This window comes from Entelurus aequoreus, linkage group LG12, assembly GCF_033978785.1.
Source record: "Entelurus aequoreus isolate RoL-2023_Sb linkage group LG12, RoL_Eaeq_v1.1, whole genome shotgun sequence".
NCBI classification, from domain to species: domain Eukaryota; kingdom Metazoa; phylum Chordata; class Actinopteri; order Syngnathiformes; family Syngnathidae; genus Entelurus; species Entelurus aequoreus.
The window spans coordinates 51,380,164-51,524,342 of NC_084742.1; the positions used below are offsets into that span (position 1 = coordinate 51,380,164).

The window sequence follows — 144,179 nt, forward strand, 5'->3', positions numbered from 1 at the left end:
GTTGTTGGACTAGTGAGCCACGGATGAGAAGATGCTGCTCCGTTATTGATTTAATATCTGAATGTCATTAAAACAGTTAGCTCCATCTTTTGACACTTCTTCCACTCCCGTCCTTGCACGCTACACCGCTACAACAAAGATGACGGGGAGAAGACGCTGCCGAAGGTGAGCCACGTAAATAAGACCGCCCACAAAATGGCGCATCCTGAAACGACTATCAGAAAGCGGCTTGAAGATGATCTGTAAAACATCATCTATGCAACATTTTCAAAGAACCACCATTACATGTTATGTAGACCACAAGGAAGTGTTTTACATTTAGAAAGAAAAATCATAATATGACCCCTTTCATGCGCCTTATAATCCGGTGCGCCCTATGGTGCAGAAAATACGGTACATGTAAATAAACTATGGCTGTCAAAAATAACACGTTGATGGCATTAACTACATCATTTGATTACGTTAAAATGTTGGATGGCATTACCACATTCACAGCATGTTAAAGGGGAACTGCAGTTTGTTTGGAATTGTGCCTGTCATTGACAATCCTTAAGTAAGATCAGAAAACATACGTTTATCTTTCCTAATGCATTCTAAATATCAAATAAATGTGATCAAATGTCTGCTTACACTGGAGCCGCTCTATTCTGCCTATAAAGCCCCTAAAAAAACATCCAAACACATCCATTAAGGTTTTATATACATGATGTAAGAATATGTGTAATGTAGTAACAGGCACATTTATAATAAGATTTAAAATTTACATATTTTGTTCAATACTGTGCATACGCCGCTTAATAACTTCAAAAACGCATCACAACATTCACTTTCTTTCCCGACGACATCACTGATTATTACTCACTGCAGACTTTATGGGAGACAACAAACATAATAAAACATCACTTACTGTACAAGGTCTGCTGTCATGAGGATGCCGACTGCTAGGATGTTCATATATTCCCATTTAGATAAAGAATGAGTCATAATCCTCGCCAAGAAAAAGGGGGGTGCAACCAAGCGTCTTTTTATGTCGTTTTCAGGGTCCAAATGGGCTGTCAAAGTGTACCAATTTGTCGGATTACATCCTCGTCCTTCTACTATCCAGGTGAGAGGAATGATTTATGATCTAAAATAAACTTAAAGGGAGCAAGGGAAGCGAGGCAGCACCTTACCACTCGATGATGTGAACATTGGCACACACGCTAGTGATCACTTTAAATAGTTTGTTTGCGTTAGCGCTTATAATAACAATATCACTAATACTTGTTCATATTCAAGTCACCAAATGTATTATTGGCGCTTTTTGGATGCTTTTTATTGGGTTTTACGGGCGGAATAGAGGAGCTCCCATTATGTTTGTTAACAAGCTGGAATGCATTAAGAAAAAAAATAGTTTGTCTGCGTTAGCACTTATAATAACAATATCACTAATACTTGTTAATATTCAAGTCACCAAATGTATTATCGGCGCTTTTTGGATGCTTTTTATTGTGTTTTACGGGCGGAACAGAGGACCTCCCATTATGTTTATTTGCAAGTGAGAATGCATTAAGAAAAGAAAATAGTTTGTCTGCGTTGGCGCTTATAATAACAATATCACTAATACTTGTTAATATTCTACTCACCAAATGTATTATTGCCGCTTTTTGGATGTTTTTTATTGGGTTTTACAGGCGGAATAGAGGACCTCCCATTATGTTTATTTACGAGTGAGAATGCATTAAGAAAAAAAATTGTCTGCGTTAGCGCTTATAACAACAATATCACTAATACTTGTTAATATTCATATTCAAGTCACCAAATGTATTATTGCCGCTTTTTTGATGTTTTTTATTGGGTTTTACAGGCGGAATAGAGGACCTCCCATTATGTTTATTTACGAGTGAGAATGCATTAAGAAAAAAAATTGTCTGCGTTAGCGCTTATAATAACAATATCACTAATACTTGTTAATATTCAAGCCACCGAATGTGTTATTGGCGCTTTTTGGATGTTTTTTATTGGGTTTTACGGGCGGAATAGAGGACCTCCCCATCCATCCATTTTCTACCGCTTATTCCTTTCGGGGTCACGGGGGGCACTGGAGCCTATCTCAGCTACAATCTGGCGGAAGGCGGGGTACACCCTGGACAAGTCGCCACCTCATCGCAGGGCCAACACAGAGAGACAGACAACATTCACACTCACATTCACACACTAGGGCCAATTTTAGTGTTGCCAATCAACCTATCCCCAGGTGCATGTCTTTGGAGGTGGGAGAAAGCCGGAGTACCCAGAGGGAACCCACGCAGTCACGGGGAGGACATGCAAACTCCACACAGAAAGATCCCGAGCCCGGGATTGAACTCACGACTACTCAGGACCTTCGTATTGTGAGGCAGACGCACTAACCTCTCTGCCACCGTGCTGCCCTAGAGGACCTCCCATTATGTTTATTTACGAGTTAGAATGCATTAATAAAACAATTGTCTGCGTTAGCGCTTATAATAACAATATCACTAATACTTGTTAATATTCAAGTCACCAAATGTATTATTGCCGCTTTTTGGATGTTTTTTATTGGGTTTTACAGGCGGAATAGAGGACCTCCCATTATGTTTATTTACAAGTTCAAATTCCTTACGAAAAAAAATTGTTTGTCTGCATCAGCACTTATAATAACAATATCACTAATACTTCTTAATATTCAAGTCACCAAATGTATTATTGGCGCTTTTTGGATGTTTTTTATTGGGTTTTACGGGCGGAATAGAGGACCTCCCATTATGTTTATTTACGAGTTAGAATGCATTAAGAAAAAAAATTGTCTGGGTTAGCGCTTATAATAACCATATCACTAATACTTGTTAATATTCAAGTCACCAAATGTATTATTGGCGCTTTTTGGATGTTTTTTATTGTGTTTTACCGGCGGAATAGAGGACCTCTCATTATGTTTATTTACGAGTTAGAATGCATTAAGAAAAAAAATTGTTTGTCTGCGTTAGCGCTTATAATAACAATATCGCTAATACTTGTTAATATTCAAGTCACCAAATGTATTATTGGTGCTTTTAGGAATGTTTTTTATTGGGTTTTACCGGCGGAATAGAGGACCTTCCATTATGATTATTTACTAGTTAGAATTCCTTAAGAAAAAAAATATTTTGTCTGCGTTAGCATTTATAATAACAATATCAATAATACTTGTTAATATTCAAGTAACCAAATGTATTATTGGCGCTTTTTGGATGTTTTTTTATTGTGTTTTACGAGTGGAATAGAGAACCTCCCATTATGTTTATTTACACGTTAGAATGCATTAAGAAAAATAATTGTTTGTCTGCGTTAGCGCTTATAGTAACAATATCAGTTATACGTGATAATATTCAAGTCACCAAATGTATTATTGGCGCTTTTTGGATGCTTTTCATTGGGTTTTACCGGCAGAATAGAAGACCTCCCATTATGTTTATGTACAAGTTAGAATTACTTAAGACAAAAAATGGTTTGTCTGCGTCAGCGCTTATAATAACAATATCACTAATACTTGTTAATATTCAAGTCACCAAATGTCTTATTGGCGCTTTTTGGATGTTTTTTATTGGGTTTTACCGGCGGAATAGAGGACCTCCCATTATGTTTATTTACGAGTTAAAATTCATCCATCCATCCATCTTCCTCCGCTTATCCGAGGTCGGGTCGCGGGGGCAGCAGCCTAAGCACTTAAGAAAAAAAATTGTTTGTCTGCGTTAGCACTTATAATAACAATATCACTAATACTTGTTAATATTCAAGTCACCAAATGTGTTATTGCCGCTTTTTTTATGTTTTTTATTGGGTTTTACAGGCGGAATAGAGGACCTCCCATTATGTTTATTTATGAGTTAGAATTCCTTAAGAAAAAAAATTGTTTGTCTGCGTCAGCGCTTATAATAACAATATCACTAATACTTGTTAATATTCAAGTCACCAAATGTATTATTGGCACTTTTTGGATTTTTTTTTTATTGTGTTTTACGGGCGGAATGGAGGACCTCCCATTATGTTTATTTACGAGTTAGAATGCATTAAGAAAAAAAATTGTTTGTCTGCATTAGTGCTTATAATAACAATATCACTAATACTTGTTAATATTTAAGTCACCAAATGTATTATTGGCGCTTTTTGGATGCTTTTTATTGGGTTTTATGGGCGGAATTGAGGACCTCCCATTATGTTTATTTACAAGTTAGAATGCATTAACAAAAAAATACATCTATCGTCAAGTCTTTCATAATGATTGTGAACAATAGGCAAAATTCCCCAAAAAGTGCAGTTCCCCTTTAAGAAGGTGGAACTGTCTTGTTATGCCATGACTTGGCTTGGTGTTCCTCGGATGCAAAAACAGGGCTGCGTCTCGGACCTATAAAATCTTCAGTAAGAAATAATCACGATGCAGCAAACTAACTGTTTTGAAAGGGAGCAAAAAAGTGGCTTGAAAATAGGTCTGTAAAACAAAATCTAACCAAATTGTTCGCTAAAGAACCACCATTACATGTTATGTAGACCACAATGAAGTCTTTTAAAATGTGCTGTCTCCAGGATTTCTTTTGTCTTATTTTATTTTATGTTTTTTTCCGGCAAAAAATAGTCCAAAGTAGTGCTGAAACGACTAATCAGCTTTATAAATCAATATTGATATCGTTGTCAACTAAATTGAAGATTGATTATTCGTCTAAAAAAAAATTTTTACTGGCTTTTTTTAATTCATATTTTACTGTGGACTGTCAGCACGTCCGAAGGTGGCAGGAGCCAGCTTGTTTTTTAGTGGCCCTTGGCATGTATTGTTAAAATTAAATCAATTAATTATTAATGAAATACAGTGGAACCTCGACTTACAAAATCAATTGGTTCGTTAACTCATCCATCCATCCATCTTCTTCTGCTTATCCGAGGTCGGGTCGCGGGGGCAGCAGCCTAAGCAGAGAATTCCAGACTTCCCGCTCCCCAGCCACTTCGTCCAGCTTAGTTGTCTTTATTTTTAAGTTATCGTGCCATGATTTTACAAGTCCGGCCCACTTGGGAATAGATTTTCCTCCGTGTGGCCCCTGATCTAACCTTATCAGCCGCCTGAAACGCCAGCATGGCTACTGGCGGTGTTTGGAAAACCTACGAAAATGCCTGCACTGTTAAAGAATCAGTTCAATCAAAATGTAAAAATTTATATTTAGGAATAAGTTATCGCCATCTGTCTTGAGGAGCAGGAAGTTATCTGCATTGTACGGGCTAGAAAGAAGAAAAACAATTGTGCGGCCCTAATTTCATTTATTTTAATGGGGTAGAGCTGATTTGAGAGTTTCTGTTACAGAATCTAATACTATTATTAATTTATATTTTCACCAGGAATGTTCATGATGATCTTTCTGAGATAAGTAAATCATTTTAAAACTATTATTCCTATTCCATAGTTCTGAGATAGCTCATTGAGGATTTCTTCAATAACTTGTGAATGATTAGGTTGTCTTTTTTTCCCTGTTTTTATCAAAAAAGCATTCAAACTTGATTGGCATGGGTTGCTGGTTTCTCGCGAGACTTGGCCTTTGGCACGACAGGCCCTGGGTTGCTGGTTTCTCTCACGAGACTTGGCCTACTCCCGGCTAACAAAAAGCTCCCCCCCCCCCCCCCGGCCCCCCCTCCTTCCTCCTCCTACCGGGACGGTGACACAACTCCGCCCCTCTTACCCTCCTCCATCCACACGCTCCTTTGTAACAATAATAGCAGTTTTATTCTACATTTTATCATCTAAATCAACGATAATATTAGCTTATATTAATCGGGAATGTGACATGATAACGATACGCGTGTTACTAGCTTTTAAACTCGCAGTGACACGACCACGGCGTACAAACAAATAGAACAAATAAACAACAACAGGAGCATTTTAAAAAAGGATAAAAACACAAGTTAGCTTCTTACCTCGCTCTTTTATTCCTTTTTCCATGTTTACAACACCGGCGGACGGGAGGAGCCAGTATTGTTCGCCAGCCACCAGTGACAATCAATGGACTGGTTTAAGGGCGGAAGTCCCAGTGCACGGCGTCCAATCAGCGTCCGTCGGGGGCGGGGCTTGTTTGTTGACATGCACGCTGCACATGCAGTCACTAAAAGGACAATACAGCGCAAATAATTGTCCGAATAATTGACTATCGAAAATTAAATTATTTAATAATATGGGTCAAAATCATTCATCAAATTGAGTCGCTACTAAAACATTTGACCAAAAAAAAAATTCCTTCCTCAGACAGGAGCTGAAAAGGTAAATCCATACTTCATGCTCTTAAAGTGAAGAAACAATTTCAAAATAAGAGCACTCTTGATGTATAACACATTTTTTGACCAGCTTTTTTATATGGAGTAGGTGCTGGTAGAACTAATAGCAGGACATGGACCGCCCCAACTCGATATGCCACGCCCTCTTGATGTGACGTCATCTACAGCCATTGTTGGGTCGCAAGCGCCCCCTTGAGGGCCTCCCAGAATATATAGTGATACACTTTTCCACCACTTGTGGCAGTAATGACAACGTCAAACAAACAGAAGAAGTCGGGAGCTAAAGTTTAAAACAAGTCATGACTAAAGTGGTGAAGATTTTCTTTTTAATGTATTTGTACTTTAATTTTATTGACAGTTTTGTTGAGAAATATTGATTAATTGATTGATTGAAACTTGTATTAGTAGATTGCAAAGGAAGAGAATACATTATATGAAACAGTACAGTTTACACCAAGGGTGGGCAATTAATTTTTACCGGGGGCCGCGTGAGAAACCTGAGCACTGCTGGAGGGCCACAATTTTGCTCAAATTATTTTTGATATACCGTAAGATAAATAATAATAATAATAATTTCATTTAACCTAACTTAACTTTATACAAAAGCAGATTGCTTTTGATGGTTATATTTTTAACACTGTCTTACACTACACTTCCTGATGTATAATACAATGCAAAAATGTCAATTTCTGTCACTTTATCCTGCATCCTCTTTAAAAGTTCAAAATTTTTCCCCGTCAGATTTGGACAACCATCTGTTGTCACACCTGCCAGCTTGTCCCGTTTTAGTCTTAACATGTCAAAACATACATTTACCTATGTGAACAAGTCATTACCTGTGCTTGTCTCTTTAATTGACTGCATGGCTGCCAGCTCCTCCGTGATTTGAAAGTCTGCAGTTATCCCACGTAAGAAGATGAGCAGCTGGGCGGTGTCACGTACATCGCAGCTCTCATCCAAAGCCAGCGAAAAACAGTCAAAGTCGGCCGTTCTGTTCTTCAGCTGAAGCTCCAAGTTTCCAGCGATGGTCTCAACCCGCCTCGTTACAGTGCGTCGGGAGAGTGACACGTTCTCAAATGTGCCCTTCTTCTGCGGGCATATCAGCGCAACAGAGTCCAATAAGCCATAAACTCTCCGTCAGGAAACGCCTTACTTTTTCTGGCGATTTTGTGAGAAATGACGAAACTTGTCCTGACGGCTGCATCTCTGGGGGTGTGAAATATGGCAAAAAGTCCTTGTTGGGTTTGCAGTTTTACCATCAACGCATCAGCCTCCCTTGCGCGCGCTTCATCAGACAGATTCCGGTATTTTTCCTCGTGCTTCGTCGTGTAGTGGCGACTCAAATTATATTCTTTCAACACGGCAACCTGTGTACCACAAATTAAGCACACGGTTTCACCTTTAATATCTGTAAAGAAATACTTGGCAGTCAATGTCTTGTTGACAACACGGCATTCGTCATCAACTTTTCTCTTTTAGCGTCTCGGGGGTAAACCGTGCATCACCTTCACAAACGGACATACGCCCATAAATAACACTTTTCAAAATAAAAGCAGCACAGTTGTATTGCACGCACGACATAGATGTTTTTTTAAATTTATTTTGTAATTTGTGATTGCCACTGTTCACATTCACTCACAATCGCGCACGAACTTATGTCCACACGGAAGTCATACAAATAACGCTTTTCAAAACAAAAGCAGCACCGTTGTATTGCACACTCGACATAGATACTTTTTAAAATGTATTTTGTAATTTATGATTAAAAATATATCATTCTCACAGTAGACAGTCCATGTTTTTTTCAGTACGTGCTTAAAAACAGTCTTCTGTCATGAAGACAATCGTTGACTGGTGGTTTGCGGAAAGAAACAAAGCACAGCACTCTTGACACACTCCTGACAGACATTGATCTTTGGACTGTATGTCCTTCAAAAAGAGCAGAGCAGCAGGTCAATGAGAGTCCAAACACTGAGATGGTTTGGATAAAGCACTTTAATAGCAGAGGGATGTTACAGAAACAAGAAACCATGACAACTCTTTTGGACTTTACAAAGCGCAAAATGTATCTGATATGTTTTTTTCTCTCCAATAACGAAAGCATCTTCCTTCATGCCACAATGAAATCCGAGATTTCCCGTGTCGTTCGAAGCAAAAAGAATCACACACAGTATTTACGTTTGAAACCTGTCGTCATGCAGAAGGGCTCGTATACAGAAATATATATACTCCACGAGCATGTGTAGCACACGTCGTCGTTGCAGTCTTCTATGCAATGATGCCTTCGAGCCACAAACAAAGCAGAATAAATAGTGTGGTCAAGTGTGTGTGCATGTATGTACAGTACACACACACACACACACACACACACACACACACACACACACACACACACACACACACACACACACACACACATATATATATATTTTTATATATATATATATATATATATATATATATATATATATATATATATATATATATATATATATATATATATATATATATATATATATATATATATATATATATATATATATATATACATACATACATGCACACCTCTTCAAAAAACAATGAGACCAAACTAAGGCATTTCAAACTCCTTCCACCATTAATGTGACCTACAATCTGTACATATACAAACCCCGTTTCTATATGAGTTGGGAAATTGTGTTAGATGTAAATATAAACGGAATACAATGATTTGCAAATCCCTTTCAACCCATATTCAATATAATGCACTACAAAGACAAGATATTTGATGTTCAAACTCATAAACTTTATTTTTTTTTCGCAAATAATAATTAACTTAGAATTTCATGGCTGCAACACGTGCCAAAGTAGTTGGGAAAGGGCATGTTCACCACTGTGTTACATGGCCTTTCCTTTTAACAACACTCAGTAAACGTTTGGGAACTGAGGAGACACATTTTTGAAGCTTCTCAGGTGGAATTCTTTCCCATTCTTGCTTGATGTACAGCTTAAGTTGTTCAACAGTCCGGGGGTCTCCGTTGTGGTATTTTAGGCTTCATAATGCGCCACACATTTTCAATGGGAGACAGGTCTGGACTACAGGCAGGCCAGTCTAGTACCCGCACTCTTTTACTATGAAGCCACGTTGATGTAACATGTGGCTTGGCATTGTCTTGCTAAAATAAGCAGGGGCGTCCATTGTAACGTTGCTTGGATGGCAACATATGTTGCTCCAAAACCTGTATGTACCTTTCAGCATTAATGGCGCCTTCACAGATGTGTAAGTTACCCATGTCTTGGGCACTAATACACCCCCATACCATCACAGATGCTGGCTTTTCAACTTTGCGCCTATAACAATCCGGATGGTTCTTTTCCTCTTTGGTCCGGAGGACACGACGTCCACAGTTTCCAAAAACAATTTGAAATGTGGACTCGTCAGACCACAGAACACTTTTCCACTTTGTATCAGTCCATCTTAGATGAGCTCAGGCCCAGCGAAGCTGACGGCGTTTCTGGGTGTTGTTGATAAACGGTTTTCGCCTTGCATAGGAGAGTTTTAACTTGCACTTATAGATGTAGTGACCAACTGTAGTTACTGACAGTGGGTTTCTGAAGTGTTCCTGAGCCCATGTGGTGATATCCTTTACAAACTGATGTCGCTTGTTGATGCAGTACAGCCAGAGGGATCGCAGGTCACGGGCTTAGCTGCTTACGTGCAGTGATTTCTCCAGATTCTCTGAACCCTTTGATGATATTACGGACCGTAGATGGTGAAATCCCTAATTTCCTTGCAATAGCTGGTTGAGAAAGGTTTTTCTTAACCTGTTCAACAATTTGCTCACGCATTTGTTGACAAAGTGGTGACCCTCGCCCCATCCTTGTTTGTGAATGACTGAGCATTTCATGGAATCTACTTTTATACCCAATCATGGCACCCACCTGTTCCCAATTTGCCTGTTCACCTGTGGGATGTTCCAAATAAGTGTTTGATGAGCATTCCTCAACTTTATCAGTATTTATTGCCACCTTTCCCAACTTCTTTGTCACGTGTTGCTGGCATCAAATTCTAAAGTTAATGATTATTTGCAAAAAAAAAAAAAGTTTATCAGTTTGAACATCAAATATGTTGTCTTTGTAGCATATTCAACTGAATATGGGTTGAAAATGATTTGCAAATCATTGTATTCCGTTTATATTTACATCTAACACAATTTCCCAACTCATATGGAAACCGGGTTTGTACTTTGAAAAAAACCCAACATCTTTTAAGGGGAAGAATTTCAAAACGTCCGACTTTTTGGGTAAGAGTATATCTGGATTCTTTACAAAATATATCTGAAAATCTGTCAAGATTGCAGGTCCCGTCAGACCTTCGGTCGGATTGAGGTCTCGATGAGCGATTCCAAAACGATTCATCATCTGGTGAAACAATTATTTTGTTGATTTGAACGTGTCCCTCGTCGTTATGCCAAAAGATGAAATCCCCTTTCCTTTTCAGCTTTCAAGCCGAAGCCTGAAGGTTCTGTACATTGACTGAGACAGAGTCAGGACCCGGGGTGGACCGCTCGCCTGTGCATCGGTTGGGGACATCTCTGCGCTGCTGACCCGTCTCCGCTCAAGATGGTCTCCTGCTGGCCCCACTATGGACTGGACTCTCACTATTATGTTCGATCCACTATGGACTGGACTCTCACTATTATGTTCGATCCACTATGGACTGGACTCTCACTATTATGTTCGATCCACTATGGACTGGACTCTCACTATTATGTTCGATCCACTATGGACAGGACTCTCACAATATCATGCTAGACCCACTCGACGTCCATTGCATCCGGTCTCTCCAAGGTTTCTCTTAGTCATTCACATTGACATCCCCCTGGGTTGTTAGTTTTTCCTTGCCCTTATGTGGGCTCTGAACCGAGGATGTCGTTGTGGCTTGTGCAGCCCTTTGAGACACTTGTGATTCAGGGCTATATAAATAAACATTGATTGATTGAAACATTGACTGGTATTTGGAGCCCCGGATCCAGCTGAAGAAAAACAACTCCAAACCATGATGCTGCCACCAGCATGCTTTACTGTAGGTCTGGTGTTCTTTTGCTAATGAGCAGTGCTGTGTTTGCATCAAACATACATTTTGGAATTACGGCCCCCCCAAAAAAATCAACCTTGGTTTATTTGGACCTAGACAAAGCATTATTGTCTCATTCAGCTCCGTCTGTGGCCATGGTCTAGGCAGCCTCCCTGACCACTTTCCATTGAATCCAAATGCGAAGGGACGTCCAGTTCTTGGCAATGTCCCTGTTCTGTCATATTTTCTCCATTTGCTAATGAATGTCTTCTGTGTGTTCCCGCCAGGTATTTTGAAGGCCGTGGGAATTTTTGTGTCCTCTTCCCCTGACTGATGCCTTCACGTTCTGTGGACCATAACTCAGAGTACAAGATATGGCTCCAAAAATATCAGGAAAAGCCTACGAGAAGAGTTGAACTTCATTTGAGGTTCTTAGGAGGCACTTTAAACGGAGTTTGAAAGTGATTCACAATATCTGTTGTTTTTTTGTATTTTTTTCACTTCCCCAGATTGATTTTTTTTTTTCAAGTGAGTTGTACAGTGCAGATTATAGGTCACATTAGTCATGTAAAAGGTTTTAAAATTATTGATCTTGGTCTAATTTTGTCATGTCACAAAACAGCGGTATGAAAACAAAGTGTCCGGATTTCTCCTATTTGCATTATTGTCCAGGAAGTAGCTTATAAAACACAATTATTAGCAGATATGGGTTGAAATAATAAATATGTTTCTAATAATAGCATGTTTACAGTGCAGCATACGTTGGAAATAAAGTTCTCATGACAATACACACCGAGAACGTGGAAGTGGACCATTTTGAAAAAAAATCTTTGTTTTGCGGTTTTTCCAACGTCTTTTACTAGTTTTCTTTTTTTCTAATATGCATTAAATTAATAAATACATTTTCAAAAACACATAACTGATCGGTAATTGTCTCCATGTGGTCAATCAAGGACATGTCATTATAATATAAATGTTTAGTGTTAAAAAAATAGTTAGTCGGTAGCTTTATTTTATTTAGGTTTTATTTTCGCAAATTAAAAATGTAACAAGTAAATAAAAAATGAAAACATGAATCAGAAATATTTACTGGTTGACCACTAATTTTCGCTATATTTTTATTGCGTTGCACTGTATGTTTTTAATTGAACTTGTTTAATAATGGTATTTTATATCATTAAATAAACATTGACTAGTGGGTATCAAATACTCTTAGAATAATAATGTTAAAAATCATTATTTAAGCATGAGTAGTTCAGTTTTACTTTAGTTTTATCAATTTAATTTACTTAATTAATAAAAATAAAAAAAGTTTTGTTATTATCTAGTGGATGAAGGAAGTTTATGTGAAAATATGTGATTGTTAATTCAGGTGTCATAAAAGTGTGGAATATTTAATGAGATTTTTTTTTGACTATTTAAAATGTCAAATGTATTGTTTATATCTAATCCTGCTTTACATGTTTCTATAGAATGAGTTATATGGTTTAAAAAAAAGAATGGTCATATAATAAATAATACGTGATTGCTTCAGTTGAATGATTTCCTGCTAAATTATCATGAGAACAGTCAGCTAGTGATTAAAAGCAGGCGAGTGGTCATGCAAAAAACAAACAAAAAAAAAAAACAGAAAGTCTATCATAAGTCACAGATGGTCGTAAAGCCATGAAGTGTATCATTGCATCGCATCAGGATGGACAAAATGGCGGTTCTATACTATAATGGCAAGGCATTATGTTGTTAATTTGTGGATTCAGGCCTTTCCTGTCTTAAAAAAGGCGCGCCCTCTTCTTCAAGTCGTTCCTCTTCCATAGGGCCAGGCGGTCAAAGTGTTCTAGCGTCATTCCGAACACCCTCTGGAAGTCCTCGGGCGATAGGTGGCGCTAAAAAAAAACACAAAACAAACAAGTTGACGGGTGGAAGAGATAGCAGGAGACAGGACAGTACACCAGAGGCCTGTTGAACTCATCCGGGATCTCTTCTTTACCACACCAGAAGTGGGATAGGCGTAATACTATGTTATGTTTGGCCCCAGAGGGCCGCTCCTAACAGTGAATACTATTATTACAACATTTTTGTAGGCATTTTATTAGTAGATTTATTAAAAACTAAAATGTAAAAAAAAAATGGTAAGTTGCAATAATTTCACCTCAAAATGTAGTGTATATTACTGTAAATGGAAAAACAGTACTGCTGTTTTTATGTTTAAAAAAACAAAAAAAAGGCAGCTCAGTTGCCAGAATTTTACTGTAAAATGTACATTTGTTTTTTTACTGTAAATTTAAAAAAAATGCAATTTTACAGTAAAATTTTGGCACCTGAGCTGCCAATTTTTAGTTATTTTTTTTTACCGCAAATCAACAACTGTAGATTTTTCGGTGTATTACTGTAATTGCCAAAATGGCACCACAGTTTATTACAGTAAAAAAAAGTACAGTTTTTTTCATTTAGAGAAAAATGCTGTAAAAACCACAGTAAATTTCACTATGCTACTTTTATATTGCACAATTTCATGGATACCTTGCTTTGAAATCATTATTACTAGCATTTATTTCTATTTAAAAAAATGGTTTGAATGTTTGATAATATATTTTTGCATAATTACACAACATTTAAGTTAATATAATTTGCAATTACATGGAGTACATATAGTTTTTTTCTCCCAAAATAGAAAGAAATAATACATTTAGTAGGAAAAGTTACAGTACTTTATTGATACATATTATTTCCAGGCTTTCAAGGGCCAAATAAAATGAAGTGGCGGGCCACATTTGGCCCCCGGGTCTTGAGTTTGACATATGTACCCTACAGTATACATATATACACTGTGGGCCTCATCTACTAAATACCACACGCTAAACAGCACGGGCAAATAGGGCTGCACGATTTTGAGAAAAAAACAAAACAATTGCAATTTTTCTCTCCAAAATTGTGATTGCTATTCCATTTTTATATTTCATACACATAAATGCATAAAAGTGTGAAAATAAGCAGTAAAGAAAGACTACTTTTAGACAATTATTGTCTCAAGGTGTCACACATTACAACAATCATTTACTTTAAAGAATATTTGTCTTTATGCAGACAGATTTTGTCAACACTCTTTTTGTGTGCGGCATCAAGTTTGCACAAGTTTTAGTACACGCAAATATTGTGTAGATCAGGCCCTATACACACACACAAACATATATGTATGTATGTATATATATATATATATATATATATATATATATATATATATATATATATATATATATATATATATATATATATGTATGTATGTATGTATGTATGTATGTATGTATGTATGTATGTATGTATGTATGTATGTATATATATATATGTATGTATGTATGTATGTATGTATATATATATATATATATATATATATACATACATACATACATACATACATACATACATACATACATACATACATATATATATATATATATATATATATATATATATATATATATATATATATATATATATATACATATATATATATATATATATATATATATATATATATATATATATACATATATATACACTACCGTTCAAAAGTTTGGGGTCACCCAAACAATTTTGTGGAATAGCCTTCATTTCTAAGAACAAGAATAGACTGTCGCGTTTCAGATGAAAGTTCTCTTTTTCTGGCCATTTTGAGCGTTTAATTGACCCCACAAATGTGATGCTCCAGAAACTCAATCTGCTCAAAGGAAGGTCAGTTTTGTAGCTTCTGTAACGAGCTAAACTGTTGTCAGATGTGTGAACATGATTGCACAAGGGTTTTCTAATCATCAATTAGCCTTCTGAGCCAATGAGCAAACACATTGTACCATTAGAACACTGGAGTGATAGTTGCTGGAAATGGGCCTCTATACACCTATGTAGATATTGCACCAAAAACCAGACATTTGCAGCTAGAATAGTCATTTACCACATTAGCAATGTATAGAGTGTATTTCTTTAAAGTTAAGACTAGTTTAAAGTTATCTTCATTGAAAAGTACAATGCTTTTCCTTCAAAAATAAGGACATTTCAATGTGACCCCAAACTTTTGAACGGTAGTGTATATACATACATATATACAGTATATGTATGTGCTTATTATTTTGCAAGACAGACTCTTTTTGCGTGTGGCATCAAGTCTGCACATGTTTTCCAACACACCAAGTGTCAAACCTTGAGTAGATCAGAGGGAAAACATTTCAGTCACTTTGAGAAAAGAACCATGATGGTATTCACCTCTAGTCGTGTGCGATCAATGTCTCTGGGAAGTTTCACTTTCACTCGGTGTGTGACTGCCAGCATTTCATAGGGGTACACCTGCAACCAATGGAGGAAAACAATATTTCTTCATTTGATTGTCAAAACATTCGGACTGATTGGATGGAATGAGTCAAATCTTACCTTGTATTCTGGGAAATAAAGAAAGGAAACAGTAAAATGAAGTCATGACGTTTAAAAGCTGTCGACGAGATGGAAGCCATGAGATGTTGTTTATTTACCTCTCATGCCTCCCCAGCTGTGAGAGTCTGGATCAGCGTGGTCCTCCATCATGTCAGCAGCCTGTCAGGAAACACACGAGGAAAATTCCTTCATTGGAGGAATCAGGAATACAATTTATGCTACATTTACATTTTTGAAGGAGGAAACTTCCATGAATATGAACATTAACAAAATGAAATCTACATTTGTACATTTTATTTTGAAAGTTCATATTTGACATCCGAAAATGTTTCATGGAAAAAAGTTGGCAAAAATCATAGCTATGTATGTGGAAAACTAAATAAAAAAAAACAACTAAAATCATTGTATGAAAGTCATTCCACGACATTTATATGTATGAATTTAAACCTTTTCAAGTAGGAAATGTTGCATTGGTCCTCATTGGTCAGTATGTGGTATGGGTAGCTATATATATATATATATATATATATATATATATATATATATATATATATATATATATATATACATACATACTTTAGGTCAGGAAAAAACACAAGAGGCTATTCAATCCCTGCAAGCCTGTTTCGCAGGTTTCCCTGCAAAATCCCCTGAACAGCAAGGAAACCTGTGAAACAGGCTTGTAGGGATGAAATAGCCTGTGTGTTTTTTCCTGACCTAACTAGAGATGTCCGATAATATCGGCCTGTCGATATTATCGGCCGATAAATGCTTTAAAATGTAATATCGGAAATTATCAGTATCGTTTTTTTTATTATCGGTATTGTTTTTTTTTTTTTTTTTTTTAATTAGATCAACATAAAAAACACAAGATACACTTACAATTAGTGCACCAACCCAAAAAACCTCCCTCCCCCATTTACACTCATTCACACAAAAGGGTTGTTTCTTTCTGTTATTAATATTCTGGTTCCTACATTATATATCAATATACACTACCGTTCAAAAGTTTGGGGTCACCCAAACAATTTTGTGGAATAGCCTTCATTTCTAAGAACAAGAATAGACTGTCGAGTTTCAGATGAAAGTTCTCTTTTTCTGGCCATTTTGAGCATTTAATTGACCCCACAAATGTGATGCTCCAGAAACTCAATCTGCTCAAAGGAAGGTCAGTTTTGTAGCTTCTGTAACGAGCTAAACTGTTTTCAGATGTGTGAACATGATTGCACAAGGGTTTTCTAATCACCAATTAGCCTTCTGAGCCAATGAGCAAACACATTGTACCATTAGAACACTGGAGTGATAGTTGCTGGAAATGGGCCTCTATAAACCTATGTAGATATTGCACCAAAAACCAGACATTTGCAGCTAGAATAGTCATTTACCACATTAGCAATGTATAGAATGTATTTCTTTAAAGTTAAGACTAGTTTAAAGTTATCTTCATTGAAAAGTACAGTGCTTTTCCTTCAAAAATAAGGACATTTCAATGTGACCCCAAACTTTTGAACGGTAGTGTATATCAATACAGTCTGCAAGGGATACAGTCCGTAAGCACACATGATTGTGCATGCTGCTGGTCCACTAATGGTACTAACCTTTAACAGTTAATTTTACTCATTTTCATTCATTACCAGTTTCTATATAACTGTTTTTATATTGTTTTACTTTCTTTTTTATTCAAGAAAATGTTTTTAATTTATTTATCTTATTTTATTTTATTAATTTTTTTTAAAAGTACCTTATCTTCACCATACCTGGTTGTCCAAATTAGGCATAATAATGTGTTAATTCCACGACTGTATATATCGGTATCGGTTGATATCGGTATTTAAGAGTTGGACAATATCGGAATATCAGATATCGGCAAAAAGCCATTATCGGACATCCCTAGACCTAACGTATATTCCGCTCCAACCCGGTATTGAGCACTGTATAACGGATTAACCGCAGTAACCTCGACTATACAGTCATGCTCATAAGTTTACATACCCTGGGAGAATTTATGATTTCTTGGCCATTCTTCAGAGAATATGAATGATAACACAAAAACCTTTCTTCCACTCATGCTTAATGGTTGTGTGAAGCTATTTATTGGCAAACAACTGTGTTTACTCTTTTTAAATCAAAATGACAAAAGAAAGTTTTGAATGGTCTGTCAGAAGCCCAGAAACTCACTGACCTTTTATACACACACATTAATTACAAACAAACAGGTCACAGGTGAGGATTGAAACCTTGATTAGCCATTCAAACCTGTTTGTGTCAACTTTTGTGCATGTTATCAGATCAAAGTCACTGGGGTATGTAAACTTTTGATCGGGGTCATTTGGGTACTTTCTTTTGTCATTTTGATTTAAAAAGAGTAAACACAGTTGTTTGCCAATAAATAGCTTCACACAACCATTAAGCATGAGTGGAAGAAAGGTTTTTGTGTTATCATTCATATTCTCTGAAGAATGGCCAAGAAATCATACATTCTCCCAGGGTATGTAAACTTATGAGCACAACTGTACATATGTATATATTGGCAAATGCATGTATTTACATGCTTAACAATGCATGTGATGAAGTACTATGATTTTGACAGAGTCTCTAGAGTCCTTTCTTGTGTTTTTTTATCTCAAGATCGATTCTTTGTCTTTGTTTTTTTGTTTTCTTTTCTCTATTTGACATGTACAAAGTGAATGTGGAAAGGGTACACATAATAGGCTTTTAGCTTCAGCCTATACCTTTTTGGTCAGGAAATGCAAACCGATACTTTTGTTTATTTATCTGCTATGCACTTGAAGTGTACTGTTTACATGAACTGATGACCAAATACATAAAAAAAAAAGGGGCGGCACAAACATCAGTTAAATAAAGAAGTCATGCAGTTTTACACAACACTGCTCATGAATGGAGAAGACAGCTGAATGGGTCACAACATGGACTATGGTTCAAATCTCAGTCAGATCACATTTACCATTATAAATATTATTGTTTGATTCAAATATACTTTTTATATTATCATTATTATTATCATTATGGGAATGAAACACTAGCTCACCACCCATAGGAAGGCCAGAGAGGTCGGGTGCAGTGTGAGCTGGGCAGCAGTCGAAGGCAGGGCGACAGAAGCTAGTTCTTGGGACGTGGAACATCCCCTCGCTGGGGGGGAGGAGCCTGAGCAGGTGCACGAGGTCGAGAAGTTCCAGCCAGATATAGTCGGGCTCTGGAACCAGTCTTCTCGATAGGGGCTGGACTCCAAATATGATTCACTTCACTTCACTTCAATACTTGTTACCCCAAGGCTCAGAGCCTGTATGTTGGAGTTTAACCTGGTGGACGAGAGGGTAGCTTCCCTTTACTTCCTCTCGTGGGGAGTGGGTCCTGACTGTTGTCTGTGCTAACGCACCAAACATACGTTCAGAGTCCCTGCCCTTTGTGGAGTCCCTAGAGGGAGTACTGGAGAGTGCTCCCTCTGGTGATTCTCTTGTTCTACTGGGGGTATTCAACGGTCACGTTGGCAACGACAGTGACACCTGGAGAGGCATGATTGGGGGAAACAGCCGCCCTGATCTGAACCAGAGTAGTGTTTTGTTATTGGACTTGTGTGCCTGTCACATATTGTTTATAACAAACACCTTGTTCAAACATAAGGGTGTCCATATGTGCATTTGGCATCAGGACACCCTAGGCTGTAGTTCGATGATCCACTTTAGGTGAAGAGAAAGGCAGAGCTTTCAACCAATCATCACATAGTGGTGAGTCTGTTCCGATGGTGGGGGAGGATGCTGGACAGACCTGGCAGGCCCAAACAAATAGTGAAGGTCTGCTGGGAACGTCTGTCAGAGTCTCCCGTCAGAGAGAGTTTCAATTCCCACCTCCGAAAGAACTTTGAACATGTTAAGAGGGAGGCACTGGACATTGAGTCCGAGTGGACCATGTTCCGTGGCTCTATAGTCTAGGCAGTCGGTCGGAGCTGTGGGCACAAGGTGGTCGGTGCCTGTTGTGGCGGTAATCTCAGAACCCACTGGTGGACACCAGCAATGAGGGCTGCCGTCAAATTTAAGAAGGAGTCCAATCCGGTCCTTTTGGCTCATGGGACTTCGGAGGCTTCGGACAGGTACCGACAGGCCAAGCGGTGTGTGGCTTTTGCTGTGGCAGAGGCAAAAACTCGGACATGGGAGGAGTGTGGAGAAGCCATGGAGAACGACTTCCGGACGACTTTAAAGCGATTCTGGACCACCATCCGCCGCCTCAGGAGGGGAAGCAGTGCACTGTCAACACCGTGTATAGTGGGGACGGTGTTCTGTTGACCTCGACTGCGGATGTTGTAGATCGGTGGAAGGAATACCTCTAAGACCTCCTCAATCCCACCTACACATCTTCCAATGAAGAAGCAATGCCTGGGGACTCTCTGGTGGACCCTCCTATTTCTGGGGCTGAGGTTGCCAGGGTAGATGAGATCCGCCTGGAGTTACTTAAAGCTCTGGATGCAGTGGGGCTGCTGTGGTTTACAAGACTCTGCAGCATCGCGTGGACATCAGGGGCTGTGCCTCTGAATTGGCAGACTAGGGTGGTGGTTCCTCTCTTTAAAAAGGGCAACCGGAGGTGTGTTCCAACTATTGTGGGATCCCACTCCTCAGCCTTACCGGTAAAGTCTATTCAGGTGTACTGGAGAGGAGGCTGTGTCAGTTAGTCGAACCTCAGATTCAGGAGGAGCAGTGTGGTTTTTGTCCTGGTCCTGTGGACCAACTCTATACTCAGGATCCTTGAAGGTGCATGGGAGTTTGCTTAACCAGTCTACATGTGTTTTGTGGACTTGGAGCAGGCACTTAAACATGACCCTCTTGAAGTCCTGTGGAGAATGCGCCGAGTGTATGTGGTATTGGGTCACCTGATTGTGGTGGGCCGCTCCCTGTATGATCAGTGTCAAAGCTTAGTTCCCATTGCAGGCAGTAAGTCGGACCCGTTTCCAGTGAGGGTTGTACTCCGCCAGGGCTGCCCTTTGTCACCGATTCTGTTTACAACTTTAATGAACAGAATTTCTAGGCGCAGTCAGGGTGTTGGGGGAATACGGTTTCGTGGCTGCAGGATTAGGTCTCTGCTTTTTGTGGATGATGTTGTCCTACTGGCTTTGTATGTCCAGGATCTTAATCTCTCACTGGATCAGTTCACAGCTGAGTGTGAAGCGACTGGGATGAAAATCAGCACTTGGTTCGTTGGGGAGGAGATCTTTACCAAATTGGAGGAGTTCAAGTACCTCAGAGTCTTGTTCACGAGTGAGGGAAGAGTGGATCGTGAGATCGACAGGCAGAACGGTGCGGCGTCTGCAGTGATGCGGACCCTGTATCGATCCGTTGTGGTGAAGAAGGAGTTGAGCCGGAAGGCAAAGCTCTCAATTTGCTAGTCGATCTACGTTCCCATCCTCATCTATGGTCATGAACTTTGAGTTATGACCAAAGGACAAGATCACGGGTACAAGCGGCTGAAATGAGTTTCCTCCGTCAGGTGGCGAGGTTCTCCCTTAGAGATAGGGTGAGAAGCTCTGTCATCCAGAAGGAGCTCAAAGTAAAGCCGTTGCTCCTCCACATCGAGAGGAGCCTGATGAGGTGGTTCCGGCATCTGGTCAGGATGCCACCCGAACGCCTCCCTGGGGAGGTGTTTAAGGCACGTTCGACCTGTAGGAGACCACAGGGAAGACCCAGGACACATTGGGAAGACTATGTCTCCCAGCTGGCCTGGGAATGTCTCGGGATCTTTAGGGAAGAGCTGGACAAAGTAGCTGGGGAGAGGGGAGTCTGGGCTTCTCTACTTAGGCTGCTGCCCCCGCGACCCGACCTCGGATAAGCGGACGGAGATGACTGGATGATTCCACTAATTTACAAATTAGAAATTTAATGTAGGAAATGTTTAATGGAAAATGACAAATATTTGGGGAAATTATTTAAAAAAAAGTATGGGAAATTAAGTAAAAATTTACCTATTTGAAAATCTAAAGTATGACATGCTTCATGTAAAATTAAAAATGTTTCAAAAAACATTTCACATTTTAGTACCGTATTTTCCGCACCATAAGCCGCCCCGTGTTGTAAGCCGCACCTTCAATGAATGGCATATTTCAAAACTTTGTTTACCTATTAGCCGCCCCGTGTTATTAGCCGAACCTACGCTACGCTAAAGGGAATGTCAAAAAAACAGTCAGATAGGTCAGTCAAACTTTAATAATATATCACAAACCAGCGTTCTAACAACTCTGTTCACTCCCAAAATGTAATGTGCAAATGTGCAATCACAAAAATAGTAACACTCAAAATAGTGCAGAGCAATAGCAACATCAATAACTCGACGTTGCTCATACGTTAGTGTCACACAACACACAAAATAAACATTTAAAGCTCACTTTCTGAAGTTATTACTCATCCACAAATCCCTCGAATTATTCTTCTTTGGTGTGCTTCACTTGTTTTTTGACACCATCTGTGATGTGGACGCGCATGCAGTCGTAGATCAACAGGGACGGAGCTGCGTGAAAAAAGTCACCTGGTCTCTTCGCTCATTTTTTCTTCATCCATCCATCCCTTCAAGTTAGCTTTTATGATGACGCCGGCTGGAAAGTTCTCTTTTGGCAAGGTCTTCCTTTTGAATATCACCGTGGGTGGAAGTTTCTGGCCATTAGCATGGCAAGCTAGAACCACAGTAGGACGACTTCTCATTCCCTGTGGTGCGAATATTCACCGTACGTGTTCCCGTTGTATCCACAGTGCGGTTCACATGAATATCAAAAGTCAGTGGAACCGACTTCCGGTCTGGGCAAGATGGAGTAGACACGTGTTGAGTCTCCCTCCCACAACTTTTTACATTGCCACTCTTTTAAAACTCCATAAACAAAGCCAGCGAGCTGGTGAATATATTACTCCGGAGTTGCAACCGGCAAGAAATGCCAACTCACTCGACGAAGCGGAACGCCAGAGATACCGGGGCCGGACCTAGCTCTTCCGACGGAGGTGCCGGTGAAGTCAGTATGTCGGCTATAGCTAAGCTTCTGGAAGAACACCGCCAGGCCCTCTCCACGGACTTCAGGACAGCAATTTCTACACTCGAGACAAAGATTGATAAGGTACACACCAAGGTCTCTGAACACTCTCAGAAAATTACCTCACTCGAAGAAAATGCTACTTTGCAAGACGAACGCCTGCTAGCACTGGAAGCAACATGTGCTAAGCTAACGGACATCGAGGCTAAGCTACGTGCTAAAGTTAGCGACCTCGAATCCCGGAGTCGGCGAAACAACATCCGAGTGGTCGGCATACCAGAGTCCGTGGAGGGGCCACGTCCAACTACCTTTTTTGCGGAACTACTGAAGGAGATTTTTGACGAGGATTTCTTTGAATCACCGCCGGAGTGCGACTGGGCTCATCGAACACTCGCTAGCAAGCCGAAGCCAGACCAGAGACCGAGGCCCGTTCTGATACGGCTACACAAGTACCAGGTGAAGGAGAGAATTATCCGCGAGGCCAGGGCCAGGAGAGGCAAGCTACAATACCGAGGGTACCCCGTCGCCATCTTCGAGGACTACGCACCTGAAGTGGTGGAACAACGCCAAAAATACCGCGATGTGATGCCGAAGCTCTACCAAATGGGCCTACGACCAGCATTACTGTTCCCGGCCAGGCTTGTCATAGTAACGAAGGATGGTGGTAAGAAGAGACTCGGATCGGTTACAGAGGCTGAGGACTTCTTGACATCAATCCGCACGCAAGATACCTGATGGGCTTGGATGGCTATTTACCACTAAAATACGTCTGGACATGACAACAATTTGCACCAGGACTGTGCAGCTCCTGGAATAAAGACTGTAAGTTCCAACTTTTTCAGAGGCCTGACTTATGATAACTTTACATTCACTGTGGACATTGTGGGCCTTTGTTTGTTTTGCTGTTCTAAACCTTGACCACCATTTTAGACGTGTGTTCATAATAGGAAGCAATGTTTGAGTGTTGCAATTTACACCCTGGCTAACGGTGGTCACATAATTTCCAACATAGATGGTCATAACTATTTTTGGTCTGTTTGTTTGTTCCGCTCCGTACCGGGCGTTCTTTCTTCTTTTTCCTGAGGGGCCAAGCTATTTGTAACACATTTTGATTATGCATCCTAATTTGTTTTAATCCGAACTAGTTATTCGTATGCACATTATGAGGCACTCCTTGGTCCAAAAAACATCACTACAGCTACTGGTGCAGTGCACTGTACATTTCGGTATGTGCCTTGTTTGTTTATTTCGGTTTAATATTTCCTATATTACTATACACTCAGGTTGGGATGCGTCTCATGATAGTAGGCTCACTTTAAATTCTTATTTCGCTTTATGGAGTTCATTGCTGCTACTGTAAGGGAGGAGACTCCGGAAGTTAACATTAGTCAAGTTAGGCTAAGTAAGAGCGAGAGAGCTCAGATAAGGTTCTTATTTAGGGTGGGTAGTAAGGGTAATTGCATTCTAATCTATTGGGGTTTGTTGAAATGTGTCTTTCTGTCATTACTAGTTTGGTGTTTTGTACTATTTTGTTATTATTTTTTTTATTTTTTTTTGCTGCTATGTCTTCCCTCTCTCCCTCCCGTCCCTCCCCGTGGGGTCTAAGGCGTGTCACACAGATTTACTGTTGGGGTCTAATAGATGGCGGATGCTGGTAGGATGACGAGTGGCGGAGTGCGTATCATCTCTTGGAACACCAAGGGCATGAACAACGCTGTCAAAATTGGTAAAGTCTTAACTCGGCTGCAGCATCTTAAAGGGGACATTATGTTTCTGCAAGAAACACACCTGAAGACATCAGAAATTCTCCGTATTAAGAGGTCTTGGATGAGCCACTTATTCCATTCCAAATTTTCTGCTAGGGCTAGAGGTTCAGCCATAATTATCCATAAGCGTGTTATGTTTGAGCCAGCAGACGTTATAGAAGATAATGAAGGTCGCTATGTTGTGGTTTCGGGCACGTTACAGAACACACCAGTAATTTTAGTCTCTGTGTATGCACCTAACTGGGATGATGACACTTTTTTCACAAGACTTTTTGCTAGGATCCCCAACGTCGATAGCCACCGCATAATCGTAGGCGGGGATTTTAACTTAGTCCAGGATGCGATTCTTGATCGATCCTCCCATACTCGAAATACACTATCCAAAGCAGCAGAGGCTGTGTCATCTTATGCAAACCAAGTAGGACTTTCAGATCCCTGGAGATTCAGGAACCCGCATGGGAAGGCATTTTCATTCTTCTCACACGTTCACCATTCGTTTTCCCGTATTGATTTCTTTTTAATAGATAACAATCTCTTGCATTGTATTAGCGCATGTGACTACCACCCGATAGCCGTCTCTGACCACGCGCCAATTTCAGTCGACATTAAATTTCCGCAAGGTGTGACCGGCCGCACAATGTGGAGGTTCAGCTCTCACTTGCTCTCGGACATTAAGTTCAAAGATTTTGTTGAAACAGAAATTCGTACCTATATTGAGTTTAATGACACCCCTGACATTGAAAATAGCATCTTGTGGGAAGCACTTAAGGCTACTGTCCGGGGACAGGTGATCGCTTATATTTCCAGGATGAGGAGGACTGAGAGGGCTAGGCTGACGGAAATTGCTAAAGAACTCCTCGACCTCGACAATGTATACGCTGTTTGTCCATCTCCATCCCTGTATAAAAAACGTATTCTGCTACATTCGGAACATGACCTGCTTATGACGCACATAGTAGAAAGACAACTGCGACAATCCAAACAATGCTTCTATGAACATGGAGACAAGGCCGGCCGACTTTTAGCTCAACGGGCCAGGGCTGCTTGCGCATCGCGGTCGATTCCCAAAATTAAACTACCCGATGGTAGTTATACTTCTGATCCAGTTGATATTAATAAGTGTTTTTCTGAATTTTACACTAAATTATACACTTCTGAATGTTCTCCTATCTCCGCGATTTGCCCCAACCCCCTCGATTCATTAACATATCCTTGCATTGATGTAAACATTGCCAGGGAGCTGGGTAGACCCATTTCCTCGTCAGAGATACAGGAGGCAATTCGATCTATGCAAAATGGAAAGTCGCCCGGTCCTGATGGCTTCACAGTTGAATTTTACAAGGCTTACTCATTACTGTTATCCCCCATTTTAGCAAGAATGTTCAATGATTCCTTCAACGCCGGCCGCTTACCAGGGACTCTGTCAGAGGCTTCCATTTCATTACTTCTTAAGAAAGACAGGGATGCTACCTCTTGTGGTAACTACAGACCGATCTCGCTCTTGAATGTGGACTGTAAGATTCTGGCGAAAGTTCTCTCTACGCGTCTTCAAACCGTGATGCCCTCAATAATTTCGGCCGATCAGACAGGCTTCATGCTGGGGAGACATCCATTCTTCAATACCAGAAGATTGTTGAACATAGTTCTCACTCCGCCATCTGATACTCCGGAGGTTGTGGTGGCGCTGGATGCGGAGAAGGCGTTCGATAGGGTGGAGTGGGGCTATTTATTTTTTATTATGGAGAAATTTGGTTTTGATCCTAAATTTATTTCTTGGGTTAGAGTCCTGTACGAGACTCCGCTTGCCTCCGTACATACTAACGGCATCCGTTCAGCTTACTTCCCTCTCCAGCGTGGGACCCGGCAGGGATGTCCGCTTTCACCCTTGCTGTTTAATATAGCCATTGAACCGCTTGCTATTTGGCTTAAGAATTCGGAGGAATTTAAGGGTATCACTCGTTTTGGTCGGGTTCATAAGCTCTCCCTATATGCAGATGATCTTCTGTTGTTCGTTTCGGACCCATCGTCCTCGCTTCCCCATATACTATCGATTCTAGATCAGTTCGGTCGCTTGTCAGGGTACAAACTGAATATTCAGAAAAGCGAACTATTTTTTGTGAATAATTTGGCAAGGTCACTCCCGCGCTCACAATTCCCCTTTAGGATCTCGGAGGACGGTTTTAAATATCTGGGCGTGTTTGTCTCGAATTCTCCCACAGAGCTGTTTCGTAAAAACTTTCAAGCACTGTTAGACAAATGTAAATCGGACTTGTCCAGGTGGGCTGCCCTCCCCCTCTCCCTGGTTGGCCGCACTAACCTCATAAAAATGATTTTACTTCCGAAATTTTTATATCTCTTTCAACACATCCCTATATGTCTCAACAAATCATTTTTTGTTGGCCTTGATCAACAACTTCTTGCTTTCATTTGGCAAAACAGGCCAGCCCGCCTTAGGAAAGCCATTCTACAGCTCCCTAAGACGGAGGGTGGTCTAGCACTTCCAAACTTTAGAAATTATTTTTGGGCCTGCAATATCAATAAACTTCTGTACTGGGTCCGCTGCGACTCCCCAGCCGCCTGTCCACCTTGGGCTCACATAGAGGTAGCATCGTCTAATGGTTCCCTGCACGCGGTGATTTGCTCACAGCTACCCTTATGTTCATTGGGGACCTCCCTAAACCCAGTTGTTAAAAATACTATTAAAATTTGGACTCAATTTAGGAAACATCATGGCCTGCACAAAGCTTCCAGCGGTGCTCCGATTTTGAACAATCCCGCCTTTATCCCTGCCTGCTCTGATTCTGCGTTTCGCACCTGGTCAACTAACGGCCTTAAAATCCTCAACGACCTGTACCACGATGGAGTGTTCTCTTCGTTCGCTTCTCTGTCAACAAGATACAATATACCTAATACACATTTCTTCCGATACCTTCAAATAAGGCATTTTATTAAAAAACAATTTCCCCATTTTCCCAACCGCCCCCCAGAAGCAGAAATTGATCGGTTTCTCTCCTTTGACTCTGACAAACGACGTTTGATATCTGTAATATATAATGAAATCTGCTTTCTGAATCCACTCAACACTTCACCTGCCAGAGAATCCTGGGAGCATGACCTTGGGGCACCTATACCTGATGGGCGGTGGAGAGAAGCTTTGAGGCTGGTGCATTCATCATCTATATGCGCTAGGCATGGCCTAATACAATGTAAGATACTACATAAAGCACATTTTACTAATGCTAGACTGGCTAAAATATACCCCAACCATAGCGACGCTTGTAACCGCTGTAGACAATCCCCAGCTGACCATTTGCATATGTTCTGGACGTGCCCAAAACTCTCAAGTTTTTGGTCGGCTATTTTTGACACTGTCGGGCAGGCCCTTGATAGAACAATAACACCCAGCCCGCTGACTGCCCTTTTTGGCGTTCCACAGGTGGACGGTTTACCTGCAACCGCTCGTCATGTCATTGCGTTAACGACTCTGCTGGCTAGGCGTACAATTCTTTTTAAATGGAAGCTTGCGTCTCCGCCGAGCCATAACAATTGGATACAAGATGTCTTGCGGTGTCTGCAATTAGAGAAGCTTCGGTTCTCGCAGAAAGGATCTGTGGCATCTTTCCATAAAACTTGGGGCCCCCTCCTGGACCTTATTAGGGACAAGCTTGACATCACCCCAAGCGATTCGGGTAACCCAACTTAGACAGAACTGACCGCTGAAGACCCCCCCCCCCCCTCATTCCTTGTGTTTATTTACTTTTACGTTATATTTTATTGTATATCTTAGGTATTATTTATTTATTTATTTCACCTTATTTACTCTTTATTTACTTCAATACAGTTTGTTAGATTGAAGCTAAGTTTGCATATATTCATGTGTGTCTATATTTGTTGTGGGCACTAGGCGACAATTACCTTGGGAATTAAGTGGGTGGGTATGGTAAGGGATGGGGTTTATTATGTTACTTATTGAAAAATGTGCAGATACTCCAACTTGCTGTTGCCATGATTCATCATGCTGTATTGTCTGCAAAATTCAATAAAAATATTTGGAAAAAAAAAAAAGTCAGTGGAACCTTGTACGCGTGTCTCTTAGTAGGAGACATTTTGTGGTCTTTACAGAAACACACAAATGAAATGAAACGTAATATCCGCGCGCTTCTTCTTCTACGGGGGCGGATGCTCACCTTGGCGGTTGCTTACAGTAGAAGAAGAAGCGCTTCCTCTTCTATTGGGGCGGTTGCTTACCGTAGAAGAAGAAGCGCTTCCTCTTTTACGGGGAAAAAAGATGGCGGCTGTTTACCGTAGTTGCGAGACCTAAACTTTATTAAAATAAATATTAATATTAATCCATATATAAGGCGCACCGGGTTATTAGCCGCACTGTCTGCTTTTGAGAAAAATTGTGGTTTTTAGGTGCGGCTTATGGTGCGGAAAATACGGTATATAAAGCTAGAAATGGTCTATGAAAAATTACAGCTATCTTTCTGAAAATTGTATAAATTTATGGAATACAATATTAACACAGCGCTCAATTAGAAATTATAACAATACATCCGAATATTAAAGACTTTTTTGGGTGAAACTGCAAATTTGAACATTTAAATTTTAAAGAAAGAAACCTTCCATGGAAATAAACATAAATATTTTTGGATAATTGTAGGAATTAAGGGCAGCACGGTGGAACAGGGGTTAGTGCACATGCCTCACAATACGAAGGTCCTGAGTAGTCCTGAGTTCAATCCTGTGCTCTGGATCTTTCTGTATGGAGTTTGCATGTTCTCCCCGTGACTGCGTGGGTTCCCTCCGGGTACTCCGGCTTCCTCCCACCTCCAAAAACATGCACCTGGGGATAGGTTGATTGGCAACACCAAATTGGCCCTAGTGTGAGAATGTTGTCTGTCTGTCTGTGTTGGCCCTGCGATGAGGTGGCGACTTGTCCAGGGTGTGCCCCGCCTTCCGCCCGAATGCAGCTGAGATAGGCTCCAGCACCCCCCGAAACCACAAAAGGGACAAGCGGTTGAAAATGGATGGATGTAGAAATTAACAGAAACAAATGTAAATCTTTTAATTGTTTTTGTAACGTTACACAGTGCCCCTTGGTGGTGGTTTAAGGACGTGACTTCAGTTAAAAAACACGCCCATTTTCTATCGGCTGTCATTGTCACCCGACAAAGGTCAAAGGTCAGAGCAGCCATCTTGTTTTTCCATTTTGTATGAGACAGTGGAGGAGGGTCTGGCTGCGGCCACAGATTTTAGTCTAAGTCGCGCCCACAAGGGTGACAACTAGAGATGTCCGATAATATCAGACTGCCGATATTATCGGCCGATAAATGCTTTAAAATGTAATATCGGAAATTATCTGTATCGGTTTCAAAAAGTAAAACTTATGACTTTTTAAAACGCCGCTGTACGGAGTGGTGCACGGACGTAGGGAGAAGTACAGAGCAGTTGCCTCTCCCCATCATACTTGCCAACCCTCTCGATTTTCCCGGGAGACTCCCGAATTTCAGTGCCCCTCCCGAAAATCTCCTGGGGCAACCATTCTCCCGAATTTCTCCCGATTTCCACCCAGACAACAATATTAGGGGCTTGCCTTAAAGGCACTGCCTTTGCGTGCCGGCCCAGTCACATAATATCTACGGCTTTTCACACACACAAGTGAATGCAATGCATACTTGGTCAATAGCCATATAGGTCACACTGAGGGCGGCCGTATAAACAACTTTAACACTGTTACAAATATGCGCCACACTGTGAACCCACACCAAACAAGAATGACAAACACATTTCGGGAGAACATCCGCACCGTAACACAACATAAACACAACAGAACAAATACCCAGAACCCCTTGCAGCACTAACTTTTCCGGGACGCTACAATATACACCCCCCGCTACCCCCTACCCCCCACCTCAACCCCGCCCACCTCAACCTCCTCATGCTCTCTCAGGGAGAGCATGTCCCAAATTCCAAGCTGCTGTTTTGAGGCATGTTAAAAAAAATATTGCACTTTGTGACTTCAATAATAAATATGGCAGTGCCATGTTGGCATTTTTTCCCATAACTTGAGTTGATTTATTTTGGAAAACCTTGTTACATTGTTTAATGCATCCAGCGGGGCATCACAACAAAATTAGGCATAATAATGTGTTAATTCCACGACTGTATACAGTATATCGATATCGGTTGATATCGGAATCGGTAATTAAGAGTTGGACAATATCGGAATATCGGCAAAAAAGTCATTATCGGACATCTCTAGTGACAACAATGGAAGTGAACCCTTTTTTCAAGATGGCCACAGTGGCGCTGACAACACGAGAGAAAGCTCTTGATTTGTAACGTGATCCAAGATGGGTAATTATTTGGCTGTTATTTGGCTGTTATTATTTTGGTATTTAGATGTATTGCTTTTTCTGCAGATTATATACAACCCTAACCATAACCCAAACATAACTGTAACCTTAACTTATTTTCAGCACAATTGTTGTATTTATTTATTAAGTAATGGACCCCCTGTTGAAGACCACTGCTATTACAGAATTTACATATAAAAAATATTTAATAGCATTTCAAATTCACATCAACAAGCCAGCATTAATAGCTAACGAGGGTAGCTCACCTTGTAGATGCCGTTCCTCCCATAACCAGGTAAGGATGCAAACTTATTATGAGGAAAACCTGACAAAATATAATGGTAATTTAATATTTTTTGATCGAACAGTCGTCAGTTTGTGCCATGTTAACCAATCATACTCACTTGGCTTGTAGGTGTTCATTGGCAAACTGCATGTTGACTTGCATGGGTCGAGGTCTTCTGGGCCCATCTGTCCATCCATCATCCAACTGGCGTTCTAGAATGCAATGGAAATGATTCAGGGTGAGTTGTCAAACTTTAGTTAAAGTACCAATGATTGTCACACACACACACACTAGGTGTGGTGAAATGTGTCCTCTGCATTTGACCCATCCCCTTGTTCACCCCCTGGGAGGTGAGGGGAGCAGTGAGCAGCAGCGGTGGCCACGCCCGGGAATCATTTTGATGATTTAACCCCCAATTCCAACCCTTGATGCTGAGTGCCAAGCAGGGAGGTAATGGGTCCCATTTTTATAGTCTTTGGTATGACTCGGCCGGGGTTTGAACTCACAACCTACCGATCTCAAGGCGGACACTCTAACCACTAGGCGAAAAAAAAACAACCTTGGTTAGAGATGCCACTAAGTAGGTGGCAATGCCTTAACCATATATGTGTTGCAGGCCACAGGGGCCATTTCAATCCAAACTTTGTTGTGACGCCACAGAAAACTGAAAATATTCACAGTTTATTATCTGCCATCTGTCGAGACGCTTAGTTTAAATTTGGTTGTGACAGCTGGACAAAACGTTGAGGACAAATTTGTCATTGAAAGACACCTGGAACTGTCTAAAACCACCCGGTATGCAACATCGAGGCGAAATGGTGGTTGTATCACGAGACTTGTTTGTTCCTGTACAAACCCCAAAACTAGTGAAGTTGGCACGTAAATGGTAAATAAAAACAGAATACAGTGATTTGCAAATCCTTTTCAACTCATATTCAATTGAATAGACTGCAATGACAAGATATTTAACGTTCCAACTGGAAAACTTTGTCATTTTTTGCAAATTTGAGCTCAGTTGGAATTTGATGCCTGCAACATGTTTCAAAAAAAGCTGGCACAAGTGGCAAAAAAACCTGACAAAGTTGAGGAATGCTCATCAAACACTTATTTGGAACATCCCACAGGTGAACAGGCTAATTGGGAACAGGTGGGTGCCGTGATTGGGTATAAAAGCAGCTTCCATGAAATGCTCAGTCATTCACAAACAAGGATGGGGCGAGGGTCACCACTTTGTCAACAAATGCGTGAGCAAATTGTCCAACAGTTTAAGAACAACATTTCTAAACAAGCTATTGCAAGGAATTTAGAATTTTCACCATCTACGGTCCGTAATAGGAATCAATAAAGTACTATCTATCTATCTATATCATCAAAAGGTTCAGAGAATCTGGAGAAATCACTGCACATAAGCGATGATATTACGGACATTTGATCCCTCAGGCGGTACTGCATCAAAAAGTGACATCAGTGTGTAAAGGATATCACCACATGGGCTCAGGAACACTTCAGAAAACCACTGTCAGTAACTACAGTTCGTCGCTACATCTATAAGTGCAAGTTAAAACTCTACTATGCAAAGCGAAAGCCATTTATCAACAACACCCAGTACCGCCTGAGGGATCGAAGGTCACAGGCGATCTAAGATGGACTGATGCAAAGTGGAAAAGTGTTCTGTGATCTGACGAGTCCACATTTCAAATTGTTTTTGGAAACTGTGGACGTTGTGTTCTCCGGACCAAAGAGGAAAAGAACCATCCGGATTGTTATAGGCGCAAAGTTGAAAAGCCAGCATCTGTGATGGTATGGGGGTGTATTAGTGCCCAAGGCATGGGTAACTTACACATCTGTGAAGGCACCATTAATGCTGAAAGGTACATACAGGTTTTGGAGCAACAAAAGTTGCCATCCAAGCAACATCTTTTTCATGGACGCACCTGCTTATTTCAGCAAGACAATGCCAAGCGTGGCTTCATAGTAAAAGAGTGCGGGTACTAGACTGGCCTGCCTGTAGTCCAGACCTGTCTCCCATTGAAAATGTGTGGCACATTATGAAGCCTAAAATACCACAACGGAGACCCCCGGACTGTTGAACAATTTAAGCTGTACATCAAGGAAGAATGGGAAAGAATTCCACCTGAAACGCTTCAAAAATTGGTCTCCTCAGTTCCCAAATGTTTACTGAATGTTGTTAAAAGGAAAGGCCATGTAACACAGTGGTAAAAATGCCCCTGTGCCAACTTTTTAGCAATGTGTTGCTGCCATTAAATTCTAAGTTAATGATTATTTGCAAAATTAATTACGTTTCTCAGTTTTAACATTAAATATCTTGTCTTTGCAGTCTATTCAATTGAATATAAGTTGAAAAGGATTTGCAAATCATTGTATTCTGTTTTTATTTACCATTTACCCAACGTTCCAACTTCACTGGTTTTGGGTTGTTGAAAGTAATGAGACAAGTAACTACTTACCTTGCTATCCTCGCCATCCTGCCAGGAAGTTCTGGAAGCTGAAAAACAGCAGAAAGTTAGCAGTTGAAAATATGAACTTGGTTATTACATGTTTTTTTATATATGTTATCATTATATTAAAAATGTTTTAAATATGTGAAAATTAAATAAGATGATAAATATTTTCTTAAAGAGGGAAACTTACACATAGTACATAGTAATTTACACTAATACATGATACCATTTTTTTTTAAAAAGCTAATTTTGCTGTACCAAATCCTCGTCAACTGGAACGCCAAAAACCACCAGATTCAAGGAAGATAAGCATGAAAAAGTTTGCATGCAAGAGAGGAACATTTTTTTTGTTAAAAGCAGGTGATGGACTGTACCATGCTGTTTGTAGATGGGGGGTTTTCTATAGATATTATCTTTGACCACAGGCTCTGAAAACGGGAATATAGGCAAAGAGGGACATTAGAATAATAAAAAAAATATACAAAAAGGACAGAAAAAAATAAGGAAGAATGAAGGAAAAAGAGGAATGCGTTAATTTTGGAAGGGGTCACGTGCAAAAATTCATTGTTATAAAAGAGAATTAGGTTATTAGCAAATACAACAAAAAAATCAGTAGTAAAAGCAAAACATCTCAGTAAGAATGACTCAAAAAATGGCAAAAATAACACTTTTAAAAAGGTATATTTTCTAGAGATACTAACAAGAATATATACAGAAACCAGTAAAAAAAAATCAAGGTAATAAGCATATTCTTTAATGGGAATAAAATTGAATAAAATCATCTGAAATCTAAGGAAATACTCTATAACAAAAATGTTACATTACAAATGTTTTATTGTATGTTTTATTTTGTGTGAATAAACTATAACATTTTCTAAAATGTTCAAAATAAAGGGAAAAAATTTTGTTTCTATGAGGCAAAAACCAAGGTCATATAGGGAAAACATTTTTTTTGGGGGGGGGGGGGGGGGGGGAATAAACTAATAAAATGTGACTGGCCGATTTAAAAAAAACAAAACAATCTATTACATTTGGGAATAGCAAAATTGAAAAACAAATCCCTAACTTCAATGTGGGAAACTTAATGCACACAAAACCAAATATTGGGAATAAACATAAAAAATTGTTTATCTGTAATAAATGCGGGAAAAAATTGCATGAATTCTATGCTATTTTATATAAGCATGTATTGTTTTCATTTCAAGAATACACTAAAAAGTAGACATGAATACACATTGAAATCAATCGACATTTTTAGCGAATAAACTAGAACATTTACATGGGAATCAAAAGAATAAACTGGGATTGATTGAAACATTTTAGGAAACAAAGAAAGAAAAAACTAATTATGACATTTTCCAATACTGGCCTACCAGGTATGTGGAAATGGCGAGGGGCAGCGACGTACGTCGACCCGGAGGACGGCGATTTTCCATCGGAGTAGGCGGATAAGCTGGGGGTACTCCGACCGCTTTCGCTACCTACATGTCGGGAGATGAGACACAAAGAATATAATCAATACTCTTGCATGTACAGTATATACGTTGAAAACAACCACAATGTCACAAAACAAAACTGGGAAAAACTAACTGGATGCAAGTCAGCTACAAAACAAATGTTTTAGTTGACAAATTGGAAATCATGTCAGGTTATGCAAAAACAGTTATGTGCCTTAGGTGGTGGCTCCAGGTGTGGGGGTGGTCCTGTGGGGCCCACGTCAAGTGGTGCTGTGTGGGAGCTTCGGGTATAGGACGAGATGATAGTAGAAGTCATTAGTAGGGATGTTCCAATCAGGGATTTATGCTGCATATTCCGATACCGATCATCCATGTGTGAGATCGGCCGATACCAATACCAATCACATGTATTAACTGTGCAATGTTCTATTGACAGTTTAAAAATATCAACATAATACTTCAAATACTTCCCCATCATCTTTTATTACACACCAAACAAAGTCAATAGTACACAATAACTAAACTAAAGCAAAAACTACCATCTATTACTGTCAGGTTCAAACACTGATGACATCTATTAAACATTACAAGAGGCAAAGAATTAAACAGAGACAGAATTCAATTTGGACTCTATTGAGGAGAGTTGTCTGTACACTGTACCCTTGTACGGTATCTCAGCACGCTCTGCCAAAAGATTGCATGCCTCCTTCTTTTATTTTGGATCCTCCCCGACCACATGGGGTTGGGGAGGGTTTCCAAAGGAAAAAGGTCGCAAAAAGTTCACAGAAAAGGTCGTAAACAAATCACAGAAAAGGTCAGTTCAAAAAGAGTCCGTAAAATAGTTCCAAAAGAGGTCCATAAAATAGTTCAAAAAGGAGGTTCAAGAAAAGGGTCGCCTGGAGGGGAGTCTGGTCCCGCTTCCTCTCCGCTTTGAAGTCCTTGGTTTAGAACAATATCTTTCTGTTGATTACCATACATGAAAGAAAACAGGAACACCTTCATCTTGCTTCCCCCCCCCCCCCCCCCCCATACACAGTGGAGTTTTACGAGCCTTACTCTTGATAGGTTTCAAACACAGCTTTTGTCTTCTTGCCTGGAACTCATTTCAACACAAAGTTTTTTGTGATAACTTACAAACAATTATTCTAACAATTACTCCTTTAAATCCTCTTTTTTTTGCCCTCAAAGTCCTCATGTGTCCAAGGAATTATTCCCCCAATTGGCAAACTTTAACAAAAACAACAAACAAGTACCTATATTTTTCCAGATAATAAAAGTATCGACCTAATCTAACGAAATGTAGTCTCTGCATTTGACCAATCCTCTCCATGAGGAGCAGTGGGCAGTCATGGTGTCGCGCCCAAGGACCGTATCTCAGTGAAGCTTCCCTGTGTGGGCAACCCAGAGGCCAATGTGGGCGTAGAGTCCTGCCCAAGGACCCAACGGCAGTGACTAGGATGGCAGAAGCTGGAATCGAACCGTAATGGAAGTGATTGTTATTAACTTAGGGGAGCGTCTCCACACTGTGTATAGAGATACACAATTAGCTGCTAGCTCGTCAACCAGGGGACTGAAAATAAAGACAATATTAGCCAGAAGAGATCGCAGTTTGTGATCGTCATTGGCAATGGCGATCACACATTTACTGCATCTTGAAAATCAACCGATACTGATCTGTGGCCGATCAATCGAAACATCTCCAGGCATCTGCACCAGTGACGAGGTCCAAGTGTACACCGAGGACACCAGAGAGAAGTCTCACGGCTGGCCTGGGAAGGTCTCAAGTTCCCCGGATTGGACATGCAGTACCTCATACCTCTTGCCGCAGAGGGTGTAGGAATCGATACGGTGCATCCGTATCAACAGCGCTTCACTTTTTCCATATTTTGTTATCTAACAAACTTATTCCAAAATGGAATAAATTAATTTCTGTCCTCAACATTCTACAGACAATAACCCATAATGACAATACGAAAAATTATTTTGGGGAAAATGTTTGCAAATGTATTAAAAATAAAATAAATATTCACATTAGGGGTGTGCATCTCTATCTTAAATGGCGAGCCGATATGAACCTAGATACATGGGTTGCGGTACAATATATTTTAAAACATTAGGTAAGAACAATGGAATTATGTTTGTTTTTAAATAGACACAAAAAAACAGGTGGATCCTGTATTAACCAGTGGCGTGCAGTCACGAGAGGCAGGGGAGGCGGGGCCTCATCTGCCATCATTGAAAGAAAAAAAATGTAAAAATATATATTTTTTTATTAAATTGTTATATGTATCCAGTGATTATACTAAAGTTATTTTTCATTTAACTTCACCAGTTTTAGATTATTTTTATTTTTATTTTCACATTTGCCGTTCAAATACTGAGAAGAGACGGTGCGGTGATCAGCAGCCAGTTGAGGCACGTCACTGATTTGTGCCTCAACATGGATTGTGCACAATGACTCGGCTAACTGCTGAGCTGCTGTGCAGTGAGACTGTATTGCTATATGAATTATATCAGCTAACTAAACTATGGCATAGTTTAGTTAGCTGAGGTATATAATGTACAGTGTATTTTGTCAAAAACTCTGTGTGTAACGTATTTCTTGTGCTGAGCATTCATAAATCTGCTGCAAAAGACGTACTGGTTGAGGCTCGCAGTAATCCAGCCTCCTGGTGGTACAGGGCGGTAGTGATCCCAGAGATCATTCCTCGGCCGCAGAAGAAAAAGAAAAAAAAGGAAAAAAAAGTTTGCAAGCGATTGTTTATTTCCTCTCGCCCAAACTTTTATTAAAAACATGGAGGATTACATATGTAAAATAAAACAGTTTTCTAAACTGGACTTTCAATCGAAGCAGGAGGTAATAACTAAAGGTAGACCAACGCCGGAGCTAAAAGGTTTGCTTTTGACTTCGGGACAGAAGACCCGTTCTTTTCAAACGGCGTGGTACACACGCAAAGGCTGGCTGTGTGGATGTCCAGCAAGAAAGGTAAGACCATAATAATATTTTTTTTATTAAATGTGCTTTTTTTGTGTGCTACAGTTGTGTAAAGAATGCTGGTATGAGCTTTTAAACAAAACCCGTTAACTGCTGCCAATCACATGGTGAATAAGATACTATTTAGGGTTCATATGTTTGTAAATCTGACTGTGATGATGCAGTGCCTCACCAGACATTAACCTCACCGCACGCCACTGGTATTAACTATGAAGAATTAGTAGAACTTCAGTGCATTGCAATCCATAAACTTTAGGAAAAGAATATGTAAACAAAGCACTTGTTTTTTACTGTTGTTTGGTCATGTAGCAACGATAAAATACTGTGCATCAAGTAGAGGTGTTATAACACTACTGTAACAGAAGTGCAAGACACAATAAAGTGCCACAGAGTAAACTAAACAGCAGCTTTAGGAAGCATTAATGCAAAAGCTCAAACAGAGGGCTTCGGGTTTTTGTTTAAGTATCCCACACGGTATTGGCATCAGCCGTATTGGAAGGCTTGTCCTGTGCATGACGTTAAAGTGCATCAGGCAGTGGAGGCTCCTCTATGGGGTCTTGGGGCACTAGGAGGTTAACCCCTTTACTACTGTTACCCCAGGTGGCCCTTGGCAAAGGCCTAGTACCTAGCCAGGGATACGGTGAAGACCTCAACGGCGGAGCAGGCGGAAGACGGTAGATGTAAGAACCACCACAACCTGCGATGGCGGAAGAAGGCACCCCCACATCCATGTGGGCCCAGTTATGGGGAAATAACAACCCAAGACCTCAGCGGTGGGATGGCGGATGAAGGCTGCAGCAGAAAATGGTCCCCAGTCGTCTTGGACCCTGACCCAGATCTGTCAAGGATCGTGTAGTGACTGTCTGTGCACCAGTCTCCCCACGTTAAACAAAGTCATGCACAGGCATCCTCCATAAAGGGATACCCCCCTACCAGGAGGACCGTCGTACTCGCTTCGAGTGACCGCCGATGATGATGATTGGAAGGCTTAGTTTACCGATAGTAATAGCGCTATTCAATGCACATGTGATCATTCCGTAGTATTTGTTGGAAAATAGCATTTGCACAGGCTTTAGTATGATGGAGAAATACTCTTTGTCACTAAATAAGAAGTCCCTTACTCGTTATAAGGAGAAAACCACCGTAATTGGATGTGAAGATCCTTACCAAATCGACAAGTTTGAGTGGAGTAGAGTGGAGTAGAGGTCACAAAGTCTTCCTGATGTTTTTACTTTGAAGGACTTTGAAACTTATAAGAGTCTAGAAAGCTATAACCGGTTTGTTTGTGGATGGGTTTGTGACATTGGTGTATACACCCAGTGGGCATCGTGTCGTCAACGCTAAAGTCGTGCACTCGCAGAAATGATCCGACCCATGGTTGACACGCTGGATAGTCACGGCTAACCAAGCCAAGGTCATCTCCGCACACTGTGCCTGTCAGGCAGTTGGGAGAATGATGTTCTCGTGTCGCTTAACTGTGGAGGCCACAGTCCGGATGACAGAAGTGTGTACTGTATTTTTATCAATACAACTATTATCAAAGTTCTTCGACGCAGCACATTAAGTTGATGCAAAGTAAGGCTGCCATTTTTCCATTTTTTTATATTAATTTTTCCACTTACAAAAAAGTCCTAATTACCTGAAATGAAATGATCCGGACAAACACAAAGTTGTCCGTAGCACTTCACGTCGGATCGCTTGATTGCAGCAATCCATGCTGGCCTTCTCCGTTCAGTCTTCTGTTCCACTGCTTCCCCCTGTCCAGAAATATGCTTAGGAATGCGGTAAAAGCTAGTTCTATCTATCGCACCTCGATTATGGCAGTTGACAATCGCACACGTCGTCGGCATTATCAGAATGAATGATCAACAACGATGATCAGCAATGCATTGTAGGACATTTAGAAGAACCCAAAGCCCTCTATACTTTCTGCTGGTTACTGTGCAGCTAGGTTTTTATCTTTAGCACAATGAACAGTGTACTAGAAGCTGTGATTACCTCACAGAGTTTTGGCTAAGTTGGGGCTGGAAGTCTTTCAAATCAGTGTCCTTGTCTTGCGAGTTGGTAGCTATGCTAGCATTGGCATCCATAGCTCCGTCATCGCCCGCTTGAGTGTCTCCATGCCGTCTCAACAGGTGGGTTCTCAGTCGCTACTTCATCGCTGCTTTCCAAACTTAACAAATGGCCACACATTATCCCAACTAACCCTTCTTGTTTTTAAAAATCCAAACGTTTACCACACTTTAGCTTTAAGATTTGGAGGTGCATTGTAAACTTTTTTGGTGCTGTCTGCCATGATGCTCTTTTGTTGTCAGTCGCAAATGATAATGTTACTCTCGCATCACATCATCACGGAAGACTCGCAAGATTAGAACGGCCATATCTTGAAGCAGAACTCAAATCAACTGATTTGCGACTTTCAAACCGGACATCGACCTGTCCATACTAGATATAGATCAACCCAAAGGCTTGCCAAACGATGTATTCATATCTCTAGTTAAAATCAGTTTTCGGTTTGTAATTCACAGCCTTTGCCATAAGGATCAAAGTGAGCTCGGGGGTATCCTGTTTTAACTGATCATTCTTGAGATGTTCCAACAGCTTATTTGGAGTCAGTTGGTTGGTTATGATTTGGAAAGGCACACACCTGTTTATTTATAAGGTCCCACATTTGACAGTGCATGGCTGAGCAAAAATCAAGAATAAAGTCAAAGGAATTGTCTGTAGACCTCCAAGACAGACATTTTCTCAAGGCACAAATCTGGGGAAAAGTACAGAACAATATCTGCTGCCTTGAAGGTCCCAATGAGCACAGTGGCCTCCATCATCCGTAAATCCAAGAAGTTTGGAACCACCAGGATTCTTCCTAGAGCTGGCTTGCCATCTAAACTGAGCTATCATGGGTGAAGGACCTTAGGGAGATGACCAAGAACCCAATGGTCACTCTGTCAGACCTGCAGCATTCCTCTGTGGAGAGAAGAGAACCTTCCAGAAGGACGATCCACCAATCAGGCCTGTATGATAGAGTGGCTTAAAGTTTGCCAAAATGCACCTGAAAGACTCTCAGACCATGAGAAACAAAATTCTCTGGTCTGATGAGACAAAGATTGAACTCTTTGGCGTGAATGCCAGCATCATGTTTGGAAGAAACCAGGCACTGCTCTTCAACAGGACAATACCATCCCTACAGTGAAGCATGGTAGTGGCAGCATCATGCTGTGGGGATGGTTTACAGCAGCAGGAACTGGGAGACAAGTTAGGATAGAGTGAAAAAGTGAAGTGCTGTGAACACTTTCCAGATGAACTGTACCTGAGTCACTTACCGGTCCATTTCTCACAGTATGTGATTCCCCCTGCCTGTCCTGTGGACCCAACCAGATGCCAAGACATGGGGTGCCTCCATACTTTTGTAACTTTACCCCTTAACGGTGGTCAACTGGATAGTTTGATGATGCGGATTGTTTTCTTCTGAAGAGTGAATGGATCCAGTCCATCACTTTAAGAACTTTTTGGAGGATATTATAATACTCTGGTGTTTGCGCTGCCAAACATTAGTCATATCGAAGGCTTGCCTACCGAGTCAAACCTAGAAGTGTCTCTCGGTTGGGAATCAATGCCTCTGAATTGATGATTACACAGACTGAAGGCCAGAAAAAACAAATGGTTGAATTGATACAAAAAACACAGAACTGGAACCACATGGCAAAAACCTGCCAACCATTCACAGACAAGATAGAGAAGTAGTCTTTTACCATCAGAAGGTAAAACCAGATACAAAGAGGTCCTTGCTTTAGTGTCAGGTATAGAGTCCAGTCTGAACCCTGGGAGATGATAATGGAGGTCAGGCAACCTTTCAGATCAAAAACCCAGATGTTTATGATATGTACTGAACTGTGTGTGTAGTATTAGTATTATTAGTATGTGAAGGCAAAACATGCTTAGTGTAAAATAGTGCTAGCCTCACTCCATGATGCAGTGGGTTTCGTGCAGACAATCGACCATTGGCTGCTTGAAAAAGTGACAACTGAGGATAAAGTTGAAATGTTTGGAGAAAAAGGCCTAGTTGTCAATGAAGAATGTCCTTCAATTGTATTGTAATAAAGTCACGAGAAAAAGCTGTACTATGAAAAAAGTGGTAATTGTATGACAAAAAGATTTTGTGAGCAATAAGTCGCAGTTTTATGACGATAATGATGTAATTTTATGGGAAAAAGTTGCAATTTATTAAGAAAATTATGAGAAAACTATGTCGTTTTGTGGGAAAAAAAGATGCAATTTTATGAGAAATAAGTAGTTATTTTACAGTAATACTATGACATTTAAAAAAAAAAAACTTTACAGGAATAAAACTTATACAATGAGAAAAATATGGATTCCGATAGAAATGAAGGCATGATTATAAATATAATAATTATTGTAAATTGAATTGTTTGTATTATTACGAGGGGGGCGGGGGGGAAGGTTAAGCAAATACGGCAATAAAGTAAGAATATGAGAAAAAAGTTATGATTGTATGAGAAAACTTTGTCCTTTTGTGAGAAATAAGTGGGGACATTATCAGGGAAAAAAAAGACTAATATTACGAAAAGGAAGTTGTAATGCTGTAATATGAAAAAAAGAGCCGCAGTCTGGTAATAAAGTGATAATTGTATGAGAAAAAGGTTTTGTGAGCAATACGTTGCAGTTTTACGACAATAGTGATGTAATTTCATAGGAAAAAGTTGCAATTTATTAGGAAAATTATGTAATGTCATGAGAAATAAGGCACAATGTATAAGAAAACTATGTCGTTTTGTTAGATTTTTTTTTATGAGTAAGTAGTTATTTTATTTATTTATTTTATAGGAAACAAATTTGGCAGTAATACTATGACAATTTAAAATAAAAAACTTTTCAGGAATAAAACCAATGCGATGTTTTAAATATAATAATTATGGTAAATTGAATTGTTTGTATTATTATGATGGGGGGGAAAAAGGTTAAACAAATACGGCAATAAAGTAAGAATATGAGGAAAAAAGTTATGATCGTGTGAGAAAACTTTGTCATTTTGTGAGAAATAAGTGGGGACATTATCAGGAAAAAAGCCAGACTGTAATATTACGAAAATAAAGTTATAATATGATGAAAATGCTGTAATATGAAAAAAAGAGGGGCAGACTGGTAATAAAGTGGTAATTGTGTGACAAAAAGGTTTTGTGAGCAATAAGTTGCAGTTTTATGACAATAATGATGTAATTTTATGGGGGAAAAAGTTGCAATTTATCAAGAAAATTATGTAATGTCATGACAAATAAGGCACAATGTATACGAAAACTATGTCGTTTTGAGATAAAAAAAAAGTATGAGTAAGTAGTTATTTTATTTATTTATTTTATAGGAAACACGTTTGGCAATTTAAAAAAAATAACTTTTCAGGAATAAAACCAATTAATTATGGTAAATTGAATTGTTTGTATTATTATGAGGGGGGGAAAAGGTTAAACATATACGGCAATAAAGTAAGAATATGAGAAAAAATGTATGATTGTATGAGAAAACTTTGTCATTTTGTGAGAAATAAGTGGGGACATTATCAGGAAAAAAGCCAGACTGTAATATTATGAAAATGAAGTTGTAATATGATAAGAAAAAACATAATATATACTGTAATATACGGTGTATTATTTCACGTTAATATAATATTTGAAATGGGGAAATAAATATAATTTGTGCACAACCACTCCAGCAAATGGTCCAGTGTCAGCGTGGATGGTCCGTGCAGCGCTACCTCTGAAATAAGGGATGAAGTTGTGCTGCTGCAGCATGGACAGAGTGGTGGGGTTCAGGTGTAAGGACACCCCCAAACTACCACATCCTGCGTACTTGGGCCCATCACCAGGACCACCCGGGGGTGGCCCCAGTGTACTGGGTTCAGGGGCCTGGCTGCTGGTTCTACTGCCAAGACAAACCTCTGCTCCTGAATGTCAATAATGAAGTTAAAGAATTCAAATCATGAAAATAATATGAAACATAACACATGAAGATGTAATGTCAATACTACAACATAAGATGTCTGTCATAGGTAATACAGTGGAGTCACCATTTTACAAACCCCGTTTCCATATGAGTTGGGAAATTGTGTTAGATGTAAATATAAACGGAATACAATGATTTGCAAATCATTTTCAACCCATATTCAGTTGAATATGCTACAAAGACAACATATTTGATGTTCAAACTGATAAACTTTTTTTTTTTTGCAAATAATCATTAACTTTAGAATTTGATACCAGCAACACGTGACAAAGAAGTTGGGAAAGGTGGCAATAAAATGAAATGCTCAGTCATTCACAAACAAGGATGCGGCGAGGGTCACCACTTTGTCAACAAATGCGTGAGCAAATTGTTGAACAGTTTAAAAAAAAACTTTCTCAACCAGCTATTGCAAGGAATTCAGGGATTTTATCATCTACGGTCCGTAATATCATCAAAGGGTTCAGAGAATCTGGAGAAATCACTGCACGTAAGCAGCTAAGCCCGTGACCTTCGATCCCTCAGGCTGTACTGCATCAACAAGCGACATCAGTGTGTAAAGGATATCACCACATGGGCTCAGGAACACTTCAGACACCCACTGTCAGTAACTACAGTTGGTCTCTACATCTGTAAGTGCAAGTTAAAACTCTCCTATGCAAGGCGAAAACCGTTTATCAACAACACCCAGAAACGCCGTCGGCTTTGCTGGGCCTGAGCTCATCTAAGATGGACTGATACAAAGTGGAAAAGTGTTCTGTGGTCTGACGAGTCCACATTTCAAATTGTTTTTGGAAACTGTGGACGTCGTGTTTTCCGGACCAAAGAGGAAAAGAACCATCTGGATTGTTATAGGCGCAAAGTTGAAAAGCCAGCTCTCTGTGATGGTATGGGGGTGTATTAGTGCCCAAGACATGGGTAACTTACACATCTGTGAAGGCGCCATTAATGCTGAAAGGTACATACAGGTTTTGGAGCAACATATGTTGCCATCCAAGCAACGTTATCATGGACGCCCCTGCTTATTTCAGAAAGACAATGCCAAGCCACGTGTTACATCAACGTGGCTTCATAGTAAAAGAGTGCGGGTACTAGACTGGCCTGCCTGTAGTCCAGACCTGTCTCCCATTGAAAATGTGTGGCGCATTTTTAAGCCTTAAATACCACAACGGAGACCCCCGGACTGTTGAACAACTTAAGCTGTACATCAAGCAAGAATGGGAAAGAATTCCACCTGAGAAGCTTAAAAAATGTGTCTCCTCAGTTCCCAAACGTTTACTGCGTGTTGTTAAAAGGAAAGGCCATGTAACACAGTGGTGAACATGCCCTTTCCCAACTACTTTGGCACGTGTTGCAGCCATGAAATTCTAAGTTAATTATTATTTGCAAAAAAAAAAATAGTTTATGAGTTTGAACATCAAATATCTTGTCTTTGTAGCGCATTCAATTGAATATGGGTTGAAAAGGATTTGCAAATCATTGTATTCCGTTTATATTTACATCTAACACAATTTCCCAACTCATATGGAAACGGGGTTTGTACAAGAAAAAGTTGTCATTAAGTCAAATTAACAACAATTTTACTATTAAAAATACATTGGTAAATTAGATGACATGAGAATAAAGTCATCATTTTAAAACGTATTCATTTCCAGACATTTGACAAAGAAAAAGGAATATACTATCAAAGTCATTTGACGAGGGAAAAAAATTGCAATCGAACTGATATTACAAGAAAAAAGTAGAAATGTTATGAGCAAAAAGTCACAATTTGAGATTTAAGGTGTGATTTCTTGTCAGGTAAGAAGTGGTGAATGTACAAATCCCAAAACCAGTGAAGTTGGCACGTTGTGTAAATGGTAAATAAAAACAGAATACAATGATTTGCAAATCCTTTTCAACCTATATTCAATTGAATAGACTGCAAAGACAAGATACGTAATGTTCTAACTGAGACACTTAAATTTAAAAAAAAAAATCATTAACTTAGAATTTAATGGCAGCAACACATTGCAAAAAAGTTGTCACAGGGGCATTTTTACCACTGTGTTACATGGCCTTTCCTTTTAACAACACTCAGTAAATGTTTGGGAACTGAGGAGACACATTTTTGAAGCTTCTCAGGTGGAATTCTTTCCCATTCTTGCTTGATGTACAGCTTAAGTTGTTCAACAGTCCGGGGTCTCTATTGTGGAATTTTAGGCTTCATATTGCGCCACACATTTTCAATAGGAGACAGGTCTGGACCAAAGGCAGGCCAGTCTAGTACCCGCACTCTTTTACTACGATGATATCTTTTACACACTGATGTCGCTTTTTGATGCAGTACCGCCTGTTGGATCGATGGTCACGGTCTTTCAATGTTACGTGCAGTGATTTCTCCAGATTCTCGGAACCTTTTGATGATATTACGGACCGTAGATGATGAAATCCCTAAATTCCTTGAAATAGCTCGTTGAGAAATGTTGTTCTTAAACTGTTGGACAATTTGCTCACGCATTTGTTGACAAACTGGTGACCATCGCCCCATCCTTGTTTGTGAATGACTGAGCATTTCATGAAAGCTGCTTTTATACCCAATCATGGCACCCACCTGTTCCCAATTAGCCTGTTCACCTGTGGGATGTTCCAAATAAGTGTTTGATGAGCATTCCTCAACGTTCTCAGTCTTTTTTGCCACTTGTGCTAGCTTTTTTGAAACATGTTTTTATTTCCGATTTACACAACGTGCCATTTTCACTGGTTTTGGGGTTTGTATTAGATTCAAATGTAATCATCAAGAATAAGGTAATACCTTTTGGAAGTAAAACGTTATGTTATGAGATCAAAATTGCAATACTACGAGAAGAAAATATTTAAAAAATAATGTCAAAATTGTATGAGTAAAAGTTGTAATTTTATGAGCAAAAGTTGTAAGATTATGAGGGAAAGGGCATGGTTTTTAGAGCAATAATAAGGATAATGTCATGATTTGAAGGGAATAAAGTTGCAATATTTCGACAATGAAGTCACACTTTTATGAAAATAATGTAATTTTGGATTATGATTTTAAAAAAATCATAAAATTAGGATAATTTAGGGTCGTGGCAGGATTAGTTGAAATATTATTGGAACATTTGAAGAATGAAGTTATAATATTACAAAAATAAAAAGGTGATTTGATGAGAAATAAATAATAATTGGTGATGATGAGTGAATGTATATAGTAATAAGGGCCTACCTGCTCTGCTGTTATTCTGGGGGGATCGTGATGGAGTGTAACGTCCATAACCTCCCAAAGAACTGTTCGAACTTGGACTGGAGGGTCTCGGCTGACAGGGGGATTTCTCTCCATTGCCCTACAAGAACATAATTTTTAATATTTACATATATATACATTTTGAAATAATACACTTTATTTGTTGAATGTGTTTATGATTTCATTGTATTCATTTACAGGTGAAACTCCAAAGGTTTGAATATTGTGCAAAAGTTCATTCATGTCAGCAATGCAACATCACATGTAAGACTACTATGTGCTATAAACTCATTACAAGCAACTTGAGATATGTCAAGATTTTGTTTATCATTTTGATCACCATGGTTTACAGTTTTAATTTTTGTATTTTTTTTCGGAGATTTTCAATTCGATGCCAGACGTAGCCCTGCGTCCAATGTATGTGTGTACATACATACATACATACATACATACATACATATATACATATATATATATATATATATATATATATATATATATATATATATATATATATATATATATATATATATATATATATATATATATATATATATATATACATACATATATATATATATACATATATATATATACATACATACATACATATATATATATATATATACATACATATATATATATATATGTACATACATATATATATATATATATATGTATATATATATACATACATATATATATATACATATATACATACATATATACATATATATATATACATACATATATATATATACATATATATATACATACATATATATATATATATACACATATACATACATATACTTATATGTATATATATATATATATACACACATATACATATAAACATATATATATATACATACATACATATACATATATGTACTGTATATATATATTTATATACATATACATATATACATACATATATATATATATATATATATATATATATATATATATATATATATATATATATATATATATATATATATATATATATATATATATATATATATATATATACATATACATACACATATCGGTATATATATATATACTTAACAAAAAAAGGTGAAATAACTGAAAACATGTTTTGTATTCTAGTTTCTTCAAAATAGCCACCGTTTGCTCTGATTACTGCTTTGCACACTCTTGGCATTCTCTCGATGAGCTTTAAGAGGTAGTCACCTGAAACGGTTTTCACGTCACAGGTGTGCTTGAAGTTCACCGAGAGAATGCCAAGAGTGTGCAAAGTAGTAATCAGAGCAAACGTTGGCTATTTTGGAGAAGATGTCTTCAGTTATTTCACCTTTTTTTGTGAAGTACATAACTCCACATGTGTTCATTCATAGTTTGGATGCCTTCAGTGACAACCTACAATGTAAATAGTCATGAAAATAAAGAAAACCCATTGATTGAGGAGAGGGTGTGTCCAAACTTTTGGCCTGTATATATACTACCGTTCAAAAGTTTGGGGTCACCCAAACAATTTTGTGGAATAGCCTTCATTTCTAAGAACAAGAATAGACTGTCGAGTTTCAGATGAAAGTTCTCTTTTTCTGGCCATTTTGAGCGTTTAATTGACACCACAAATGTGATGCTCCAGAAACTCAATCTGCTCAAAGGAAGGTCAGTTTTGTAGCTTCTGTAACGAGCTAAACTGTTTTCAGATGTGTGAACATGATTGCACAAGGGTTTTCTAATCATCAATTAGCCTTCTGAGCCAATGAGCAAACACATTGTACCATTAGAACACTGGAGTGATAGTTGCTGGAAATGGGCCTCTATACACCTATGTAGATATTGCACCAAAAACCAGACATTTGCAGCTAGAATAGTCATTTACCACATTAGCGATGTATAGAGTGTATTTCTTTAAAGTTAAGACTAGTTTAAAGTTATCTTCATTGAAAAGTACAGTGCTTTTCCTTAGAAAATAAGGACATTTCAATGTGACCCCAAACTTTTGAACGGTAGTGTAAACACACACATATTTATTATATACAGTATGTATATATATTTATATTTTGTTTCCTTGAGTTATTTGTTTTTTTCTCATTGTGCTTCTTGCTGTTTTCCTAATTTTTGCTGGTGTTTTTTAAATTTTATCTTTGTAATGTGCTTAGGGCCAATGACAAGCGAGTCACGGGCCACGGATGGCCCCTGTGCTGGACTTTGGGCACCCCTGTTTTGTACAAGCTAACTGTTTAAGGCCACTATAGTCTTAGTGCTGTAGTATATTTGTTCATCCTATGGTCAGCAAGTAACATGGTTGTCTTACTTCATGCGCCGTAAAATAGTAAAATAAGCCGTTCACCCGGCAGGTTTTCCCTGTCAGATAAAAGAGAGGATGAACAGGGAAGTCCTTCTTTAGCTGCCGCCTTGTTTTGTCATATATTAATTACTGCCTTTGCACAATGTTTAGGTATGTGTGTACAACAAATCAACACACAATCCGTACTTCGGAGCAATGTTCAAGGACTCTAGTATTTGGCTTGTTAGCTTCCCGTCGTGTGAAGAGTTTGATGTTGGATGTTAGAGAATGTCCAATGCTTTACAATAATCATCCTTAAAGCAGCACTGAGTAACTTTTCAACTTTCCTCAAATATTTCAACTTTCATCAAATATTTCCATAACTTTTGGGATGATTCATGGACTTCCAACTAGTTGAATGACACCTGTGTCATGGCCTGAGGGAGTCTGTATCGCTTTGAGGAGGGGGGCAAGAACTATGCCACACAAAAAACTACAAATGTGCTGACTTTGCTTTACGGCATACGTCCTTCCACCTTTCCCCAGTCGATGGGAACGCCTACGTGCAATTACTGCTATCATGGCTGAAGCTCCAAAACAACCAAAGTTTTGTCAGAGGAGACAAAAAAAAGAAAAACTGAGCCGACCCGAATAAAAAGGACAGTCAGGATCAACATTGCCCCGGATTTCACTCGCTGACGTGTGTCATGTCTGTGTGATCATGTTTTGTTTCGGTTATGTTCGGTTTGGTTTTTGGACCTTTTGTGCACTCTTGTTTGTTTTGTTTCCATGACAACCCATTAGTTTTCACCTGTCCTCATACTTGCCAACCTTGAGACCTCCGATATCGGGAGGTGGGGGGGTGTTTGGGTGGTGGGGGGCGTGGTCGGGGGGGCGTGTTTGGGGCGGGGGGCGTGGTTGGGGCGTGGTTAAGAGGAGAGTATATTTACAGCTAGAATTCACCAAATCAAGTATTTCATATATATATGTATATAATATATATATCTATATATATATATATCTATATATATACATATATATATATAGATATATATATATATATACATATATATATATATATACATATATGTATGAAATACTTGACTTTCAGTGAATTCTAGCTATATATATATATTTTATTTTATTTTATTATACATATAAATAAAATACTTGAATTTCAGTGTTCTGCAGGCTATCCAGTAGATGGCAGTATTGTCCTGTTTAAGAGTGTCACAACATTGCTGTTTACTGCAGACGAACTGCTTTACGGTAGACTAAACGTGACTGCTGTTGTTGTGTGTTGTTACCGCGCTGGGAGGACGTTAATGAAACTGCCTAACAATAAACCCACATAAGAAACCAAGAACTCTCTCTCCTTGTTGTGCACTCTACTCTCTAAAAGCCGTAGATGTTATGACGTCATTGGGCAGGCAAGCTGTTTATATTGTGGGAAAGCGGACGTGAGAACGGCTGTCCCCACTCAGGTCCGCATTGAGCTGGAGGGGGCGTGGCCTCCAGCTCCGGCTGAATACCGGGAGTTTGTCGGGAGAAAATCTCTGCCGGGAGGTTGTCGGGAGAGGCGCTGAATACCGGGATTCTCCCGCTAAAAACGGGAGGGTTGGCAAGTATGCCTGTCCTCATGTCACGCACCTGTCTCACGTTTTGCACTCGCGCACCTGTCACTAATCATGTCACTGTTATATAAGCCTGTCTTTTTCTGTTGATCGTCCTGGTGACATTACTGCTTCATGGCATGTTTACGGTTTCATGCTTAGTTCACGCTGCTTGTTCCATAGTCCATGCTGCCCTGTTCACGCCATCGCAAGTACGTAAGTACGTAGTAAGTATGCCACAGTTAGTGTCTTTTGTTTTTTGTCCATAGTTCTGCCTTTGTGCTAGTTTTTGTTTTTATAGCCAAGTTTTGTACTTCCACCCTTGTGCGCGCTTTTTGTTTATTCCTTTTATTAGTGTTAGAATAAAGATGTCAATACCTTCACGCCATGTCCGGTCCAAGTTCACTTGCATCTCGGGAAAACAACCACGCCATCGTCCACATTTTGACAACGTGAGCTCAAAGAGCGAGGAGGGATTTCAGACCGATGTTTTTTTATTTTTTTTATGTGCCTCGGGCACTTTGGGCACCCCAGCTGGCAGAAGCTAACTGTCATGGACACTATAGTCTGAGTACTGTAGTATATATGTGCAGCCTCTGGTCACATAAGGCGGTGTTTTTCAACCTTTTTTTGAGCCCAGGCACATTTTCTTTCATTGAAAAAATGCGGAGGCACACCACCAGCAGAAATCATTAAAAAACGAAACTCAGTTGACGGTAAAAAGTCGTTGTTGGGTATGACTTTCAAGCATAACCAAGCATGCATCACTATAGCTCTTGTCTCAAAGTAGGTGTACTGTCACCACCTGTCACATCACACCCTGACTTATTTGGACTTTTTTGCTGTTTTCCTGTGTGTAGTGTTTTAGTTCTTGTCTTGCGCTCCTATTTTGGTGGCTTTTTCTCTTTTTTGGGTATTTTCCTGTAGCAGTTTCATGTTTTCCTTGACCGCTATTCCCCACACCTGCTTTGTTTTAGCAATCAAGAATATTTCAGTTGTTTTTATCCTTCTTTGTGGGGACATTGTTGATTGTCATGTCATGTTCGGATGTACATTGTGGACGCCGTCTTTGCCCCACAGTAAGTCTTTGCTGTCGTCCAGCATTCTGTTTTTGTTTACTTTTGAGCCAGTTCGGTTTTAGTTTCGTTCTGCATAGCCTTCCCTAAGCTTCAATGCCGTTTATTTTTGGCTTAAGCATTAGAAAAGACGACAAACCCTTGTCGTCGTTTCTACAAAGCAATTAACTACCAGCTGCCACCTACTGATATGGAAGAGTATTACACAGTTACTCTGCCGAGCTCCAGACAGCACCGACACTCAACAACGGCGCATCATTTCCAGATTATAATTACTGGTTAGCAAAAAATTATTTTAACCCAAATAGGTGAAATTACGGCACACCAGACTGTTTTTCTTTTTAACAAGGATGTCATAAGGGAAAAATATTGGAGTCTTACGGGAGAATATACAACTTTCTTCTTATAACATTTTACGACAACAAAGCTGTCATTTTATGAGAAGTTTAATATTCTGAAGTGGTAAAAGTGAGCATGTACCTGGCTGTAGTGCGGACTTTCTTGGGCCGGGTAGCTGACGTAGGGCGAGTACGACAGCATGTCCGGCCGCTCGATGTTGTAGATGGCCTTGATTTTTGGGAGGGCCGCCAGGTCTTTGTAGTCCAGCATCTCCTCTCCTAGCTTAGCCTGGCAATGTCAAAGAAAAAAACCAAAATCAAAGTCAACATACTTCAAATTTCAACTTGCCGTCTTACATAAATGACCCGATTTGGTGATCCCGATGTGCTGGATGCCGGGACGGACGTGATGCTTTCCGATGAAGTCCTGGTCACCTGAAATCACAAGCGCAGGACTCAATTATGTCCAGGTCTCGACAGTGGTTCTCCGGTGATCCAGTCTTTGGTTGCAAGGTGGATTTTTTGGGGGGAGCTCCTCTTGAAGGTAGTTTCTTCTGGAGAAAAGCGACCACTCGCCCAAATCTACCTTGGAGGTAGTCCTGCCGGTGGACTGATGTAAGGGTGCATGTCCATGAGTCCACCTGGAACCAGGACATTGTAGTTTGCAGCTCAAGACCACAGACAAGGAGGGAGTAATCAGTCCTTGCAGACTACAGGGGGAGATCTTTGGGAAAGGTGGTTGAGTCTAGTCCTGGTAGCAACCCCAAAACATTGTGGACAACATAGGTACGCCTTGTGAGACTTGACAGGTTCCAGAAACCAAGTACATGTTCTGTCACTGAAGCTGAGGATACGTTGGAAAACATTCTTAATTTGAGTAAGGGAGAAAACTAGCATTAGTGCTTACAATCACAATGAGCTATAGCTTGGTTAATATGCAGGTAACAACATATCAATGGAGTATTGTTAGCAAACAACATATCAATGGAGTATTGTTAGCAAACAACATATCAATGGAGTATTGTTAGCAAACAACATATAAATGGAGAAATGTTAGCAAACAACATATGAATGGAGTATTGTTAGTAAACAACATATGAATGGTGTATTGTTAGCAAACAACATATAAATGGAGTAATGTTAGCAAACAACATATAAATGGAGTAATGTTAGCAAACAACATATGAATGGAGAATTGTCAGTAAACAACATATGAATGGTGTATTGTTAGTAAACAACATATAAATGGAGTATTGTTAGCAAACAACATATCAATGGAGTAATGTTAGCAAACAACATATGAATGGAGTATTGTTAGCAAACAACGTATAAATGGTGTATTGTTAGTAAACAACATATCAATGGAGTATTGTTAGCAAACAACATATGAATGGAGTATTGTTAGCAAACAGCATATGAATGGAGTATTGTTAGCAAACAACATATGAATGGAGTATTGTTAGCAAACAACATATGAATGGTGTATTGTTAGTAAACAACATATCAATGGAGTATTGCTAGCAAACAACATATGAATGGAGTATTGTTAGCAAACAGCATATGAATGGTGTATTGTTAGTAAACAACATATGAATGGTGTATTGTTAGTAAACAACATATCAATGGAGTATTGTTAGCAAACAACATATAAATGGAGTATTGTTAGCAGTTTTTAGAATGCTTTATGGGCGGAATAGATGACTCCCCATTCCCTGCGTTGTTAGCTGCCTCCTGCTTGCTGGTTTTCACTATTTAGGACGCACAGAACAGAGAAAAGACATGCACGTTCCTACGGTCTTGGTAGGGATTATGGACTCTGCCAAGAATACTTTAGTTCTGGCGCATGAAAGGGTTTTGGGGTAAACAATTGTCCCATATGAGGTCAACAATTGTAGTATGATCCCCTTACCTTACTCTTCTCTTCCTGCTTGGCTGCTTGCCTGCAAGGAGGGTGCCAGATGCAGGAACCTAAAGAAGATGATGAAATAGAGTTAAAGGTTGACAGTTTAACCCTGGAACAGACTATTATTGTTCCTACTACCTTGGAGGTACATCTCTTCTCCTTCTGCAAACATCTGCTCACAGCGAGCACAGCGGGCACACGACGGATGGTAATGCTTCTCTCCGGCCTTAGGGACGTAAGACATACCAAATACATTCACTTTTTCTTCATGAAGACAACCGTAGAACAGGAAATTAAACATATAAATCTTCTGCAAGACTTCAGCTCACTTATTCCGCACCTAAACCATACACTGTGAGCCTGATCCATGCATGTCAATTATATGATGGACACATAATAATATTTAGTTTATGATTTTATTATTTGTTTTATTCTTTTTCATCATGATAAATAAGCCTCTGCTTCACCTGCCTACCTTGACTGCACGTCGACGGTAATAGCATTCATGCTCTGTGCAATCACTTCGCCCAGGAAAGGTAGGTAGGTAGGTCTTTATTGTCATTAAACAAGTACAAACCCCGTTTCCATATGAGTTGGGAAATTGTGTTAGATGTAAATATAAACGGAATACAATGATTTGCAAATCATTTTCAACCCATATCCAGTTGAATATGCTACAAAGACAACATATTTGATGTTCAAACTGATAAACTTTTTTTTTTGTGCAAATAATCATTAACTTTAGAATTTGATGCCAGCAACACGTGACAAAGAAGTTGGGAAAGGTGGCAATAAATACTGATAAAGTTGAGGAATGCTCATCAAACATTTATTTGGAACATCCCACAGGTGAACAGGCTAATTGGGAACAGGTGGGTGCCATGATTGGGTATAAAAGTAGATTCCATGAAATGCTCAGTCATTCACAAACAAGGATGGGGCGAGGGTCACCACTTTGTCAACAAATACGTGAGCAAATTGTTGAACAGTTTAAGAAAAACCTTTCTCAACCAGCTATGGCAAGGAATTTAGGGATTTCACCATCTACGGTCCGTAATATAATCAAAGGGTTCAGAGAATCTGGAGAAATCACTGCACGTAAGCAGCTAAGCCCGTGACCTTCCATCCCTGAGGCTGTACTGCATCAACAAGCGACATCAGTGTGTAAAGGATATCACCACATGGGCTCAGGAACACTTCAGAAACCCACTGTCAGTAACTACAGTTGGTCGCTACATCTGTAAGTGCAAGTTAAAACTCTCCTATGCAAGGCAAAAACTGTTTATCAACAACACGGCTTCGCTGGGCCTGAGCTCATCTAAGATGGACTGATACAAAGTGGAAAAGTGTTCTGTGGTCTGACGAGTCCACATTTCAAATTGTTTTTGGAAACTGCGGACGTCGTGTTTTCCGGACCAAAGAGGAAAAGAACCATCTGGATTGTTATAGGCGCAAAGTTGAAAAGCCAGCATCTGTGATGGTATGGGGGTGTATTAGTGCCCAAGACATGGGTAACTTACACATCTGTGAAGGCGCCATTAATGCTGAAAGGTACATACAGGTTTTGGAGCAACATTATCATGGACGCCCCTGCTTATTTCAGCAAGACGATGCCAAGTCACATTCTGCACGTGTTACAACAGTGTGGCTTCGTAGTAAAAGAGTGCGGGTACTAGACTGGCCTGCCTGTAGTCCAGATCTGTCTCCCATTGAAAATGTGTGGCGCATTATGAAGCCTAAAATACCACAACGGAGACTGTTGAACAACTTAAGCTGTACATCAAGCAAGAATGGGAAAGAATTCCACCTGAGAAGCTTAAAAAATGTGTCTCCTCATTTCCCAAACGTTTACTGAGTGTTGTTAAAAGGAAAGGCCATGTAACACAGTGGTGAACATGCCCTTTCCCAACTACTTTGGCACGTGTTGCAGCCATGCAAATTCTAAGTTAATTATTATTTGCAAAAAAAAATAAAGTTTATGAGTTTGAACATCAAATATCTTGTCTTTGTAGTGCATTCAATTGAATATGGGTTGAAAAGGATTTGCAAATCATTGTATTCCGTTTATATTTACATCTAACACAATTTCCCAACTCATATGGAAACGGGGTTTGTACAACAAACCTTTGTTTTCAGCACAAACCCATTCAAGATTAGACAAACAACAGGGTACAGGGTTACAGAACAGGAACGCTGATGGGTCGCCACATGGCGCCCCGTAAAAGATGGGAAAAAGGTAAACGCTGGGGGAGGATGAGTAAAAAAATACAATCTAGAATGGGCTCCTAAAGGGGCCCAGTCTGGAGTGGGAAAAACCCCCCATAGCAAAGCACATATACTGTACATATTACAACATACATCTCGAGACTTGCAACAGAGGGGAGGGAGTGGGGGCTACGGTGGCAGGCTGCAGCTCTTCAGGCGCTGCCCAGCCGTCCATCACCCCTAAGGGATTTGCGTCAAAGAAGTCCCGGTAGCGGTTAAAATGACCAAAATACTGTCAACATTATCAGGAGTGTGCCTCCTACATGCAGTAGTTACTTTCTGTTCAGTGCCAGGCTAAACTTTAGAATAAACCCAAGGCAGTATTAACCTAAATTCAGTAGCCCAAAATGCACCCAATTTCTTCTCCTTCTTCTTCGGGGCACTTAAACGCGCATTACCACCAAAGTTCCCTCTAAGGCTCTGCTCTGCGCACAGAAGATCTAAGCTGCGCACTCCATCAAATTCCATCTTAACTCCACACAAAATAAACATTACAATTTATTCTGTATGATTGTGGGATGCAACTGTGAGTGACAGGTGACAACAAGCGGCCACAACAGATAATGATCGTCAAAACTGTTGAATTATTTTAACGTCTGTCGAGACGCTTTAAGGACAGGAATTCCATCGACCACTTTATGAGCAAAACTGTTTATAATCGGTTGTAACCACACTAAAATTAAAAACAAAAACGTATATCTAGCAAAACTATTCATTGTCTGCCGTACACAGCAGGCTTAAATCAACTCTTTGTTATCTGTCATATCAACAACAGCACCAACGCATTCATGGCACCTAGCCACTGATGCGTTTAAGGCCACACAAAAAGTCAGACAATTCCAACACCCCACAAAGTGTAAATTCCAGGTCGTTACACTATGAGTCCTCAATCGGATGTGTGCTTATTTGACAGTCGTTCATTAAGAATGTTAATTTCTGAATATTAGTCATGAAATGTTGTTACTAGATAACAGAAATGTTAATACAAAATATGTATTTTACAGACAGAAAGTTACATGACTGTACACTTTATCCCATGCTTACATCTCATTGTGCAACATGTGAATGTTTGTCTAAAAGGAGTACAAACATACAATACCAGTAGCTCATGAATAACAAGATTGTTTTGTTGTTATTATATTCAATGTAAGTGGGCCAAATCATCTACCGTATTTTGCGGACTAAAAGGCGCACTTAAAATCCTTTTTTTTCCCCCCTCAAAACTCGGTGCGCCTAATGTAAGGAATAATTTTGGTTTTGCTTGCCGACCTCGAAACTATTTTATTTGGTACATGGTGTAATGATAAGTGTGACCAGTAGATGGCAGTAAAACATAAGAGATACGTGTAGACTGCAATATGGTGGCAGTCACACACAAGAGATATGTGTAGACTGCAATATGAATCAAGTAAACAAAACCAACATTTTATATGTTCCATTGAAAATATAGAACATTACACACGGCGCTCAAAAATCTATCAAAATGTTTTAGTACGACTTTGGTAAGCATGAAGCCGCACCGCTTGATGGAGTGTACTGTGCTTCTACATTCTAGTATTATTATGGTGTGTGTATAAGGTAAGACATTATATCTGACGTTTTGGGATCGGCATACACTACCGTTCAAAAGTTTGGGGTCACATTGAAATGTCCTTATTTTTGAAGGAAAAGCACTGTACTTTTCAATGAAGATAACTTTAAACTAGTCTTAACTTTAAAGAAATACACTCTATACATTGCTAATGTGGTAAATGACTATTCTAGCTGCAAATGTCTGGTTTTTGGTGCAATATCTACATAGGTGTACAGAGGCCCATTTCCAGCAACTATCACTCCAGTGTTCTAATGGTACAATGTGTTTGCTCATTGGCTCAGAAGGCTAATTGATGATTAGAAAACCCTTGTGCAATCATGTTCACACATCTGAAAACAGTTTAGCTCGTTACAGAAGCTACAAAACTGACCTTCCTTTGAGCAGATTGAGTTTCTGGAGCATCACATTTGTGGGGTCAATTAAATGCTCAAAATGGCCAGAAAAAGAGAACTTTCATCTGAAACTCGACAGTCTATTCTTGTTCTTAGAAATGAAGGCTATTCCACAAAATTGTTTGAGTGACCCCTAACTTTTGAACGATAGTGTATACTCCGAAAAATTCGGAAATTAGTACCGCGATACTATACTAGAACCGGTATACCGTACAACCCTAACCAGATGTTTTATTTTGTTGATGTGTCTTACTTCCTGTCCATCTCTACCCATCTGTCAGCGGCCTTCCTTCGACACTGGGTAAAAATAGAAGCCTTGTGTAGTTGCTCCGGAGAGTGTTGGAGATAAGCAAGTTCCACTGTGCAACGTAAGCGGACACCACAGACACCTCCATAATATCAGTCCAATCCTCCCTATCGGCTTTCCCGTCTTCAAAACGGATACAACTCATCTGGGTCCCAGGCCGTTGCGACCTAGTAGGCAACGACCTTGCTCGGCTCCTCCCCAAGATGACAACCAACTCAATCGATCAACTCGCCATGCAGTCATCCGTAGTAGATGCCTCCTTCCCCCCTTCCAACCATCTCCGTCTCATCTCCCTAACATTCCACAAACCCAACCCACGAATGGGTTAGGGTGTGTTTTGTAATTATTCATGAATACCTCCAGAACTTTCCCAGTGATGTACTTCTTGCAGCTCTCACACTGGATGCCGAACATGGCATGGTAGTCCATCTCGCAGTAGGGGATCCCATCCCTGGTGTCGATAACAAGAAAATACCAGCACAGGTTAGCCAACTTTGACTTGGACTCATGAAAATACAAAACCAGTGAATTGGCACGTTGTGTAAAATGTAAATAAAAGCAGAATACAATGATTTGCAAATCCTTTTCAACTTATATTCAACTATATTACACTGTAAAGACAAGATATTTAATGTTCGAACTGAGAAACTTCTTTTTTTGTTCTTGCAAATAATCATTAACTTACAATATAATGGCAGCAACACATTGCAAAAAGTTGGCACAGGGGCATTTTTACCACTGTGTTACACGGCCTTTCCTTTTAACAACACTCAGTAAACGTTTGGGAACTGAGGAGACACATTATTGAAGCTTTTCTGGTGGAATTCTTTCCCATTCTTGCTTGATGTACAGCTTAAGTTGTTCAACAGTCTGGGGGTCCCTGTTGTGGTATTTTAGGCTTCATAATGCTGCACACATTTTCAATGGGAGACAGGTCTGGACTACAGGCAGGCCAGTCTAGTACCCGCACTCTTTTACTACGAAGCCAAGCTGTTGTAACACGTGCAGAACGTGGCTTGGCATTGTCTTGCTGAAATAAGAAGGGGCGTCCATGATAACGTTGCTTGGATGGCAACATATGTTGCTCCAAAACCTGCATGTACCTTTCAGCATTAATGGTGCCTTCACAGATGTGTAAGTTACCCATGCCTTGGGCACTAATACACCCCCATACCATCACAGATGCATGCTTTTTAACTTTTTGCCTATAACTGTTCGGATGGTTCTTTTCCTCTTTAGTCCGGAGGACACGACGTCCACAGTTTCCAAAAACAATTTGAAATGTGGACTCGTCAGACCACAGAACACTTTTCCACTTTGCATCAGTCCATCTTAGATGAGCTTGGGCCCAGCGAGGCCGGCGGCGTTTCTGGGTGTTGTTGATAAATGGCTTTAGCTTTGCATAGTAGAGTTTTAACTTGCACTTACAGAAGTAGCAACTAACTGTAGTTACTGACAGTGGTTTTCTGAAGTGTTCCTGAGCCCACGTGGTGATGTCCTTTACACACTGACGTGATGTAGAGCTGAAACGATCCCTCGAGTAATTCGATTACAAAATACAGTATATTCGAGGAATATTTGCTGCCTCGAGGCGTCGTTAAGTTTTTTCTACGGCATTTTGCCTCGTTTAGTAAACAGTAGTCAAAGCTCACGTTTCGCACGGACTGTTTAGGTGTTGCACAGCGTGTTTACGTCACAGATAATACCCCCCCTGCACTGCACAACACCGCTCTTTTAAATACGCTTGAGTTTAGAAAACTTTTTCGACGACATACACTACCGTTCAAAAGTTTGGGGTCACATTGAAATGTCCTTATTTTTTAAGGAAAAGCACTGTACTTTTCAATGAAGATAACTTTAAACTAGTCTTAACTTTAAAGAAATACACTCTATACATTGCTAATGTGGTAAATGACTATTCTAGCTGCAAATGTCTGGTTTTTGGTGCAATATCTACATAGGTGTATAGAGGCCCATTTCCAGCAACTATCACTCCAGTGTTCCAATGGTACAATGTGTTTGCTCATTGGCTCAGAAGGCTAATTGATGATTAGAAAACCCTTGTGCAATCATGTTCACACATCTGAAAACAGTTTAGCTCGTTACAGAAGCTACAAAACTGACCTTCCTTTGAGCAGATTGAGTTTCTGGAGCATCACATTTGTGGGGTCAATTAAACGCTCAAAATGGCCAGAAAAAGAGAACTTTCATCTGAAACTTGTCAGTCTATTCTTGTTCTTACAAATGAAGGCTATTCCACAACATTGTTTGAGTGACCCCAAACTTTTGAACGGTAGTATAACTCGCAATGGCAGACGCCGCAGAAAGCAGTGGACAAGAGCCATAGCAAAACGAGGGAATTAAGAAGCGACAAAAGTTGTCTAAGGTGTGGGATCACTTCACACTAAAATCGAAGGACAACGCAGTCGTATGCAAACATTGCAAAGTGGAGCTCGCATACCACAATAGCACAAGTTCGATGCTGCAGCACCTGTCGAGAAAGCATCCGATTTGAGGGACGTCCAGAGGTGAGGTAAGTCATCTATTATCAAATGTAAACGCAAAAGTTGTGTTAGTAAAATAAATTTTATTTATTATGATATCCAGGGTGTGTTGTCTCACTCCCGCAATGTCATTAAACGCCGCCAAAAGGTGTTGAAAACTAACAAGGCTATTGAGCTGTCGTGTTCAATTAGCCTTTAATTAGTAACAACGCGAAAGTAGTCCTGCAAAGTTATTCGGGTTATTCAAGTCATGGAACCACATGCTACTTGGATAGCTTGCACTTGCACCCACTATAGTCTCTATAGCAGTGGTTCTTAACCTTGTTGGAGGTACCGAACCCCACCAGTTTCATATGCGCACTCACCGAACCCTTCTTTAGTGAAAAATAAATTAAAAAATGTTTTTCAAATTCAAGACAAAGTTATATGTTTTTGGTAACACTTTAGTATGGGGAACATATTCTAAGTAACAAAGACTTAATTTAGAGTTTTTTGGACACTAGGGGAACATATTCTAAGTAACAAAGACTTAATTTAGAGTTATTTGGTTATGGTTAGGGTTAGAGGGTTAGGGCCAGGGTTAGAGGGTTAGGGTTATAATAAGGCCATGCAGAATAAGGCATTAATAAGTACTTAATAATGACTAGTTAAGAGCCAATATGTTACTAATTTGCATGTTAATAAGCAACTAATTAATGGTGAATATGTTCCCCATACTAAAGTGTTACCATGTTTTTTTACTGGTGCACAAAATGAACCGTGCATGAACATCGCCTTGTTCAAAGAACAAAACCAACACAGTGCATAAACTCACAACAAATTACACACCTGCAAATCAGTGTGACTTTCTGCTGTTGCCATATCCGTAATACGCCGATAGGGAGAAGTTTTTATTTACACGATGAGTCGGGTGTGTCTTGACCTCCGCCGAACCCCTTAGCCCGACTCACCGAACCCCTAGGGTTCGATCAAACCCAGGTTAAGAACCACTGCTCTATAGCATAGGCGCCGATCTACATTTATGCCAGTGGGTGCTCGGCCGGGCGGTAAATCTGGGGCTACTTTTCTGAGCATGCACGGTTTTTGCTTGGTGGTGACTCACCACTGGTTGCACATTTCAAACGCAGTATTAAAGGCCTACTGAAAGCCACTACTACCGACCACGCAGTCTGATAGTTTATATATCAATGATGAAATCTTAACATTGCAACACATGCCAATACGGCCGGGTTAACTTATAAAGTGCAATTTTAAATTTCCCGCTAAACTTCCGGTTGAAAAACTCCTTTGGATATGACATATGCGCGTGACGTCACGACGGCAACGGAAGTATTCGTACCCAATGTGTCACCATACAAACTGCTCTGTTTTCATCGAACAATTCCACAGTATTCTGGACATCTGTGTTGGTGAATCTTTTGCAATTTGTTTAATGAACAATGGAGATTGCAAAGAAGAAACGTGTAGGTGCGATCGGTGTATTAGCAGCGGACTACAGCAACACAATCAGGAAGTTGTGTTGTGTTTGAGCTGGATAGCAGACGCACTACCGTGAGTACAGCTTTGGCTTCCAAACATTTGATCGCTTGCCCGTACGTGCGTGTCGCTATGTGCATGTCACTTACGTAACTTTGGGGAAATATATGTTTCTTGCCGACTCTGATGGCGGCCGGGGTGTCGTCGAAAGCTACAACGCCCGCCGCCGCTCCGTAGTTAGCTTCAATTGTTAAGCTTCGCCAAGCTGGAAATTATTAACCGTGTATTTACATGTTCATGGTTTAATAGTATTGTTGATCTTCTGTCTATCCTTCCAGTCAGGGTTTTTTAAAATTTTGTTTCTATCTTTTTTTGAGCCCGATGCTATCACGTTAGCTCCGTAGCTAAAGTGCATCAACGATGTATTGTCGTGGAGATAAAAATCACTGTGAATGTCCATTTCGCGTTCTCGACTCTCATTTTCAAGAGGATATAGTATCCGAGGTGGTTTAAAATACAAATCCGTGATCCACAATAGAAAAAGGAGAGTGTGTGGAATCCAATGAGACCTTGTACCTAAGTTACGGTCAGAGCGAAAAAAGATACACCCTGCACTGCCTCTAGTCCTTCACTCTAACGTTCCTCATCCACGAATCTTTCATCCTCGCTCAAATTAATGGGGTAATCGTCGCTTTCTCGGTCCGAATCTCTCTCGCTCCATTGGAAACAACGGGGAATTGTGAGGAATCCTACCTCCTGTGACGTCACGCTACTTCCGGTATAGGCAAGGCTTTTTTTTATCAGCGACCAAAAGTTGCGAACTTTATCGTCGTTGTTCTATACTAAATCCTTTCAGCAAATATATGGCAATATCGCGAAATGATCAAGTATGACACATAGAATGGATCTGCTATCCCCGTTTAAATAAAAAAAAAAAATTTCAGTAGGCCTTTAAAGGCACTACCTAATTCACTTTTTATTTTTGATATAATAAAAACTTTTCTTATTGTTTTATTTTTGATACTAGTAAGAATATAGTTTTATTTTAACTTTCTCAGGGAATATTAATTTTGAACTAATTATATATACATGTGTTTTCATCTCAAACATGTTATGATGGCAAAATGAACATTGATTACTATGTTGCATGCAAAGAATGCAATGAACTGTATTGCATTCTTAAAATGTAAAACTGTTGTCGTCATTATCAAGTGGTTTGTCTTTTTATATTGCTTATGTATTGTTGGCAGGTTGAAAACAGCTCAGCGGATTTGCGTGGAGAAACCACCATTTAAACGGCACCGTATAATAATCATCAAAAACGCACGAGAGACAAGAACTTCGTTTATGCGGTCACACCACACAGCACATAGGGCCGTGAACGCACCTGTTTTTGTTAGCACACACAAATTGGCACAATCAACCACGGACGAATTTCAGCTGTGTGCATACTTGCCAACCTTGAGACCTTCGATACCGGGAGGTGGGGGGTAGGAGGGGGGGGGGGGGCGTGGTTGGGGTGTGGTTAAGAGGGGAATATATTTAAGCTAGAATTCACCAACTCAAGTATTTCATACATATATATATAGATATATATGTATGAAATACTTGACTTTCAGTGAATTCTAGCTATATATACTGTATATATATATATATTTATTTATTATACATATAAATAAAAGAAATACTTGAATTTCAGTGTTCTGGATTGTCCTGTTTAAGAGTGTCACAACATTGTTGTTTACGGCAGACGAACTGCTTTACGGTAGACTAAACGTGACTGCTGTTGTTGTGTGTTGTTACCGCGCTGGGAGGACGTTAATGAAACTGCCTAACAATAAACCCACATAAGAAACCAAGAACTCGCCCTCGATCATTCTACAGTTATGACGTCATTGGGCAGGCAAGCTGTTTATATTGTGGGAAAGCGGACGTGAGAACAGGCTTTCCCCACTCAGGTCCGCTGGAGGCCACGCCCCCTCCAGCTCCGGCTGAATACCGGGAGTTTGTCGGGAGAAAATTTCTGCCGGGAGGTTATCGGGAGAGGCGCTGAATACCGGGAGTCTCCCGGTAAAAACGGGAGGGTTGGCAAGTATGGCTGTGTGTGTCAGCCTTCAATAATGAAAACAGGCGTTTAGGAAATAAAAGACAATTAGGCCAAATGCAATAATTGAGGGCACATCTTAACATGTATAATTAAACCTTAATGAGGCAAAAATATGATTTATTCGATTACTCGATTCGGGATATTCGATAGAATACTCGATTACTAAAATATTCGATAGCTGCAGCTCTACACTGATGTCGCTTTTTGACGCAGTACCGCCTGAGGGATCGAAGGTCACGGGCATTCAATGTTGATTTTCGGCCTTGCTGCTTACGTGCAGCGATTTCTCCAGATTCTCTGAACCTTTTGATGATATTACGGACCGAAGATGGTGAAATCCCTAAATTCCTTGCAATAGCTCGTTAAGAAATGTTGTTCTTAGAGTGTTGGACAATTTGCTCACGCATTTGTTCACAAAGTGGGGACTCTCGCCCCCTTCTTGTTTGTGAATGACTGAGCATTTCATGGAAGCTGCTTTTATACCCAATCATGGCAACCACCTGTTCCCAATTAGCCTGTTCACCTGTGGGATGTTCCAAATAAGTGTTTGATGAGCATTCCTCAACTTTCTCAGTCTTTTTGAAACATGTTGCAGGCATCAAATTCCAAATAAGCTAATGTTTTCAAAAAATAAAGTTTACTAGTTCGAACATTAGATATAATAATAATAATAATGAATTGCATTTGTAACGCACTTTACATTTGTTAAAATCTCAAAGTGCTACAGAGTATAAAAATAAAAATAGAAAGTAAGAATATATAATAAAAAATTAAAATAGAAATGAAATCATGACACACAAACAGAAACGTAGAAAAAATAGAAATAAAAAGCATGAAATCACTGGATAAAAAACATATAAGCAAGCAGTGCATTTAAAAACAAGAAGGCAGAGAAATTAGGCAAAAACTGTGCTAAAAAGGTGGGTTTTTAGTCCCTTCTTAAAATGGTCGACCGACTGTGGTGCTCTAAGATGGTCGGGGAGAGCGTTCCAAAGTGGGGGAGCGGTCGAGCAGAAAGCCCGGCGGCCCATAGATTGTAACTTTGTCCTGATGGGTTTGAGCAGGTTAGTGTTTGAGGAGCGGAGGTTGCGGGTAGGGGGTTGAGGGGAAACTAGGTCCTTGAGTCATTGAATATCTTGTCTTTGCAGTCTATTCAATTGAATATAAGTTGAAAAGGATTTGCAAATCATTGTATTCTGTTTTGATTTATCATTTACACAACGTGCCAACTTCACTGGTTTTGGGTTTTGTAAGTAGTATTCTAATCGTAATGTGGACTTACTTGCTGATGTATTCTGCGTTGAGGACCTTGTTGCACACTTTGCACTTGAAGCAGCCCAGGTGCCAGTGCTTGTCCAGTGCAACCAGGGATTGTTCGTTTGTGAACTCCTTCCCACAGCCGCAGCAGTCTACAACAAAAAGCGTTAGCATTTACCAGTCACAGGGTCGTCAATGACTGACAATATACTGACTATGGACGGCTTGTATGGGCGCGGGACTGTGGACAGGAAGAGGTTGGGTACAGTTTTGGCAAATACACTCCTTGCCGTTGAAGGTCACTCGGTCACCGGCTGGAAATGGCTGCCTGAAAATAAAAAAAACAAGGCAAAAATATACAACACATACAAATATCAGTAAAAAGCTCCACAACATAAAAACAATTCATCGGGGGCCATACTTTAAAATCACACAAAAATTATTTGTGGCACATTCATGACTGCAGAATATGTCTAAATATTATATTTTTTTAAAACAAAGGTTTTTGGTGCAAAATACACAAAACGTTTATCGTTAGCTAACTTTACATTTTTATTACAGATGTCCGCAGGCCGATATTATCGGACGATAAATGCTTTCAAATGTAATATCGGAATTTATCGGTATCGGTTTATTTTTAATTTTTTTTTATTAAATCAACATAAAAACACAAGATACACTTACAATTAGTGCACCAACCCAAAAAATCTCCCTCCCCCATTTACACTCATTCACACTCATTCACACAAAAGGGTTGTTTCTTCCTGTTATTAATATTCAGGTTCCTACATTATATATCAATATATATCAATACAGTCTGCAAGGGATACAGTCCGTAAGCACACATGATTGTGCATGCTGCTGGTCCACTAATAGTACTAACCTCTAACAGTTAATTTTACTCATTTTCATTAATTACTAGTTTCCATGTAACTGTTTTTATATTGTTTTACTTTCTTTTTTATTCAAGAATTTTTTTTAAATGTATTTATCTTATTTTATAAATTTTTTTTAAAAAGACCTTATCTTCACCATACCTGGTTGTCCAATATAGGCATAATAATGTGTTAATTCCACGACTGTATATATCGGTATCGGTTGATATCGGTATCGGTAATTACCGTAAGAGTTGGACAATATCGGAATATCGGATATCGGCAAAAAGCCATTATCGGACATCCCTAATTTTTCTCATTCGCCATGTTTTCATTTTTCATAACCTTGCCAAAATAAAATGAAAGCATGTGTTAATCACAAAGATTATTATTCAACACGTAAACCTTAGACTTAATTCAGGCTGATAAGAACAATTAACACTAACTAAATATACCACATAAGAAGAGACTCAAATAAGAGATGAAAAATACATTATGTTGTGCTAAAATAATTGAACTAAATTAATGATGCATATGTTTCTGAACTAAACTACAGCTTCACCACCTTAGTCATCATTTTTGCGCTTAAGAAACTTTTTTATGACTTTCGCTCCAGACTTCTTCTGTTTGTCCGAGATTGTCATTACTGCCGCAAGTGGTGGAAAAGCATATTACGACTGACTACCACTACGGCCCACAGCTGAGAAACAGATATTTTTGGTGGCCCTATGTAGGTGAACATAAAAAAAAAAATTCCAAAGAGGACCTATGATTCTAATCTACATTTAACAAACTCTCTTGTGGTTGAGGTCATTTGTACACTATTGGATATGCCTTGGAGTAGATTTGACTCCACAGTCACATTTATAATCTATTTTGTGGACGCCCCTGCTTATTTCAGGAAGACAATGCCAAGCCACATTTGTGGAAGCGTTCCCTTCAGATTGCAAATGAAAACCTCTACGACCCGCCCTCCTGTTCTGTCTTGTTTGTTAAATATATTAAGAATATACGTTCCTCCCACCTCCAAAGACATGCACCTGGGGATAGGTTGATTGGCAACACTAAATTGGCCCTAGTGTGTGAATGTGAGTGTGAATGTTGTCTGTCTATCTGTGTTGGCCCTGTGATGAGGTGGCGACTTGTCCAGGGTGTACCCCGCCTTCTGCCCGATTGTAGCTGAGATAGGCTCCAGCACCCCCTGCGACCCCGAAGGGATTAAGCGGTAGAAAATGGATGGATGGATGGACGTAAGACCAGTGTTTTAGTTCACTTTGGAATTCAACAGTGAGGTGCACTTCCTCCTTTAGACAGCGGGAGGCAGCATAACCCAAGTTAGCGGTGCACAACAAGCAGCACCTTTCAGGTCTTGTTTAAACTAGTTTGGTGACGATTGCAAACGTTTTCATCTGCTCAATTTTCATGCCAAGCAAAGTATAATTGGTATGTATCTTTGAGTAGCACTGTAATATTTGTAGTGTAATTGGCTGTGTGTGCATGTCTTTAATGTAAGCATCCTTTCTGCTTGTATGTTTTCAGTTTTACCGTTTTTACGGTCAATAAACCTGTGGACAAGAAGACGTTTTTCAGAGTGTTTGATCAAGAAAAGGTGTTAGGGTAAAGCCAAGATATTCCAAACATATCGAGGGTGGCACAGTATCCAAGAAACTGAGAATAAATATCTTGACGTCGACAATATGACTCTGGCGGTTCCAAGCAGGGGGAGGAGCCTGGCCGACAGCATTTACTAGCAATGACCTCATAGGTACTTCCACCACACTGTGATGTCACACTGGGCTCACGCTTTCAAAAAAGACGCCGAAACACAGCATTCAGAGTAGAGGCTTCCAAGACCAACTTGGGCATTGTTAGAAAATAGACAATAAATCCTCATAGGTCCCCTTTAAAGTTGGGGTTAGGCTTATTATAACATTTGTATGGCCAGACACTTTGAAAAAAAACCCGAAGTTGACTGACAAAAATTTGAAAAATAGTACTGTATTTTCCAGAATATAAGGCGCACTTAAAATCCTTTTTTTCCCCTCAAAACTCGACAGTGCGCCTTGTAACCCGGTGCGCCTAATGTACGTAATAGTTCTGGTTGTGCTTACCGACCTCGAAGCAATTTTATTTGGTACATGGTGAAATGATAAGTGTGACCAGTAGATGGCAGTCACACATAAGAGATAGGTGTAAACTGCAATATGATGGCAATATGACTCAAGTAAACAACACCAACATTTTATATGTTCCATTGAAAATATAGAACATTACACACGGCGCTCAAAAATCCATCAAAGTGTTTTAGTAGGACTTTGGTAAGCTATGAAGCCGCACCGCTTGATGGATTGTACTGTGCTTCAACATACGAGTATTATTATGGTGTGTGTGTAAGGTAAGACATATTATCTGGCGTTTTGTTTCGCAATATTATGCAAAAGCAACTTTTCTTACCTTCTGGTACCTGCTGATCTGTATTTGGGATCTGTATAAATCCTGAAAAATTGCGAGCGTTCGCCTTTGTAGTCCGTGGCGACACCGTAGTCAATAAGCTTCTTCTTTTTCTTGTATCTTCTTGTTATGGGACATTCAATCCTCAGATGTTGCCATTAATAATATAAAGTAGTGTAAAGTTCTTACTTATATCTGTCAGTAAACTCGCCATGAAAGCGCTAAAACATACCGGTATAGTGAGTTTACATTATTCACCCAAGGAACTTTAGTTATTAGAGAGTTCCGGTCGGACGTTTTTTCACTGGACACATTTCCCGGCCTTGTTGTTGTTTCCGGATGAGGAGATGCTGCTCCGTTATTGATTGAAGTAAAGTCTGAATGTCATTAAAACAGTTAGCGCCATCTTTTGACACTTCTTCCACTCCCATCCTTGCACGCTACACCGCTACAACAAAGATGACGGGGAGAAGACGCTGCAGAAGGTGAGCCACGTAAATAAGACCGCCGGCAAAACGGCGCATCCGGAAGCGACTGTCAGAAAGCGGCTTTAAGATGATCTGTAAAACATCATCTATGCAATATTTTGACTAAAGAACCACCATTACATGTTATGTAGACCAGTGGTCCCCAACCACCGGGCTCGATTGGTACCGGGCCACAGAAGAATTTTTTATCATTATTATTATTATTTTTTTAATATTTATTTATTTTTATTTATTTATTTATTTTTATTTTTTTAAAATTAAATCAACATAAAAAACACAATATACACTTACAATTAGTGCACCAACCCCAAAAACCTGGACATGTTTCAAACATTGGCGGGGTTTTTGCGTGAGACTGAGCCTGCGCCTTCATTCAACACGCTGCTGCACGATCACCTGTCTGTGCTTTTAAAAGAGTTTGAGCGCTACTTCCCAACTTCAAAAGACCCACGAACTGCCAAGGAATGGATCCGCGACCCATTTGTCAACAAAGCAGATGAATCCAGCATGTCTGTGCAAGAAGAAAATCAAATGCTGGAGATCGCAAATGACGGCACCCTTAAAAGTGTATTTCAGACAAAAACTCTGCCTGTTTTCTGGATTAAAGTCATGGCAGAATACCCCGAGATCGCCACCACAGCACTGAAAACACTGTTGCCATTTCCAACATCCTATCTGTGTGAAGCAGGGATTTCTGCAGTGACAGCCACCAAAACAAAACAATGTAGCAGACTGGACATAAGCACACTTCGGGTGTCTTTGTCTCCCAATACCCCCAGTTGGGACCGTCTCGTTGCAGAGAAACAAGCTCAGGGCTCTCATTGATTTAGCGTTACGGTGAGTTAAAAATCTCATGCAATTTATATTCGTTTTTAATGTTGTATCTGCATCTTATTTTGAAGGCATGTAAACGTTACCATAGCAATGAAAATCAGAGCGCGTTGGGCAGAGGGAGGCGAGGGAGAGGGAGAGGAGGAGCTTGTGAGTCGACTCGGGCACACAAACATGCAGGAGGCTTATCTGACGGTCCAAAGTGACAACTTTATTTCAGCTGTTGAAAAATAACATTCATAATGACAGTAGTGTGGAATTGCTGGTTCTTGTCATTTATATATTTTTCCACGTGATTTTTTTATTTATGTATTGGGCAGACAGGAAGTTACCAGAGACTTTGTTGTTATACTCATGTTATGTTGTTGGCGCAATGTGCTAATAAAGGTCCATATGAGTACACAGTGGATTCACGTTTATTATTTTAATTTTTTCATGAAACCCACCCCCGCCCCCGCCGGGCCGCGGGACAAATTAACAAGCGTGGACCGGTCCGCAGCTACAAAAAGGTTGGGGACCACTGATGTACACCACAAGGAAGTGTTTTACATTTAGAAAAAAATAATATGACTCCTTCAATGCGCCCTATAATCCGGTGCGCCTTATATATGAAAATAGACCATTCATCGGCAGTGCGCCTTATAGTGCGCCCTATGGTCTGGAAAATACGGTAAAATTATATTGTGACGCAAACCTTAGAAACGAAATCTCATCAGCCGACATCCACACTTGTTGGGTTTTTTGTGTACAAGAGTGAAAAGACCAACAAAAACAATGACAAAATGTGGGGAAAAATGTTAAAAGCAGTAAAATCCTCAAAATTGTTTATACAAACCCCGTTTCCATATGAGTTGGGAAATTGTGTTAGATGTAAATATAAATGGAATACAATGATTTGCAAATCATTTTCAACCCATATTCAGTTGAATATGCTACAAAGACAACATATTTGATGTTCAAACTCATAAACATTTTTTTTTTTGCAAATAATCATTAACTTTAGAATTTGATGCATTTTTTGGGAAGCTGTTTTTATACCCAATCATGGCCCCCACCTGTTCCCAATTTGCCTGTTCACTTGTGGGATGTTCCAAATAAGTGTTTGATGAGCATTCCTCAACTTTATCAGTATTTATTGCCACCTTTCCCAACTTCTTTGTCACGTGTTGCTGGCATCAAATTCTAAAGTTAATGATTATTTGCAAAAAAAATAAATGTTTATCAGTTTGAACATCAAATATGTTGTCTTTGTAGCATATTCAACTGAATATGGGTTGAAAAGGATTTGCAAATCATTGTATTCCGTTTATATTTACATCTAACACAATTTCCCAACTCATATGGAAACGGGGTTTGTATATGAAAAAAGCTCGAAAATAGACCATTCATCGGCAGTGCGCCTTATGGTCTAGAAAATACGGTAAAATTCTATTGTGACGCAAAACTTTGTAACTAAATCTCATCAGCTGACATCCACATTTGTTGGTCTTTTTTTGTGTACAAGAATAAAAAGACCAACAAAACAATGACAAAACAGTTTTTTTCAACACAAAATTCTGGAAAATATGGGAAAAATGTTCAAAGCAGTAAAATCCCCCAACAATTCTTATAAAATGTTGGTGAACAAATGCGTCTCCAAATGTTCAGGACCATTTTGAATGAGTGCGGAACATTGGAATGTTCTGACTTGGTCACACTTACTTGCAAGAGGCGCACACAAAGCAGTGCGGGTGGTAAGTCTTTCCCAGCGCAGACACCACTTCTCCTTCGATGAAGTCCTGGCAGCTGAAGCAGCTCGTCCCGTGAAGCCGCTGGTAGTCCAGGGTGCACATGTACTCGCCTTGCCGCAGGAAGAAGCCCCCATTGGCCAGCTGGCACCCGCACACTGGAGAGGGGAGGCAAACATTTTGTTTGTGAAAAAGTAGCGTTTTGCATAACAGGCCACAAAGAAGAATGTAACACAGGGGTGTCCAAAGTGCGGCCCGGGGGCCATTTGCGGCCCGCAGCTAATTGTTTACCGGCCCACCACACATTCTGGAAATACTATTGTAAAAATAAAAAAGAACATAAAAAAAAGTGGAATGAGGTGAAATCTAACAAGAAAAAGTTGCAATGTTGACACAAAAGCTGCCATGCAGGCTGTTTTTTTCTTCTTTTGTCTTTCTTCATTTTTCTTTTTTTGTCATTGCTCAAAAAATAAAAATAATGACAAAAAAAATCCATGTTATAATGAATTATTTTCAGGGCTCCAATTACTTCAAATATTTGACTTTAAAATGTTTTATGTGGTAAATATTGCATATATTGTGTAGTAGCCATATAAAAACATCAAAGTTTTCTTTGACAAAAGCGCATAAAACAAACAAAATAATAGTTCCAGAATAAAATGGACAGACATATCTGAAGTTCATCTCGTAACTTAGGTGTTGAAAGTAAAAGAAAAACCTAATAAAAATGTATCACTTTATGAGTGGGGCACCTTTTGGATCCCAAATATATTTAGTGATTTTTTATTTATCTTTTCACTGTGAAAAATATGAAAGAATTCAAATCAATGGTGTCCTGCATTATTGATCTTTTAGGACTCTAATTACTGAATACTGCATATTTCAGTTTTACTATAAAAAAACTAAGTTGTTTTTGACAGAAAAGCCATAAAACATTTTTTTTAATTTGTATTACTTTATATCAACTCGAAGTTGATATAGAGATTTACTGTAAGCGTTAAATAATTAAAAAAATAATAATAATCTGACTTATTTTTAACATTTTAATGACTGAGACCCTTTATGGTCCCCAAGACCTCTAAAGGTAAAAAATAAAAAATGCATATATTTTGTTATGGTTTAAAAATGAAAAATATCAAAATGGCCCCCACATGCTTTAATTTTTCCGTGTGCGGCCCTCAGTGGAAAAAGTTTGGACACCCCTGATGTAACAGGTGTGCACTTGTGGAAGTTAAAGTTAAAGTACCACTGGTAGTCTCACACACACACACACTAGGTGTGGTGAAATTACCCTCTGCATTTGACCCATCCCCTTGTTCCACCCCCTGGGAGGTGAGGGGAGCAGTGAGCAGCAACGGTGGCCACGCTCTGGAATCATTTTGGTGATTTCACCCCCAATTCCAACCCTTGATGCTGAGTGCCAAACAGGGAGCTAATGGGTCCCATTTTTGTAGTCTTTGGTATGACTCAGCCGGGGTTTGAACTCACGACCTACCAGTCTCAGGGCGGACACTCTTACTCCGTTAGTTACTACTGTATGTAGAACTAGAACATTTTGATGGACCTGCTATCTGTGCCCTGGACCTATGGCCAGGGGTCGCCGGAAGGCGCAGTACTTTTAAGATGGTGAGTGTCTGAATCTGTGAGTTGTAGGTGTAACTATACAAAATGAGCTACAGAGTTAGCCTAAAACGTTAGCATGCTTACATAAAATTGCTAACATTTAGCATGTGTGCTAACCTGAGCATGATAACAGTTAGCATGTTGTCTTAGTAACTTCACTTGGTCAATACAACATTTCAAACTAAAAAATAATATAATAATACGAAGTATGTACCATATTTTTCGGAGTATAAGTCGCACCCGCCGAAAATGCATCATAAAGAAGGAAAAAAACATATATAAGTCGCACTGGAGTATAAGTCAAATTTTTGGGGGAAATTTATTTGATAAAACCCAACACCAAGAATAGACATTTGAAAGGCAATTTAAAATAAATAAAGAATAGTGAACAACAGGCTGAATAAGTATACGTTATATGACGCATAAATAACCAACTGAGAACGTGCCTGGTATGTTAACGTAACATATTATGGTAAGAGTCATTCAAATAACTATAACATATAGAACATGCTATACGTTTACCAAACAATCTGTCACTCCTAATCGCTAAATCCCATGAACGTCTAGTCTCTTACGTGAATGAGCTAAATAATATTATTTGATATTTTACGGTAATGTGTTAATAATTTCACACATAAGTCGCTCCTCAGTATAAGTCGCACCCGCGGCCAAACTATGAAAAAAACTTATAGTCCGAAAAATACGGTAGTATGATTCACGCTATCGTATCAGATCAAGCCTCCAATATCTGCATCGACCTGTATCGTATCGGAAGTAGAAAAAGTCAATACTCAATACTTTGCCAACATATGGAAGTAGCATAATAGTTGTCAGTAAGTTACTGAAATTGACAGGAAACGTGACATTGTAATTCTTATTAATATTGATACTGTTGTTGATATTATTCATTTTTGTTTGACTACTTTTTGGATTGTTTTGTGTCATGTTTGTGTGTCTTCTCAATTACTCTGTTGATTGCTATTCTGAATGTTGCCGGGCCGAGTTTGCTTTTGGGAACTGGAAATGTATCACCTGCACTGGCTTCCTGTGCACTTAAGATGTGACTTTAAGGTTTTACTACTTACGAATAAAATACTACACGGTCTAGCTCCATCCTATCCTGCCGATTGTAATGTACCATATGTCCCGGCAAGAAATATGCGTTCGAAGAACTCCGGCTTAATAGTGATTCCCAGAGCCCCAAAATAGTCTGCGGGCTATAGAGCATTTTCTATTCAGGCTCCAGTACTATGGAATGCCCTCCCGGTAACAGTTAGAGATGCTACCTCAGTAGAAGCATTTAAGTCCCATCTTAAAACTCCTTTGTATACTCTAGCCTTTAAATAGACCCCCTTTTTAGACCAGTTGATCTGCCGTTTATTTTATTTTCTCCTCTGCCCCCCTCTCCCTTGTGGAAGGGGGGGCACAGGTCCGGTGGCCATGGATGAAGTGCTGGCTGTCCAGAGTCGGGACCCGGGGTGGACCGCTCGCCTGTGCATCGGTTGGGGATATCTCTGCGCTGCTGACCTGTCTCCGCTCGGGATGGTCTCCTGCTGGCCCCACTATGGACTGGACTCTCACTATTATGTTAGATCCACTATGGACTGGACTCTCACTATTATGTTAGATCCACTATGGACTGGACTTTCACAATATTATGCTAGACCCACTCGACGTACATTACATCCGGTCTCCCCTAGAGGGGGGGTCACCCACATCTGCGGTCCTCTCCAAGGTTTCTCATAGTCATTCACATTGACATCCCACTGGGTTGTGAGTTTTTCCTTGCCCTTTTGTGGGATCTGAATCGAGGATGTCGTCGTGGCTTGTGCAGCCCTTTGAGACACTTGTGATTTAGGGCTATATAAATAAACTTTGATTGATTGATTGATTGATATTATTATTGTATTATTGTGTATTATTTTGTTGGACGGATTAAAAAAAAAAAAAAGTGGGTAGGACACAACTGGCTTGCTTATAGGGGGCGTGGCTTGAAGGGAGCGTGTTTCGAAGGAATCAGATCCATGTTTTGGAGTACCGTATTTTTTGGACCATAGGGCGCACCGGGTTATAAGGCGCACTGCCAATGAGCGGGTCCAGTCAGGTTTACTTTCATACAAAAGGCGCATCGGATTATAATCATACTTGCCAACCCTCCCGTTTTTACCTGGAGACTCCCGGTATTCAGCGCCTCTCCCGATAACCTCCCGGCAGAAATTTTCTCCGCATCGGATTATAAGCATACTTGCCAACACTCCCGTTTTTACCTGGAGACTCCCGGTATTCAGCGCCTCTCCCGATAACCTCCCGGCAGAAATTTTCTCCCGACAAACTCCCGGTATTCAGCCGGAGCTGGAGGCCACGCCCCCTCCAGCTCAATGCGGACCTGAGTGGGGACAGCCTGTTCTCACGTCCGCTTTCCCACAATATAAACAGCTTGCCTGCCCAATGATGTCATAACTGTAGAATGATCGAGGGCGAGTTCTTGGTTTCTTATGTGGGTTTATTGTTAGGCAGTTTCATTAACGTCCTCCCATCGCGGTAACAACACACAACAAAAGCAGTCACGTTTAGTCTACCGTAAAGCAGTTTGTCTGCCGTAAACAGCAATGTTGTGACACTCTTAAACAGGACAATACTGCCATCTACTGGATAGCCTCCAGAACACTGAAATTCAATTCAAGTATTTCTTTTATTTATATGTATAATAAAATAAATATATATATATATATATATATAAATATATATATATATATATACATATATATATATATATATATATATATATATATATATATATATATATATATATATATATATATATATATATATATATATATATATATAGCTAGAATTCACTGAAAGTCAAGTATTTCATACATATACCTATATATATATATATATATATATATATATATATACAGTATATATATATATATATATATATATATATATATATATATATATATATATATATATATATATATACAGTGTTGGGTTAGTTACTGAAAACCAGTAATGAGTTATAGTTACTAGTTACTTCATTTCAAAAGTAACTCAGTTCCTAACTCAGTTACTTACACCAAAAAGTAATGCGTTACTTTGAAAAGTAACTACTTAGTTACTTCTTTTTTTCTTTTCTTTTTTAAAAGCTCCCATTAATGCCCTTCAGCCTTCATTTCAGTACTGTTATTGCACTGCAGAATAATACAATGTGTTGATCAACTTGACATGCATTTTCATCACTGAACTCTGCTAAGCAATGTGGTCTACATACAACACACAAAGACAAAGATATGTTTCAAAGGCCAATTTGTTTCTGGCCAGAACAAATTGACAAAACTATTTTAAATAGCTGCAACATAATGGCACTTTAACTTGAACTTGAAGTAGATAGGATCTTTTATCCAAGACACAACTTACATTTAACTAAAATGTTATTTTCTTTGTGCTCGACAAAAGAAAAGTATTGAGAATTTGTCCTTGTTAAAAAAATCGACTCTTGGCTTCGCCTTGATGTCTTGTTAGTTATGATAGTAGCGTTTATGTGTGTGCGTGTGTGTGTGGCCCTTTAAGATATGACAGCATGTGGGTGAGGGATATGGCGTGCACAAAGGCACCACGCGCGCGCAAGAGGGTGTCGCGCGCGCGCAACGAAGTGGAGAATCAGCGCGCGATAACAGTTTTTACGCGCTTGGATTTTTGGTACTAATGTGACGCCATAGAGGGACGTCAGTGAGTGAGTGGGCGAGAGAAGTGAGGGACCGGCGACAGTGAGTGCTTGCTGGTGCTCTCTCTAGCTTGCTGGATGGCTGCGTCCAATAAAGTCACAAAGTTGCAACAAACCGCCGGCCTCGTCATTCACCCTCAGCTGTAAAGACCACTTCCGGGTAAAGTGAAGGTTGTTAGCCCCGAAGGAACGTCTCCCCTGCGCTCCTCAACTACGGTATGGGAGTCCCCCCCGCCCCCACCCACACAAAGCACGTACGCCTTTTATTTTCCACCGCAGCGCTGCCACAAAACACACTCAGATCTTCAGTTTCTAGCCGATACTACATAAAAAATAACGTAAAATAACGCAGTAACGCATCATGTAGTAACGGTAACTGAGTTACTGAATATAAAAAATAACGCGTTAGATTACTAGTTACCGCCGAAACAAACGGCGTTACAGTTACTTTGTAACGCGTTAGTCCCAACACTGTATATATATATATATATATATGGAATACTTGAGTTGGTGAATTCTAGCTTAAATATATTCCCCTCTTAACCACGCCCCCCGCCCCACCCCCGACCACGCCCCCACCCCTACCCCCACCTCCCGGTATCGGAGGTCTCAAGGTTGGCAAGTATGTTATAAGGCGCATTAAAGGGGTCATATTATGATTTTTTTCTAAATGTAAAACACTATCTTGTGGTCTACATAACATGTAACGGTGGTTCTTTGGTCAAAATGTTGCATAGATGATGTTTTACAGATCATCTTCAAGCCGCTTTCTAACAGTCGCTTCAGGACGCGCCGTTTTGTGGGCGGTCTTATTTACGTGGCTCACCTTCGGCAGCGTCTTCTCCCCGTCATCTTTGTTGTAGCGGTGTAGCGTGCAAGGACGGGAGTGGAAGAAGTGTCAAATGATGGAGCTAACTGTTTTAATGACATTCAGACTTTACTTTAAAGGCCTACTGAAACCCACTACTACCGACCACGCAGTCTGATAGTTTATACATCAATGATGAAATCTTAACATTGAAACACATGCCAATACGGCCGGGTTAACTTATAAAGTGCAATTTTAAAATTCCCGCCACACTTCCGGTTGAAAAACTCCTTTGGATATGATTTATGCGCGTGACGTCACAAAATCCACGGAAGTGGTTGTACCCCATCTGACCCGATATAAAAACCTCTTGTTTTCTTCGACAAAATTCCACAGTATTCTGGACATCTGTGTTGGTGAATCTTTTGCAATTTGTTTAATGAACAATGGAGGCTGCAAAGAAGAACGTTGTAGGTGGGATCGATCGGTGTATTAGCGGCTAAGTACAATACTTACAGCAACACAACAAGGACTACTTACTACGCCTAGCCGATGCTTGCCGCCAAACCCACGGATGAAGTCTTTCGTCGCGCCGTCGATCGCTGGAATGCAGGTGAGCACGGCTGTTGATGGGAAGATGAGGGCTGGCTGGCGTAGGTGGAGCGCTATTGTTTTTATCATAGTTCTGTGAGGTCTGGTTGCTAAGTTGCTAAATTAGCCTTAGCGTCGTTAGCAACAGCATTGTTAAGCCTTATCAGGCTGAGAATTTTTAACCGTGTAGTTACATGTACATGGTTTAATAGTATTGTTGATCTTCTGTCTATCCTTCCAGTCAGGGGTTTATTTATTTTGTTTCTATCTTCATTTGAGAACGATGCTATCACGTTAGCTCAGTAGCTAAGTGTGTCACCGATGTATCGTCGTGGAGATAAAAGTCACTTTAAATGTCCCTTTCGCGTGCTCGACTCTCATTTTCAAGAGGATATAGTATCCGAGGTGGTTTAAAATACAAATCCGTGATCCACAATAGAAAAAGGAGAGAGTGTGGAATCCAATGAGCCAGCTTGTACCTAAGTTACGGTCAGAGCGAAAAAAGATACGTCCATCATTGCCTCTTAAGTCCTTCACTGTAACGTTCCTCATCTACGAATCTTTCATCCTCGCTCAAATTAATGGGGTAATCGTCGCTTTGTCGCTCCGAATCTCTCGCTCCATTGTAAACAATGGGGAATTGTGAGGAATACTAGCTCCTGTGACGTCACGCTACTTCCGGTACAGGCAAGGCTTTTTTTTTATCAGCGAGCAAAAGTTGCGAACTTTATCGTCGATTTTCTCTACTAAATCCTTTCAGCAAAAATATGGCAATATCGCGAAATGATGAAGTATGACACATAGAATGGATCTGCTATTCCCGTTTAAATAAAAAAAAATCATTTCAGTAGGCCTTTAATCAACAATGGAGAAGCATCTTCTAATCAGTGGCTCAATAATGCAACAACGCCGGAAATGTGTCCCGTGAAAAACCGTCCGACCGGAACCCTTTAATAACTAAAGTTCCGTTGGTGAATTATGTAAACTCACTACAGTTTTTAGCACTTTGATAGCCAGTCTACTGACAGATATAAGTAAAAACTTTACACTACTTTATATTAGAAATGGCAACAGCGGAGGATGAATGTCCCATAAGAAGGTAGAGAAAAAGAAGAAGCTTAGCACAGACTACAATGGCGGACGCGCTCAAATTTTCCGTACTTATGCAGATCCCAAATACAGATCAGCAGGTTCCAGAAGGTAAGAGAAGTCGGTTTTTGCATTATATTGCGAAACAAAACACCAGATAATGATTGCTAAAAGGTGCCATTTTCCTTATACACGCACCATAATAATACTCGTATGTTTAATGCGCCGACAATCCATCAAGCGGTACGGCTTCATAGCTTACCAAAGTCGTACTAAAAACATTTTGACAGATTTTTGAGCGCCGTGTGTAATGTTCTATATTTTCAATGGAACATCTAAAGTTTTGGTGTTGTTTACTGGCGTCATCTTGCAGTTTACACATATCTCTTATGTGTGACTGCCATCTATTGGTCACACTTATCATTACACCATGTACCAAATAAAATAGCTTATAGAGGTTGGTAAACAGACCAGATTTATTTTTGAGAAAATGAAAGGATTTTAAGTGCGCCTTATAGTCTGAAAAATACGATAATATGAATTGTTCAATAATACATTTTTTGTATGAAATAGCTTCAACAAAATGAAATAAATAACTTTTCAAAAAAAAAGGGAAAGTGACATTTATCTGATCTACTAAGATCCAAATGACATGTGCTAAATAGCATGTACAAACTATAAAATTGCTCCCACTCGTAGCGGTTAGGCATTGTCAACTGTTTGTGATTCCAAGAGGCGGAGGACATCAGGCAGCTTTCAGGTAAATTTAGTGTTTAATTATTTTCATTACTCAACTGGGAAAAACTCCAGAGAAGCAAAAAACTTAGTCTACAACAGTGTTTTTCAACCACTGTGCCCTGGCACACTGGTGAGATATTGTCTGGTGTGCCGTGGAAAAATATGCAATTTCACCTGATTGGCCTCAAAAATATTTTTTTGCCAACCAATAATTATAATCTGCCAGAAATGTGCCGTTGTTGAATGTCTGCGCTGTCTGAATGAGCATGTAATACTCCTCCAAGTCAGTAGGTGGCAGCAGGGAGCTAGTTGTTGTGTAGGCCTACTTTGAGAATTAGTGGCACATTAGTGGTTATGGTTTCCATTCATATCCAACAATTGCTTCATATTTGGTCAATATACACTACTGAGTATCATTTGTTAACATTTTCTGTAGTGGGATTTTTTTCAATCCCAAAAAATGTGCCTTGCCTCCAAAAAGGTTGAAAAACACTGGTCTACAAAAACAAGAAACATAACAAGTTCCTCTAAGTGACACAACAAAGTCTAAACGGTGGCTTAAGGCCAAGAACAATCTGGCAAGGACTGTGGTGGTGAGACGGGTATAAGAAGGGGCATTTACAGCAGGTGTGTGTCCTAATCACAGAACAGAGGCCGGTGTGTGAGCTCAGCGCTCCTAGCAACGGGAACAAAGGAGGGAAGAACATAAATACTCACTAAACATAGGGGAGACTATAACCAAAACAAGACCAGACAGGTCATGACACTACTATTAGTGGTGCGGGTGATCTACCAGGACTGTGTGCGCAGTTGATGACAAGTGGTGCAAACCTCCATATTTAAATGACGATTTTTTTTTTCACCATGGAAACACTCATTGATCATGGTATCATGCTCCAACCTGTGCCAGTTTGCACATGTATGGACTTTTATCATGTTTTGTAAATAAAGAGAGATGACGATGCAAACCTTTAGAGCACAGGTGTCAAACTCAAGGCCCGGGGGCCAGATTTGGCCCGCCACATTGTTTTATGTAGCCCGCGAAACCCTACAAATAATGTGAGTCAGTAAAGCACCTAATTTTTTTTTTACTAAATGTATTTCTATTTTGACATTAACATTGCATGTAGGCCTACTGTGTGCAATTGCATGTATTTTGACTTTACTATCATCTGATCATGCAATAAACATGATATTAACATCTATTAAAATAATAATAATAATACAATAATGTGGAGGGAGCGTGGTCGGCGCGCCTCCTGCGGAAGGGAGTGTGTATGGCCGGCTTCGAAGCCCAGCTGACAGGTGAGTAGATTGCCCAGCTGGGGCTGGTTATCTAATCACCTGCCTCCTTTATCAGCAGTGTCCGAGGCGATGAGGGGGGGCGGAGAGCAGAGAGAAACGGACACACGAGCGAGAAGGAGGCCGCTGGCGAGACAGCCCTGGACATTAAAAAAATACTTGTGTAACCCTGTATCTTGGGCTCACGGAGATTCTTTCGGTCCCAGGGGAACCCACCACACAAGAGACTTCCACAAATAAATACTGTATTTGCTTGTCACCATGGTTAATGATTTCAAAGCAAGCTATCCATCAATTTGTATAAAAAAAAATGTAAAGGCCTACTGAAATGAATTTTTTTTATTTAAACGGGGATAGCAGATCCATTCTATGTGTCATACTTGATCATTTCGCGATATTGCCATATTTTTGCTGAAAGGATTTAGTATAGAACAACGACGATAAAGTTTGCAACTTTTGGTCTCTGATTAAAAAAAGCCTTGCCCCTACCGGAAGTAGCGTGACATAGTCGGTTGTTCGCTTCCTCATATTTTCCTATTGTTTCAAACGCAGCTAGAGCGATTCGGACCCAGAAAGCGACGATTACCCCATTAATTTGAGCGAGGATGAAAGATTCGTGGATGAGGAACGTTAGAGTGACGGACTAGAATGCAGTGCAAACATATCTTTTTTCGCTCTGACCGTAACTTAGGTACAAGCTGGCTCATTGGATTCCACACTCTCTCCTTTTTCTATTGTGGCTCACGGATTTGTATTTTAAACCATCTCAGATACTATATCCTCTTGAAAATGAGAGTCGAGAACGCGAAATGGACATTCACAGTGACTTTTATCTCCACGACAATACATCGGCGAAGCTCTTTAGCTACTGAGCTAACGTGATAGCATCTGGCTCAAATGCAGATAGAAACTAAATAAATAAATCACTGACTGGAAGGATAGACAGAAGATCAACAATACTATTAAACCATGTACATGTAACTACACGGTTAATAATTCTCAGCCTGGCAAAGCTTAACAATGCTGTTGCTAACGACGCTGAAGCTAACTTAGCAACCGACCTCACAGAGCTATGATAAAACATTAGCGCTCCACCTACGCCAGCCAGCCCTCATCTGCTCATCAACACCCGTGCTCACCTGCGTTCCAGCGATCGACGGTGCGACGAAGGATTTCACCCGATCATAGATGCGGTCGGCGAGACGGAGGAAGTTAAGGTGAGTTCGGCGGCTAACGCGTCTGCTATCCATCTCTGTCTTCCTGGTTGTGTTGCTGTAGTCCGCTGCTAATACACCGATCCCACCTACAACTTTTTTCTTTGCAGTCTTCATTGTTCATTAAACAAATTGCAAAAGATTTACCAACACAGATGTCCAGAATACTGTGGAATTATGAAATGAAAACAGTATTTTTGTATTGGATTCAATGGGTCCGAATACTTTCGTATCAACCGTTAACGTCACGCGCATGACGTTTTCAACCGGAAGTTTAGCGGGAAATTTAAAATTGCCCTTTATAAGTTAACCCGGCCGTATTGGCATGTGTTGCAATGTTAAGATTTCATCATTGAGGGCGGCGTGGCGAAGTTGGTAGAGTGGCTGTGCCAGCAATCGGAGTGTTGCTGGTTACTGGGGTTCAATTCCCACCTTCTACCTTCCTAGTCACGTCCGTTGTGTCCTTGGGCAAGACACTTCACCCTTTGCCTCTGATGGCTGCTGGTTAGCGCCTTGCATGGCAGCTCCCTCCATCAGTGTGTGAATGTGTGTGTGAATGGGTAAATGTGGAAATACTGTCAAAGCGCTTTGAGTACCTTGAAGGTAGAAAAGCGCTATACAAGTACAACCCATTTATTTATTTATTTATTTATATATAAACTATCAGACTGCGTGGTCGGTAGTAGTGGTTTCAGTAGGCCTTTAATAATTTTATAGGCAATTATGTAATAATTAGCGCTGTCAAATGATTCTTAAAAAAAAATCAGATTGATCACAATTTTAAATTTGGATTAATCGTGATTAATCACCATTTTTAATTTGGATTAATTATGATTAATCACTGTTTTAAATTTAGATTTTGTATGGTTAATCACAATTATTTATTTGGATTAATCATGATTAATCACAGGTTGTTACTAGTTTAAATAATCTAAAATAATTAAACAAATATTCAGACATCGAAGCAATTTTATTGTCAGAATATTTTTAAATGTTTTACTTGAATATGCACGTCATTTATTTGCTGAGTTTTTATCTAAAGTCCCATCTGAATGTATTTTAAAGTGCAATTGGCAGTCTGAGTCTCCTCACTCATCTTTGCACTGATGTATGCATTGATCTGATCACTGACCGTGGAACAACCCGCGCCGCCTTTCAGGTTACCATCTGCGTTTGCGGTAAAGAAGCATGTATGGTCAATATAAATTGCGTGATTAATCTGCGTGCATACATGATTTATGCGATAATTTGTTGTGTGGTTATTCACATTGTTATAATGATTAATCATTATTTTTGATTAATTATCTTTTTTAATATAATGAGGCGGTCATACAGTATATTTACGGTTACATGCGGCCCTCTGAGGGCAGCCATAATTGTTACGTGGCCCTCAATGAAAACAAGTTTGAAACCCCTGCTTTAGAGGACCAGGCCCTGTATGTAATAAAGTGCTACAATTGCTTGCCTGGGGAACCCTACTCAATCACTTTGTCAACATAGCAAAGTGAGCATCATTCCAGCACTTATGACTGTACTAGTTGGTAAAGTGCAGCCAGGCTGGTGAACCTTACTCCATTACTTTGTGAAAGGATGAAAGTAGCATACTCACCATCAGTCTAGAGTCTCTACGATATAGTCACTGAATTTACAGGATGCAGAAATGTTGTCATGTTAATTTCGCCAGCAATGGGAACCATACTCCATTACTTTGTCAACATGTACATGCAAGACCCCTTAGCTCGGGGGTGGGTAAATGTATGAAAATGGAAAAAATGGGAGGAAAATGTATTTTTTGTTTTAATATGGTTTCTGTAGGAGGATAAACTTGACACAAACCTTCCTAATTGTTAGAACTCCCACTGTTTGTACTAAACATGCTTTACAGATGACGGTATTTGGCAAGCGCCGTTTTGTCCTACTAATTTCGCCGGTCCTTGAACTCACCCTAGTTTGTTTACATGTACAACTTTCGCCAACGCTGCCAGAGAAAGACATATTTTATGCCACTCCTGCTGTGTCTCATTTTGTCCACCAAACTTTTTATGCTGTGCGTGAACACACAAAGGTGAACTTTGTTGATGTTATTTACTTGTTGGAGTGCTAATCAGGCATATTTGGTCACTGCATGACTGCAAGCTAATCCATGCTAACATGCTATTTAGGCTAGCTGTATGTACATATTGCATCATTATGCCTCGTTTGTAGTTATATTTGAGTTAATTTAATTTACTTATGTCCTCTGTGTATTTAACTTATGTTTGCATGTCTCATGACACATTATCTGTATGTAATATTGGCTGCATTTCTATAGTTTTTTGTGTGCCATGTTGTTCCAGACCACAGCAAACGTTACCCAGCTTGCCAAAGATTGTAATAAATCCATTAGAAGAAGACAGCCTGCTGTTTCCTTTAACCTGGACACACACATCTATAGCTTTGGCCATTCTAAGCCAGTTAGTTCCAGGAGTTATCTCACCCTCTGAGAAGCCTCCGTTTTGCTAATGTTTTCCAATGTTGTAAAAATGTGTAGAATAAATGTTACATTTCAGTCAACAAAGATTTGCGTCAGCCTGCGACACATAGTCATTTTGACAGTGTCAATCAAACATGTACCAAAAACAGACCACAAGCAAAAGGAAAGCGTGCTGATCGCACGGGAAGCTAAGGCGAGACTTAGCGAAGGAATCAAGAAACGGAATTTACCCAACGTAACTGTTGCATGTAGCAAATGATGAAGCCAGCCTGAGCGTGGCGAGCAAGGTGAATAAATAGCTCTCGGATTAGTGCTTGACAGCAGCTGAGCGTGCCGACCACTAACCAGAGGCAGGTGAACCCAATTAATCCCCATTGAAACTAAAACAAACCCAGAGGTGCACAAACAGGAACTAAGGGAGTCCAAAACTAACAGAACATAACAAAGCATGATCCGGGCCATGGATCATGACAGATCGTAGGCTATTATAGCTAATATAGACACTTATTGTATATCATGTGTTGCCTTCATGTAACACTTACTGTATTTTCCGCACTATAAGGCGCACCTAAAATCCTCCAATTTTCTCAAAAGCTGACAGTGCGCCTTATAATCCGGTTATATATGGACCAATATTGAGCCACAACAGGTCTCGCAACTACGGGATGCATAAAGTAACCCCAGCCTCTACAGTAGCGTCTATTCTATGCACCTTATAATGCGGTGCGCCTTATATATGAACAACGTTTTAAAATAGGCCATTCATTAAAGGTGCGCCTTATAATCCGGTGCGCCTTATAGTGCGGAAAATACGGTATATAAGGCTTTTAATTTTTTGCGACTCCAGACAGATTTTTATTTTTATTTTCGGTCCAATATGGCTCTTTCAATGTTTTGGGTTGCCGACCCCTACCTTAGCTGAAGCCCAGGGGCCCCGAACCACTTTACGGGCCCCCCGTATCTACAGTAGAATGCAATGATTGGGGTTCATAGTCGCACAGGAGATAGTTTTATCAACCAAATTCTAAAAAAAATTGATGATATTGTTGCCATTAACTAGTGAGTAAAATCATCTTTTTCAAACTGTTTTTACAACGTTATCCTTTCGCTAGGTGCGCGTGTCCGACTCATAGCTTGCATTAGCGTCGTGTGACTGGTGTCGGACAAGGAAGAGGGTGGCTGGCTTATAAAAAAGGTAGCTTGCGCTGCAAACAGCATCTTTGCACAATGAAGAAAAAAAGAGCCGATGAGAAAGGTTCTCACCAGCGAAAATTGGCCAGAGGGTGGCAACTGTGGGGAGAGGACATGACGACACAAGGCTCGGTAGGGAGCCCAGCGGTGGTAGAAGATGCGCTGGCGAGGGCGGGTGTGTGTATTTGATTGGTTGTCCATGGTTCACAGTTTGATCAGTTCATATCATTATTCTGTTTTTCCCAGCAGGCAAAAGACAGCATTGACTACACACACGTAAACACTTTGAAACAACCTTGCAAAATAGTTGTATTTGTAAATTGATATCTAACGTTGTGGAAATTACCAAATTTCAACGGTCAAATCAACGTCACAACCCAACATTGAGTTTTTAGGACTAATTTAACAAGTTTTCAACTTGTTTTTAATGTCTTGTGCCTGATGGTTGATGATGTTTATGTTGACGTTGATTCATATACAGTATGTTAATTAAAAATGTGCTATCTTAGGAAAACTCTTTGTCATAACTTGTTTGTCCTGAACTAAACTACAGAATTTTGTGTTTCAAATAAAACAAAAAAAGCATATAACTAATTTTAATACCGTTTTTTGTGTGTGTGTGTCTTGTTTTAATACTTTAATGATGTTTTTACTTTGTAGCACTTTGAGATTTGTTATTCAAATGTTAAAATCTATTATCATTATTATTATTATAATATGTGTTTGCCTTATGTAGAGGTAAAAGCATCATGGTAATTATTTGTAGTCTTGGTTCTGATGACGAGGTTTAGGCATTAACAGTAGCAACAACGTGTATGACTACAATTGTGATTCCTTGTGTAGCTGGTAGTGTTGTCCCAATACCAATATTTTGGTACCGATACCGGTACTAAAATGTATTTCGATACTTTTCTAAATATAGGGCACCCCAAAAAATTGCATTATTGGCTTTATTTTAACAGAAAATCTTACGGTACATTAAACATATGTTTCTTATTGCAAGTTTGTCTTTAAAGGCCTACTGAAATGAAATGTTTTTATTGAAACGGGGATAGCAGATCCATTCTATGTGTCATACTTGATCATTTCGCGATATTGCCATATTTTTGCTGAAAGGATTTAGTATAGAACAACGACGATAAAGTTCGCAACTTTTGGTCGCTGATTAAAAAAAGCCTTGCCTATACCGGAAGTAGCGTGACGTCACAGGAGGAAGGATTCCTCACAATTCCCCGTTGTTTACAATGGAGCGAGAGAGATTCGGACCGAGAAAGCGACGATTACCCCATTAATTTGAGCGAGGATGAAAGATTTGTGGATGAGGAACAATAGAGTGAAGAACTAGAGAGGCAGTGCAGGGTGTATCTTTTTTCTCTCTGACCGTAACTTAGGTACAAGGTCTCATTGGATTCCACACACTCTCCTTTTTCTATTGTGGATCACGGATTTTTATTTTAAACCACCTCAGATACTATATCCTCTTGAAAATGAGAGTCGAGAACGCGAAATGGACATTCACAGTGACTTTTATCTCCACGACAATACATCAGCGAAGCTCTTTAGCTACTGAGCTAACGTGATAGCATCTGGCTCAAATGCAGATAGAAACAAAAAAAATAAATCCCTGACTGGAAGGATGGACAGAAGATCAACAATACTATTAAACCATGCACATGTAACTACACGGTTAATAATTCTCAGCCTGGCAAAGCTTAACAATGCTGTTGCTAACGACGCTGAAGCTAACTTAGCAACTTAGCAACCGGACCTCACAGAGCTATGATAAAAACATTAGCGCTCCACCTACGCCAGCCAGCCCTCGTCTGCTCATCAACACCCGTGCTCACCTGCGTTCCAGCGATCGACGGCGCGACGAAGGACTTCACCCGATCACAGATGCGGTTGGCGGCTAGCATCGGCTAGGCGTCTGCTATCCAAGTAAGTACTCCTTGTTGTGTTGCTACAGCCAGCCACTAATACACCGATCCCACCTACAACTTTCTTCTTTGCAATCTCCATTGTTCATTAAACAAATTGCAAAATATTCACCAACACAGATGTCCAGAATACTGTGGAATTGTTAGATGAAAACAGAGCAGTTTGTATGGTGACACATTGGGTGTGAATACTTCCGTTGCCGTCGTGACGTCACGCGCATACGCATCATACATAGACGTTTCCAACCGGAAGTTTAGCGGGAAATTTAAAATTGCACTTTATAAGTTAACCCGGCCATATTGGCATGTGTTGCAATGTTAAGATTTCATCATTGATATATAAACTATCAGACTGCGTGGTCGGTAGTAGTGGGTTTCAGTAGGCCTTTAAATAAAATAGTGAACATACAAGACAACTTGTCTTTTAGTAGTAAGTAAGCAAACAAAGGCTCCTAATTTAGTCTGCTGATGTATGCAGTAACATATTGTGTCATTTACCATTCTATTATTTTTTCTTAATTATTAAGGACAAGTGGTAGAAAATGAATTATTAATCTACTTGTTCATTTACTGTTAATATCTGGACAGGTACTTTTAAGAGCAATATAGCACCGAATATGATTAATTCGTATCACGGTACTTTACTAGTACCGGTATACCGTACAACCCTAGTAGCCGGTATGAGGACTTCAGTGAGTGACTCATAAGAACCCGAGTTAGTAGAAGGACTTGAGTTTCCCATCGATACAGCGTCTCTCTGTAGGGTAATATCGCTACTGCATTTGTTCAATTGCAGTCATGTGACTAACAACCGATTGGCTTCGTGCGACAACATGGCGACATGATGCTGCTGCACTTGCGCAATTGACGCGAGAGAGAGTGATTTTACAGCCGACTGTACAAAACATCATCATAGGCTTGAAATAGACTTTACTGTATGCGCTATAAGCGGTGTATGAATGTGACTTTCCCCTCATGTCGAGTGGGGTTACGCGCTGCGTGCATGCCAAAGCGTCCTCTGGGTTAAATATACACCCCCGATGTCATTTCTGGAATGATGGTGCAACCTTCCATACACGCATAACTGCACTTTGTATTTTGTGACCTTGACTGCAAAGACTTTGGCTAAAAGAGAGTAGCAGTAACGGACGGTGTTTCCAAGGCTGGCAAATTTAGCAGGTCAATATCAATCAATGTTTACTTATATATCCCTAAATCACGAGTGTCTCAAAGGGCTGCACAAGCCACAATGACATCCTCGGCTCAGATCCCACATCAGGGCAAGAAAAAACTCAACCTAATTTGGATAACAATGAGGAACCTTATATATCTGGAACATGGAACTTTAGCATCTAAAAAGCAACTGTTTTCGTCCACAGAATGGCTATTAAGCTAAAAGTCCAAAGGGTGGAGTCCAGACCTGGGCAAACTACATGCGGCCCGTTAAGCTTTTCAATCTGGCCCGCCGGACATTCCCAAATAATTTTTTTAAATCTTTAAGATGGAAACTGTAGCTGCCATTATGATGTGCAATGATGTTTTCAAATGACCGTAAGTCTTGAACTATATAAAGTATTTCAATGGTTGGAATCTGTGCTTTTGCATGATATACTAGTTACTATGGTAATCTAATTAGTTACTATGGTAATCTATGTCACAGCAGCTGAGACGAGGCACCAAGCAGTGTGGGTGGGGAGCGTTTCCACAGTGTTTCCAGAGCGACCAGCCTGAAATGCGGGTGTCAGGGACAGATAGGGATGATGTTTAATAAGAAATTATCGAGTTCGAGCCTATTATCGAATCGATTCCTTATCGATTCTCTTATCGAGTCCAGATAGGTTGTTGTATATGGAAAAAAACACAATATTTGGTTTAACAAAAGCTCACTTTTATTATATAAGAAAAAAATAAAATCTAATAAATAAATAATTATTGACTGTTACCCCCCTAAAAAAAAAATAAAAAAAAATATTGACTGTTGTTACCCAAAGTATATTAAGTGGGATTTTTCAGAAAAACAAATATATACAGTAACACAAAAACAACCTGTCTCTGTGATCACTATAGGTGTATAAATAATAATATAGTGTTAAATAAAATCAGTCCCTTGGGCAAAAAACTTAAAATAATACAGCTCTCCAAAAAGTGCACTTCTGCTGCTATTTGACATAACTGTTTGTTATGATGCTTTGACATTTTTGCACTTTATTTCTTTATTGAAAGAAAATTCTATGAAGAGAAAAGTTGTTTGCAAATGTGGTTACAGTGCTAAAAAATGAAAAGTTAAAGCTAAAAAAAGAAATACACTTTATTGAGTTAACATTATTTCTTTATAGGGGGAAAGATGTGATGTTATGAGCTAGGGAATATAACAACTACACTACCCATCATGCAACGGGAGTGACAAGCATGCGCGGTAGCCCTGAAAAGTGTTGTTGCATGTCGCCACCCGGCAGCTAAGAATGAGGTTATGAGCACGCTGTGAAAGTAAACGTCAAGAACTCAGCCAACACGCCTCGTCTGCATTATTTATAATTAGACAGACAACACATATACAGTGTGATTTTGTTTTGTTTACAAGGAAAGAAAAACAAAAGTTAAAAAAGGGAGATGTCATATATGTTGTATATATATGTATATATATATATACTGTATATATGTATATATATATATGTATATGTATATATATATACTGTATATATGTATATATATATATGTGTATGTATATATATATACTGTATATATGTATATATATATGTATGCATATATATAAATATATATGTATGTGCTGCGGTTGCTTTAAGAACGTTGCGACAGCTGCCGTAAAGGAGGTGCGTTGCTAGCCCGGTTGCTATGTTTCCGGTTGGTCGTAAAAGTGATCGTCATGTGTTTGTACCCTGCTCAAATCTCTCAGTAAAGTTATTCATTGGATTATACCTTTTGTTTTGAACTTTATTACACCTTGGAGCGCTTTTTCCGGTGCATTTTTTTCCTACTTTCCCCATCTGCGCCTAATGACTGAGCTACGTGACGTCATTTCTTGTGATGTCACACAGAGCATTTCTGGTCGGGACGGGATTCGTTCCCAGGGATTCGAATAAAGAACCAACTCTTTTTCTTTACTATAGTGGTCTCGATAACGGGTACCGGTTCTCAAAAAGGGATTCGAGTCCGAGGACTCGGTTCTTTTCTTATCGAACAAACTGGAAAACCGGTTTCGAGTATCATCCCTAGGGACAGACCCAGAAGGAGATTTTTACAACAAACTTCTAAAGCTTAGCGATATATCAGATTGTAGTTGTTTTTTTTTTTTTACCCTTCGCGTTCATATTTCGCTGTATGTGTTGCATTTTTGTTGCGTTTCACTTGATTGTAAAATATGTCGACCGAGAGGGGGTGTGACGTTTACGTTGTCAATATTAAGTGTTTTATCGTTCATAGTTAATATTGTAAATCCCACATTCTTTATTTTCATGTACATTCTGGGTGTCTTATTCAGTAAAAAAAATGGCAGTCTGTCATGACGTTTTTAGCATTCAATCAGACATTATTGTGAGGTTTTGTATTAGTGTTCCTAAAAATAGATATACCGGCCCCCTGACACATTTTTTTTCTCTAAATTTGGCCCCCCGAGTCAAAATAATTGCCCAGGCCTGGTGTAGTCCCTCAAGTGTAGGTCCAGGGGGTGTTCACATGTATGGTCGAAGTTGGGATATACAGTAGCTAAGATTGTACTTTTCCCTCATTCCTGTGAGAATTCTGCGTGTGATTGAAGCATTAGGGAGTGGGGACTATCCCCGACTAGCTTCAGTGTGCTCAAACAACCACCAGGTAGCATCTGTAAGCTGATAATACTGTATCATGTCTTTCCGACTTATCAGGCGGGTCGTGGCTCTTTAAGTTCAGCCTGAGGCAAAAATGCAACCTTAGCGACTGTAAGCTGCTGTGTGTCAGGGTAGATGCCTTCCCTCATTGTGAAGCACCCTGGACCTATTTCAGACCGACAGGGTACGCCCCGACTATGCACAGGAAATGTCACATTGTCGAAATGTCATTTATGGTCTTGCTCACCATTGCATCCGCTTTTTTAATCCTTTCCTTCCCCAAAATCTCTCCTGTAGGTGGGCACGCGCCGTGGATATGTGTGCATGTACCAGAAAGGAAACATGAAAGCCAATCAAATCTTTTTCTTGTTTTTACGAACATATGCTAGTTGTTGGTGGTGTTTAAAAAAAGTGTAATGAGAGCCGGTGACTTTCAGCAACTTTTATGGTGCATCTGGAAAGTAGTCACATTTTGTTATGTTACAACCTTCAAAAATGGAATACATTCATTTTTCTCCTTAAAGTTCTACACACAATACCCCAAATGAGAAAATGTTCATTTTAAGAGCTTTTTTAAATGTATTATGAACAGAGGTGGGTAGTAACGCGCTACATTTACTCCGTTACATCTACTTGAGTAACTTTTGGGATAAATTGTACTTCTAAGAGTAGTTTTAATGCAACATACTTTTACTTTTACTTGAGTATATTTATAGAGAAGAAACACTACTTTTACTCCGCTCCATTTATCTACATTCAGCTCGCTACTCGCTACTGATTTTTATCGATCTGTTAATGCACGCTTTGTTTGTTTTGGTTTGTCAGACAGACCTTCACAGTAAGATCTATCGCATGCCTGCGTTTCACCAATCAAATGCAGTCACTGGTGACGTTTGACTCCGTTTCACCAATCAAACAGAGCCATGATTAACTGCACATAGAGTTTCAGCGGCAACAAGCTTAAAGGCCTACTGAAACCCACTACTACCGACCACGCAGTCTGATAGTTTATATATCAATGATGAAATCTTAACATTGCAACACATGCCAATACGGCTGGGTTAACTTATAAAGTGCAATTTTAAATTTCCCGTGAAACTTCCGGTTGAAAACGTCTATGTATGACGTCAATCGTTGAAACGGAAGTACTCGGACACCATTGTATCCAATACAAAAAGCTCTGTTTTCATCGCAAAATTCCACAGTATTCCGGACATCTGTGTTGGTGAATCTTTTGCAATTTGTTTAATGAACAATGAAGACTGCAAAGAAGAAAGTTGTAGGTGGGATCGGTGTATTAGCGGCTGGCTGCAGCAACACAACCAGGAAGACTTTGACTTGGATAGCAGACGCGCTATCCGACGCTAGCCGCCGACCGCACGGATGATCGGGTGAAGTCCTTCGTCCTTCCGTCGATCGCTGGAACGCAGGTGAGCACGGGTGTTGATGAGCAGATGAGGGTTGGCTGGCGTAGGTGGAGCGCTAATGTTTTTATCATAGCTCTGTGAGGTCCCGTTGCTAAGTTAGCTTCAATGGCGTCGTTAGCAACAGCATTGTTAAGCTTCGCCTAGCTGGAAAGCATTAACCGTGTATTTACAGGTCCATGGTTTAATAGTATTGTTGATTTTCTGTCCATCCTTCCAGTCAGGGGTTTATTTATTTTGTTTCTATCTGCATTTAAGCACGATGTTATCTTGTTAGCTCCGTAGCTAAAGTGCTTCACCGATGTATTGTCGTGGAGATAAAAGTCACTGTGAATGTCCATTTCGCGTTCTCGACTCTCATTTTCAAGAGCATATAGTATCCGAGGTGGTTTAAAATACAAATCCGTGATCCACAATAGAAAAAGGAGAAAGTGTGGAATCCAATGAGCCGGCTTGTACCTAAGTTACGGTCAGAGCGAAAAAAGATACGTCCTGCACTGCACTCTAGTCCTTCACTCTCACGTTCCTCATCTACAAATCTTTCATCCTCGCTCAAATTAAGGGGGTAATCGTCGCTTTCTCGGTCCGAATCGCTCTCGCTGGTGGTGTAAACAATGGGGAAATGTGAGGAGCCCTTCAACCTGCGACGTCACGCTCCTTCCGGTACAGGCAAGGCTTTTTTTTATCAGCGACCAAAAGTTGCGAACTTTATCGTCGTTGTTCTCTACTAAATCCTTTCAGCAAAAATATGGCAATATCGCAAAATGATCAAGTATGACACATAGAATGGACCTGCTATCCCCGTTTAAATAAAAAAAATTCATTTCAGTAGGCCTTTAAGGTGGTACTGAAAATAAGATAGCAAATTAAAAAAAAGCTTTTAAAAATGTTGCATTCTAAGATACTTCGAAGAAAAATAAAGTGTACTGTGTTGAGTTAGCCTTTCTGTGTATTCCTTTAAGCTCTCTAGATCTTAACATCTTAACAACTGAACTTTATTTCTATGTTTCTTTCCTTCCTATGTCATATATAAAACTATATCAGTATAAACATTTTTACTTTTGATTAGCGTTTCACTTCCATATCAGACAGACTGGTTTGGTACCCGTGTTTAGCATGTAGGCCGCACAGTCAGCAGATCCATCCATTTTCTACCGCTTGTCCCTCACGAGGTCACGGGGGGTGCTGGAGCCTATCCCAGCTGCATTCTGGCGGAAGGCGGGCTACACGCTGTACAAGTGTCCACCTCATCACAGGGCCAACACAGATAAACAACATTCACACTCACATTCACACACTAGGGACTACTTAGTGTTGACAATCAACCTATCCCCAGGTGCATGTCTTTGGAGGTGGGAGGAAGCCGGAGTACCCAGAGGGAACCCACGCAGTCACTCAAAAACATACGGGTTCACATTTCTGTGTGGAGTTTGCATGTTTCTCGATGTGTGTGTGGGTTTTCTCAAGATACTCCGGCTTTCTCCCACATTTCAAAAATATGCATAATGGTCTAATTGCAGACTCTAACTCAGAGGTGTCCAAACTACGGCGCGCGGGCTAAGTGCGGCCTGTCGACGTCTTCGATTTGGCCCGGGAAATGTCATGAGTTAAATAAGGAATTTTGCCCGCAGGGAGATTACATTCACTTTTAAAAGACAGATTTTGATGTTGCCAGAATATCATCATCAGATGCTTAATGTGACTAATTCAGGACAATTACTTTTAATTATGCTCTGAAAGGAGCTATGCACAATGCAAACCACCTTCCCTAGTCTTGGTGCCAAAAATGTAATACAAATCCAACCAACACAAAATGTCAAAAACACAGTCACAAGCCTGCTCATAAACTTTGTGGATATTATACAAAATGTCCATGCACTATAAAACATTCAAAATTACACCAATTTAAATCCATTACAAAGCATGGTGGGGAAAACACTTGCTACATTTATCCAGAAACCCCCAAGTGTCTGGAGTACGGGATGCACTGTTGACTGTTACCTACCTTTACAAACGAAACACTTAATGTGGAAGTGTTTATTCTGGACTCGGAGGGCCTCTCCTTTGCAAGGTTTTCCACAGTTCTGGCAGGGGATGGGGCCTCTTTCTGGTTTCTGCTGGGTCCCAGGGCTTTGGACCGCCTGCGGTTGAATCACTGCACAAAAGAAATAGCTTGTCACCAAACTAGTAACGCCTTCAGGGATTGGCCTAATTGTCTTTTATTTTCACAGGAAACAGTCATGTCATCCGACCGGTTTCAACGCTCAAACGATACATACTGGAGCTCCGAGGTTTAAGTGCAAGTCTTTGAGGCGGGTTGGACTAAAGATAGTACGTACAATTAAAAAATAGCCTAACACTAATATTTCGATTTTAGGATGAAAAATACACCGAACATAATTACACTTTTGAAACTATTTTAATGTATTCATTTGTATTAAATCATTTTCAGTTGAAATTCACATGCAATACACAGGTGGGCTACCTGTGGTCTACGAATGAGTTCTGCGAGTTTTAGTGGAAGTCGGAACTTAGAGCTAAATTACCACAAAGGTCACTCTAACTGTTCAAAGAATGGACAACGTATAAAATACAAAGAAAACAAAACAATAACAAAAACACTTCCTTATTTTTATCCATGTGCTTGTCTTGCATACTGGAAGGTGCGTTGTAAACAAAGGAGAGAAGGCTTACTGGGAAGAGGAAGTCTCAATAACGAAACCACCGCAGCTTAGTTATCACCGTTCATTTGGTAGGAGCGGATGTTTCCCATATTCAAAGAAACCATCTTTCTCCTTGATGATGGGTCGCGGCGTATGAACTGGGCATGCATCCAGTGTTAATGTCTCCACTTGTTTAAGTTAACTTTCATTTTAGTTTCACTTTTTCTGGTACCCCTGAGAGAGTCTGCCTCACACTTGGGAGACATTAGGGATGGTAAAGTTCAAAGGTTAAGAGAAATGAACAAAAGTGACGTTGTCCTTCTCAGTATAACGTAGTCCACCACGATCATGCAAGTACAGTAGTTCTTTTTCTTTGCATACAGTCTTAATTCTTTATGGGAGTGGGTTAGTAACCACAAAACACTATCGTGGAATGTCCTAATTCGAGGGACAACCTGTACTCGAGAGTGACTATAACATTTTAAAGTAAATGTAATGTAATATAAATATAACATCTTATTGTGGTATATTACTATAAATACTTAATGTCAATATAAAACATACTGAAGGGAACTATCTCTTTTATTGTCTCAATTAATTTAACATATTTATCTACTTTAATAACATATTTATTATTTGTATTTATTTTCAGATGATTGTAAAATATGTTTTCAATAGGTAATTTCCATTCAATTGTATTCATATTTAAAATACAATAACTAAAACACTTTTTGTTATACATTTATAATGACTATTAGTCTGTATATCTACAGTATGCAGGTTTTTGTCAGTGCATCTATGTCACACCGTCGTGAGGGATGTCTTGTCTTGGTTTTTTTCTGTCTTGTGAATTGCATGTTTTAGTTTGAAAAGTAAATCTCCTCTCGTTTTAGGTCACTCGCCCTTCCTTTTGTGTCATCAGTCTGACGTCATCCCTGATCCCTGATTGTTTCCACCTGTTCCCCATTACCCTCATGTGTTTTATAAGCCCACGCCTCCCTTTGTTCTGTGCCAGATTGTCTCGTTTGTTCGTGCCTCTCGATCCCTGATTGTTTTCACCTGTTCCCCATTAACCTCATGTGTCTTATAAGCCCACGTCTCCCTTTGTTCTGTGCCAGATTGTCTCGTTTGTTCGTTCCTCTCTAGATTCCTGTCCAAGCCTTGCCTCGTCTCTTGTTTGAATATCTTGATCCTAAATTCCCTTGTTGATATTTTGAGTTTTCTTTTTCTCCTCCTCAGCAGAGTGATTTTGGTTATTTAGTTTTGCAGCCGAAGTGGTGAGTTTTCAGGGTTTTTTTAACCTTTTTTTAGACAAGAGACAGTGTAGAAGTTTTATAGCCATTGTTTCTCCCTCCTTTTGGAGCGTTTTTTGTTTATGATAAATTTCATAGATTATATCCTGCGCCAAGTATAGCTTGTTATTGTTTTTGTGTTTCCTCCTTCCGGAGTGACTTTCGGTTGTTCCTTTTTGTGGAACCTTTTTTCGCCGACTAGTCAGGTTATAGCCTATGTTGATTTGCCCTGACTCTGGAGGTGAAAAGAAACTTTCAAAATAAAAGCCTGCCGGACTGTTCCCTACTCTGCATCTGAGTCCCATTTTTGACAAAGCTTGACAATCTAAATTTTAAATAATCTAAAAGAAAATCCTCTTTAAGTAATGCTTCCAAAATATATGAGGTGAGGGGTGTCAAAAAAATATATTTTAAAATTAATCGCGATTCTTATTTGTAAATATTCTTAATCGATTAAAAAAATCGTTTTTTTCTTTATGTCCCGTCCAGCCAACATATTGTTGATGGAGATTATCTATATCTGCTGTACAGATTTACTTTAGAAAATAGAAGAGTGGGATACTTCTCTTGTTGACTTATTTGTATTGGACTTTATTAAATGTTTGGGTAGAATGTTATTAAACAAAACCAGTTTTCTTTGAAGTAATATGCAAAGCCAAAGCCATTTATCAACAACACCCAGAAACGCCGCCGGCTTCGCTGGGCCCAAGCTCATCTAAGATGGACTGATGCAAAGTGGAAAAGTGTTCTGTGGTCTGACGAGTCCACATTTCCAAATTGTCTTTGTAAACTGTGGACGTCGTGTCCTCCGTACCAAAGAGGAAAAGAACCATCCGGATTGTTATAGGTGCAAAGTTCAAAAGCCAGCATCTGTGATGGTATGGGGGTGTATTCGTGCCCAAGGCATGGGTAATTTACACATCTGTGAAGGCACCATTAATGCTGAAAGGTACATACAGGTTTTGGAGCAACATATGTTGCCATCCAAGCAACTTCTTTTTCATGGACGCCCCTGCTTATTTCAGCAAGACAATGCCAAGCCACATTCTGCACATGTTACAACAGTGTGGCTTCATAGTAAAAGAGTGCGGGTACTAGACTGGCCTGCCTGTAGTCCAGACCTGTCTCCCATTGAAAATGTGTGGCACATTATGAAGCCTAAAATACCACAACGGAGACCCCGGACTGTTGAACAACTTAAGCTGTACATCAAGCAAGAATGGGAAAGAATTCCACCTGAAAAGCTTCAAAAAGTGGTCTCCTCAGTTCCCAAACGTTTACTGAGTGTTGTTAAATGGAAAGGCCATGTAACACTGTGGTAAAAATGCCCCTGTGCTAAATTTTTTGCAATGTGTTGTTGCCATTAAATTCTAAGTTAATGATTATTTGCAAAAAAAAAAAAAAAATTCTCAGTTCGAACATTAAATATCTTGTCTTTGCAGTCTATTCAAGTGAATATAAGTTGAAAAGGATTTGCTAATAATTGTATTCTGTTTTTATTTATAAATTACACAAAGTGCCAACTTCACTGGTTTTGGGTTTTGTAGTTACTCATAGAACTGGCCCCCAATGGAATTCAAAAGTAACAATTTTGAATGGAGAATCGTTTTGAATGGAGAATCTATTCTGAATTGAACTGCAACCCCCAAGAATTCAATCGAATCAAATCGTGTGACGCCCAAAGATTTACTAAGAAACAAGATTTTCTTCAATCCAAAAACCTTTAGTGCAGTATTTTCCACCCACGATATAACATGTCAGTGTTCTTCCTAATGGATACCATCAGACTGGCGCGAAAAGTCAATACTAGCTGCTATCCCTTCATAAAAGTGCTAACTTCCAAGAGGCGAGCAAACATCGCACTGGCATAGAAAGTGACGTGTTACTGTGGCTGACGGCGACGGGAAGGCGCTACCTTCAAAACTCTGCGAGGGCCTCTAAGGACAACACTAGACACTTGACAATCGTTGACTTTTGATTTCTAGAAATGTCCTCAGTATTAAGAGCTATTTACTTATCTTTAGTCATTGCATTAACATAATGATCTTAATTTTAGCATGAATAAATAGATTTTGCCTATTCTAGTTTCAAATGTTTACATTGAGAAAATATCTATTCAACTAAGATTTTTGTTTTGTTTTCCCCCACAAAGACAATCTTGTTTAAAGAATCTGCAACATCCCAAAGATGCTAAATTTAAGAATTGCGTATGGAATAATGCTAAAATACGTGTTTCTATTTTAAAGTCCTGCTAGTTTCTAGATATACAAATCTTCATCTAGGACAGGTGTCAGCAACCCGCGGCTCTCGAGCCCGCTCTAGTGGCTCCATGGAGCATTTTTAAAAAATAATTGAAAATGGAAAAAGATAAGCGGAACATTTTTTTTTTGTTTTAGTATGTTTTTGTTTGAGGACAAACATGACACAGACCTTCGCAATTGTTAGAAAGCCCACTGTTTAATATGTTTGTGTGTATGCTTCACTGATGAGAGTATTTGGTGAACATCGTTTTGTCCTACTAATTTCGACGGTTCTTGAACTCACCATCGTGTGGACTGTGACGCGACAGTTTGTTTACACGTAAAATCTTCCACTCCTTCTTTGTCTCATTTTGTCCACCAAAAGTTGTATGCTGTGCGTGAATGCACAAAGGTGAGCTTTGTTGATGTTATTGACTTGTTGGAGTGGTAATCAGGCATATTTGGTCAATGCATGACTGCAAGCTAATCAATGCTAACATGCTATTTAGGCTAGCTGTATGTACATATTGCATCAGTATGCCTCATTTGTAGGTATATTTGAGCTCATTTAATTTCCTTTACTTTTATCCTCTTTGCATATATTTACTTTTGCATGTCTCATATTGGCTGCATTTCAGATAGTGGTTTGTGAGCCACGTTGTTCCAGACCACAGCAAACGTTACCTAGCTTGCCAAAGATTGTAATAAATCTATTAAAAGAAGACAGCCTGCCGTTTCCTTTAAATTGGACACACACATCTATACCTTTGGCCATTAAAAGCCAGTCATTTCCAGGAGTTATCTCCCCTTCTGAGTAGCCTCTGACTTACAAATGGTTTCTAATGTTGTAAAAATGTGTAAAAATAAATATTACATTTCAACATTTCTGTCAACGAAGATTAGCTTAAGCCTGCGACACACAGTCATTTTGATAGTAGGCTATTATAGCTAATAGACACTTAATCATGTGTTGCTTTCATTATAAGACTTATAGAAGGCTTTTCATTTTTTGCGGCTCCATACAGATTTGTTTTTTGTAATTTTGGTCCAATATGGCTCTTTCAACATTTTGGGTTGCCGACCCCTGACCTAGGATGTCTTACCAAGTAAAATGAACGAGCTGCATCAACAGATATTTGTAGTTTTTAATATTTTTTGTAAAATCTAGTCGTTTTATCTTATATTTTGTCAGCTCTTTATTGCAGTGTCTAATTTAGTGCACAATTGCTTTATTATGATAAACGTCTGGAATATATTGCTATTCCTTGATTTCCACCCCCTAACAGTGATATATAACAGTGTGATATGAATTATTGGTAATGTAAGATTACCGTTAGGCGATTTGGTTACAATTCAAGGTGCCGCGATTCGATCATTAAACAATTATAATGATGATTACAAATATCAATGTATTCTTCCCCCCATGCAGGTTACATTTTAATCAATGTACTGTATGTTTATCAGTATCTACTCAATATAATAAAACAATTAATTTCCATTATATTGTATTTATATCAGACCAAATGATCCAACACAACAAAAAGCTTATTAGCGTGTACTATTAGTGGGCGTATTCCGTGGGATCTACTCAGACTGCGTGTACAATTGATAGCTGGTGCAGACCGCCCTTTTTAAACGAGATTTGTGTGTGTATTACGTGGCTTTCACCTCGAAAACACTCAAATACTGCACATTCATGTTATCATGCTCCTACCTATGGGTCTTTTAGAAGCTGTCCTGCAGTGTATCTACAAAGGAACCTACATTTTTAGCACGCTGAAGGTGCACCCTGAGAAATGCTGGCACTGACTGCCAGCGTACACAGTTTTTTCATTAAGAGGAAAAAACAAATAAATAAAAAAAAACACCAGCATACAGCCCATTAAGTCATCCAGCAGCTATTAAATTATAAAAAGATATTGCTGAATAGACAACATGTGTAATATTTTTATTTTTGACCGTTCATATACTGTATGTTGACAAAAATATTGCAGCGAGATCGCCTCTTTTTCTCACAGTTATTTCTACACTGTGCGAAATAAAGTACAGTTTAAGTCTTGATAAATCCCACTGCATGTGATAAATATTTAAATAGTTATTTTCACCTCCCAGTATTGCATACGTTCTGCATATTCATGAAGACACACCTGCTAAATCGATTGCAGTCTTTATTCTGGAGGGTATATTCGCACTCTTGCGTCCGGTCCCAAATCAACCACAAAAACGAGGGACGACTGTATTTAGATGATGGTATTTTTCCTCATTTTTATTATACATATATGTTTCATCATTGATTTACCTTTGTATTTTTGTTTTACCTACCCCTAGGATGTGTTTGTTTGTCATGTTAAGAGCAGTTAGTCAAAGAAAAGCACTACAAAATTCTGTTACATAACATCCTGCTGCAAAAATAATAAGATATGAAGATTAAAGGTCATTCTTACCTTTCTCTTCTGGCATTTTATTGTCCCCCCCAAAAAATGAATAAATAAACAGAATGGAGCCTTTTTTTGTGCTGCTCGGTGCTGTTGAAAGTGCTGTGCTGTTTAGCACTGTGGTGTAATAATAAATGTCTGCCTTCTATCTGAAGCTCTGGAATGAGTTGGAGGTCATGTGACTTGCTCTCTCTCTCTCTCTTTCTCTCTCTCTCGCTCACGTTCTCTGTTATTCCAGACATGTGTTAGAAATAGAAAAAACATATATATGTTTATATATATATATATCATTATCATATATGTACATGTTTATATATATACATATATGTACATGTGCATGTATATATATATATATATATATATATATATATATATATATCATATGCCATTATCATATATGTAGAAGTGTATAATATATATATATATATATATATATATATATATATATATATATATATATATATATATATATATATATATATATATATATCATATGCCATTATCATATATGTAGATGTGTATAATATATATATATATATATATATATATATATATATATATATATATATATACATGTATGTATATATATACCGGTACATATGTGTACATGTGTGCATATATACCGTAATTTCCGGACTATAAGCCGCTACTTTTTCCCCTCGTTCTGGTCCCTGCGGCTTATACAAGGGTGCGGCTTATATACTGCCTGTTCTTCTCCGACACCGACGAAGAGGATTTCGGTGGTTTTAGTACGCAGGAGGAAGACGATGACACAATGATTAAAGACTTGACTTTTCATATACCGGTAGGCTGGTTATTTTGATAACGTACATGCGAGCACTTTGTATTACTTTGCACCGTTGTATTATTTGTACTCTGCACGAATGCTGTTCGCCATGTCAAAGATGTGAAAGTTTGAATGAATGATTGAAAGATTTATAGTTAATAAATGGGACGCTTTGTGTTCCCAAACAGTCATCTCTGTCCCGACAATCCCCTCCGTGGTAGCAGGAACCCCTATATACTACGGTAATTACACATCAAAACCCTGCGGCTTATAGTCGGGTGCGGCTTATATATGGAGCAATCTGTATTTTCCCCTAAATTAAGCTGGTGCGGCTTATAGTCAGGTGCGGCTTATAGTCCGGAAATTACGGTATACCTGTATACATATATATATATACCTGTATACATATATATATATATACCTGTATACATACATATATATATATATATATATATATATATATATATATATATATACATATATATATATACATATAGATATACATATATATATATACATATATATATATATATATATATACATATATATATATACATATATATATATACATATATATATATATATATATATATATATATATATATACATATATACATATATATATATATATATATATATATATATATATACATATATACATATATATATATACATATATATATATATATATATATATATATATATATATATATATACATATATATATATATATATATATATATATATATATATATATATATATATATATATATATATATGCAGCTCAATGACACCAGGGCGTGTTCTCGCTAGTTGTTTTTAACAGGCTGGTGATAACAAAAGTGAGCTTTGGCATCAAGATAGATGTGAAAGAAATGCACAGCATATGAACTTGGAGAGAATAAAAACAATTCAGTAAAAAAACAAAAAACATATATATATATATATATATATATATATATATATATATATATATATATATATATATATATATATATATATATATATATATATATATATATATATATATATATATATATATATATATATATACATACATACATACATACATACATACATACATACATATATATATATATATATATATATATATATATATATATATATATATATATATATATATATATATATATATATATATATATATATATATATATATATACACACAGTACAGGCCAAAAGTTTGGACACACCCTCTCATTCAATGCGTTTTCTTTATTTTCATGACTATTTACATTATAGATTGTCACTGAAGGCATCAAAACTATGAATGAACACATGTTGAGTTGTGTACTTAACAAAAAAAGGTGAAATAACTTAAATGTTTTATATTCTTGTTTCTTCAAAATAGCCACCCTTTGCTCTGATTACTGCTGTGCACACTCTTAGCATTCTCTCGATGAGCTTCTAGAGCAGACGTGGGCATTCTGCGGCCCGTGGGCCGCATCCGGCCCTTTGTGCGTCCCTGTCCGGCCCGCGTGAGGCCAATTATAAATTACAAAATAAATTTAAAAAAGTATCTATGTTGAGTGTGCAATACAACGGTGCTGCTTTTGTTTTGAAAATCGTTATTTGTATTACTTCCGTGTGGACGTATGCGTGTGCGTGATTGTGAGTGAATGTGAACAGCTGCAATCATTAATTACAAAATAAAGTTGAAAAAACATCTACGTCGTGCGTGCAATACAACTGTGCTGCTTTTATTTTGAAAAGTATTATTTATGGGCGTGTGTCCGTGTGTAACCTGCGAGTGAAGGTGCACATGCAGCGACAAGTGATGCACGGTTTACACCCGAGACGCTAAAAAGAGAAAAGTTGATGAAGAATGGCGTGTTTCCAACAAGACATGGACTGCAAAGCAACGTTTCCTCGAAGGTGCGTGCCTGCGCAATTGCGCACTGCTCAAGCGTCTGCTGCGCGCAGCAAATCAAATCCCATCTGAATTCTAAACAAAATAAACATATTTATTCTATTTAATTTTGCAATGCAACTTTGAGTGACAGTGACAACAAGCGGCCCTAACGGTGTTCGTCAACACCGTTCAATTGAACACCGTTCAATTATTGTAACGTCTATCGAGATGCTTCGAGGACAGGAATTATATCGATCACTTTATTGAGCAAAACTGTTTATATTCGGACATAACCACACCAAAAACATGAGTAAAACAATTCTATCTCGAAAAACTAGTCATTTTCTGCCGTACAAACCAGGCCAAAACCAACTTGTCATCTGTCACCAACACGCATAGCACTAAACCACTGCTGCGTTTATGGCCACACAAAAAGTCGGACAACTCAAACACCACACAAAGTTACACTATGACTCCTCAGTCATACGTGTGCTTATTTTACTGTCATTTATTATTAATGTTAATTTACTTATATTAGTCATGGAATGCTGTTACACACACTATGTTGAAGTATTACTATTATTATTAATTATTATTATTATTATTATTTATCTTACGGTATATATCAAAAATAATATTGAGCAAAATTTAATTGAAATATTGTCGATGTGGCCCTCCAGCAGTGCTCGGGTTGCTCATGCGGCCCCCGGTAAAAATTAATTGCCCACCCCTGTTCTAGAGGTAGTCACCTGAAATGGTTTTCACCTCACAGGTAGTTTTGATGCCTTCAGTGACAATCTACAATGTAAATAGTCATGCAAACGCATAGAAATGAGGTGTATCCAAACTTTTGGCCTGTAATATATTTATTTATATATATACAGTGGGGCAAAAAAGTATTTAGTCAGCCACCCATTGATTGTCAATGGGTGGCTGACTAAATACTTTTTTGCCCCACTGTATATATATATATATATATATATATATATATATATATATATATATATATATATATATATATATATATACATATATATACTGTCCATTAAATAATTACAATGCAAAATTTAAATGTAATTGTTTTATCATTTATTTTATGCCATTTGTAAATTATTTCTTTATTTATTAAAGTACAGCATTTTTGAGACATGTTTAGCAGTATACTTGATAACTCCAGTGGTCTGGATTTATCACAAATAATTTAAATAGTTTTTTGTTGTTGTTTTTTGTTACATTTTAGTCTTGTTTGTAATGGTTTTCTGCTATGACAGTTGGTGTAAAAGACTGTGGTACCTCAATTTACCAGTATTTTGAGATACGAGCTGTCTCCTGGTTTGTTGTTGTGCTTTAAGGGGCGAGCATTAATTTGAGTTAGGAGAACGTTGCATACCCTGCTATGAAGAAAAAGAAGGAGAGGTAGAAAACTGGAAAAAGTTACAAGCCTACACTCCACCAGCTGGCGCAGCAAATGTCACAACGCACCCCGCAAGATCTGCCCCAAAATCTGATTTTAGGCTGACCGGGTTTTTCAGCGACTTAGAAGGTCTGTTTGTAAGCATTCATACAAATGCCTAGAGGGCGTCAACTTTCCAGCTTTATATCCCATTATGTCTGCTAGGACGTATTTACGCAACTACGCATCTACAGAACATGTGCACACGCAGGCCGGTAAAAATCTTTACTACATAAACTTACAGACCGTTTTAAAACAAATGTGTTCTGTTAAACCACTAATGGTAACATAGGCTAGCCGGTGGTGTTTTTGTTATATTTTTTAAATTAAAAAATGTAAGTTGCAAACAGCCCCTATAAAGGCCTACTGAAATTAGATTTTCTTATTTAAACGGGGATAGCAGGTCCATTCTATGTGTCATACTTGATCATTTTGCGATATTGCCATATTTTTGCTGAAAGGATTTAGTAGAGAACATCGACGATAAAGTTTGCAACTTTTGGTCGCTGATAAAAAAGCCTTGCCTGTACCGGAAGTAGCGTGACGTCACAGGTTGTGGAGCGCCTCACATCTGCACATTGTTTACAATCATGGCCATCAGCAGCGAGAGCGATTCGGACCGAGAAAGCGACGATTACCCCATTAATTTGAGCGAGGATGAAAGATTCGTGGATGAGGAAAGTGAGAGTGTAGGATTAGAGGGCAGTGGAAGCGATTCAGATAGGGAAGATGCTGTGAGAGGCGGGTGGGACCTGATATTCAGCTGGGAATGACTAAAACAGTAAATAAACACAAGACATACAGTATATATACTCTACTAGCCACAACACAACCAGGCTTATATTTAATATGCCACAAATTAATCCTGCATAACAAACACCTCCCCCGTCCCGTCCATATAACCCGCCAATACAAATCAAACACCCGCACAACACACTCAATCCCACAGCCCAAAGTACCGCTCACCTCCGCAAAGTTCATACAGCACATATATTTCCCCAAAGTTACGTACGTGACATGCACATAGCGGCACGCACGTCTGGGCAAGCGATCAAATGTTTGGAAGCCGCAGCTGCATACTCACGATAGCGCGTATCCAACTTAAAGTCCTCCTGGTAAGAGTCTCTGTTGTCCCAGTTCTCCACAGGCCTATGTGTATCCAACTCAAAGTCCTCCTGGTAAGAGTCTCTGTTGTCCCAGTTCTCCACAGGCCAATGGTAAAGCTTGACTGTCATCTTTCGGGAATGTAAACAATGAAACACCGGCTACGTGTTTGTGTTGCTGCAGCCGGCCGCTAATACACCGCTTCCCACCTACAGCTTTCTTCTTTGCTGTCTTCATTGTTCATTAAACAAATTGAAAAAGATTCACCAACACAGATGTCCAGAATACTGTGGAATTTTGCGATGAAAACAGACGACTTAATAGCTGGCCACAATGGTGTCCCAAAATGTCTGCAAACGTCATCATACCAAGACGTTTTCAGCAGGATATTTCGCGGGAAATTTAAAATTGCACTTTACTAATCTTACCCGGCCGTATTGGCATGTGTTTCAATGTTAAGATTTCATCATTGATACATAAACTATCAGACTGCGTGGTCGGTAGTAGTGGGTTTCAGTAGGCCTTTAAGTATTGTTTAACCACTGCACCCATTTTGATTAATGCTAATCAAATCTCTTGGTTTTTGTTGAGGTGGACGCGTCCGACATACAGTATGTGTCGGGGCCGTGCTTGTACAACGCTCCAGTTCTGATCAGAAGCTGCTTCCCTGCGCATTTTTCTACGGACGTCTTTCACCTGCTGAGAAAAACTATGACGTTGGTAATCAGGAGCTCCTTGCTGTCATACTGGTTCTTCAGGAATAGAGGCACTGGCTGGAGGGCACCACACAGTCTTTTGCCATCTACACGGATCATCCGAATCTCGCTCCACCCAATGCCTTAATCCCTACCAGGCACCATGGGCTCTCTTCTTCACATGGTAACATTTTTGCATCATCTTTTGTCCTGGGTTGCTAAATGGGAGGGCGACACCTTATCCAGGATGTACTGTACTGGAGGACTCACCCCCAGCCCTGAGACCATCCTTCCACAGTCCTGGGTCCTAGGAGCTTTGCAAAAGGAGATTGAGAAGCGTGTTGCTGAGGCCGTCAAGGACTTGCCACCTCATGCTGGTTGCCCTCGTGCTCGCCTGTTTGTGCCAGCATTGCTTCGCTTGGAGGCCCTGGTGTAGACCCACTCGTCCAAAATAGTCTGTCACCCAGGGGCTAGACACACGGCCTTCCTATTCTCCCAGTGTTTCTAGTGTCCGCCCATTTATACCGACACCAAACGCTTAATGGCCGTATGCTCCGTCTTCCCATCAAGCAGTCTCCAGTAGGGTTGCTGCGACCTCGGACTATTCCTATTCCTTCCTGCCTATGGTCGCACATCGCCCTAGAGTTTGTCACTGGACTGCCTCCTTTAAATGGATTTACCGTTATCCTCACCATTGTGGACAGGTTTTTCAAGTTTGCCTAGTTCATCCCTCTCCGCAAGCTTCCTTCCTAATTGAAAACCGCCAAAATCCTAATCAAGCATGTGGTCTGACTCCATGAGATTCATAATGATTTGGTTTTGGACAGAGGCTCGCAGTTCTCCTGCACCACTTGAAAGGCCTACTGCAGGTCCCTAAGCTCCGCTGTGAGTCTGTTTTTAAGTTCCCATCCCGAGACCAATGGCCAGTCATAATGAGAAAATCAAGACTATCCCTACGCTGTGTCTGTCACCAAGACCCCACATCTTGGTCGATCTTCACTCCTCTGGGTGGAGAACGCCCTCAACATCCCTGTATGCGCTTCCACTTGACTTTCTCCGTTTCATGTGGTCTATGGCTTCCAACCCCCAGTGTTCCCATATTAGGAAGCCAGTTCTCAGCGGTTTACTCAGTGGCTCCCCACCTGCGCCGCACCCACCGTGTCTGGCGCAACACCAAAGTCCATTCGAGGTGAAGCTTCCAGCCTCACTTAAGACTTATCTCGTTCTTCATGTTTCACATCTCAAGCCAACTGCATCCAGCTCCCTTGGGCCCCCTACAGTGCCTCCCCAGAGCTCGACAGGTGGAGGGTCATCCAGCCTTCACTGTCAAAACCATTCTAGATGCCAGGAGAAGGGGCAGGGGTGTCCAGTTTCTGATCGACTGGAAGGGTTACGGTCCCAAGCAACGTTTGTGGATATCATGTTCCTTCATTCTCGATAAACCGTTAATCTCTGACTTTTATTGTAGATTTCCCGACAAGCCAGGAGGTCCGCCAGGTGGCGTCCGTTGATTGAGAGGGGAGGCATACTGTCACGCCTCACCGTGACACAGTCGGTATTTACTCTCTTCTTTTAGTCCCTCTTGTTTTGTTTGCTGCATCCATTCTTTTTTTGTGAACACAATACTACAATGAACACAAATGGCCTATTTATTACAAATATTGTTGATGCATTTGTCTAAAACAGACATGGGCAAATTAAGGCCCAGGGGCCGCATGCAGCCCATTAAGCTTTTCAATCTGGCCCGCCGGACATTCCCAAATAATTTTTTTAGATCTTTAAGATCGAAACTGTAGCTGTCATTAAGATGTGCAGTGATGTTTTCAAATTACCGGAAGTCTTGAACTATACAAAGTATTTCAATGGTTGGAATCTGCGCTTTTGCATGATATACTAGTTACTAAGGTAATCTAATTAGTTACTATGGTAATCTAAGTCACAGCAGCTCAGACGAGGCACCAATCACTGTGGGTGGGGAGCGTTTCCACAGAGTGTTTGCGGAGCGGCCAGCCTGAAATGCGGGTGTCAGGGACAGACGCGGAAGGAGATTTTTACAACAAAGTTCTGCAAGAAAAGTGATATTATATCAGATTGTAGGTGGGGATTTTTTTTTACCCTTGGCGTTCATATTTTGCTGTTTGTTGCATTTTTGTTGGGTTTCTCTTGATTGTAAAATATGTCGATCGAGAGGGGGTGTGACGTTCATATGTTGTCAATATTCTGTGTTTTATCGTTTATAGTTAATAGTGTAAATCCCACATTCTTTATTTTCATGTACATTCTGGGTGTCTCATTCAGTAAAAAAATAAATAAATTCCATTTTGTTTTTTAAGGCGGTCTGTCATAACGTTTTTAGCATTCAATCAGACATTATTGTGAGGTTTTGTATTTGTGTCCCTAAAAATAGATGTATCGGACCCCAGACACATTTTTTTCTCTAAATATGGCCCCCCGAGTCAAAATAATTGCCCAGGCCTGGTCTACAACTACTAGTGAGCAATTATTCCTTGCCAAAACAATACATCCACCTCACAGGTGTGGCGTATCAAGATGTTGATGAGACATGATTATTGCGCAGGTGGTACCTAAGGTTTTCCATGTTAGAAAGACACTCTAAAATGTGCTATTTTACTGTCGGTATCTGGGGTGATTTTCCTCATAATAATCATATAATAGTATGTGCCAATTCATTTTTCCACAGCATTTTCCATATTTGAGTTCAGCTCAGGAAAAATAGGATCAAAAACAAAAGTGTTTCCTTTTGTTTTTGTTGCGTGTGCTTCAAGATATCATCGGCGGTCACTCGAACGAGTATGACGATCCTCCTGGTAGGGGTGTATCCCTTTATGGAAGATGCCTGTGCGTAACTTTGTTTAACGTGGGGAAACTGGTGCACAGACCGTCACCACACGATCCTTGACAGAATGGAGTCCAAGACGACTGGGGACCCTTTTCTGCCATCGCAGCCGTTGTGGTAGTTCTTAAATCTACCGTCTTCCGCCTGCTCCACCGTTGAGGTCTTCACTGTATCCCTGGCTAGGGGGCAGTCAGGTACTAGGCCTTTGCCAAGGGCCACCTGGGGTAACAGTAGTAAAGGGGTTAACCTCCTAGTGCCCCAAGAACCCATAGAGGAGCCTCCACTGCCGGATGCACTTTAACGTCATGCCCAGGATTCAAGATATACACCGGTATTTAAAAAGTGTACCTTTCCAAAACATAAAAACGGATACTTTTGGAGAGGGTAGGGCGTGGTTTCATTTGCAATCTGGGAACGCCTCAAGAATCGAACATCTTCAAGATTCAAGATTCCTTATTGTCGTTATGCGAAGATAACATTTTCAGTGAAGCTCTCTCTCAAAAGAACGGCCCTTTCTAAATAGATCATTTAAAATGGAAAAATATTTCACAATATTGAACTTCATTGCCAAGGGGCGAACAGACACAGGTAAACCTGCATGGCCACTAACAGTATCCAGACGTGTGAATTCCTACAGGGGGTAAGTGTCCTTATATGGGCGTGACTGCCTTCAGAGTTATGGGGAAAAACTGTTGCCAAGATGTGTAGTGCTAGTTTTAATGTACGGGACTGTATGATGGACGCCGTACAAACAGTCCATCTCTCCGTTGGGTGGGATCCTTGGCAATACATCTGGCCTTTTTCTGGACTTGTGAGCTATAAACTGAGTCCAGCTCTTGCAGTCAACGACCTGTGATCCACTGAGGTGTCTTCGCCACTCGGGTTCAGTCCTTTCCCTCTATACCAAACTGTTGCGCTTAGACATAGGAGGCTTTCTACGGCTGCACAGTAAAAGTCCTTCCCATTTCAGCTTCCCGAGGAAAAGGAGCTGTTGTCGGGCCTTTTTCACCAGATGTCTATTGTTAAGCATCCAGGAGAAGTCGGAGGAGATGTGAATGCAAAGGAACTTGATGTTGTACACACACTCCAACACCTTCCCCTGTTTACAGGGAGGAGTGTGTTCAGTCCTCCTGGACGTCCTGTAGTCCACATTGACCTCTTTGGTTATGACTTGAACACCTCTGTATTACAAAACCCTAAACCAGTGAAGTTGGCACGTTGTGTAAATCGTAAACAAAAACAGAATACAATGATTTTCACATCCTTTTCAACAAGCTATTTAATGTTCGAACTGAGAAACATATTTTTTTTTGTGCAAATAATCATTAACTTGGAATTTAATGGCAGCAACACATTGCAAAAAAGTTGGTACAGGGGCATTTTTACCACTGTGTTACATGGCTTTTCCTTTTAACAACACTCAGTAAACGTTTGGGAATTGAGGAAACCAATTTTTGAAGCTTTTCAGGTGGAATTATTTCCCATTCTTGCTTGATGTACAGCTTAAGTTGTTCAACAGTCCGGGGGTCTCCGCTGTGGTATTTTAGGCTTCATAATGCGCCACACATGTTCAATGGGAGACAGGTCTGGACTACAGGCAGGCCAGTCTAGTACCCGCACTCTTTTACTACAAAGCTACGCTGTTGTAACACGTGCAGAATGTGGCTTGGCATTGTCTTGCTGAAATAAGCAGGGGCGTCCATGGTAACGTTGCTTGGATGGCAACATATGTTGCTGCAAAACTTGTATGTACCTTTCAGCATTAATGATGCCCTTACAGATGTGTAAGTTACCCATGCCTTGGGCACTAATACACCCCCATACCATCACAGATGCTGGATTTTGAACTTTGCGCCTAGAACAGTCTGGATGGTTCTTTTCCTCTTTGGTCCGGAGGACATAACGTCCACAGTTTCCAAAAACAATTTGAAATGTGGACTCGTCAGACCACAGAACACTTTTCCACTTTGCATCAGTCCATTTTAGATTAGCTCAGGCCCAGCAAAGCCAGCGACGTTTCTGGGTGTTGTTGATAAATGGCTTTTGCTTTGCATAGTAGAGTTTTAATTTGCACTTACAGATGTAGCGACAAACTGTAGTTACTGACAGTGGTTTTCTGAAGTGTTCCTGAGCCCATGTGGTGATATCCCTTACACACTGATGTCGCTTTTTGATGCAGTACCGCCTGAGGGATTGAAGGTCACGGCTTTGCTACTTACGTGCAGTGATTTCTCCAGATTCTCTGAACCTCTTGATGATATTAGGGACCGTAGATGGTGAAATCTCTAAATTCCTTGTTCTTAACCCGTTGGACAATTTGCTCACGCATTTGTTCACAAAGTGGTGACCCTCACCCCATCCTTGTTTGTGAATGGCTGAGCATTTCATGGAAGCTGCTTTTATACCCAATCATGGCACCCACCTGTTCCCAATTAGCCTGTTCACCTGTGGGATGATCCAAATAAGTGTTTGATGAGTATTCCTCAACTTTCTCAGTCTTTTTTGCCACTTGTGCCTGCTTTTTTGAAACATGTTGCAGGCATCCAATTCCAAATGAGCTAATATTTGCAATAAATAACAACGTTTTCCAGTTCGAACGTCAAGTATCTTGTCTTTGCAGTCTATTCAATTGAATATAGGTTGAAAAGGATTTGCAAATAATTGTATTTTGTTTTTATTTACCATTTACACAACGTGCCAACTTCACTGGTTTTGGGTTTTGTAGGTTCATTACCTCCTCTCTGTAGTGGGATTCATCATCATCGGATATAAGACCCTCTACGGTGGTGTCGTGCCCTAACTCTACAACCATATTTGTAGAGTGGATGTCAGAACAATCGTGCGTAAAGAGGGTAAAGAGGGCAGGGCAGAGCACACAAAACTGCGGCGTGCCGGTGATAAGAATCAGTGGGGAGGAGATGGAGTCCCCTATCCGCATCACCTGTGGCTGGTTGGTGAGGAAATCTTTGATCCACAAGCAGAATGGAGTAGACAGTCCCATGTTGCCAGTGCCAGCATGACTGGGAGGACAGTATTGAAAGCTGAATTAAGGTCCACAGAGGGCATTCTAACATACGTGTTCAGGTGCTGTAGGTGAGTCAGCAAACAATTCTCCCTGTAAGCAAACTGCAGGCTGTCTAGACTGGCAGGGCTGGCGTCCTTGATGTGCTTCAGGAGGATCCTCTCAAAGCACTTCATAATAACTGGGGTCACAGAGATGGGACCATAGTCATTGAGGCAGGTGATACTGGATTTGTTTTTGGTACAGGCACAACAATAGAGGACTTGAGGCCTGACACCTTATCTGACCTACCACCTTGTTGATGTTTTTCAGGGTTGAGGTCACCGACCTGGTGCAGCTGCAGGTGACTGACTTGCAGGCAGTTTTATAAAAGTGACCGTTGAGCAAAATGTTTACCAAAGTATCAAAAACTTTTACCGTATTTTTCGGACTATAAGTCGCAGTTTTTTTCATAGTTTGGCCGGGGGTGCGACTTATACTCAGGGGCGACTTATGTGTGAAATTATTAACACATTACCGTAAAATATCAAATAATATTATTTAGCTCATTCACGTAAGAGACTACACGTATAAGATTTCATGGGATTTAGCGATTAGTAGTGACAGATTGTTTGGTAAACGTATAGCATGTTCTATATGTTATAGTTATTTGAATGACTCTTACCATAATATGTGACGTTAACATACCAGGCACGTTCTCAGTTGGTGATTTATGCGTCATATAACGTACATTTATTCAGCCTGTTGTTCACTATTCTTTATTTATTTTAAATTGCCTTTCAAATGTCTATTCTTGGTGTTGGGTTTTATCAAATACATTTCCCCCCAAAAATGTGACTTATACTCCAGTGCAACTTATATATGTTTTTTTCCTTCTTTATTATGCATTTTCGGCCGATGCGACTTATACTCCGGAGCGACTTATACTCCGAAAAACACGGTACCTGGACCACAAGGAATTGTTTAAAATGTAGACTAACATCATCACAGGTCCCCCTTAAAGGCCTACTGAAACCCACTACTACCGACCATGCAGTCTGATAGTTTATATATCAATGATGAAATCTTAACATTGCAACACATGCCAATACGGCCGGGTTAACTTATAAAGTGCAATTTTAAATTTCCAGCTAAACGTCCGGTTGATAACGTCTATGTATGATGACGTATGCGCGTGACGTCAATCGTTGAAACGGAAGTATTCGGACGCCATTGAATCCAATACAAAAGCTCTGTTTTCATCTCAAAATTCCACAGTATTCTGGACATCTGTGTTGGTGAATATTTTGCAATTTGTTTAATGAACAATGAAGACTGCAAAGAAGAAAGCTGTAGGTGGGATCGGTGTATTAGCGGCTGGCTGCAGCAACACAAACAGGAGGACTTTGAGGTGGATAGCAGACGCGCTATCCGACGCTAGCCGCCAACCGCATCGGTGTTCGGGTGAAGTCCTTCGTCGCACCGTTGATCGCTGGAACGCAGGTGAGCACGGGTGTTGATGAGCAGATGAGGGCTGGCTGGTGTAAGTGGATAGCTAATGTTTTTAGCATAGCTCTGTGAGGTCCCGTTGCTAAGTTAGCTTCAATGGCGTCGTTAGCAACAGCATTGTTAACCTTCGCCAGGCTGGAAAGCATTAACCGTGTAGTTACAGGTCCATGGTTTAATAGTATTGTTGATTTTCTGTCTATCCTTCCTGTCAGGGGCTTATTTCTTTTGTTTCTATATGCAGTTAAGCCCGATGCTATCACGTTAGCTCCGTAGCTAAAGTGTTTCGCCGATGTATTGTCGTGGAGATAAAAGTCACTGTGAATGTCCATTTCGCGTTCTCGGCTCTCATTTTCAAGAGGATATAGTATCCGAGGTGGTTTGAAATACAAATCCGTGATCCACAATAGAAAAACGAGAGAGTGTGGAATCCAATGAGCCAGCTTGTACCTAAGTTACAGTCAGAGCGAAAAAAGATGCGTCCTGCACTGCACTCTAGTCCTTCACTCTCACGTTTCTCATCCACAAATCTTTCATCCTCGCTCAAATTAATGGGGTAATCGTCGCTTTCTCGGTCCGAATCGCTCTCGCTGCATTGAAAACAATGGGGAAATGTGAGGAGCCTTTCAACCTTTGACGTCACGCTACTTCCGGTACAGGCAAGGCTTTTTTTTTAATCAGTGACCAAAAGTTGCAAACTTTATCGTCGATGTTCTCTACTAAATCCTTTCAGCAAAAATATGGCAATATCGCGAAATGATCAAGTATGACACATAGAATGGATCTGCTATCCCCGTTTAAATTAAAAAAAATCATTTCAGTAGGCCTTTAAAGTGATGTAGGTGCTGTGTAGCATTTGACCTAGTTTTTATTTACTAATCTCATTTTATATATATATATATTTTTTCTATGTTTTATCTTATTTTGCAGTTAAAACCCTGCCTGTATTTGGTATACACGATTTAAATTAAATCCTCACATCTGAAATTGGAAATGATTTTGTTTATTTAACGAAGTATGTCTTCATTTTTAGTACACACTACTTAATAAGCAAACTGGTCTAACATATGCAGGGACAAGCGGTAGAAAATGGATGGATGGATATACAGTTATTTATTTGGCATTGGCATTTACTTTACGTTTAGACTGCAGTCACATTTAAAAAGATCAGATTTCAGATGGATCGGGATTACCTGGCCCAAATATTAAGCGAAAATATCAGATTTGAAGCAAAAAATATCTATAATTGTGTCACTTGAGGGCAACAAAAAAATCAGATTTGGTGTGCAGTGTAAACGGAGCCTTAATACTCACCATAAACACACATTGTCAGTTTCAGGTAAAGACGGACAATTTATTTTCTACCAACAGTTACCATGCTGAATTGCAGTATCAGTGCTCCATTGATGATGCCTTTTTTATTGTTTTCATATACAGAATTAAGTCAACATACCGTATTTTCCGGACTATAAAGGCGCACTTAAAATATTTTTTCCCCCTCAAAAAACAACAGTGCCTTATAACCCGGTGCGCCTAATGTAAGGAATAATTCTGGTTTTGCTTACCAACCTCGAAGCTATTTTATTTGGTACATGGTGTAATGATAAGTGTGACCAGCAGATGGCAGTCAAACTTAAGAGATACGTGTAGACTGCAATATGATTGCAGTCACACATAACAGATACGTGTAGACTGCAATATGATGGCAGTCACACATAAGAGATACGTGTAGACTGCAATATGATGGTAGTAACACATAAGAGATACGTGTAGACTGCAATATGATGGCAGTCACACACAAGAGATATGTGTAGACTGCAATATGACTCGAGTAAACAACACCTGAGATTGGTAGGCCGAGTCATACCAAAGACTATGAAAATGGGACCCGTTACCTCCCTGCTTGGCACTCAGCATCAAGGGTTGGAATTGGGGGTTAAATCACCAAAATGATTCCCGGGTGCGGCCACCGCTGCTGCTCACTGCTCCCCTCACCTCCCAGGGGGTGAAACAAGGGGATGGGTCAAATGCAGAGGGTAATTTCACAATACCTAGCGTGTGTGTGACTATCAGTGGTACTTTAACTTTTAACTTTAACCAATATTTTATATGTTTTATTTGAAATATAGAACATTACACACGGCGCTCAAAAATCTATCAAAATGTTTTAGTAGGACTTTGGTAAGCTATGAAGCCGCACCGCTTGATGGATTGTACTGTGCTTCAACATACGAGTATTATTATGGTGTGTGTATAAAGTAAGACATTATCTGCCGTTTTGTTTCGCAATATTAATGAAAAGCAACTTTTTTTACCTTCTGGTACCTGCTGATCTGTATTTGGGATCTGTATAAATCCTGAAAAATTGTGCGCTTCCGCCTTTGTAGTCTGTGCCGACGCCGTAGTCGATAAGCTTCTTCTTTTTCTCTATCTTCTTGTTATGGGATATTCATCCTCCACTGTTGCCATTTCTAATATAAAGTAGTGTAAAGTTCTTACTTATATCTGTCAGTAAACTCGCCATAAAAGCGCTAAAACATACCGGCGTAGTGAGTTTACATTATTCACCCAAGGAACTTTAGTTATTAGAGAGTTCCGGTCGGACGTTTTTTCACGGGACACATTTCCGGTGTTGTTGTTTCCGGATGAGGAGATGCTGCTCCGTTATTGATTTAAGTAAAGTCTGAATGTCATTAAAACAGTTAGCTCCATCTTTTGACACTTCTTCCCCTCCCGTCCTTGTACGCTACACCGCTACAACAAGGATGATGGGGAGAAGACGCTGCCGAAGGTGAGCCACGTAAATAAGACCGCCCACAAAACGGCGCATCCGGAAGCGACTGTCAGAAAGCAGCTTGAAGAAAACATAATTAAAACATAATCTAAGCAACATTTTGACCAAAGAACCACCATTACATGTTATGTAGACCACAAGGAAGTGTTTTCCATTTAGAAAATTATTCATGCATTCGTTACGTCTCGTCTCGATTACTGTAACGTATTATTTTCGGGTCTCCCTATGTCTAGCATTAAAAGATTACAGTTGGTACAAAATGCGGCTGCTAAACTTTTGACAAAAACAAGAAAGTTTGATCATATTACGCCTATACTGGCTCACTTGCACTGGCTTCCTGTGCACTTAAGATGCGACTTTAAGGTTTTACTACTTACGTATAAAATATTACACGGTCTCGCTCAATCCTATCTTGCTGATTGTATTGTACCATATGTCCCGGCACGAAATCTGCGTTCAAAGAACTCCGGCTTATTAGTGATTCCCAGAGCCCAAAAAAAGTCTGCGGGCTATAGAGCGTTTTCTATTCGGGCTCCAGTACTCTGGAATGCCCTCCCGGTAACAGTTAGAGATACTACCTCAGTAGAAGCATTTAAGTCCCATCTTAAAACTCATTTGTATACTATAGCCTTTAAATAGACCCCCTTTTTAGACCAGTTGATCTGCCGTTTCTTTTCTTTTCTGCTCTGCCCCCCTCTCCCTCGTGGAGGGGGGGGCACAGGTCCGGTGGCCACGGACGAAGCGCTGGCTGTCCAAAGTCGGGACCCGGGGTGGACCGCTCGCCTGTGCATCGGTTGGGGACATCTCTGCGCTGCTGACCCGTCTCCACTCGGGATGGTCTCCTGCTGGCCCCACTATGGACTGGACTCTCACTATTATGTTAGATCCACTATGAACTGGACTTTCACTATTATGTTAGAATGTAACATAATTATGTTAGAATCTAACATAATAGTGAGAGTCCAGTCCATAGTGGATCCAACAGTTAGATCCACTATGAACTGGACTCTCACTATTATGTTAGATCCACTATGAACTGGACTTTCACTATTATGTTAGACCCACTATGGACTGGACTCTCACTATTATGTTAGATCCACTATGAACTGGACTTTCACTATTATGTTAGAATGTAACATAATTCTGTTAGAATAATTAGGACTCTCACTATTATGTTAGATCCACTATGAACTGGACTTTCACTATTATGTTAGATCCACTAAGGACTGGACTCTCACTATTATGTTAGATCCACTATGAACTGGACTTTCACTAATATGTTAGAATGTAACATAATTATGTTAGAATCTAACATAATAGTGAGAGTCCAGTCCATAGTGGATCTAACAGTTAGATCCACTATGAACTGGACTCTCACTATTATGTTAGATCCACTATGAACTGGACTTTCACTATTATGTTAGAATGTAACATACTTATGTTAGAATCTAACATAATAGTGAGAGTCCAGTCCATAGTGGATCTAACAGTTAGATCCACTATGAACTGGACTCTCACTATTATGTTAGATCCACTATTAACTGGACTTTCACTATTATGTGAGAATGTAACATAATTATGTTAGAATCTAACATAATAGTGAGAGTCCTGTCCATAGTGGATCTAACAGTTGGATCCACTATGAACTGGACTCTCACTATTATGTTGGATCCACTATGAACTGGACTTTCACTATTATGTTAGATCCACTATGGACTGGACTCTCACTATTATGTTAGATCCACTATGAACTGGACTTTCACTATTATGTTAGATCCACTATGAACTGGACTCTCACTGTTATGTTAGATCCACTATGGACTGGACTTTCACTATTATGTTAGATCCACTATGGACTGGACTCTCACTATTATGTTAGATCCACTATGAACTGGACTTTCACTATTATGTTAGATCCACTATGAACTGGACTCTCACTGTTATGTTAGATCCACTATGGACTGGACTTTCACTATTATGTTAGATCCACTATGGACTGGACTCTCACTATTATGTTCGATCCACTATGAACTGGACTTTCACTATTATGTTAGATCCACTATGGACTGGACTCTCACTATTATTAACGCTGCTGCTAGAGTTCTAACAAAGACCAAAAAATGTGAGCACATTACACCAATTCTTAAATCCTTACATTGGCTCCCTGTACATCAGAGAATAGATTTCAAAATCCTCCTGCTCACATATAAATCACTACATGGTCTAGGGCCCAAGTATATCACTGATATGCTCCCACTATATACGCCCTCTAGATCACTAAGATCTTCTGAGACCAATCTGTTAGCGGTTCCAAGAGTAAACTCAAATCAAGGGAGATCATCATTCAGTCACTATGCAACACATAGCTGGAATAAACTTCCTGAAGATGTCAGACTCTCCCCAACTCTCACTACTTTTAAAACTAGACTGAAGACTTTTATGTTCACCTTAGCTTTCAGCTAAATCTTTTGGTCTTTTGACTTTTAACGTCTGCACTGTTTTTGTTTTTATTGTCTGCATTTTAATTTTGCTTTTATTTTCTTTCATTTCACTTTGTTGTCTGTGAAGCACTTTGAGTCTGCCTTGTGTATGAAAAGCGCTATACAAATAAAGTTGCCTTGCCTTGCCTTGCCTATTATGTTAGATCCACTATGAACTGGACTTTCACTATTATGTTAGATCCACTATGGACTGGACTCTCACTATTATGTTAGATCCACTATGGACTGGACTCTCACTGTTATGTTAGATCCACTATGAACTGGACTTTCACTATTATGTTAGATCCACTATGAACTGGACTCTCACTATTATGTTAGATCCACTATGAACTGGACTTTCACTATTATGTTAGATCCACTATGGACTGGACTCTCACTATTATTAACGCTGCTGCTAGAGTTCTAACAAAGACCAAAAAATGTGAGCACATTACACCAATTCTTAAATCCTTACATTGGCTCCCTGTACATCAGAGAATAGATTTCAAAATCCTCCTGCTCACATATAAATCACTACATGGTCTAGGGCCCAAGTATATCACTGATATGCTCCCACAATATAAGCCCTCTAGATCACTAAGATCTTCTAAAACTAATCTGTTAGCGGTTCCCAGAGTAAACTCAAATCAAGGGAGCGCATCATTCAGTCACTATGCAACACATAGCTGGAATAAACTTCCTGAAGATGTCAGACTCTCCCCAACTCTCACTACTTTTAAAACTAGACTGAAGACTTTTATGTTCACCTTAGCTTTCAGCTAAATCTTTTGGTCTTTTGACTTTTAACCTCTGCACTGTTTTTGTTTTTATTGTCTGCATTTTAATTTTGCTTTTATTTTCTTTCATTTCACTTTGTTGTCTGTGAAGCACTTTGAGTCTGCCTTGTGTATGAAAAGCGCTATACAAATAAAGTTGCCTTGCCTTGCCTTGCCTATTATGTTAGATCCACTATGAACTGGACTTTCACTATTATGTTAGATCCACTATGGACTGGACTCTCACTATTATGTTAGATCCACTATGGACTGGACTCTCACTGTTATGTTAGATCCACTATGAACTGGACTTTCACTATTATGTTAGATCCACTATGAACTGGACTCTCACTATTATGTTAGATCCACTATGAACTGGACTTTCACTATTATGTTAGATCCACTATGGACTGGACTCTCACTATTATGTTAGATCCACTATGAACTGGACTTTCACTATTATGTTAGATCCACTATGGACTGGACTCTCACTGTTATGTTAGATCCACTATGGACTGGACTCTCACTATTATGTTAGATCCACTATGGACTGGACTCTCACTATTATGTTAGATCCACTATGAACTGGACTCTCACAATATTATGCTAGACCCACTCGACGTCCATTGAAAAGGTCGGCGGGAGGGGGGGGGGGGTTCCCACATCTGCGGTCCCCTCTAAGGTTTCTCATTGTCCCATTGGGTTGAGTTTTTCCTTGCCCTGATGTGGGGTCTGAGCCGAAGATGTCGTTGTGGCTTGTGCAGCCGTTTGAGACACTTGTGATTTAGGGCTATATAAGTAAACATTGAACATTGAAGAAAAAAAATAATAATAATATGACCCCTTTAATGCGTCCTATAATCCGGTGCGCCTTATATATGAAATAAGATCGGAAATAGACCATTCATTGGCAGTGCGCCTTATAATCCGTTGCGCCCTATGGTCTGGACAATACGGTACTCAGGATTGATCGATTTAACTCAGATATTCTATTCTAGAACCGAAAACCCTGAGTTTTTCCAATTTTGCAGCAAGTCAACTCAAAGTTCAGGATTAGACTCAGAGTTTGTTTTTGGTCTACCTTGAAGCTTTGTGATGAACACCAGGGGTTAAAAGGGCTATTTTGCAGCTGGCAAAAAAAGTAAATATATGCAATAAAATAAACAAAATAAAACTGTAAATAAATCTAGTAAATTGATTTTTTTGAGTATTATAATGACAAAACAAAAAAAATCAATCTAACTTTAGAAATAATGTCATGTTTTGATTTGGGGGACGGGCCAAAACAGGGTCGATGGTCAGGTTTTTGACAGGGTCAGCCATTTTCCTGGCCTGCAATAATAAGCCTGATGGAACACAAGAGTAGCTTCTTACCAGTGCTGCTCATGCTGTCAGTCTGCAGTCAGTTGTCAGATGATGCTGAAAATAAAGATCTCATGAAGGATGCCAGCAGCTGAGGCCCACATCCACATCGCACCCCCCCACTTTAGAAAGTATGCCGCTCGGCTGGTAGTAATGGGGAGGGCGGTCCTGGGTGGATGTGAGTGATGGATTTCTGGAGATAATAGTACCCCGTCCTGCTGCAGACACACTGCGGCAACGCCTCTCTCTCAGTAACGCAGGCAGCTTGGGCGTGACCTGCGGGGCAAAAACATGTCAAGTCAGAAAGAGGAAGTAGCATTCGTTTCCTGGTTTGACCTCCAAAATAAAGTCAAAACATTTATCTAATTCTTTAAAAAATAAAAAATATAAATACGAAAATAAATGTTGTGACTTTTTGTTTTGTTTTTTGTATATGTTATGTGAGGATTTTAAAAGATCCAAAAACTAACAATATATACTGTACTTCTTTTTTGTTCTTCTCATTGTTCCCATTGGAATACGTTTTTTCCTGCCCTGATGTGGGGTCAGGTGTCGTGGTTTGTGCAGTCCTTTGAGGCATTTGTGAGTAAGGGCTATATAAATAGACTTTGATCGATAGATTTAAAAAAATAATAGAAATAAAAATAAATCTGATCAAACATGTATAATTTTTTTTAATTATCTTCAAATTTTAAATGCAAAGAAAACATTTTTATAAATGTAATCATTTGTGTTTTTGATACTAACTGTACAAAAAATTATTATTTAAAAAAATATTAATCAGAAATTACATATTATATTACATACTGTATACATACTATGTATACAGTATGTATCTATATAATTTTAGTACAATGTACAATACAGTTAAAATTTCTGATTCATATTTTTTTAAATAACTATTTTATGTACAGTTTTACATACAGTACATACATACATATATATGTTGATATATCTATATGCATATACATATATGTATATATCTGGTCTTTACCCAATATGATACAATCTCGATTCACAAGTAATACTTATTTACATATATATGTATATATGTTAATATATACATTGTGTGTGTGTGTATATATGAATATATATAAATAAATGATAAATGGGCTATACTTGTATAGCGCTTTTCTACCTTCAAGGTACTCAAAGCGCTTTGACACTATTTCCACATTTACCCATTCACACACACATTCACACACTGAGGGCGGGAGCTGCCATGCAAGGCGCTAACCAGCAGCCATCAGAGGCAAAGGGTGAAGTGTCTTGCCCAAGGACACAACGGACGTGACTAGGAAGGTAGAAGGTGGGGATTGAACCCCAGTAACCAGCAACACTCCGATTGCTGGCACAGCCTCTCTACCAACTTCGCCACGCCGTCCCTTATATATAATATATATATATTATATATATTATATAAATATAAATACAAATATATAAAATATATATATAATATATAAATATATATTTGTTTATGTATGTATATATGTATGTAAATATATGTGTGTATATAATATTATATTTACATATATATTTATATATGTAAATATATATACATATATGAGTGTATATGTATATATATATAATAATATTCATTATATATATACACACATATGTGTATATATATATACTGTATATATATATACATATATACACACATATATGTATATATATTAACATGTATACATACTGTATATATGTATAGGTGTGTATATCTATATGTGTGTATACATATATATATATATATATATATATATATATATATATATATATATATATATATATATATATATATATATATATATATATGTGTGTGTGTGTGTGTATATATGTGTGTGTGTTTATATGTGCGTGTATATATATATATATATATATATATATATATATATGTATATGTATATGTGTGTATATATATATATATAAATGTGTATATATATATGTATATATCTGGTCTCTACCCAATGTGATATTATCTCAATTCACAAGTAACAATCCGATAAAAACATCCTGTTCACAATCCATTACCATTCAAATTTGCAGGATTAACTGATTCCATGTCTCTGTTATGAATTAATTATTAGGTTAGTTTTGCTTTCAGTGTTTTTTTTCACCAGGGAAATAGTTATTCATCCTTCACAGTTTTTTTCCGTGATTTTGAAGGGTTTTTGATGTTGCTAAACTCACTGGTTCATTCTTTCTTTCTAATTGTACAACCTGTGGATTTAGCCACATCTAATACAGTATCTCTGGTAGGTTTGTTTAGATTTTTCAGCCAAATGATAGCTTGCTTCACTGGTAGTGAAAAATCTTTGGATGTCATATTGAGAGCTGACAGAAACCGATTTAAAAGACTTGAAATTATGGCAAATGTTTTTAAATCTGCTTCTTGTGCATGAGATAAAGAGGTAAAAACACACACTTGTTTATGGAACAGTTGAGCAGCTAATTGTTCCATTACTTTTGGTACCTTAAAACATGGAAGGCACATATACAAACTGTTGTGATTCCTACATAGAAGTGGGAATCTTTGGGCACCTAAGAATTCGATCCGATTCCAATTCTTGGGGTGATGATTCTATTCACAACCGATTCTCAATTCAACATGATTCTCAATTATTGGTATAAAAATTATAATAGTCAAAATGGGTTACAAAAACTCATTTTGGTTGCTAATGTATGACATAAACGTTCAGCAAGTAAGCATGGACATAAAAATTGATTCTTAAAACAGACCACCATATCCCCAAATAGCTGCCTGGGATATGCCTGTACATTATTCTTTATTTTTTGACCTCCAGACACAGCGTTTGGATCAACAAGGTGAAATTACGTCTGAAAACCTTTGACAAGTTGACTTTATGTCTGTCACCGCCCATTAGGACGTTTCAAAGTGTCAAATACAGTCCGTTTTGAAAATGGGAGTATTTTATTTTAAAAGTAAACCGGATCATTTATTTTGTGTATGTGCATGACTCCCTGTCCAACACAAGCATATTTTTAGCTAAACTGAAAGGATTTGTTGTAGCGTCCGGCAAATATACAAAAGCCCAAACCAGTGAAGTTGGCACGTTTTGTAAATGGTAAATAAAAACAGAATACAATGATTTGCAAATCCTTTTCAACTTATATTCAATTGAATAGACTGCAAAAACAAGATACTTAACGTTCGAACTGAGAAACACAATTTTTTTTTGGCAAATAATCATTAATTTAATGGCAGCAACAGCGACGAACTGCAGTTACTGACAGCGGTTTTCTGAAGTGTTCCTGAGCCCATGTGGTGATGTCCTTTACACACGCCTGAGGGATCGAAGGTCACGGGCATTGCCGCTTACTTGCAGTAATTTCTCCAGATTCTCTGAACCTTTTGATTATATTAAGAACCGTAGATGGTGAAATCCCTAAATTCCTTGCAATAGCTCGTTGAGAAATGTTGTTCTTGAACTGTTCGACAATTTGCTCACGCATTTGTTGACAAAGTGGTGACCCTCGCCCCATTCTTGTTTGTGAATGACTGAGCATTACACGGAAGCTGCTTTTGTACCCAATCATGGCACCCACCTGTTCCCAATTAGCCTGTTCGCCTGTGGGATGTTCCAAATAAATGTTTGATGAGCATTCCTCAACTTTTTCAGTCTTTTTTTTCCACCTGTGCCAGCTTTTTTAAAACATGTTGCAGGCATCAAACTCCAAATGAGCTAATATTTGCAAAAAATAAAGTTTACCAGTTCGAACGTTAAATATATTGTCTTTGCAGTCCATTCAATTGAATATAGGTTGCAAATCATTGTATTCTGTTTTTATTTACGATTTACACAACGGACCAACTTCACTGGTTTTGGGTTTTGGAGATGCGCTGCGTATTTTTAGCGCTGGAATGCGGAACGTCAACAGCACGTCAGTAAACGTTCCGCAGGTGGTGGAATCGCACAAATGGACAAAAAACAAGCCGTGCGGGTGCTGTTCCGCGGCCGTTTTGGATCTAGTGGACATTCGGTGTAAGGATTTTCATTGTAGAATCTGATTAGTTTGCTTTTACTCATCATCAACGATCAGAATTGATGGCATTTTTTTTTTTAAATAGAAATAAACAGATTGTGATATGTATTGTGTATACTGCCTGGTCACTAAGTTAAATAATAGAACTTATAAAATAAATAGTCTTACATTAAAGTGAACAAAACAAAGACTTTTTCCCCCTCAAAAAAAGGCTAAACAACAGTGGCACCAAGAGGACATCAAACTAGACTAAATAGATCAGTAAAGTTAAGTTAAAGTTAAAGTACCAATGATTGTCACACACACACTAGGTGTGGTGAAATTTGTCCTCTGCATTTGACCCATCCCCTTGATTACCCCCTGGGAGGTGAGGGGAGCAGTGGGCAGCAACGGTGCCGCGCCCGGGAATCATTTTGGTGATTTAACCCCCAATTCCAACCCTTGATGCTGAGTGGCAAGCCGGGAGGTAATGTGTCCCTTTTTTATAGTCTTTGGTATGCCTCGGCCGGGGTTTGAACTCACAACCTACCGATCTCAGGGCGAACACTCTAACCACCAGGCCACTGAGTAGGTAATAACAGAGTTTCTGTATGTGAACCAACAGAAGAATAATTACCTTTTTCTACTTGTTTGGCCAGTCAGAAGGCATGGCAAGCTCCGGGTGTGACAGCAGCGCGTCCCAACGAGCCTTAATCACATACCAAATGTAGGAACATCCTCCCAACACTATACATTAAAAGATTATTGTGTGCAGACAATCAGATTTTGAGACATGATGTCCCATCACGAAGCAGGGAATGCTCGGAAGTCGTCTGAAAGGGACGGCCGATACTATGATGCATCTTGCACTCTCTAAAAAAAGTATATGTCTGCACACATGATTTTTTTCCTAATATTTAAATAAAACATCATGAATACAATCAATGTATTCCTGTCACCACACCACAGCATGTATTAACTTGCATCTCTCCAAATACTAATATCAGATGATTGAGCTGCGAAGTTGATCGTCGAATTCGACCTCTCCGAATCGAATCGCCAAATGTCAGAGTCTTCGAAGACATTTCTACAATTTACAATTTCACAAACCGGATTAACAAAAAGTGAAACAAACGGAACGTCCAAAATCACAGATTGACAGCAAAGTCAACTAATCATTTCATCCATATCCGAAAGTTCCTTCGTGCCTCCTTCAACTTCACTTAAATGCTCCAACTAGTGCCACATTATTCAATGAACACAATAAATATACACCATGTTCATTGCATTAAACTTAGATGGAATAGTTACATTACGTTACATTGTGTGCTATGGCTATGAGTTGTTTTTTCCCTTGGCCTCAGTCTGGACCCCTTCTTCAGGGGCCCAGGCTTAGACTGAATTTTTTTTGGGCTGTTTCTCACCTTTTTTGTAAGGGGTGCCGGAGGTTGGCAGACCCGTCAGCGATCCTATTCTGTCTCCCTGTAATGTTTGTCTGATCTTAAATGGGATTGTGCTGAAAATTTTAATTTCCCCTCGGGGATTAATAAAGTATTTCTGATTCTGATTCTAACAGCCGTAATCAAACCTGCCAAGCACTGTCATCATTACCGCTATACTTCGAGGACATGTACTGTGCCTTCATGTGTTTAAAAATAATATTTCTAGAAATAAACATACACGTGTGCTGGCAGAGTAATGACAACAAGTTCATTGTGTAGCAAATATAAACAGCCCATGTCAACTTGCTACCGCGGAGCAACATCAAATGACAACAAATGTGTACGTATAGGCCAAAAGTTAGGACACAGCTCCTCATTTCAATGCGTTTTCTTTATTTTCATGACTATTTACATTGTAGATTGTCCCTGAAGGCATCAAAACTATGAATGAACACATGTGTAGTTATGTACTTAACAAAAAAAAGGTCACATAACTGAAAACATGTTTTATATTCTAGTTTCTTGCTCTGATTACTTTTTCGCACACTCTTGGCATTCTCTCTATGTGCTTCAAGAGGTAGTCACCTGAAATGGTTTTCACTTCACAGGTGTGCTCATCAAGAGATTGCCAAGAGTGTGCAAAGCAGTAATCGGAGCAAAGAGTGGCTATTTTGAAGAAACTCGAATATAAAACATGTTTTCAGTTATTTCACTTTTTTTTTGTTAAGTACATAACTCCACATGTGTTCATTCATAGTTTTGATGCCTTCAGTGGCAATCTGCAATGTAAAGAGTCATGCAAATAAAGAAAACACATTGAATGAGGAGAAGGTGTGTCCAAACTTTTGACCCGTACTGTATATATGTGACTCACCAGTGTAGTTACAGCATGATGAAAACACGTACAAATATGTTTGCACTAGTTGAAGTATTTAAGTCAAGTTGAATGAGAAAATAAGGACTGGTTGACCGAGTTGTCATCAGTGATTTTGGACCTTCCTTTTCTTGTAATTGTAAGTTGTTTCGCTTTCGTTAATGTGTTTTCTGACATCGTTTTGTCTTTTGTTGGTTGCTTTGTGTAATTGTAAGTTGTTAATTTGCATTGCGTCACAGTAATTTGTTTTGCCTTTTGTTAATGGTGTAATTCTAAGTTGTTAATTTGCTTTGCGTAATAGTAATTTGCTTTGTCTTTTGTTAACTGTGTTAAGTTGTTTTGTCTTTTGTTCATTTGTTTTCTGTCATTCTAATGTGTTTCAAAGTGTGTAACAGTCTTTTGCACTACTGTAGCCAAAAAGTTTGAAATTGCGTCATCGTACCAATATTTTTGGACCTGACTGAAAAAATGTTTACATTTGCGTATTTAAATTTGAATGATTTATAATTCATTAATTAACAAAGAAACGATACCGTCAGAAAAGTATTCCAAACATAATACATACATGTGATAAATTATGATGCATTAAGTAATACAAATACACAAATGACTTCCAATACCCCAGTATGCCATTTACTTACTGTTATTGTTTTATGCCTTTTGCATTGTCATGGCAACATTGATGCTCTTACGCTGAAAGGGCACTTCCTGTATGGCTGCGAGAGAGGACAGGCCCGGGAGCTTTGGGAATTGTAGTTCAAGTACATAAATCATATTGTCATGCGCCATGTTTGGAGTGCGAACTCGTGCTGACAATTCTAAACTAGCGTGTCTTCTTTTTTTTATATATTCTTACTTTTTACCGCACCTCGTGGAGCATCGAAATTCACAGTAGAACACTATTGCCACTCCTGTGTAACTAAAAGAGAAAGAAGCGAGAATGGCGCGTAAGGACGTCGGCTGGCGAGTTAGCTCGCTTCCATTGCGGAAACGGAAGTGCCCACGTAGCAAATCACACGCACAGGAAATGTTTTATCTTATTTTATTTTTTTATAAACCTTTATTTACAACGTTCAATATTTACAAACAATAATATAAACAATAACAATTAAAAAAAGTACAAAAACAGTACAACTCTTTTACTGGAACAGGCGGGTTGCATATGACGTCACATCCGTTTTCGTCTTCGCGGCTTAATTCACACGATAATCAAGCAGCTTGAGCATCTGTCGCTTCATCCTGGACAACATTCATGAAAAATGTGTGCTTTGTTTTAAAGATGTGATATTTGGTTTTACACTATATGAAAAAAAATTGGAAAAGGAATTTTACCTTTGCAACCTCCTTATACTATTGGCTAAGTTTTATATTCATAAATGTACAAACCCTGTGTCCATATGAGTTGGGAAATTGTGTTAGATGTAAATATAAACGGAATACAATGATTTGCAAATCATTTTCAACCCATATTCAATTTAATGTACAAAGACAAAATATTTGATGTTCAAACTCATAAACTTTTTTTTTTTTTGCAAATAATAATTAACTTAGAATTTCATGGCTGCAACACGTGCCAAAGTAGTTGGGAAAGGGCATGTTCACCACTGTGTTACATGGCCTTTCCTTTTAACAACACTCAGTAAACGTTTGGGAACTGAGGAGACACATTTTTTAAGCTTCCTAGGTGGAATTCTTTCCCATTCTTGCTTGATGTACAGCTTAAGTTGTTCAACAGTCCGGGGGTCTCCTTTGTGGTATTTTAGGCTTCATAATGCGCCACACATTTTCAATGGGAGACAGGTCTGGACTACAGGCAGGCCAGTCTAGTACCCGCACTCTTTTACTATGAAGCCACGTTGATGTAACACGTGGCTTGGCATTGTCTTGCTGAAATAAGCAGGGGCATCCATGGTAACGTTGCTTGGATGGCAACATATGTTGCTCCAAAACCTGTATGTACCTTTCAGCATTAATGGCGCCTTCACAGATGTGTAAATTACCCATGTCTTGGGCACTAATACACCCCCATACCATCACAGATGCTGGCTTTTACACTTTGCGCCGATAACAATCCGGATGGTTCTTTTCCTCTTTGGTCCGGAGGACACGACGTCCACAGTTTCCAAAAACAATTTGAAATGTGGACTCGTCAGACCACAGAACACTTTTCCACTTTGTATCAGTCCATCTTAGATGAGCTCAGGCCCAGCGAAGCCGACGGCGTTTCTGGGTGTTGTTGATAAGCGGTTTTCGCCTTGCATAGGAGAGTTTTAACTTGCACTTACAGATGTAGCGACCAACTGTAGTTACTGACAGTGGGTTTCTGAAGTGTTCCTGAGCCCATATGGTGATATCCTTTACACACTGATGTCGCTTGTTTATGCAGTACAGCCTGAGGGATCGAAGGTCACGGGCTTAGCTGCTTACGTGCAGTGATTTCTCCAGATTCTCTAAACCCTTTGATGATATTACGGACCGTAGATGGTGAAATCCCTAAATTCCTTGCAATAGCTGGTTGAGAAATGTTGTTCTTAAACTGTTGAACAATTTGCTCACGCATTTGTTGACAAAGTGGTGACCCTCGCCCCATCCTTGTTTGTGAATGACTAAGCATTTCATGGAATCTACTTTTATACCCAATCATGGCACCCACCTGTTCCCAATTTGCCTGTTCACCTGTGGGATGTTCCAAATAAGTGTTTGATGAGCATTCCTCAACTTTATCAGTATTTATTGCCACCTTTCCCAACTTCTTTGTCACGTGTTGCTGGCATCAAATTCTAAAGTTAATGATTATTTGCAAAAAAAAAAAAAAGTTTATCAGTTTGAATATCAAATATGTTGTCTTTGTAGCATATTCAATTGAATATGGGTTGAAAATGATTTGCAAATCATTGTATTCCGTTTATATTTACATCTAACACAATTTCCCGACTCATATGGAAACAGGGTTTGTAATTTCCCCTCGGGGATTAATAAAGTATTTCTGATTCTGATTCTGATTCTGATAAGAAAGTGCGTTATTCGACACGGATGACCACATGATAGAGTCTTTGGTGATATCTGTTAGCATCAAGAAATTATCCTTAATAGTATTAATAAAGTAGATGAATGAATCTCTCGTAGGCTCAGCAAGTCAGCAAGTCAGTCCTACACTGTTCCAATGTCCATTTCTCTGATGATGCAATTGTTGATGACTGAAGTGTTGATATCAACCAAACCTAACCCCCCCAAACCCCCCTCCACACCCCGGATTGTAAATAATGTAAATAATTCAATGTACATACTCTGATGATTATCTTGTGTGATGACTGTATTATGATGATAGTATATATCTGTGTCATGAATGGACCCCGACTTAAACAAGTTGAAAAACTTATTGGGGTGTTACCATTTAGTGGTCAATTGTACGGAATATGTACTGCACTGTGCAATCTACTAATACAATTTTCAATCATTTAATCAATCAGCAACATATACTGAATATTGACGTTGCTAGCAAACATTGCTGAACAACAGGGACATCTATAGCTAAATAATGTGACAAAATATGAACTTCACAGCAAAAAACAGCTGCAGACATGAATTGTAGACAAGACTAATATTTGTAGCAGGAAATCAACTGCAAATAAACGTATCCTTTTTCTCGTAAGCGTCACGATCACAGCAACACGACACTCGCTATGCCATTTAAATACATTACCTAGCAATGCACGAATAAATGCAATTTTGTCTTTCGCAGACTAATGTCAGATGTAAAGACATCGTGTCTTCTATCTGTTCTTTTGTGAATACCGTTAGGTGTCAAGTGAAGTGAGGTAGCAGTGACCTCTTGGTTTTGATAAATGGTTTAAATATTTTAAAAATATTATTTTAAGAGTGTAAAAATCCACTCCATCACCATTAGAATATTTTTTTTCATCATCACTTTAATATTTGCCTCTAAACTTTTAAAATACGCCCAAATCTGCACAGATTCATGTAAATCAGGGGTCACCAACACGGTGCCCGCGGGCACCAGGTCGCCCGTAAGGACCAGATGAGTCGCCCGCTGGCCTGTTCTAAAAATAGCTCAAATAGCAGCACTTACCAGTGAGCTGCTTCTATTTTTGTATTTTTTATTTATTTACTAGCAAGCTGGTCTCGCTTTGCTCGACATTTTGAATTCTAAGAGAGACAAAACTCAAATAGAATTTGAAAATCCAAGAAAATATTTTAAAGACTTGGTCTTCACTTGTTTAAATAAATTCATTTATTTTTTTACTTTGCTTCTTATAACTTTCTGAAAGACAATTTTAGAGAAAAAATACAACGTTAAAAATTATTTTAGGATTTTTAAACACATATACTTTTTGACCTTTTAAATTCCTTTCTCTTCTTTCCTGACAATTTAAATCAATGTTCAAGTACATTTATTTTTTTTATTGTTACGAATAATAAATACATTTTGATTTAATTCTTCATTTTAGCTTCTGTTTTTTCCGACAAAGAATATTTGTGAAATATTTCTTCAAACTTATTATTATTACAATTCAAAAAATTATTCTGAGAAATCTAGAAAATCTGTAGAATCAAATTTAAATCTTATTTCAAAGTCTTTTGAATTTCTTTTAAAAATTTTGTTCTGGAAAATCTAGAAGAAATAATGATTTTTCTTTGTTAGAAATATATCTTGGTCCAATTTGTTATATATTCTAACAAAGTGCAGATTGGATTTTAACCTTTAACATGTCATCAAAATTCTAAAATTAATCTTAATCAGGAAAAATTACTAATGATGTTCCATAAATTCTTCTTTAAATTTTTTCAAAAAGATTCGAATTAGCTAGTTTTTCTCTTCTTTTTTTTCGGTTGAATTTTGAATTTTAAAGAGTCGAAATTGAAGATAAACTATGTATCAAAATTTAATTTTCATTTTTTTCGTGTTTTCTCCTCTTTTAAACCGTTCGATTAAGTGTTTTTTTCGTCATTTATTCTCTACAAAATTTGAAAAATGTGCACTTAGAGAAAATATAAAAATAAAGTGTTGCATATTGATATTTATCTGTTTCTATATATATTTATTGTGAGAAATCATTAAGATGATCAGTGTTTCCACAAAGATAAATATCATTAATTATTAATAATAACATAGAGTTAAAGGTAAATTGAGCAAATTGGTTATTTCTGGCAATTTATTTAAGTGTGTATCAAACTGGTAGCCCTTCGCATTAATCAGTACCCAAGAAGTAGCTCTTGGTTTCAAAAAGGTTGGTGACCCCTGATGTAACTAAACAAGAGCCTAATTTGGGACGGCGTGGCGTAGTGGGTAGAGCAACCGTGCCAGAAACCTGAGGGTTGCAGGTTCGCTCTCCGCCTCTTACCATCCAAAAATCGCTGCCGTTGTGTCCTTGGGCAGGACACTTCACCCTTTGCCCCCGGTGCCGCTCACACCGGTGAAATGAATGATGAATGAATGGTAGGTGGTGGTCGGAGGGGCCGTAGGGGCAAACTGGCAGCCTCGCTCCCGTCAGTCTACCCCAGGGCAGCTGTGGCTACAAATGTAGCTTACCACCACCAGGTGTGAATGAATGATGGGTTCCCACTTCTCTGTGAGCGCTTTGAGTATCTAACAATAGAAAAGCGCGATATAAATCTAATCCATTATTATTATTATTATAATGGGGCTCGAGACTATGGCCTGAAACCCGGATGTGCCTCGAGGTCACGTGATTGCGAAACACCAATTCAATTTTTTTTAAATGTATGTTTATGTGCTTTATTTGGTGTATTTTGTGATGTCTTTGTGCTTTATTTAAACGTTTAATTCAAATTAATAATAAAGAGCAACAAGTATACCGAAAGCGTTTCTGCTCACGTGACTTGCTTTTAAGAGTGTAAAAATCCACTCCATCACCATTAGAATATTTTTTTTCATCATCACTTTAATATGACATGTGGAGCAACACACCTATTTGTTTTTGTTTTGTTTTGTTTTTTAAAATCTATGTTTATGTGCTTTATTTTGTATCGCCTTTGTGTTTTATTTAAACGTTTAATTCAAATTAATAATAAAGAGCAACAAGTATACCGAAAGCGTTTCTGCTCACGTGACTTTCTATGGCATGTGGAGCAACACACCTATTTGTTTTTGTTTAGTTTTTTTAAATCTATGTTTATGTGCTTTATTTTGTATCGCATTTGTGTTTTCATTTAAACGTTTAATTCAAATTAATAATAAAGAACAATCCCGAAAGCGTTTTTGTTCACGTGACTTTCTTGTGTCATGTGGAGGCCCGGATGTGCCTCTAGGTCACGTGATTACAACATACTTATTTTTTTATTTTTTATTTTTTATTTATGTTCATGTGCTTTATTTTGTATCGCGTTTGTGTTTTCGTTCGAACGTTTATTTCAAATTAATAATGAAGAATAAAATAGATCCCGAAAGCGTTTCTGGTCACGTGACTTTCTACGTCACGTCGCGGTACGCTGACGAACATGGTCGCTATCCTGTTAAGAAATCTACATTAACCGTTACAACCCTTTAAAATCGTCTTTAAATATTGTCACCTGCTCACCACAATGCCGAAACGCCAACGACACAACGACAGCTGTTTGGGATACGAAGTGGTGTTTACGGAAGGCAACAAATCAACACCATGTTGCCCACATGGTAAGGAAGTTGACATCGAGCTCACCGCCATTGTGTTACTGTGTGTTACAATTGCATTACTTTTTTTTAAATTTAGGGCCAACATTGTTATTCGAGAAAACTCGCAAAGACGGCGAGAGAGGAAGGAGGTTTTTCGCGTGTTCGGCTTGCAGAGACCGAAAAGACTGCAACTTTTTCCAGTGGGAAGATGAAAAGGTAACCTTCGGTTTATTGACATCCGCTAGAAAGTAGCTATTGGCTCTCCTAAAAGTCGCTAGATGGCGTCATCGCCTTCTTTGGGTAATCAATTGCAATGGACGCTGCAGTAGAGATACAAAAGTGTGTATATTAGGCTGACCATATTCTGAAATCCCAAAAAGAGGACACATATATGCGTGCCAAGGCCGGGACTAGGTGAAAAATTGCCAATGATACTCGAACTTGCTTTATAAATAATATATTTATTTAAATAAAGCATTTTTTCTCCTCTGTTGATAGCAGTGTTGGCGTTAGGAATTTAAAAAATGGGGTCCCCGGGACCCATCAAGTCCCACAGTAAATTTTTGGGGCCCCACTTTTTTGTTAGCGTTTTGAAAAAAAAGATAAACGTATGCATTATCCCAGGGGTGTCAAACTCAAATGCAGAGTGGGCCAAAATTTAAAACTGAACAAAGCCAAGGTTGAACAAATTAATCTTTTAATGGGGATCCGAACAAGTTTTTGCATTGAATATTGAACAAGCAAGGCTTATATAACTTTATAGTGACATGCAAAATCGAGTTTCAAATAATAATAATAATAATAATTAAAAAATATCAATGGCATATCAAATACAATTTAAATAAAAATTGAATGCCTCTTTTCTATTTGCAGCCTTCTGAGGTAAATATCAACATTAACTTTTTCCACAGGCTAATACATTTGAAAATAAAATAACAATGAATAAACCAACCATTCAGGACTTTAAACTGCTCAGTTTGCAACACACTGATCTAATCTGATGTGCCCAAGCCAGATACCTGCCATCTTTTCCTGGATGCTAGTTCATTAATGTCGGGGCTCAGGCTTTGAGCTGAGGCAACCTTCATTATCGAACGAAGGTGTTCATCAGTCATTATATCTCATAGTTCACCTGGACCACAGACTTGGGGGCGTGCCTTAAAGGCTCTGCCTTTAACGTCCTCTGCGAGCTGTCGTCATGTCCGATTTTCATCCATTCTAACAACGTGCCGGCCCCGTCACAAGATATGTGCGGCTTCTGCACGCACACATACGTGACTGCATTGCACACTTGATCAACGGCAATACAGGTTACACTGAGGGTGGCGTATAAACAACTTTAACACTGTTAGAAATATACGCCACACTGTGAACCCACACCAAACAAGAATGACAAACACATTTCGGGAGAACATCCGCACCGTAACACAACATAAACACAACAGAACAAATACCCAGATCCCTTTGCAGTACTAACTCTTCCGGGACGCTACAAAATACACCACCGCTACCACACACACACCCACCTTGTAGCATCCCGGAAGAGTAAGTGCTGCAAAGGATTCTGGGTATTTGTTCTGTTGTGTTTATGTTGTGTTACGGTGCGGATGTTCTCCCGAAATGTGTTTGTCATTCTTGTTTCGTGTGGATTCACAGTGTGGCATATATTTCTAACAGTGTTAAAGTTGTTTATACGGCTACCCTCAGTGTAACCTGTATCGTTGTTGATCAAGTATGCGTGGCATTCACTTGTGTGTGCGTGCAGAAGCCGCACATAGTATGTGACTGGGCCAGCACTCCTTGGACTGGATGAAAAGCGGACGTGACGATTTTCGGGAGGGGCACTGAAATATGGGAGTCTCCCGGGAGGGTTGGCAAGTATGAGAATTAGCGGTGAATGCGGTGTTACCGCGGCACCGCCGCTGTATATAATCGGCGGGCCAGCTCTAGTGTTAATTTGATATCGCCTCAAGGGCCAAGTGAAATTACACGGCGGGCCAAATTTGGCCCGCGGGCCAGAGTTTGACACCCTTGCATTATCCTGTTATGTCTCACATTCTATATTGTGTTTTGGAAAAAGGTTGTCATAAATGTTACTTAGTTCATTAAAAAAAGAAAACACATTTGTATGCATATGTAAATGTATTCAGTTATAAACATTCATGCACTTTCTTCTTTCCTTCATGGATCTAAACTTTACCGTTGCTGGTAGTTTTTTCTATGTTTTTATTTAATATGTTGTAGGTGTATTTATTTCAGAATAAAAGTGTAAAAAGTGTTTTGCTTCGGTCATGAAATGATGATAATGGTGTGCCAGGGCATACATACATTTTATATTTAACTAGGGCTGCAACAACTAATCGATTATCAAAATAGTTGGCGATTAATTTAGTCATCAATTCGTTGAAACTATGCTATGCGCATGCGCGGAGGCTTTTTAATTTTTTAATTTTTTAAATTTATTTTTCAATATATAAACCTTTATTTATGAACTGCAACATTTACAAACAGCAGAGAAACAATAATCAACATAAGTACAAAAACCGTACAAAAAAGTGCCAGGGCGGCGCTGAGGCTACGTCTCATGAGGTGGAGGTAAGCTAGCCAATGATGTGTCATGTGCAGCTCATGTGACGACGCCGCCGCCTCCTTTGCTGGAAACATTCGAAAAATGGCGCAGGAAAACAGTACGGATAGTTTAGCGGAAAAACATCTTGAGGTTATTGCTTCAATGGAGAAAAGTGTACGACCTAAGTCGTCAAAAGTGTGGGAACACTTCACTTTAAAGACTTCAAAGAAGACCGTTACCTGCAAAATGGCACGGAAGTAAAACATTGCTTCAGGAGCAGCTGAAAAGGAAACATGTTGGAGCCATGGATGAAGGGAAGAAGTCACGGTACGTAACTTTTTAAGTCCATACTGGCAACAGGCATTCATTCATGAGTTCAGCTTTTTTGTGAGTAACGTTAACGTTATGCCTTTGTTGCAACGCGGGGCTGATAACGTGTCTCCGGCACATTTGACTCCGTTTTGAGAGAGAAAACGCACGGTTACCAATTTGGAAATAAACGTAGCGGACAGAAATATATCAGGTTGGTTTCATAATGGGCCCGATAAAGCTATATAAATCTATTTAGATTTGAGTGACGCTTAGTATAACTAAACGTTATGAAGGTGTTGGAATATTTCATGCTATCCTGTATTATTCACAACAGAAACGTGTACAATATCTGATTCAGTTCTGATCTGATGAGTTACATTTCTGTGTTATTATTGTTGTATTCTGCATCCTCAATGTCCAGAACATGGTGCCAGTATGCTGTTTTTTCGCAATAAAATACTGGAAAGGATAGCAATGTAGTTTGTCTCTTTTATCCGATTATTAATCGAAGTAATAATCGACAGATTAATCAATTATCAAATTAATCGTTAGTTGCAGCCCTATATTTAACGCTTAAATCCCTGGAGTCTACATCAACTTCAGATCTATCCCTCATTTCAAAATGTTTTAGTTTTTTTTATGTAGTTTTCCGCCCTTTTTTGTCAAACAAAACTATGTTTTTAATGGCAAACACGCAAAATCTTCCACCAAAAATATTTTTCAAAGTGGAATATTTGATGTGAAGTAATGGGAACCTTGGATAGGTCTAGGGCTGCAACTAACGATTAATTTGATAATCGATTAATCTGTCGATTATTACTTCGATTAATCGATTATTAATAATCGGATTAAAGAGACAAACTACATTTCTATCCTTTCCAGTATTTTATTGAAAAAAAACAGCATACTGGCACCATGTTCTGGACATTGGGGATGCAGCAAACACCAATAATAACACAGAAATGTAACTCATCAGATCAGAACTGAATCAGATATTGTACACGTTTCTGTTGTGAATAATAAAGGATTCATTTTAGGCTGCCTCTAAATAATAGCATGAAATATTCCAGCACCTTCATAACGTTTAGTTATACTAAAGCGTCACTCAAATCTAAATATATTTATATAGCTTTATCGGCCCGGCTACATTGATCCATTATGAAACCAACCTGATATATTTCTGTCCGTTACGTTTATTTCGAAATTGGTAACCGTGCGTTTTCTCTCTCAAAACGGAGTCAAATGTGCCGGAGACACATTATCAGCCCCGCGTTGCAACAAAGGCATAACTTTAACGTTATTCACAAAAAAGCTGAACTCATGAATGCCTGTTGCCGCTATGGACTTAAAAAGCTACGTACCATGAGTTCCCTTCATCCATGGCTCCAACATGTTTCCTTTTCAGGTGCTCCTGAAGCAATGTTGTACTTCCGTGCCATTTTGCAGGTAACGGTCTTCTTTGAAGTCTTTAAAGTGAAGTGTTCCCACACTTTTGACGACTTAGGTCGTACACTTTTCTCCATTGAAGCAATAACCTCAAGATGTTTTTCTGCTGAACTATCCGTACGGTTTACCTGCGCCATTTTTCGAATGTTTCCAGACGGCGTCGTCACGTGAGCTGCACATTACACATCATTGGCTAGCTTACGCCACCTCAGGTATAGCTCGGTTGGTAGAGCGGCCGTGCCAGCAACTTGAGGGTTGCAGGTTCGATCCCCGCTTCCGCCATCCTAGTCACTGCCGTTGTGTCCTTGGGCAAGACACTTTACCCACCTGCTCCCAGTGCCACCCACACTGGTTTGAATGTAACTTAGATATTGGGTTTCACTATGTAAAGCGCTTTGAGTCTCTTGAGAAAAAGCGCTATATAAATGTAATTCACTTCACTAATTCACTTCACTTCATGAGACGTAGCCTCAGTGCCGCCCTGGCGCTGTTTTGTACTGTTTTTGTACTTACTTTGATTATTGTTTCTCAGCTGTTTGTAAATGTTGCAGTTTATAAATAAAGGTTTATTAAAAAAAACAAAAAAACATTTAAAAAATAAAATAAAATTAAAAAAAGCCTCCGCGCATGCGCATAGCATAGTTCCAACGAATCGATGACTAAATTAATCGCCAACTATTTTTATAATCGATTTTAATCGATTTAATCGATTAGTTGTTGCAGCCCTAGATAGGTCAATAATTCATAATAACATTGATATTGATTCAATATTATGTTTTGAGCAATGACAGTTTGAAAGTAAAAAAAACAGCTTTGTTTTATTTGTCAACATTGCAACTTTTTCTAAATTACATTTCACCTTTAAGCTTTTTTATTTCACTTTTGTTATGTTTTTGTTTTATTTTAATAATATTTTTAGAATGTGCCGTGGGCCTTTAAAACATTAGCTGTGGTCTGCAAATGGCCTCCGAAGCACACTTTTGACACCCCTGCTATAGATAATAAAAAATTAAAGAAATCTGATAAATCTATGGATAAAAAGCAGAGCCTGGCGATGCATGTGCGTTTATCATAACTCTCTCGCTCTCTCTGTCTCTGCCCCTCCCTCACGAATGCTGCTGCACGCACACCTTCACAATTTGTTTTGTTTTTAACCCCTTCTTAACCCTGAACGTACATTGAAAATACACGCAACCCTAACTCAAAATGCCGGACATTTGAGGTATTTAAGAAACTCCGCCCGGACAGGCCCGCAAAAGAGGACATGTCCGGGGAAAAGAGGACGTATGGTCAGTCTAGTGCAGGGGTCGGCAACCCAAAATGTTGAAAGAGCCATTTTGGACCAAAAATACAAAAACAAATCTGTCTGGAGCCGCAAAAAGTTAAAAGCCATATTACATACAGATAGTGTGTCATGAGATATACATTTAATTAAGATAACTTAAAGGAAACTAAATTACCTCAAATATAACTACAAATGAGGCATAATGTAGCAATATGTACATATAGATAGCCTAAATAGCATGTTAGCATCGATTAGCTTGCAGTCATGCAGTGACCAAATATGTCTGATTAGCACTCCACACAAGTCAATAACATCAACAAAACTCACCTTTGTGCATTCATGCACAACGTTAAAAGTTTGGTGGACAAAATGAGACAGAAAAAAAAGTGGCATAAAACACGTCCTAGAAAGTCGGAGAAAGTTATACATGTAAACAAACTAGGTGAGTTCAAGGACCGCCAAAATTAGTAGGACAAAACGGTGCTCGCCAAATACTCGAATCAGTGAAGCATGTTTAATATAAACAGTGTGCTTTATAACAATTAGGGAGGTTTGTGTCATGTTTGTCGTCCTACAGAAACCATATTAAAACAAAAAAAATATTTTTTTCCCCTCATCTTTTTCAATTTTTCATACATTTAAGAAAAAGCTCCAGAGAGCCACTAGGGCGGCGCTAAAGAGCCGCATGCGGCTCTAGAGCCGCGGGTTGCCGACCCCTGGTCTAGTGTATATAAAATAATAAGTACGAATAAAATGAAAATTAACTTTCATCTTTTAATCCTTAGTTGTTTTTTGTTGTATTCATTTTGTTCTGCATTGTTAAATGTTTGAGTATTACATTTGATCAAAAGAATGGAGGGTTGTGATATTCACTAACAAACCAAATCTAATGACTGGCTACTTAACATGAACGATGGAATAGGGACGTTGCAGTGATTTACATTAACTTGACATGATTGTGAAGAAATATACACATTTACACCCCACTCTGCATACCGAAATGGTTAAAAAGTGGCAGCTTTGCACATGCGCATTACATTTGCATTCTGGAGGCGTGTGGGTCTCCTCTCTGCATTGACTGACATGATGATGTTCAACTTTTGTCACAGATATACACACACACACACACACACACACACACACACACACACACACACACACACACACACACACACACACACACACACACACACACACACACACACACACACAAAGACAAGGTGATTTTAATGTAAGACTGTATTTATTTATCACATTCAGTGATTTAAGTGTGACAGTAAAAAAAACCATTACCGTATTTTCCGGTCTATAAGGCGCACTTAAAATCCTTTTCTTGGGTCAAAACTCGACAGTGCGCCTTTTAACCCGGCGCGCCTAATCTACGGAATAATTCTGGTTTTTGCTTACGGACCTCGAAGCAAATTTATTTGGTACATGGTGTAATGATAAGTGTGACCAGTAGATGACAGTCAAACATAAAAATAAGTGTAAACTGCAATATGGTGGCAAAATGACTCAAGTAAACAACACCAACATTCT

The 144,179-nt window shown here is 39.3% G+C and overlaps 3 protein-coding genes and 1 non-coding gene across 5 annotated transcripts in view; 1 reads left to right on the forward strand and 3 right to left on the reverse strand.

The window, feature by feature from the left end:
* Positions 1 to 6,043, reverse strand: part of afap1 (actin filament associated protein 1) — a 171,209-nt gene extending 165,166 nt beyond the window's left edge. The window contains exon 1 of the mRNA XM_062066201.1: positions 5,938 to 6,043. Within this exon, the coding sequence (XP_061922185.1) occupies positions 5,938 to 5,962 (25 nt within the window). The 5' untranslated portion in view covers positions 5,963 to 6,043. The remainder of the gene's footprint in view (positions 1 to 5,937) is intronic.
* Positions 6,044 to 8,754: 2,711 nt separating this feature from the next.
* Positions 8,755 to 103,505, reverse strand: ablim2 (actin binding LIM protein family, member 2). Its single transcript, XM_062066213.1, has 20 exons — positions 103,419 to 103,505; positions 96,785 to 96,934; positions 72,810 to 72,993; positions 66,679 to 66,791; positions 66,489 to 66,615; positions 59,477 to 59,570; positions 54,700 to 54,787; positions 54,568 to 54,626; positions 53,016 to 53,093; positions 52,801 to 52,947; positions 47,348 to 47,465; positions 35,034 to 35,141; positions 34,035 to 34,088; positions 33,667 to 33,704; positions 31,317 to 31,410; positions 31,179 to 31,237; positions 15,865 to 15,925; positions 15,767 to 15,774; positions 15,602 to 15,682; positions 8,755 to 13,230 (listed from the first exon to the last, which is right to left on the reverse strand). Exons 1-20 carry the CDS (start codon positions 103,432 to 103,434, stop codon positions 13,117 to 13,119), a joined length of 1,791 nt encoding a protein of 596 aa, XP_061922197.1. The 5' UTR covers positions 103,435 to 103,505; the 3' UTR covers positions 8,755 to 13,116.
* Positions 31,751 to 31,836, reverse strand: LOC133662974 (U6atac minor spliceosomal RNA). The gene has a single exon (XR_009828216.1). It is a non-coding gene; the product is annotated as a U6atac minor spliceosomal RNA (small nuclear RNA).
* Positions 103,506 to 136,544: 33,039 nt separating the features above from the next.
* Positions 136,545 to 144,179, forward strand: part of zcchc4 (zinc finger, CCHC domain containing 4) — a 92,631-nt gene continuing 84,996 nt past the window's right edge. Inside the window, exons 1-2 of one of the 2 annotated variants that reach the window (XM_062067047.1) lie at positions 136,545 to 137,049; positions 137,126 to 137,244. In XM_062067047.1, coding sequence (XP_061923031.1) covers positions 136,959 to 137,049; positions 137,126 to 137,244 — 210 coding nt within the window. In that variant the 5' untranslated portion in view covers positions 136,545 to 136,958. The remainder of the gene's footprint in view (positions 137,050 to 137,125; positions 137,245 to 144,179) is intronic. The other variant, XM_062067046.1, reaches the window with a different exon arrangement.

Coding starts and splice junctions, on each gene's coding strand:
- ablim2 (XM_062066213.1), bottom strand. Junction 72,994..96,784: donor TAAGTGTTTCGTTTGTAAAG/GTAGGTAACAGT, acceptor TCCCCTCTCCAG/TGTGCGGGTGCCAGCTGGCC. Junction 35,142..47,347: donor CCAGAATAACAGCAGAGCAG/GTAGGCCCTTAT, acceptor CCCGACATGTAG/GTAGCGAAAGCGGTCGGAGT.